The following is a 139,621-nucleotide window of genomic DNA, read 5'->3' on the forward strand; positions in this document are numbered from 1 at the left end:
AATGCAGAACAAGAAGGGATATTACCTGGCAACCGTAGCTGAGAAGTTGGATTTAGCATTAGACCGTCACCGGGAACAGAGGCAATCATACCAAATGCCCAGAATCGGGACGCCAAGCTCGAAAACAGCGGGGTCGACGTCTTGGAACAAATCAGTACAAGTTTGACGTCGTGCACGGGAAGATGATCTTACGTGGTGCGCCCTGATCGTAGACAGACGAGGGGCCTAATCATTGCCAGTAAGCTAAGAATTCCATACCAGGACGGCATCACAGCATGTGGAAGCCCAAGAAAGCCGCGCTAACAGAATGCATACCTCCAGACAGCACAATACCCTTCGGCTTGAAGGGGAGGTCCGCCAGCTTCGTGGTGCATGGCAGCATCTCAGCGTACACCTTGAGTGCACGCAGGCGTCTCAGAATGAGATGGCTCGTCTGGGAACCGAAGTCCAGAACGAGGATGGTCTGTTACAAACAATGTCAGCAAAACATACGTCCAGCTTTTACAAATTGCTCTTTTGCATGTATCACTCGTCGAATGCAACTGCGCCAGATGCCGCCGGTCCACCTGATGTCGCCGCCAGTTTGCCCCTAGCTGCCCGAATCTGGATCGTAATTTGAGTCGCAGACGCTTTTGTATGATCTCTAATAGCCGACATACGCAGTCGCAACGAGCCGACAGCCTGAGCAACTGGAAGAAACCGCGCTTGGATACGACAAGTTTTTGGCTGCGGCGCAACCAGATCGAGATCCATTTCCTGGTGTTCTTTGTGACTTTTTTGATATTCAATCCCTTTATAGGTTTCTTATTCGGGTTACGAGAGCAGATTCGTGGAAATGTTGTGGGCAGCTTCGGGGCATTGGCTGGCTGTGATATCGTGACATCGGTGTGTGGCAGCGATCCACCGCGGCCAGAGGTCGTGAACCTAAGGGGGGGCCACTCGGAACAGTCATTTCGCAAGGGGCGCTACGTACGTCGAAGTTGTTGTGAGGGGCCTCGGCCTCCATTTCGGTAATGCTGGCCATGTTGACTGCTTTATCGAGTGCGAATACGTGGGCGTGGTCGGATCTCTCGAGTTTGCGCAAGGAGGAGAGACGGCCAGGAGAAAAGAAGAAAAGAAAAAAAAAGTTTGGTAAGAGTCAATCGCAACGCTGGTGCACAACCACATTGTGACTGACACGCATGGCGGGGGCGGGGCACTCAAATTTACTTATCTTATCTCCGTCAGGGGTCCACCCCCGAATTTTTGGGATTTCAGCCACAATGCAACAGCTGCTGCTGCACCACCTGGCCGCCACACCCATTTCCAATTGCTTCACTTTGGGAGACCGATGTTAACTACAATATTAGAAGAGCTCCGAGATTTGGTTTCTTTGGGATGAAATATAGAGGTAGATCAATTCCTCCAAAATAGAAGCTGGAAGAAAAGGAGATAGGCTCGCTGCCGAAGTTGCTCCTGGAAGACCTGGCCTGACATAGCCAGAGATGATGTCATTCATCGCTCGAGTGACCTTGCCAATCCCGCGGCGTTCGAGAATTCCTTCAAGACGCATTGCATTATTTTAGTTTGGAGACCTACTGCATTCAGGTAACCGCCAAACGCAAGAACTCGACATCATGTATGAGATCTACGCCGTAAGTCACCCGGGATACGTCCTCATGGGACTTCCTACCGAAACCAATCGAATGGACCATCTTGCCATGGATGAATCTATGCGTCATCTAACTGACGAACGTAGGCTGGCGCTGCGGCAGCATTCACAGTAGATTGCTTGATCTATCCTCTCGACACCCTCAAGACCCGATACCAAAGCCGTGATTTCGTCAAGACCTATGCCTCATCGCCAAGCAACAAAGCGCCGCTCTTCCGCGGCCTCTACCAGGGCATCGGGAGTGTGGTCTTGGCTACGTTACCAGCAGGTGAGTACTTCTTGTCACGATCGAGTCTTTCGCACAAGCCCCCACCAATTAACAGAGTACCTGAACACAACACTGACGCACTGAAGCTGGTATCTTTTTCGCCACGTACGAGAGTATGAAGAAGACAATCTCCAAAACCGGCTCAGTCCCGCAGCCGTTGGTGCACTCCTTGGCCTCAGCCGTCGCGGAGATGGGCTCATGTCTGGTCCTTGCGCCCGCAGAAGTAATCAAGCAAAACGCGCAAATGCTCCGTCAGCGGCAGGGCAGCGGCAGCGGGTCGGGCGGCAGACGGTCGACATCCCTCAAGGCTCTGCGCCAGGTCACCAGCTCCGGGGCCCAGGGGCGGCTCTTCTCCGGATACACGGCGCTCGTCGCGCGCAACCTGCCCTTCACGGCGATCCAGTTCCCCATATTCGAACACATGCGGAAGATGGTGTGGGACTCGAGGATGCGGGGGAGGGCGGCGGGCGAGGAACATGGACTTGTCGAGACGGCCGTGGTGACGGGAACCACAGCCGGGACCGCGGGCGCGTTTGCCGCGTTCATCACGACGCCGAGCGATGTCGTCAAGACGCGGATGATGCTGAGTGCAGGCAAGGCCAACTCGGACAGCGGCAGAGGGAGCGCTCCACCGCAGGAGTCGAGTAATGCAGCGAAACCGAAAAGGAGCCGCGGGAGCCTGGAGGTGACGCGGGATGTCTACCGGCAGAACGGCATCCGCGGGCTCTTCCGTGGTGGAGGGCTGCGCGCCGTGTGGACGGCCGTTGGCAGCGGCCTGTACCTGGGAACGTACGAAATGTCAAAAGTCTGGCTCACACGAGGGAAGGACGAATCGGATGTCGTCGAGGGGCTGTGATGGGCGGAAGGGGCTGCATGACGCGCGCAGGGTGCATCGCAGGTGTTAAGAAGCGGTGACGGCGCGGTAATACCGGCTTGTACTGTATACGTGCAGGTGTATTTACATAGGTAGTATAGAAAATCGATGTCGTGACCGGGGGCAAATGAGACGGAGGGGCGGTTCTAATATGGCGTGGTGTAGGTACTTGAAAGAAATTGGAAGCGAGGAGGGGAGCGCCTCCGAAACATGGTCTGGCTTCATGCTGCGGCAGAAGAGGGAGGGTTGGCGTGGATCTACTGCCGGTGCGTCGAGACCGAGACCGTCGAGGTCGCCCTGTGGAGTCAGATCTGTGGCACGGCTAGGGCCTGGGGGATCCCGGGGTAGGCCCGTCTCCCGAGCAAATGGCTCTTGGCTCAACGGATGCCCTCCGGCCGGGTGTAAATGGCACGTCTGGCTAGGAGGAAGATATGCAACGACGGATGCGAAAATACACACCCAAGTATTGCCAACTGGCACAAAGCCCCGGCCTTGACCTTGTCCGTCGAACCCTTCGCCATTGCACTACCATCACCTCATCCTTTGGCTCCCTTAGCCATGAGACTAGACGTTTTGGTCGGCCATGGCTCGGTGTAGCGTCGCTGAAGAATGCGGGGGACTCGGTGCCCGAATTGTCCTTTCACTAATAATACCACATTATAATAGCACCTACTCGCCATCCTTTGTCGCTGGTCTAGACAGAGTCTCAACTTCTGCCTCTGTCTCTGCCTCTGCCTCCTGCTTCAATGCAATGTCGAACCCTCCAAGTGTTCTTCGCTGTGCGTTGCTTGGACAGTTGGCAAAGGCAACCCACCTGGCCTGTAGTTCCGCGTAACGTATTCCCCCAAATAGCCGTGCCCAAAAAGTCAAAATCCATGGCGGCGTGTGCATTGGCATCAGTTCGAAATTACGTCTCTGGCATCAGAACCGCACCCGATTGCGCCATCCCCAACCGCACAGTGGCTGTCCCATGCTTTTCCCTGCTATGCAACATGCAAACGCCCGGGAAATTTTTTTGAGATGATCCATAGGCAGCCCGCCCGGGTCGCACCTTTACTATGCAAAAAGGGGTCCCTGAACATGGTTGAGGGACGAACACCGCTCCTTTGACCGGCACACGGTGTCGGTCAGCTGCTCTTGACTCGTTCCGAGTCGCTCGACGGTGTAGTCTCCCGACCCACCTGGCTTGGGTTAGGCAATCCCGTGTCGAAAAGACGTTTCCTTGACGCCGCCCCCTGCCGTCATGTCCCTACCTACTCTAGGCTTTCTTATATTTCAATGCCACGCTCGCTTTTCTCAGTCGTTTCGTTATTTCCATCCCTCAACCTGATCTCAGACTCTGCCAGACACACACCTCTTCGTCTTCGTCCATAACCGTCTTTCCATTCAAGGTATTCTCGCCTCCTATATAAGTCAACGCCTGCTTCACCGAACAAGACCAATCGAGTTCTAGTCGTTGAGCCACTGCACCAGACTTCAGGCTACAAATCCCTGAGTCTTTTGTAGCTTGCATCTTCGGCCACCATTCGACTCCTCCTTGGAACATCCCAATCATAGGACTTGTGAACCTCCCACTCAACTTCTCGCTATGACGGCCGTTGTGAGCACGGCGCCGTTCGCGGTTGTCGACCCCCTCGCCCAGAAGGTCAAGGAGAGTGCAGCCGTCAATGTGAACGAAATCGACGTCAGCAACACCGACAGGTTCATGGTCCACTCGCCATACACGGATCCGGAGCACTTGCTAGACCTCGAAACTCTCGACGACGAGAACGCCCTCCTCGCCAGGGCATTGTCTCATATGAAGTGCCTTCGTGCGGACTACGCCACAGCCGACTACGTCGAGTCCTTCAATTGGGGGGAAGTCATGGGTGAACTCAAAAACCTTGTCCAATCCACAGGAAAAACGTTCAAGGAAACTTCCTTTTACATTGTCGCGTTTCGCTCAACGATTCCGCCGTCGACAGTTTACGAAGACCTCGGCGTTCTGGACAAGGCAGCGCATGCTGAGGCCAACCAATTTGGAGGGTTCCTAAAGTAAGAGACTAGGAGTTTGTGAACGAACAAAGAGAACAAAGGCTGACTGTCGATAGATACTGGTTTGGAAGTCCTGATTCAGAAGGGAGAAACCTCGCAACTTGCGTATGGAGGTCAAGGCCCGATGCCGTAAAGGCAGGCCATGGCCCAGCCCACCGTAGGGCAAGCCGTGCGACAGCGTCCATGTACTCGTTCTGGCGGATCGACCGACACCGATTGGTCGTCCGTGATGGCGCTGAGAGCTGGGAAATCGTCAACTGGGTTGACTAAGATCGTCCGGAAGCATTTGGCGGGTAAAACGAAAAAAAAGGTGACTATTAACGGCGTTTGATGATTTGTTTGGGATTATGTCGCAATCGGGCTGGGAAATGAGTAAAGAGAAACACCGAGAAGCAGAGGGTGTGGTAGACGGCATTGGGTAACTCATGGGCGCATCCGGGTAGCATTGTACGGCCACGAGAACATGACTTGATTTCGTATTAGATAGCGTAAACGTGGAGATATATGACCACTGCATCACGTTCGTTTTTCCTCTGAATCATGGAATGTCGACTATGTGCGCACTCGTTTCGATCGGATTGCCAGCATGCCGTAGTCAGGTCAGAAACGGAGGCTGACGAAGGTTTGTGCTCCCAAGACTCAGGAATGAGATGATGATGGGCCACAGCCGGTTTTGTCAGTACGTGCAACCCGCTGCAGGCACAGAACACCCCCCGAGTGATATCGCAAAATGACGCTCGGGAGTAGCAGAGTAGAATGAGCGAGGTTTCGAGAGGAAAAGCAGGAGGAGAAAAGCGTGAGCCGGTGAGATGAGACGACGTTGAATTTAAACTCGATGCGAGTGCTTTCGGCGTGGGGGCATGTGTGGGATGCCCTCCCAACCAGGACGTGGCGTGGCGTGTGGGATCTGTTACGGATTCACCGTGGGCGAAAGACGGCGGCGTAGCGGCGGCGGTCGTCGGCCGGCCTGAACGGAATAGCAAGGGGTGTGGATCTGAGCCAGGCGGAAGGGAGGTGTGAGCGCAACATCCGACCTCTGTTGGGCCAAGTTCTGCCGACGTCCACCGCCCGACAGCCCACAATCCCTCCCACAATTCGCAGTAGCGAAAAGTTCGATATTTCGCATCACGACGAGACGACGCCCCCTCGAAACCCGATTGCCAAGCACGCGACACCAACGATCCCGCAGCCGCAGACTCGACACCGCCAGGAATTTTTGAACCTGCACGAATCTCCCCGATCGTATCGCAAATATGGGTGACGTTATCAAGGAGGTGCCGCTCAAGGCGGTTCGCGTTGAGGCCCTTGTGAGTCCTGCCCGAATCCTGCCCCACCTCTCCTCACTTGTGGCTTCTGTGCCTGCGTGGTGATGGACGGACATACATACAAAGGAGACTATTGCTGACATGCCGTGCCTCTAGGTGGTGATGAAAATCGTCAAGCATGGCTCCCAGACGTTCCCCACGACCGCCACCGGCTCCATCGTCGGCATGGACTCGGACGGCCTCCTCGAGATCACCAACACCTTCCAGTTCCCCACGGTCGACGTCGCAAACACCGACAGCCACCAGAACAACAACGACGCCTCGACCCTCGCCGCCGCGGCTCCCCGCCAGAAGGCCAACATCGTCTACCAGAACGAGATGATCAAGCACCTGAAGGAGGTCAACGTCGACGCCAACAATGTTGGCTGGTACACGAGCGCCGCCATGGGCAACTTTGTCAACCTCAGCTTCATCGAGAACCAGTTCCACTACCAGAAGGATAACGAGCGGACAGTCGCCCTCGTCCACGACGTCAGCCGCAGCTCCCAGGGCTCCCTGAGCCTGCGCGCCTTCAAGCTCACCCCCACCTTCATGGCCGCCTACAAGGAGGGCAAGTTCACAACCGAGAGGTATGTCGAGGATGGTCACGGGGAATATCTATCTAGGTCGTCGCAGCGCTAACGTAACTATGTGCAGTCTGAAAGCCTCCAAGCTCACCTTCAAGGACATCCTCGCCGAGCTCCCCGTCGAGATTCACAACACCCACCTCTTGACCTCGTTCCTCCACCAGCTCCCCGGCCTCCCCCAGCAGGACAAGATCGAGCCGCCCAGCTCCCTGTCGGAGCTGCGCGAAGACCCCATCAAGCAGCAGCTGCACCCCTCGGTCGAGAACCTCGACCTCTCGATAGACCCCTTCCTCGAGAAGACGTGCGACCTCCTGCTCGAGAGCATCGAGTCGCACTACACGGACCTCAACAACTTCCAGTTCTACCAGCGCCAGCTCGGCCGCGAGCAGGCCAAGATCACGCAGTGGCAGACCAAGCGCAAGGCGGAGAACGCGGCGCGCGCGGCAGCCAAGCAGGCGCCGTTGCCCGAGGACGAGTGGCAGAGGCTGTTCAAGCTGCCCCAGGAGCCCAGCAGGCTCGAGGGTATGCTGAACGCGAAGCAGGTGGAGCAGTACAGCAAGCAGGTGGATGGATTCACGGCCAACATCAGCGCCAAGATGTTCGCCGTCAGGGAGAACCTGCTGCCCAAGCGTGCTTAGATGGACGCGTAAAGTCGGGCTCGGATCTAATGCTTGCGGTTCGTCGGTTGGGCAGTTGGACGGACATGACGAGGAAGAGCAGAAACGAGGGGAAGAGTGGAAGAAGACGAGGGGCAGAGACGAAAAAGAAGTGGAATTACCTTAGAGAACGGGTGTTCTGGGAATGATGAATGATCTGGGGAGCGGATCAAGCATTCGAAACGGCGTTACGGTAATTAGTCCCAGGCAGTGTGTACTGAGTCGATATTCGATGTCTTTTCTTGCATACCAGCGTGGCCGACCTCTTTCTGGGGGCTACTTTACTACGGTGGTCTGACGTCGACCAGACACGCCAGGATTCACGCCAAGATGCAGGTGTTGGGAGGGGGTGAAGGGCGAGGCTGTTGCGGTATGGAGAGGGCATCTCGAGCACGCAAGCCACGCGGCGAGGCTTGCCAGAATGGGGAGCGAGAATATGGGGCAGAGCGTCTGCCACGTACACATACTTTTTTCCATCACCACGACGCCTCCCAGACTATCCATAACTATATTGAACATGGAAACAAACCACATTGACCAGTAAAACTACGTTTCCGGATAACCCGGCTCGAGCAGCCTTATTCTTCCTGCGGTCCGCCATCGTTCCCGCGCCTCGCCTCAAATCATCCCATCTGTGTCTGCATGGCATCCTGAGCTTAGCTTTACCGGCATGAGTCGTCCGGGTCCTTTGGGGACTGAACGCTGCCAGAGCCAGTCGAGAGAAGGGGGGACGTAGGAAAGAGTACGACGCTCGGTGCGTGTTCCCCTCAAAGGCCAAATGGTGGGGCAGGATCGAGGGGTTTCATAGTGCTGCCGCCAAAAAGGGACTAGCGCCAGCAAACGGTAAAACAAGGGGAAACAAAAAAGCGATTGGCCTTTCAACCTCTAAAATCGAGTCTCGACAGCACGCCTGGCGGGCGGGCACACGCGGGCCAGCGCCTGGGCCACGCACCTGCAAAAAAAAGAGGGCAATGAGGGGCAGCTTCTTTCTGCTCCCCCTCCCCATCAGGGTAGGTACCTGCTCCCCTTCGGACCTACACGTATCTTGCCATCAGAACGGATAGCGCAGATGTATCTTTTTTTCTGCCGTCTCTCTCGCTACCCGACCTAACCTTACCTCTCACCTTACCTCCGAGCAGGTCGGCCCTGGCCTGAGGTACCTTGGGAAGGATGCGCTGTGAGCTGTATTCTCCGACCTATCGGTGGAAAAAAATGATTATGCGTTGGATTCACTACCTGGCCTTTTCCAAGAGCGTGAAATTGGCCGACCTCCGGTACCCGACCTGGACCTTGACTAAGCTACCGAGCTGCCTAACATCTCGAGGTACATACCTGCATGGAGGTGACCTTGGGACGAAGCTGGGACAGCTTGTTCTTGAGCTTGCTCCCTTGTGTCTAGCGCCTTCCCTCACCTACCATGTGGAATGCCGGTTCCCATTGTGGCTGGTTCCAACAATGGACGTTGAACTTTTGTGTGAAGGAGGGAATGCAAATCGCCAATTGAACGACGTTGGATGAGACAGTCACGAGCGAGAGCGTCTTGACGGTTGAATCAGAGCCTATACCCCCTCGCAAGGGAGTGAGACATCGGAGCGAGGGCCGGGGAATGGAAGCCGAGCTGGCCCCTCCCTCAACTTTCGCCTCCCTTCACCGCAACGGCCTATCGAAAATGGCCGCAGGCGAAGCATATAGGCTCGGCGGGAGGGTTGGAAGGGAGAGAGGATTATCAAAGTTAGATATGTGACGGGTGTACGAGAGCTTGATGCAAGAGGAGGTATGTGAGGGAACACGCGAGTGTATGTATCACTGATGGTCAGAGCTGCCAACAGCCGAAGGCCGTAGCTTCGTTAACCTTCCCCCTCGGAAGCAGACAGTACCAGATAGACGGACGAGAGATAGCAATGTACCTCTTGCTATCGTGTCAGCCTCCAAAGTCTCGCGAGGCAATGACCAGTAGAGTGAGCGTCTCCCTCGAGGATCCCCACCCCGCCTGCCACACTCGTCCACAGCGCCTGCACCTCGTTGAACTTTTTGCCCCGCCTCTGGGCTCAAAGTCCCCGTTCCCCCTCCCACCAACCGCCGCGCTTCGCCGACACTGGTGACTGGCGAGTTCCGGGACTGGACAGGATTTCGCATTGGGAAGGGGGAAAAGTGTGAGAAAAAGGTAGGAGCAGCAGAAATTTCTCTCCAGTGTCTGGACAACAGAGCGCGTACACCCAGTCCCGTCCGTCTCGCACACCGCCCTGCCCGTTCCTGCCATCCTTCCCAGCAGCGTGCCTGAACCCCTCCATACCTTCCTCACTTGAGGTCCCTGTTTTTTTTCACTTCTTCTACCTCCCCTCCCCTCCCCCTTCCGTCGACCTTTAAATCCTTCCTCTCCTTCTTCATCCTCTCTCTCTCTCCCTCTCTCTCTTTCCATCTCTCATCTTTCCCCCCTCCATACCCCTCCCCCACCAAACAAACCACCACCACCAAACAACACTTCACAATGGCTGCCCCCGCCAACAAGTTCAAGGTCGCCGACCTCTCTCTTGCTGCCTTCGGCCGCAAGGAGATCGAGCTTGCCGAGAACGAGATGCCCGGTCTCATGCAGACCCGTGCCAAGTACGCCGCCGACCAGCCCCTCAAGGGCGCCCGCATCGCCGGTTGCTTGCACATGACCATCCAGACTGCCGTCCTCATCGAGACCTTGACTGCTCTCGGTGCCGAGGTCACCTGGACTTCCTGCAACATCTTCTCCACCCAGGACCACGCCGCTGCTGCCATTGCCGCCGCCGGTGTCCCCGTCTTCGCCTGGAAGGGCGAGACTGAGGAGGAGTACAACTGGTGCCTGGAGCAGCAGCTGACCGCCTTCAAGGACGGCCAGAAGCTCAACCTCATCCTCGACGACGGTGGTGACCTGACCCACCTCGTCCACGACAAGTACCCTGAGATGCTCAAGGGCTGCTACGGTGTCTCCGAGGAGACCACCACCGGTGTCCACCACCTCTACAAGATGCTCAAGGACGGCAAGCTCCTTGTCCCCTCCATCAACGTCAACGACTCCGTCACCAAGTCCAAGTTTGACAACTTGTACGGCTGCCGCGAGTCCCTCATTGACGGCATCAAGCGCGCTACCGATGTCATGGTTGCCGGCAAGATCGCCGTCGTTGCTGGTTTCGGTGATGTCGGCAAGGGCTGCGCCCAGGCCCTGCACACCATGGGTGCCCGTGTTATCGTCACCGAGATTGACCCCATCAACGCCCTCCAGGCCGCCATGGCCGGCTACGAGGTTACCACCATGGAGAAGGCCGCCTCCCGCGGCCAGATCTTCGTCACCACCACTGGCTGCCGTGACATCCTGACTGGCCAGCACTTCGAGGCCATGCCCAACGACGCCATTGTCTGCAGTAAGCACATACCCATGATCACTTGTCCTTGATTGCTCTTTACTAATCACCTCTTCACAGACATTGGCCACTTCGACATCGAGATCGACGTTGCGTGGCTCAAGGCCAACGCCCAGAGCGTCCAGAACATCAAGCCCCAGGTCGACCGCTTCCTCATGAAGAACGGCCGCCACATCATCCTCCTTGCCGAGGGTCGCCTGGTCAACCTTGGCTGTGCCACTGGCCACTCTTCCTTCGTCATGTCCTGCTCCTTCACCAACCAGGTTCTTGCCCAGATCATGCTGTACAAGAACGGCGACGCCGCCTGGGGCCAGAAGTACGTCGAGTTCGCCAAGGCTGGCAAGCTCGACGTCGGTGTCTACGTCCTCCCCAAGGTCCTCGACGAGGAGGTCGCCAGACTCCACCTGGCCCACTGCAACGTTGAGCTCACCCAGCTCAGCAAGGTCCAGTCCGAGTACCTCAGCATCGCCGTTGAGGGTCCCTACAAGAGCGACATCTACCGCTACTAAGCGGCCTTCTTTTGACATCCAGTCTGGCGACTGGATTTCTTCAACATTCCGATTAATGACTTCGACGAGCGTACACCATAACATTTGGCAACGTGTGTTCTCAACAGCATGACTTGCATGACACATCTGGGAAAGGGAATCTCGGCTTGGGGGCGGTTACGGGCTGGAAACTCAAAAAGCTTGGGGGTTTGCCTGGCTGCGAGATTTTTCAACAAAAAATAGGCGTTGGCTTGTGAATAGTGATTCCCCAGACCATGGCATTTTGTATTTTGCTTTTCGTCGGCCCGACTTTATGGGAGCGGGACAAAAAGGGACTCAACCCCCGGATATGGGAAATAGGGGTACAGGGTAGATCAACTTGGAGGACTAGGACCCGTCAACCGTGGTCCGCATAGAAGAATATATGCGTCCTGTGAGCAAACACTTGGTTCCTGCTGTGGTTATTCGCTGTGATGTTAGTGATTCGCGATGTCGCTGTGGTGACAAGGTCTCACTGTCTTGTCGTGTCCGAGGCCAGTAGCGCAGAGCTGTATAATGTCTGCATTGCCAAGTCTCGGCAGCCGCAGAGGTGTCGCTTTCAAGGTCAGCCAACCTCCATTGCTACTGTACACGTATACAGGGCCGAATTAGACTCGACGCCTTGCTATGAGACGGAGGACAACTCAAGTGGGGGCTGGGTGCTCTCATGCTTGGACAGCTCTCGTGTCTTGGTTGCTTGGATAGCTGTTGTCACCTTGGTTTTTGGCCGGCTCGTTCGTAGTCTACCTCTCCGACCTCTGCGAACACCAATACTGTTTCTCTGCAAAGTTGTTTGTCTTGCGGTATTTGTCTTTTGGTCGGATCTGCCCGAATTCCGGTCAAAGACTCAATGTCTTGTGGCTTGCTTGATAGTAACCGTATGAGGGTACTGTCCCATATCCAATGTGCCGTCTCTTGACCCCGTAGGTTTACAGTCATAAACAGACTATAAAGTCGCACAATGCCGCAGAGATAATCGAGAGTGTGCTTCTATTCGCACTTTTCAAGTTTACCGACCCGAGCTCCTGACTCCGCGTCTCCGCAACCAGTCGAGCCGTAAACCAAACCCTCCGCCGACATTCGCACCCCATGCCGTTACCCCTTGACCAGCCCCTTCTGCTCGACAACGACGCTGTTCAGCCTCCCCTCCTCGACGGCGCGCCGCACGTTCCCAATGGCCCACTCCTCCATCTTGACGCTCGTCTCGACGGTCCAGGTGCCCATGTGCGGCACGAGCAGCACGTTGGGGTTGTCGAGCAGGCCCGGGTGGACCTCGGGCTCGTTCTCGAAGACGTCGAGCCCCGCGCTGGCGACGCGGCCCGAGGCGAGGGCCTCGACGAGCGCCGCCTCGTCCATGACGGCGCCGCGCGCCGTGTTGACGATGACCACGCCGGGCTTCATGAGGGCGAACTCTGCGTGGGAGATGATGTGACGCGTGTGGGCCTGGCGGGTGTCAGTCATTCCTCTCCGACAGGAGGTGTGGAAAAGGGGGTTGAAGGGGAGGGGGGACTCACGTTCAGAGGCAGGTTGAGGGAGATGACGTCGCTCTCCCGCAACAGCGTCTCAAAGTCGACGTACGCGGCGCCGCACTCGGCCTCGAGCGCCGCGTCGAGCCTCGTTCGGTTGAAGTAGCGCACCGTCATGCCGAACGCCGCCGCCTTCTTGGCCATGTTCCTGCCGATGCCGCCCATGCCGAGGATGCCGAGGACCTTGCCCTGCGGGTCGCGGCCCAGGGGCGGGGGCGGGTTGCCGCGCCACTGGCGGTTGCGGAGGGAGAGGATGGAGGCGTTGAGGTTGCGCAGGGCGCCGAGCATGAGCCAGATGTTGATGTCGGCCGTGGCGTCGTCGACGGCGGTTGGCGTGTTGGAGACGAGGATGCGGGGGGTGCAGGCCGGGATGTCGATCTGGTCGTAGCCGGCGCCTGTTGCGCGCGTCAGCGTTGCTGACATTCAATGTTGCATTTGGATCTCTCTTCGAGAGGATTTTATGATCTCTGGCCACCTGCGGCGGTTGAGGGAGACGACGATAAGGGCTCACCATTGTGGCAGATGAAGCTCACGCTCTCGGGCAACGCGGCGACCAGCTCGGCGTCGATGCGCCCCGTGGTCTTGACGCTCGCGAACGTGCGGTAGATGGCCTTTACGCCGTCGAACGCGCCGGACCTGCACTCGTCGAGAAACTCGGCGCGGCTGGTCGCCTTGGGCTTGACAATGTCTGCGACGGAGCTCAGACTGGACCAGGCTTCGTGGGCGCTATGGGGCGGTCAGCTCAGTTGCGGAGGTGAGACGGAACGAGGAAAGGGGACGGGATGAATGAGGTGGGATGAACGGTTCCGAAGATGGTGAAAGTCGGAGATGAGGTTCGCGAGCACGGGTAGACATTGACGACGCCGGTGAGCATGGGTGAGCGAGGGACGTACTGCTCGATCTCGCCCAGCTGGAGAACCTTGGGCTTCGACATGGCTGCGGGACGTTCACTCAGCGGTTGTTACTGTCTCTATATGTAGATGGCTTGAGACGGCTTGTCTCTGGTTTCATCTCAGTCCTGGTCAGCAACAATATAATGTGTGTGAGCGCCGTCTGATGCTGTGGGCATGGAGCCGACGGGAAATCCCCAATAACCAACGACAGAACGGGCCACGAGAGACACGACTCGTTCAATCGGTTAACTGACCTTTGTATCAATTCAGCACGGAGAATATGGATGTCTGTTGTAACGTCTAGAGGCCCGGGTATCGCGAGGCCAGGGGAACGAGTGTCGTTTTTTGGAGGGAGATGCCCCTCCAAGAAAGCCGGCGCGGGGTGGCTTGTCTCGCCCGTTGAGTCGTCGCACGACAGACGTGGAAGGTGGGGGGCGAACGGTGGGGTCTGAACTCAATTGGAGCTCCCAGTTCCGTCGTCTCGGCGGGCGTCGACCCGGAGGGTCAGAAATGCCTGTGATCGGCAGGTAACTCACAACCAGGGCAGGAAGCCAAGGTTTTCAGAACATTCGCCGTCCAGGTGCAGCTGCCCGGCCTTCCAAACGCCCATGTCGATTCACCTCGAACACGCGGGTAATTTCCCACTTTAGGAGGCCTTTAGGAGGCCATTAGGAGGCACGATGATCGCCCGTCCCCCAGATTTTGCCCGAGCCAACGGGGCCGAACAAGCTCCATATCAATCGGACGCAAGGCCGGGTCGGACTCCAACCCATGCAATCGCAACCAGCTTGTCTACAACCAATTCCGTAGCCCTGCGCGATGATGGAGATGTACCTCCCACAAAGTCCCGTAAGCCCCCTCTGCCGTCATGCCACGCCGGCAAACACGATCGCCGCCACGACTTTATCCGATACCGAATTGCGTCTCCGGATAAGCGTCTGGCATGCGCCAAACCCCCTCCCTCCCAACCGTGGAAGAGAAGACGACGCCGATATCGCTTGGGTTCGCGATCAGAGCTCCTTCTCTCCCCATCCCCAACCCGTCTATTTGCCCGAATGCGAGACTGTTCGAATTAGAACCTTGCTGGTTCTAGTATGCGCCATTAAACCGCCGTTGGGCGTATTCGTGTCCCGTCACCGTGACCTCCAACTCCCGCACCCCAAGGAGTCCCGACAGCGATGGCCTGCAAGCTGCATCGCGCTCGCTCACCGGAACCCCGGGCCGGCGCAGCTCTTCCACTTGGCCCAACACCCACGTTGTCAAAGCTCGACGGCCCCTCGCTCGAGCTGCCTCTGCAGTCCTTCCTACACTTCCGCTTTCTGCCTCCAGTGCAGAAGAGCGGCTTGTTGATTGCAAGTTTTTGTATTTCTTGATTTCTACCAGCGTCCCATACCTAGAAACCCGGTGAATCTGTTGTCTAGTATCGTACATAGAGCACTGGCAATGCCCAGGCCTTGATGATAACGTCTGCCATGCCCAGGAAGTTCCTGGAACAAGATCCCCCTTCCCCCCTCCATCTGCAGCCACCTCCCATTGCTCAACCACATCGAAAAACAAAAACCGCTTTTCTTTTCTTCCCGCCACACCGCCCGCCATGCCGGAATATGACTAGTTTTAAGGGTGGGACACTATTTATACAAAGATGCCGTCGGCCGTGAAAAAGTGATGAGACGAGCGGCGCAGTGCCGGCTCGTATGCAACCGCCTGGGAAAAAGGAAAAGGAAAAACTTCACGGGAACGAAAGCCATGCCTTCCTTTCCACTCCTGATAACGCCTTGGAATAAACAAAAACACCTCCTTTTTTTTTGTTCTCCCCCCCGCCCTCTCCCGAGCCTGGAAAATGCTGCAGAGTGTCAAATGCTGAAAACAAGGAGATTCTGGTCGGAACGATCAAGGCTGTGCTGGAACAGCCGAGCTAGAGTGCGCCGCAATGTTGACACCGGGACTTATGTAGGCTCGGATGGCAATCTCGCTGAAACGTCGGACAATGTTGGTGGTTCCGCCAGTGACCTGTGCCTCATCCTGAATGAACTTGTTGGCAACCCAGAGTCGGTTCTTGGGGTCGGACTCATCGAGGTGCTTGGGGATGTTCCTCTCGAACCCGGGTTCGACACGGGGGGAGAGCTCGCGCGAGATAGCAATGGAGTAGATGAGATCTCGGTTTTCCCTGCCCCCCAGCTGGAGTCTCAGCCGGCCAAGGATTTCGTCGCGCTTGGCGGCATCGTGGTGGCAAAGGTACTGAGCGAGGTTGTGCCAGAACTCAAACTCCTGCTGGCGATGAGGATTCGCATCGGGGACCGGAGGAGCGAGGAGATTCGAGGGCAGGAAGTCGCCGCAGAGAAGAGCCTCGAGCACCTTGACTCGGTTGGCAGCTTCCGTCAGGTCCTCGGGGGGCGGCAGAACCTTGGCCTCAGCGTTCGTCGACGGAGGAGCGCTGTTGCAAGGCAGTGTCGCCAGGGCCCAGATCAAGCGCGTCTCGAGAACCCCAGAGTGGGCCATCTGCGTGTGGTCGTTGGCCGGCACAGACTGGACAACCTTGAGAAAAGAGGCGAATTGGCTGAGGAGAGGCTGGCTATGTTCGAGGAAGAACTTGCCCTGGACATCCTGCTTCTGGAACCAGTTGGACTCGAAGAAAGCCTGCAGGCCGACAGCGTAGACCTCGCGGTAGATGTTGATGATTTCGGTGAGTAGCTCCGGGGTGAGGGCAATCTCCTGGGTGGGAGCGGCAGGGCCCAGGAGGCCGATGAGGTCATCGAACTTCATTCTTTTGGCTGCTTGGTTCCAGTCAGTATTGAGGGACTCGGGACGAAGCAACTGCTGAAAGAGAACAAGGCATGTACAATGATTGCGGGAGCGTCGCACCTCTGAGATGGTTGTCGAAGCCTGCCCTTTGCTCGCCCGAGAACGACTGAGTCTGAATGGAGGAAACGGTAGCCGGGGCGGGTAGGGTCTGCAGAGCAGGATCTATGGGCGCGGTGAAGTCGTACGTCGTCTCGGTCTTGATGCTGGATGCGGTCGAAGAGAGGGATGGATCGAGGGGCGAGTGCGAGGTGGTCACGGGAGGGTTGTACGAGCTCGGCAGGACGGCCGGCTGGGCGCCGTAGGGGTTGGATGAAGAAACCGGCACAGAAACCGGAGGAGCGACGGGCGTTGAGGGCACGGTCGGGACCGTTGGTGGGACTGACGAAGGCACGGACGGGACGGTCGGAGTCGGCACCCGTTGGGTATTTGGAGCAGGCTGAATAGCGGAGGGGCCCGGTTGCTGCTTGAAGATCGGATCGTATCCCAAGCACTCGCGCTTCGATTTTTTGCAGTTGTTGCAGGTCGGGTGAGCCTCGTCGCACTGAGAGATAATAGTTAGAAGAGGTAGCTTGAAGTGGTGGTCAAGAAAGAAAGCAGGTTCTGATGACAGCGAAGAAGAAAAATGAGTCAATCGCACAATTGCTGGATTGTGAATGTGAGTTGGGTATGATGAGGCCAGGTGATGTGAGATGAGGCTAGTTGGGTTGAAGTTGAGCGACGACGTCGCGGGCGAGGCTAAGCCAAGCTAGCCAGAGTCGGCGTGGCTGGAGTCTGGAGTTCTTGGAGGTGGAAGGTGCGAAGCGAGGCGAAGCGAAACGAAGCGAGAGGCGCCCCGTCCAGCGAACTGACGGGCTGAGGCTTGGGGCCTGGGAGGGGGTTCCCTCAGCGGGCGGGCGGCGGTCTGTTCTGCAGGAACCGAAGATTGCTCCTCCCTGCGGGCGCGGGCGTAGGCGCAGCCGCGGGCGCGATCCCGGAACGTGGTCCAAGGCATGGCTCCCGTCCTCGCTTCGCAGTAGCTCCAGATCAAGCGAACATCAAGCGACCGTTTTTTTTTCTTGCGAAACCACGACTCGGTTCGCTTATCGTAAACTTTGTTTCTTTGCCATTGCCGCATTCCCTCTTTATTCCAATGGTGATGCGACTTCTGGTTGACGCCCAGGAAAAAACACTCCCCAACTGCCCACGAAATCGCCCATTTCACTGGGGGGAAAGAGGGAAAGAGGAAAAAAAGACAACAATAGAATGTCACAAAATTCTCACTAACCTTGATCCGACGCTTACGGCACGTCAGGCAGCCTGTCTTTGTCCGGCGCTTGATTTCCTGGAAGGGGTAAATCCCACCCGTCAGCTTTTATCCAAATGACTTGATGCTGCCGCAACAGTCTTCCCCTCCTCATTGTTCCTCCCGACTTACCTTTTTAGGGCCGCCAGGACCGCGCATCAGCCTAGGATCGTGATGGGGGATCTGGTATCTGAGGTGGTTCAGGTCCTGCGTCATGTACGGGTTGCCCTGCACTCCCGGCGGCAGGTAGTACTGCATGCCCTGGTTCGGGGCCATTTGCATCTGCATCGGCATCGCCTGGGGAGGCGGCGCTCCTTGTTGGTAGTGGTGGTCGAGGCTCTTCATGCTCGGCAGCGAGGGAACCGGTGCGCCAGGACTAGCTCTGTACGGGTCGGCGGGAGCCTGGCCCTGCTGCGGGTGGTAGGCGTATTGGTTCGGGGGCACGGAGCCGGGCGAGGAGAAGTTGTTCGGGCTCGGATAGCCTCTCTGGTGACCCGGAGCTTGGTGGTGGTGGGACATGGCCGGTGAGGATGACGCCCTCGCGTCGCCGTTCTCCTGACCGTTCTGCTGCGGGGGCGCAGGAGCAGGAGCGGGAGCGGGAGCCGCAACGGGAGCAGCCGGAGCAGGCGCGGTCGCAAGGCCAGTCTCAGGCGCCGGTGCCGTGGCAGGAACGGACGCGTCCGCAGTCGCAGTCGACGAAGTCTCGGCGGAGGGAGTCGGGGTCGAGATGGAGGTCGAAGTCGAGTTCAAGGTCGGCGTCGTAGAGAGGGGCGCGGGAGCAGGTGCGGAAGCGGAAGCAGGAGCAGAGACAGGAGGAGGAGGAGGAGGAGGATGAGGAGAGGTCGAAGTGGTCGGGGGAGGGACCGATTTAGTAGAGGTCGTCAAGGGCTCCGTACTGATAGCGACGACGTCGTTGACATCAAGCGGAGGCACGGGTACAGGCGCAGGCGCAGGTACGGGCACGCTGGAGGTGCTGGCACTCGTGCTGGTGCTGATGCTTGTGGTGTCTTCTTGAGCCATTTCGATTTTAATTAGAAATTTTTATGGAGCCACGATTGGCCTTCTGAGGTCGACCAGGGGAAGAGGCGTGGATGGATGCGTGGATGCGCGACACCCTGGGGCGCAGGTTGAGCAAGAGCTGTGCCTTGAAGTGTGGTCCCTGTGCAGAGCGGCGCGACTGGAGAGATTTTTTTTTTTCGTGTCTGCTTTTGCTCGCCTGCCGCTGCTGCAACTGCTGCTGGTCCTTGGGAGGAGCGGGAGAGGGGGTGCGGAGGAACAGCAGCAGGAGGAGAAGAGAGGAAGGGTACGCGTAGGGGCCCTGTGGGTGTGGGCGAAGAACTCGAGGTCGACTTAGGGGTGACCTTTTCGGACCCGTGTCGTCAAGCAGCAGCAACTGCGCGGAAGGAGGTCTCGTCTCGTTGGGGACGCGAGGAGGAGGAGGAGAAGGAGGAGAAGGAATCGATTGTGGGTGGTTAACCGTGTTCCGTAGCTGGATCCCTGCCGCTGTATCCAATCCAATGTGCAGTGTGCAAATCCAATGTGCAAGCACTTGTCTCCTCGCGTGCGCGCGCGCAGTGGAGGGTAGAGGTCGGGTGGTTGGGTTGTGTCGGCCGAGAAGGACTGGGTTGCATCAAGGAACGGAGTGCGGCGCAAAAAGAGGAGTTGAGTCCAGGTCTGCACAATTTTTCGCGACGGTTGTGCTGAAGCTCTCTCTCTCTCTCTCTCTCTCTGTGGACGAAGGGACTCGTCCTGCCGTTCGTCGGCCGCGACACCACCTAACAGGCTGTTTCCACGCGTGCGCGCAGGGCAGGAGGGGCCAGGGTGTGGTCGGGGTGTAACCGTGTTCTGCCAGGCTTGACTTGGGGGTGGGCGAGAGGCTCAGTCTGGCAGTCTGCGAGGTGACTGGCTGGGTATACTCTCCGAACGCTCCAAGTATCCAGTCGGTACCTCGGAGCGTGCAAACAAGGTACAATGAGAAGGACTCAAAAGCCGCCTCCAGCGTCTGGTATTGGCCAGGGGAGACGACGTATTGGTGCAAGTGGATCTATCAGTGGAAGGCGGAAGAGGGGGGCTATTGATGTTAAGGGACGAGGCGAGGAGACACCAGGTTCTTCAGGTACAGGCACAGGCAGGACATGCCCATGGGTGCGTTTGACTGGGATTCAATGGGTTGCGCAGCGCAAGGTATAGCGCACATTAGAGCTGAGGGGAGGTAAGGAGGGCAGCTGAGCAGAGGTGGCGGTGGTGGTGGTGGTGGTGGTTGGTGCGATCCTTGGAAGTCGGAAAGTGATGGTGAGGGCACAGATTGACGGGCCGGCGAGCAGTGGGAAACGGGTATTTGACGCGGTCTTGGCTAGCGGGCGACATCGGTTTGCTGCCCTGTTCAGTGTTTGCTGTCCGGTATCCAGGATGGTGGAGAGCGTTTAGGGACGCGGACTGGGAGTGGGAGAGTGGGAGACGCGGGTCGGGTCACCGTCCAGGGTTGACCGATTGTGTCGGGGTGTACAGGGGAATGTTCGAGATCAGGTGGTCATTGTTGCCGTCGCGGCCGCGCAGCCCATGGAGGAAGTGGGCGGGAAAGGAGCGGGAAGATGATGTGGGAAGGGGGTAGGGAAAAAGATACCGAAAATAATAAAAGAGGAAAAAAAAAAAAAAAAAAAAGAAGGTTTGGTGTCAGTGTGGACGAACTAGAGTTTAGGTGAGAAGACGTCAGCCCGGTGAGGAGCTGAGATAAGCTTGAGGTGTGTCTTACTGACCTTGCTTTCTGTAGTGTACTATGGTATCTACTTGGAGGAAAGAAAGAACATCTGCGGGGGGGAAGCGACCATCCAGAAAGAAAAAATAATAGCAAAGATGATAGTTAGTATCCGGTACTAATTCTCGCAAATTCGTCTCAAGAAGGAACGCTCCTCCTCCTAGTCTAGGTACCCTTCCACCGGCGGGTTCCCGGATAGCCTTTTTTTTCTCGAGGAAGGAGACGAAAAGAATTTATTCCTACGTTCTAAGGCACATAAAGGGGGCTCTCTGATTGGCTCAGATACACGAGAACGATACGTATCGACCCATAGACACAGTCCGGATAAGCTAACCTGGAAAGGACAGTATTTCGACATTGACAGCGTCTTCTTTAGGCCCTTTGCACCACTAGGGGATTTTAGCTCAGTGGAATTCGTCCCGACTTTTCCACGGGGGGCGAGCCGCCAGAGATCCCCGTCGCTCCAGTACTCTGTAGATATTGTATATTACATTATGTACCTCGAGTACCTCGTCCCCCTCTGTACGTACGTGCGGTACACCCCTCTTGCTCTGAGGTGTTGTGCGTTTGGACTCTCCGGAACATCTCATGATCTTCCCGTGGTCGTCGAAGGGTCGAACATGACACAGCTCAACCGTCAGCTCAACGGCTCCTCCTCATATCCTCTTACCTGCCTAGACTCCGTCGAGGAGGCAAGTACTCTTTCTGTGACTCGTAAGAGGGTCCCCCAACTCCTGCCCCCCGAACTTGGTTGGACCCGGGCCCGTTTCTGTGGCTGGAGGGACCGCTTCTGAGGCAACATCGAACCATCTTCCCCCTTCCCTCTGATATGCCCGTCCCATCCCCAGCGGCCCCCGTCTTACATAGTATAGTCGGATGCAATCGGCAGCGGTGCGTGCTTTAAGTTATACACTGGGGCATTACTCAAGTTACATAGCACAACGTCCCATTCGCCCATATATTCGCCCTCTACACAAAGCCCGTTTTGGAGTTGCACCGACACAAAGGAGGTCGTTTTTCCTCTTCCGAATCGCAACCACACAACGACCTCCTACTTTCCACCAATATCATCCGTGTTAAGGCTTGACAGAGCAAACCAGAGGGCTGCACACGACCCGGTACCAGAGAGAGACTTGCCCCAGCAGCTTCGTGAGGCTCCGAGGCACCTCGGACTCAAGTCCCACTGAGCTCTGCTTTAGCGCCGTCTCGTGCCTGATTTACGTAACCAGATACATCTCCTGCATGTTCCATCTCGAGGCCTGGACGCGTCTCCTCCACGTACCTACTCGCAACTTCGTCAAATTTCACCTCCTGTGCACCGACTACCCCCTCCCCCCCGTTCGCCCAATGCAGCGAATCGCCATCTCGTACCACGCTTCTTCGCATGAACTGGCAATTCTACCAAAGCCACACTTGCAGCAGATCATTGAGGCGCTACCTTGACTTGACCTCATCCTCAATTTCAGCCCTGGACGCTCTCGCTCGACGTACGGACAGAGCATTGGCCGACGACATGATCATCATCGTTGAGTACGACGATATCGCTCTCGCTGTGCAATACTCCTTTCACCGTCGCCATCTTCTTTGCACCACCTTGCAGCCAACAGCACCGCTTCGAGGTGCCCTGTCTTGGCCCGCCCTTCACTGTCTCCTGTGCTACGTCCCTTGCCATGTTTGCTCTACCGGCCACAAGCCCCTCTCTTCGCATCCGTCATCCCCTCTTCGTCCCCCTTTCCGCTCGTTTCCTTCCCGTCTACCCCCTTCCCCCTTGTTCCCCTCGCAAGCCCATGCTCCAAGTATAGTTCCCAGGACAAGGTGAGCAAGCCCGGCGACTGCCGCAGCCACCAACGGCCGCCCACTCGGGAAGCGCTGTACTTCGACAATCTATCGAGAGCGCTAGGGGTCTCTCTCAGTTTGGTCCTTCACTAAATGATACCATTTCCTATAGTTTATCGTAACCGCGGCTGGCAACTAAACGCCTATCAGCATTACGATGTGGAGGCACGAAAGTCAGGCTTCCCGTGCTTCGCCTTGCTTCGGGCACATGTGACAAACACTGGGAAGTTGGTCGTCGAAGACCTACCATGTACCGCCAAAGCATCGCGATATCTAAACGAGAATCCCGTCGAGGGAGATTATCCGTCAATCGATGCTCGTCAATCCCTTCTCCTTGTGCCCCTCTCGTCAGCGATCGTCCATCGTGCGAATCACCGCTATCCATTCAAGGTGACTTTCTGAGTGGCTTTGTCTCGTGAACCCTCCACGCAAATAACGGCTCTTCAATCCCACCGCCCACTCTCTTCTGTCGGCCCTGCAACACCCATGCTCGCATCCACGCGACCAGCGTCTCCTTTTCAGCCTCCATCTCGTACCCAGTAATGGAGCTCCCATGCTCATCTCCAATCATCTGTGCATCTTCATGCGCTGCTCCCAGGGGTCTTCTGCACTATTGAGTCCCAAGCTTTCTTTTAGGGAATCAAGCACAACGCAATACTTCGTCAATCTCATTTGCAATCTCTCGCCATCCTCCATTGGCACCCAAATGTCATCAAATCCATGGCTTTAGTCCCCGCGGTGCCATTGATAGAACAGCAAGCCAGCTTCGATGCCTGGACCATGTCATGTCGCGCCGTCTCGCCTCACCTCGCCTCGTGGATCGCCCACGTTGTAATAGTCTTTTTTTACCTCTCTATTTCCCCGCAGACCCGGAGCTCCTGCAGACTTCCCTCAGGAGGTTTAGTCCATCTCGGAGGGCATGTCTGCGAACTGAACCGGGTGCTTTCCCCGCCACCGCGTTAGTATGTTGCCACTAAGACCACTTCAATGGCATTTTGGTCGAGTCCAAGGGTTCGACGATGCTTTTGGAGCAAATGGGACCCATCGACACTTTAACAATACCGAAAAATGGCATGTACAAGACCGCCGTCGATTGTACGAGGCTCTCGGGTGTTTTTGGTGTTACTTATTCGCCGTTCTGCGCCTGGACGCCAAGTATTTGATCCCAATAACTGCCCGAGAACAGGACCACTTCCGCGAATGAGCCCGGGCCGGGCAACATGCCAATCGCCATGGTTGCATCTTACATACACTAGACCGAACCTTTGTGCCTGAAGATCATTTCCCCCTTTTGCTTGGTCGTTTGCCGGGGGGGGGGAGGGGGCTTGCCTTTCTCTCTTCCTTTCACCTCTCCGTCCACCCACCACGTCTGCCTCAGCCAATATATGCTGGCGGGCGTCAGCCAAGCGTGGAAGAGTAGTTGCGCGTCGAGCAGCGTCCAAGCTTCCCTCGAGTCTTCCACCGGGTTCTAACTGGTATCGCTTCTTTTTTGAGATTCACTGTGCGTTGTTTGGCTCCTGTGTGGTGCGCATCACAGTCGGTACCTGAGAGGTGCACAGATCGGCCTTTAGGCTCATCGCTTCGATGCAGGCCGCTGGCGAAATTCAAGCAGATGACGGTTTCATTCGTGAGAGTCGAGTTGCACCAGTTTTCTTTTTTCTCTCCGTCGGCATCTCCATCCTGGTAGTTTATCCGAGTAAATGACCCCGGCACAGCTTGCCGTCAGACTAAGACGGAAGGGTTTGGGGGTTTGGGTTTTTCAGGGCAAACAGAATAATCAAACATATTGGCCGTGAGGGATTTACATGATGCATAATACTTTGATTCTTTTACCGCTGTATGAGCATATGGAGCGTCCCGGCTAGTTACGCCATCGTCTTGTCGATCAACTTAACTCCAGTCGTCATGATCCGGAAGCTTCTCCTCATAGTACACCTCCTCGACTCTCTGAAAGCCCACCTCGGGAGCATCGTACGGCCATGGCTCTCCGTTGCCACTGGCGAAGAGAGCAAACATGGATCCTTCAAAGTTTGGATATCCAGGGTTCGAGCCCATCTGCTTGGCGCTGAATTCCTTCAACAATGTCGGGGACTTCGCGTTGCCGCGCGAGTATCCAAGGGAGTACTTGAGCGGCTTGGCGCGGATGTGAAGCGTTAGGTCTGCGGGAATGCGGGACTCGTTCAGGGGGTACTCGGTTGACTATGAAGGTCAGCACTTCCATTGACCTTTTGACATGATTGAGCACTCACATTTGGTCTCGTTCCCGGTCCGGTGGATGTCGGCAAGAGGTCAACATACACACATAACCCGGCCGAGTTCCAGCATCCCCTTACGCCAATGTCTTGATGATTGACCTCGCTGAGATACGACGAGATACCCACCGACTGTCTCAGGCCCAACCCTGCTGACGTCGGTAGCAACTTCGCTGAAAAGGTCATGTTCAACGACGTCTGCTTGTGAAGCACAGCGGCGGCCGTGTCGCGGTCTCCGAGGGTGAAGACGTTGGGGTTAAACACAATCCCCGATGCGTTGGCATACACGCTCTTCTCAACCTCGCCGGCCGACTTGAGACGGAAGTTCTCCGTATAAGGCGTCCGCGTTTGGTACCATCCCAATCCCAACTCTGGACCCTCAAACCCATCAACCCACTTCGGCTTGGGCAGGTCCTGGTCAGGCCCCTCGATGCTCTGGCTAAGCAACAGCGGCTCCCCGCCGTTCATCGTCGGCCAGTCGTCCTGCCAGTCCACCTTGACCAAGAACGCCTCGCGCCCAAGCGGGGACGCGCCTTTGACGTTCCTCCGCGCGAGGAGCGACGCATACCACTCCCCGTCGACCGTGTCAGTGAAGGTCGCGTGGCCAGTTGACTGGATTGTTAGGTTCGGGTTCGCGCCGTTGAAGATCAGGGGGTTCGTTGGGGACGACTCCCACGGCCCCTCGGGAGACTTTGAGCGGCCCACCGTCGCGCGGTGGCCGGTGCTCGTGCCGCCCTCGGCAAGGACGAGGTAGTACCACTCCCCGCGCTTGAACATCTTGGGGCCCTCGGGCCTGGCGCTTGGGAGCTGCGGGAGCGTGCCGTTCCACAGGCTGCGGTAGGGGCCGACGCACTTCCCCGTCTTGAGGTCGATCTCGCACTGGGTGATGCCCCAGAGGCGGTCGTAGTTATTGTTTGGGCCCATGAGGTTGAGGTAGTTCTTGCCGGTGACGGGGTCGTGGAAAATATCAGGGTCGATCCCGTAGGGCTCGGCCCAGACGAGGTCGGACCAGGTGACGAGGTCCGGGGAGGAGATATACCAGATCCGCGGCCAGGTGCGGGAGTCTGGGTCGGAGCCCCACCGGGTCATGGAGGTGATGTAGAAAAGGCCGTCATGGTACGAGAAGGACGGGGCCCAGACGCCCTCGCCGGCGGAGACGCCATACAATGGCAGGACCTCGGGCGTCTTGAGTGCGTGGGAGATGAGTTCCCAGTTGGCAAGGTCTTTGGACTTGTAGATAGGGATGCCAGGGTAGTAGGTGAAAGAGGAGACGGCCATGTAGTAGGTATCCTCAACGCGGAGGATTGCCGGGTCGGGGTTCCATCTGCACGCTGTTAGTCAGATGTCTAAGTCCAACTTGAAGGGAGCTGCGAGCTCACCCTGGAAGGACTGGGTTCTTGATGCCAAAGACGCCAGCTGCAAGTAGCAGCACTGCACCGTTAAGAAACTTCATCATTAGTGACGAGTTTTCGACAGAAAACCACCCTAGCTCGGCCGGTTTCATAAGTCCCGACCGGTTGGGCCTAGGGTCTCTGTTTTATGTTTTATAAACCATCCCGGAAAACCACCATCATGCTCATCGCTACACGGCCCTCGGCTCAGTAGCAAAGCCGGAAAACCATCGCCTTCCCCCTTCATGCCAAAGTCCCCTTCGTCGTCCATCCCCGGCCATTCGGGCCCGGGCGAACCCACTGATGCGCGTTGGATAATACAGAGGGGAGGGAGTTGTGCAACGCGGGGTTGGCGCAGGCGGGGAAGGGAGCTGCCGAATGAAGCGACTGATCCCACCTCGACTACAGAGGAGATGTACCGTAGATCACGTCATTGCTGCCAAAGTGATAGGCGGAATTGGTTTGCACCGTTTGCCTCGCCCAAGAACGGTCTTGGCGAGGCGAGGGGCTGGCCTCTTGGGTTATGAGTTTCTTCCGGAAGTACAATATTTATGAACTCTTCGTCTTAAATGAAGATAAGGGTGAAGACTGGGAGGAACGGGTTCATGCGAGCCAATTACTGAAGGTCACTTGGGGTTATCGGCATGTCTGTCGTAGAACAAGAAGCGTTGCGGTGTAGAGAGGCACGAACATGGCAAGCATTGCGTCTGGCTTGAAGTGTCCAAGCATACTGGATTGACGATCCCTAGTATCGTGAATAAAGCTTTTATATGCCCGAATTCACCTCCTGACAATACTTTATTAGTACAAAAGATTGACTGATTGGCTCTACAAGCATGACAAGAAGGGCAGGAGCAGTGGTAAATTCGAGGGAATGGAGCATACAATCTTGAGCTCAGAACTGATGATCAGTGAACACACGAGGTGTTTCTGTAAGGAAAGCTAGGCTAAATCGAACTGATGCCGAGGATTCGAGTGACGAAGTTGAGTTACTGACGTTCTAGGAATCAGCGCCCCTTTCTCGGAAAACATGCTAGTGCTAGCTTCTAATCAACAGGCCAAAGTCTTTCTCAACATAGGTAATAACCCTGTAGGGCTACTGTTCTGTTGTAACAGTTTCTTCACAGTCCAGGATCTAGAAAGCACAAAATACTGTGTGCCCATGATCCCCTCTCCAGTTCCATCTCTGAGACCTAGAATGTATCTGTATCTAAAATGAACTCAAACACCGTCCAGGGTGTATTCTAAGGGTTAAATTTCCATGCTAACAATTTGATAAAGCCTTGTGCACCGGCACTGAAGCAGGCAACATAGCTCGTGTGCTAAAGAAAATCTATGGAAGAGCCGCTCGCTTAGTTCTGCTACTAAACCATGTTGCTTAAACAACCGCAGAATAGGCGCTCTACCCACAAAGCTTGAAGCATTCGGTCTAAGGGACCTGGGAAGCTTGCCCGCGCCCGAGCCTACGCCGTATAGGAGGCTGAATAGAAAGTAGGTTCTGGGGCCTTTTTGAGCGGCTATAGGGGGTGAGCCGTAATCCTTAGTGTACTACAGAGCCTGACAGCGCACATCAGAGCGTCCTTATCCTCTGAGAACTGAATTAAGACACCAAAGTCTTCACTATGCTTGGGATTCCCTGGCAGGCAGACCTTGGATGTGGATCGAGTTCGCAAGGTGTAGATGTCTCACAATACGACGTGAATGAAGCACAATCGTTTCGGCGAAAAGTACCATGTATCATTCAAAAGGTCGGGAGACGTTTGCGCATGTCATCTCGAAATATACCATGTTCCTCTTCACTACGACTTTAGAGAGGTGTAAATAACGACGATGGTATATTACATCACGAAACAATATTGAGTCTAGCTCGCGACCAGAGGCAACGGTAAGACTTAACCGTAGAATGTGCTGACCGGCGCGTGTGAAACAACACGGGTGACAAAAGGGCTCCTGTAACTAGAGTTGGTACCAAAGTATTCCTCCGCTGGCCCAAAGACATCAACCTTAAGATAAGAGGCTCTAATTAGAATCTGTCCCCAAGGAACAACTAAGAAGTGCATGAAGAAAACTAGAATTGCGAAAAGGTCTTTACCCCGAATCTTTGTCTTTCATCAACAGCCCCTGGTCGCGCTTACCAACAGCGGTATATGATGATATGAGCAATCTGCATGATGAGGTGTCATCATGCCGACTTCTTCAAGGGCTTATGCGTTGTCCTGTGCGATGTAACGGCCGGTCTTTCAGCCCAGAACAGTCTGGTACCAAGCTCACGCGTTGTGTGGATGGCGTCTTGCATCACGTTTGGTAGCGAAGCTACATCATGTCCGACTTTGTGCTGAGCCACATTAGACATGGTCGTCTTAGCGGCTTGATCCATGCTCCAGCAATCAGAAGTGAACAACGTGAGCTTCAATTCAGGTACTATTTACTGGTCTGGTTCGGAAGAGCATTATGTCGAACTCGTCTCGCATGGTGAACCGGCATAGCATGATGTTATCGCTCGATGGCAAAGCCCATGCATACGCAAGCGAAGTACCATCCGACGGCCACTTTGACTGATATCTCAGCCTGTGAGGGTAGTATCGCCAATTGTCCTGATCATGACTTTGCATGTGCTTGCGTTTTGTTAGAACCCCTTCATTGGCAGCTTCTTGTCTTCGGGAAAAGCAACAACTTCACCGGTTGATGTCAGCGGGAATCATGATGAATAACCACTTTGCAAGCCTCATGCGCTTTTGAAAAAAATAAAAATAGAACTAGTAATGAAGTTAGATCGATATTAGGCAGATCGATTTCGAGTAAACAGCTACACTCTGATCCAATGGGTCTAGAACGCAATGTGAATCGAAAAGGTGGCATCATCGGTCATCAAAATGCCTCGGGCTGGGGCAGGGCCATTCCCAAGATTGCAGGGACTGCTCGAATCAAGATCGCGTTACACAGAAAAAACATTGCGGTTGCTGCTGGTACTCGAGGCTACCCACTTAGATCAATATCCTCGAGCTTGCGGTCTGCTCACCTTGAGCTTTCCATAAATAAACAACAACAGCCAGAATATAGTCACAGCTCACACCCTATATGATGCCCCTTATGGCCGTCCCACAGTGGCTTCATCTGAAATGGTTCCTCCGTGTGTCTGGGTCCAGTTTTCTAAAGGCCACTCCATCTTTGAAGCTAACCGAAAATATCAGTGCTCCGAACGTCCAAGTGCGATCCATCATCCGAGTACGATCCATCATCCGAATCTTTAGCCGCTCATACCAAACCCGTGCTGTGTCGCTCCCTTGCTCGTCTGCACTGACAACGTTGCCGTGAAGTCGTGGTGTTCGATCTTAACCATGGAACTGCCAGGGCCGTAATACCATCCAACGCCGAAACTCCCGTCTGTTCGTTGGAACGACGACAACATCTGTAAGTCACTACTACGGTATCCCTAGCCCTTAGCAGATGGACAGGCATGTGCCTAGACGCACGGCGTCGCCGTCCTCATCGCTAACGGCGATATTGCGTTCAACGTGCTTTTTTAATTACGCACTCAAAAGCACATCACACATCTCGGTCAGCTCTGGCGCGTTGACACTGTCTATAGTGGCAATAGCAGTAAATGAGCTGCTCCAGGGTCAATTCATATCTTTTCGTGCCACAATCCCGGTTCTTAAACGTTGAGAAAACTAGATCCGTTGCAGTACGTCAGAACATATCTGCAGACAATTGAAGGGAACTAGTATTGGAATGATTCTATCTTCGGTTTTTGCAAGACAAGATCTTGTCCAGAACTCCGTTTACGGTTGAATCCTCGGGTGTCATTGCTGTACTTGCTATATAGGCTGTATTGACGTCTTCAGTACAGGGATTCGTCATAAAAACCGTCTTCTTGCTAAAGTATTTCCGTGTCCCTTCAGGGAGAACTCTCCTATGGTTTCTTGGGCAATATGTTTCTTTGAAGTCTTGCCCGAGGGATGCACCGATTACCAGTGGCATCCGGCATCAAAAGTTCGGCCCAGTTATCCTTGAAGCGAGTCCTGTGTCTGTCTCAGCCTTCCAGCAATGCGCACTCCTACTCCTACTCATATACTCCTCACATTTCCGTAGTTACTTGTCAGTCGCAATATTGGTTTCGTCTAGATGACCCGTCTTTCAGTATCAATAGAAAAATGCCAACACAATTATAGCATCCTCCAAAAAGTCCAACAAAGCGAGGCCGGGAAACAATTCCAGACCACGCTTGTCATCGAATAGCTTCCACAGCACGATTGTGGAAGAAAATAACGCAGAACAGCAAAAAGGAATTGACTATGACCGTGGCAGGGCTCGAACCTGCGACCTTCTCGGGATCAAGTGCACATACTTGTGAACGAGAAATCATAATCCACTAGAACACACAGCCGGAGGGAGATGGTGGATGTAATACCGTTTTGAGCTTAAGGAGCCAGCTGCATCGTGAGTGGATTGTGGCCTCTCATGCAAATTATCGGTCCGAAGTTAGCCGGTGACTTGGGCGACAATTTGCGATTTTGAGTACGGAGTTACCACAACATGCAAATTCCGTAGAGAGAGATATCTTGGAACTGTACTTCTCGGTAATCAGTTTTGAGCTCGACTCCACCTCGCCTGCTGTTCTAACCAGTCACACTGGGGATTGAGCCAATTGAGCTTTGCATGCTACTCTCTTACACTTTGAGGTATTCCACCCTGAGGAATAGAGCTTGCTGGACAGTGGGATGACATATCACTTGATTTGAAAACTCGAACGATGAATGAAAAATGCACCATTCGCAAATAAGCAATTGCCCTCATCTTCCGCGAATCACTGGCGGAGCTCAGTTGGAATCGGTTAGTCTCGATGGTCCCCAAACCGATAGTTCCATGCAAGTCAGCCGTAGCTGAGAGTGGGATACTTCCACTTTGCCTACGGCCTGCCCTCTTTTCTACTGCCAACTCATTTGGGACAGATTAACTCGATTTATTGCAGAAACAACAATACAGCACTGTAAACCTAAACTCTAGAGTGACTGCAATGAATTACGACAATTTGAAAATATCAGGACGACAAATCCGAGTTATTACTATAAATCCATTAGCACCACACCAACCTGAATCTGCACCTATATGTTGCACGATTGAAACTGCAACGCTGCCAGCCGAGCCTCAAAACTGGGATCCGAGTCTGCTACCAGCCAACTGTGTTGACTTTGACGACGAGGTGACGAATGCGCCTCACGAGCCCTTCGGTGGCTCATTCAGACAAGATGTCGCAATCATCGAGGAAAAAGCTGAGAAATCGATATCCCAAGTTGGCGGTGAAAAAATGCTGGACCCCGAATACGAAATCATACTTCCCCTCAACGACTTGGCCAACATGCTATCCATCGAAGACTTGCAGACTACGATTCGAAATGCGGAGTTGAATGACAGAGTTCGTCAAAACGTACTGCTTGACGATTCGGTCACCTTAGAGGGCAGGCTAGACACAAAGGATCTCAATCCTTTCTTTCGTCCGCCAAGGCCGAGAAATCAAAGGCAGCCGATTGATCCCCATTCTTATCTTGCTATGTCTTATTCTTGGGGCCCGGAACAACCTACAGCCTCCATCTTTCTAAACGGCACCGAGGTTGATGTTAGGGTGAACCTAGCAGCAGGCCTCCGCCGTTTTAGGACACTGGATTACTTCAAGCGAGGTGGAAAGATTTGGATAGACGCGCTGTGCATCAACCAATCTGACGATGCTGAGAAAGCAAGTCAAATTCCTTTGATGGGCTCGATCTACAAGCTTGCGGCTAACGTCATTGTATGGCTCGGCACTGAAACTGACGGAAGTTCCGAAGCCATCGATACGCTCCAAAAGCTAAGCTCCTTGTACCGCACTGAGTATATCGAAACATTCGACAAAAGTGATCCATTTACGGCGACAGCCTGGAGGCAGATGGCGCAGATCCGCCTGCGAACTAGCTTCCATAAACTCAAAGCGTTGTACTCCCAACTTGACTTGGACACAAACGAAGACGATTTCCGGTTGTACGAGTTCTTTGACCGGCCTTACTGGCGTCGACTCTGGATCATACAGGAGCTCTGCATGGGTCGAGCGGGAATGCCCATTGTCTGCGGCCCCCACGTCACCCAATGGCGGTACATTCGCGATGGGGCACTCATCTACACTGCATTTCTGCATGTATTGCAAGAGAAGTTGCCTGAGATAGTCCGTCGTTTTACACAAAAACAAATGAAGAACGAGTTGTCAATACTCCATGTCGCCCAGATAGCGCAGTTGGAGATATACGGCCACAGAAAACGTCTCCCTCCTGTAGACACCAGTTGGTTGCCTGTCTACTCAAATTTCGGGGAGAATGACGGCCTCCTTCATGGGTCCGCTTTTCGAAGAGCACTAATGCTGGCATCGGAAGCACAATGCTATCACCTCCATGATTCTGTCTATGGCTTGCTCAGTATTCCAGGACTTCCAGACCTCGGACTCACAGTGGATTATACCAAGCCCATCGCCGCCGTTCTGACAGAGTTCGCAGCGGCTTGCATAACAAAGGGCAAGAGTCTCGAACTTTTCTCGTTGATAGATGGTTGTGGGATGCCTTTGCGGGATTCTCAGGGAAACCTCCTTGATCGAACATACCTGCCATCCTGGGTTCCATATCTTGCTAGAACGCCAGAACAACGTGTCGGGACGATTGAAGGGAACTGGCACGCAAGTGGCAACAAGCAAGGGTTCATATTTGACGGGCACAATGTGGAGCCAAGGGTAAGAGAAGGAAATGTGCTCGCATGTTACGGTTTCATCGCAGAAATTGTTGATGGCGTTGGCGCAATATCCAAACCAGACATGGAAATAGGAAGCCGGTTTGCCCAAGAATTTCAGACGGGAATAGTCCAACCAGCGAGGGAGTACACATCCAGCTCTGAGTTCGGCCCTGAAGCAGATCATGACTTTGTAGACATGGAATCGCTTCGGAACCGGGTTGCAAAGACATTGACAGAAGGACCTCGGGTGTCTTGGGTATTAACTTGTGGCGCCGATGTGCAGGGCATAAAGCAATCTTTCGATTGTCTTTATGAAGCTTTTCCAGGTATGGGTACTTTTTCAAATGCCTTGTAACCGAATCTTCGAGAGACCACTAGCTGACAAGGTCAACCCAATCTCAGAGGACGAGCCATCACCCGAATCGCCCTTTTACAGGAACTGGCATTTTATCAACTCTAGCGCTGGTCTCTTGGTTGGACATCAGCGTTTGGCTTCGTACTTTGAACTCTTTCCTAAAGAAGATTGGGATCACAAGAAGAATATGACCACACGGGCCGCCCGTCAAGCCATGGAAGCACGCACGAGAAATCGTCGTCTCATCACAACGAACTCAGGGCTCCTTGGTTTGGCTCCTGTTCTTACTCAGCCAGGTGATGCTGTGATGGTATTGATCGGGCATGGGAGACCTGTCATTGCTCGAAGAGTCAAGGATGACTTTGGAGAAGATACGCCATTGTGGAGATTGATCGGCGAGGCATTTGTCAATGGCATGATGGAGTGGGAGATGATGGATCGTGACATTATGTCAGGTCCCAAGAAGATCAAGCAGATCAACTTTATATGAGGTATTTAGGAGCGCTAAAAGCCTGAAATAATACCTGTGTCTCTTGCCTAACTGATTTATTTTGTCTATTTCAAGCCCTTGACACTTTCGTGTTCGAAAGACTACAGCGAAAAGCCTGGCTTAGGAGGAATGGTACTCGGCTTCAGGACATAAATTTGACAACCAGGAACCGTTATAGATGATTCACGTCGCAGAATGTGTCATAATGTATTTCAGAGATAGATCATTTCAAGGTGAATAAGGAGTGGTGAGGCTGTACTGAACCATAGTCTGGCCTTGCCAGAAGTGGAAGGCAATTGAATGTAACTAGGCAGTTTAGATGGTTCGCTTGAGAATGTCTTTGGATACTTCCATTTCAAAGCCTGATTCGCATCATCCTCTTATCAGGTTGTAACAGTGACCATCACTATTGGTTCATCGCCCCCGGTTGGTGGTGGCGGTGCCCTGCTTCAGCTTCTAGCTCCATGCAGTATTATCAAAGTACACCAGCGCTTATGACCAGCTCCCGTGTCTCCCGCATCGTGGCGCACCCTTTCCAAGGTGGTGCCACTGGCAGCATATAAACCACAACTTCCCACCCACACGCAAAACGATTCTTTTTCCAACTAGGTCACCATGAACCACTCGAATAGTAGCTCGCGAACATGCAATGCCATAAGCTGCGATTTCAATGATCCTTATCTTGGCCTCCATCTTCCTGCTCCCGACTCTCGGATTCGCGGGTGCTTCTTCTACAACTGGCTGGGTTTCCGAGCCTAACGGCCGAGGCACCTTCGGACTGATCTGCTCTTGCGTTCTCACGCTTACAATATGTGTTTGGACGGCCCTCCATCTCAACGTTCCCGCCGCACGCTCCACCGTCCGGGGCCGGGCACTAGAAGGGACGAAGTGGGTACTCTACGGCATCTTCGCACCGGAGCTCGTCGTCGCGACGGCGGCCTCGCAATACATTGTCGCGCGATGGCTGAAGAGGGAAATCGAGAAGGATGCTGCTCATCGCCAGAGTTTAGTAGCGAAAGAAGATGGGGCACAGGGAAGAGACGACCGGAGGTTTTCAAGGCATACGTGGGATATGACACAGTGCTTTTACGCCGTCATGGGAGGCTTTGTTGTCGACTTGTCCGCTGCTGATGACGAAGAACATGGAACCGAGAGGGTTACCGTCACACCGGAGGGTATTCGACTACTTTCATTCATCGGCAAGCTGCCTAGTATCCATGAATCGCAGATCCAGGACAAAAGTAAAGCAGATTGGATGGCCAAGTCTATCGTTTGCATCCAGGCTGGATGGATGGTCGCCCAAGTTATCGGCCGCCTCATCAAAAGGCTTCCCGTATCGCTGCTAGAGATCAACACTTGCGGACACGTCGCATGCGCCGTGCTTCTCTATCTACTCTGGTGGAGTAAGCCCCTTGATGTTCTGGATCCAACCATACTGGAGGAAGGCAATAAGAACGTTTTGTCGCTCATGGCATTGTGTTCATCCATGAGCGCTACCAATGGTGTAACCGACATTCGATGCTTCATGTATATGCCGGAAGAAGGAGGGAGTCGAGAAGGGAGTCGAGACCAACGCGCTGCTAAGGTTCTCATCACGACGCATTTATCCATCGGGTCACCAGGCACTAGAGAGCCCTCCAGATTTCTCGGTTTTGATGTAAGTGATCTCCGACCTCAGATATCACCGGCAGCCGTCAAAATCCAGAGACAGAGGGTACCACGGAGCGCGTACATGTATCATATTGATCAGTCCAAACCTACAGTTGCGCCTGAGTGCCTACAAACGTACTTCGCGCACCCATACACCGGAATTAATCTACGCCACGGTACCATCTACTGCCGACGACTTTTCGATGATGTCCAAAAGCATCAGGAGTCCCATAGACCCGTCAGTCCAATTTATCTGGCGCAGGCAGCAACAGCCGCAGACGCCATTTGGGCCGAATGTGTCATCCGTCCAGCATACGCCCCGTACTACTTCACCTCTGTTCCGACTGTGGGCGTCTTCCTCGGGGAGACGGACTACCTCATGTCTCACATCGTCAACTTCCCCTCCTTGTCCAATCTCGGTCTCGGCCAGGTCAATATTCATCGCGATGTCCTGCGCTCGGTACTCGCTCTCACTGCGGCAGCGTACGGTGGGCTACATCTGTCTGGCTGGTTCGATCACTTCCCAACGCAGATCGAACGGAAGCTGTGGCTTATTGCGTCTCTGGTGATTGCATGCTCCGGGGTTGCACTGTGGATCTTCTTCCTTGCGCGGCAAGTCTGGCCGTGGTTCGATGTTTTCGTTTCTGGGGCAGCACCAGGGGCTCGACTGACCGGTGCAAATTATCAGAAGCCATGGATGAAGAGAGCGAAATCAGTGGTCCTCGTTTCCATTCTGGTTGTGTTTGTAGCAGCAAGGGTTTTCTTGGTTGTCGAGGCGTTTATTAATCTTCGAGAAGCTCCTTCGGCACTATATGAAACCCCAGAGTGGTCTGACTTTTTCCCGCATTTTTAGTCACAGAATTATCGATACATATGCACGTTTCTTATACGTAGCTCTCTCTTGTGGCTTTTCAAATCTCGTTTGTTCTTTTTCTTTCTTCTCTCTTTCATATAATGCCTGTGTCAAGTTCAAGGCGCCCTTTTTTGTTGCTCGAATTCTATTCAGTTATTCACTCAACTCGATAAATCGGAGTCGAATATTCTCGAGAAGAAAGTTAATAATGGTCCTTATTGCTAAGACTAGTTATCTAATTTAAGAATTCCAAAAACTCTTATCCAAAAGGTAGTTTGATTCCGGCCACACAAAGCATTTCCTTAGCCAATGAGGAGGAGAAGAGCCCAGATCATGGAGCTTCAGAGCTCCAGAGCTCTGAAGCCAAGAGGTCAGAAGGCGCAGATGCATGAGAGAGGTAGAAACACGGAAGCGCGCGAACATGTCTCAGCGAGTTTGCACTAGCACGAACACCCTGACATCTTCTCCGAGGGACCTGAAGATTTAGAGGCCCGCCTATTGGTGGTATAACTGTGCTTTGGGGTTGATGGAATGAAGTGTGTGGAGAGCGACCCACATGCGCGGGAGACGGGCGATTACTCAGGTCCAGGTAGGGGCGGCTGGTGCCTAGTATAGGATATGATGCCTGCCAGATCTGGAAGTCAACCAAGATCTTCCTGTACATGTCTTTGGCCGATAGGTCGGTGTATGGGGCTCGCTACAGTTACGACCCGCAGAGAAACAAGTATACAGGACACCAAGTTCAGAGTTCCATAGGAAAGCATTCGAATTTCCAACAACGTTGCAAAAGGCTGGTCAGACGGAACAGAATTCATCAACAAATTCAACGACCAAAGGTCTTTCATTTCTAACCAGGAATAAAGTAGGAGCTGGATCGGCTATGACAAGAGAATCAGTCGGTAAATTCATCGCTTGTGCGTGCGTGGAGAAAAGTGAAGCCGGATTGGCCGAACATATCAAAATTTGAAACCACGGAAGACGACTGGAAGATATTTGGAAGACGTTTGAGGAGCCACAAGCCGTAGCGAGATCCGCACAAGGCAGTAGTACTAATCCTCACATATACGCAAAGAGAACGTTTATTCTGGTGATAGCTACCAGGGGTAGATCTTATACTGTATTAGATTGAGAAAACTGCCTGTATAGGCCTGCGGCGATTGTCACACGCGTAAGTGAGAGCCTGACTATAGACTTTGGGTATCTTCTGATGCCAAGGTAGCTCTGTAAATAAGATAGGAAAAGCATTATGAGTGGTCTGTGGGGTGTAAATGAGAGTATGCGCTGATTGTAGCGTCTCGCCCCTCAGGGCTTGAACTTCCAGCCCTCGATTAGTCGAGCGATCTTGATATGATCCTTTTGCCTTGCAAGCCCGGCGGCAGTACCCTGGCGGTAAGGGCCTTTCTTCTTGTAGTCTTGGAGTGTCTCAAAGACGGCACTCGCATGAACCACTCTTGCGCCCCGCTGCAGCAGGAGCTTCACTGTTGCATCGTGGCCCTTCAAAGCCGCGTAATGAAGTGGTGTCGCGCCATAGTGATCACGCTCGCGGATGTCGAGACCGAGCTCTATCAGGAGCTTCATCATAGCGGGCTCGGCAGTGCCAAAAAACAGCAGATTCGCGCCCGACGCTGACCGGACTCTTAAATAAGCACCGGCAGTTATGAGCAGGCGGACGGTAGGAATATGGCCCGCCTTCACGGCGGAGAAGAGCGGCGTGAAGCCAGGCCAGGTTCGGGTGTCTAGGTCAACGCCGGCGTTGATCATGGCGACGAGGACATCGTTTTGTCCATAGTGAGCTGCCAGATGCACCGGCGTCATGCTGGCGTTTCGTAATAAAGGGGTAGTGAGGTCCGCACCCCCTCGGATGAGAGCTATTGCGATACGGGTGTTGCCGGCCTTGAGCGCCTGGCAGATGATCCGTTCCGCTCGGGGTGCGGAGTGGTCGACGTCTGCGCCGACTTCAATTAGGAACTGCGCCGCCTCGAAACACCCCAAGCGCATAGCGATTGTGAGGGGCGTCTCGCCGTGTTCGGTCGTAGGGTCTATCGGGGAACCGGCCTTGAACAGAAGCTGCAGCACCTCGACTCGGTTCTTATGAGCCGCCATGTGAATCGGTAGATATCCCTCACTGCCAACGGCATCATATTTGGCTCCTCGGGAGAGTAAAAGTTTCATGGTGCGCAGGTCTCCTGCTGCGGCTGCGGCGAGAAGCGGGAAGTTGCCTTTTGAACTGGACAAGTCGATATCGGCACCGGCCTCGATCAGCACCTCCGCGATATCGGGACACGCCGTGGCTATTGCATATGTCAAGGCAGTGTGTTCGTTGACTCGTCGATCGAGGTAAGCGCCTTGGTCTGAAAGGAACTCCGTCATGGGACTACTCTTCATGGATATGGCGACATGAAGCGCCGTCCGGCCATTCTGCAGACGGGTCTCTAGGTCTGCTCCGTACTCGAGCAGCTTCTCAATGGCATTGAACCTGTAGTTCTGAACCGCTGCTATCAGAGGCGTTCGGGTCCCCAAGTCTCTGCGGTCGAAGTCGGCTCCAGCGTGTACAAGAACAGCGAGAGTGTCGTCTTCACTAGCTGACACGGCGGCATGGTGAACAGCCGAGCACCCCAACTTGTCGACGGCATTGACGTTCGCACCAAGTTCGCATAACAGCGCAATGATCTTGTCAGAGTACCTGTACTTGACGGCGGTGATTAGGATTGTCTCGTCATGATCGCCGCGGTCCTCCAGGTCTGCACCAGCCATAGCCAGAAATGTCACAAGGGATGGGATTTGGCGGTTGAGAGCTCGGCGTAAAGGCGAAAGCTTCGAGCCGAGTCGGGGTGCAGTTGGATCGATTCGTTGTAGTAGCAGCTTCACCACAGCAGCTTCATCTCCGCGGTCAATGGCGTCGTGTAAGTCCTTGGTCATTCGCACATTTTGCTGGTAAAGTGTGCCCGGCGGCGGCTTGAGTCGCTTCAAGGCTGAGTGAACCTCAGAGAGGTCACTGACGGGACAAGCATCCGGCCGCGGGCGAGGACCAATGGTTGATAGGCGCAATCGGCTGCCTTTGTTGAGCACCGCTGGGCTTATAGCGCAGTCCCATGAGACTAGACGAGATGAGTGCATAAAAGTAGAGTGATTTTTGGAAGTAACATGTTCGCTGAGTCTGTAATGTAAGCACAAGACGATAAACAAGCCACTCACGACTGACCTTGGGACACAATTAAGGAGAAAGGCAAGAGATTGACGACTGGTTTTGATCTGATGTAAAATTTGTTTTAGAGAATCTTCGTTCCAAATGATGGTGATGTGACCCGACGACATGTCGACAGTGCTGTCGCTTGTCGCAGGGCGAATACGTGTGCTGCAGACGTCCAGCGACGATAAACTGGTCGAAATCGAGTGCAAGGCGTCATGACAGGATTGATCGAGAAGAACAGGGTCAAAGACCAATGTTTCCGGGATTGTGTCGCGGAGGTACTTGAACCGGCGCAAAGCATCCGTGACGGCACGGCATTCCTTGGCCACAGCAGCCAACGTGACCGGCGCCGTGTTAAGGCTATTGGCCATAAGAGCGAACCGGTCAGTAAGGAGCTGCGATGTTCGTATCAAATCGGCCAGGCCAGCGCCGGGCAGACGTCCCGGGGAGTCCATGGCCGGACACATCAGCAGGCGGAGGCATGAGTGCAAAACGGCATCAAGATCAGGGTGACAAATCCAACAAAGTTCGAGAGGAAGATCAGTCTTTTAGGTTGGGTGGGAGAAGAAAATATGGATAATGTTGCTGCGCGAGCCCAGGGGATCCAGACTGGCGACGACCCAGGCTCCTCTCATGAGCCAACACGAAACGGCGCGCTCCCGATAGGGTAGTCGGCGCGATACTAAACAGGGGCAACTATTGAGAAGGCAAATTTGGCGAGATGAACCACAGGTAAGCCCAGCAGCAGCCTGGAGACCCGTCAAGTCATGTTGGCGAAACTAGCGCGAGATCGTGATGCCATCCCCCGGAAAGCGTATCCAGATTCTTGGTCGAAGGACAGAAAAAGAAAACGGATAGAAAAGGAAGCCACAAGTCTGTGCCGATTCTTCAAACGGCATATTGAGATCAACGCGAGGTCGTGGTTGGCTCACTGTGGGTAAAACATAACTTGACTCCATAACCATGGTAGGGATGTGATGAACAGACCAGACCGAAAGAGGGTGTAAAGCTACTTTGAGTAGGATTGTTGTCTGTGTGTTGTTCAGGGGTGGTTGAGACCAGGACACACACGGTTGACGCTTGTCAAGCTTGTCAAGTGACGGAGTGGCGACGGGAGTTCCTGACATAACCGTGGGCTGCGAGGAATCGAGTTCATTTGTGGCTTCTGGGACTATCGAAAATGACCATAGGTCGCTTGAATCAATGCTCGCGTGGTTCGCGGAGGCGGAAAGGGTTTGGTCAAAGCGGCAACACGTGGGAGGGAAGCGAAGAGAGACACAGCAGACTGGCTGGTGATCCCTGGAAATCCACGTTGATGCTTGGGCCACCGGTGTCTGGGGCCGCGCCCGGCAGGCGCGGACCAGTGAGACTCGGGCCTTGTGTCCCGCTCCGATGATCTTCCGAGGACTATCCACTTTACCTGACTGTTCTGGCACACCATTGGCTGCACGGTCGAGACCAGTCGGAGCTCATCCATCAGCCCACCATAGTAGTAGTACCCAGGCATTCCATGCCCCAAGCTGGAGCTTGCCATACAGTACAGCTCTCCGTCGACGTAATCGAGTTTGCCGTGGTCATCACTCTGAATACCATTTCGAATTCTCACAAAACTCGACGCCCACTAGTCGCAAAATTCGTCCCTGGAACATTCAAGAACTGTAGCCAAAGTTTCGAGCAACATCAGTCAACCTGGCGGGCATACTCTGGAAGAAAGAGTCGTCATCCGTGGCGGCCGGCGCAAAACCCTCGAATCCTCTCCTCGGCGACATCATGACCCAACCGCCGCCCCAACCGCACCTAACGCCACAATTCTGTTTCTCGACAGGATCGCTGAGAGGTTCGTCTCCCGGGCTCGTCCACTCATCTGGAAGATGGCATCTATCTGACACGTCGTACTAGACTTTCTTAGGCTATCCCGTGCCAGCATCGACGACTCAATAACCCAAAACCTCAACGCGCTAGTGACACCTGCTCGAGCCGGGTTCGACCCCGCGTCAACAGCACAACGGACACCGCGCGCATTCCCACGACAGATAGACCCCCAGGCGTGCCAGAATTTCAAGGACCAGACGCTGTTCCCAACATGGCATGCTCGCGCAGAGGTCCTGCACTACTGTGGGGTTGTTGCAACTAGTCCTGACCCCGACGATCCGGAGGCTCTGCTGCGACAGATCGAGCAGACCAAGGACAAGGAGCGGGTGGTTGATGAGCGTCTGGACCCCTATTCGGCGAGGTTCTTCCCACGGGAGCCCCGGACGGAGCAGCTGGCGATGCTCATACGACAGGAGAAAGGCGTCGAGAACATTGTCCGGACGCGGACCTGGGGTATGGTCAAGCAGAGATGCGGCGAGTCCGTGGACACATGGGAAGACGCTCTAGAGGGTTGGCGACGGAGGACCGGCGTGAAGGGAGACGAATGATGAAGCCCGGCTTGATGTCCTGGGTGGAGCTGCAGAGCTCCATGTATTGACTATACATTGTGTACCAACACTGTAACACAAACCGCCAGATGAATAATGATAGACGTCAGAGAATCGTCGAAGTAATTCCACTACAAATCATAACCGTTTCGGGACCGGTGCTTCGATGTACGAACTTGCAAGTTTCGCTCAGGAACATTGAACTTCCTGGAAGAAGGAGAAAAGGAGCAGAAAACGACGATACAGCTGTGCCACAGGTTGGCGACCGTGTCTCTGGTTCAACTGCTTTGCTGCAACATGACGATCTCAGCCAACCCAGAAATGTACCCGTACCCCCGCCAAAACCAGCTTCCCAGTGTAAGAGTGGAACGTGCGCGCATGCTGTGAAAAGCGGACGGGGCCATTCCAGTGGCTTTGCCCCACCATCAGCCCGCCGTGCTGCCGGACGGTGCGCTCAGTTCTCACTCAGCAAATGGGCGGTCGCTGAAAGCCCGAAGCTTGGAAGCCCGAGAGCCCCCCCCAGCCTTGGAACATCTGTGTGGCCGAAAGCACCAAGTTTCTCCAACTTCAATTCCACTCCGTTGTGAACACTGCAGCTCCGATTGTGGACTCACGTCTCGACACACCTTTCACCAACATCCCACGCCACCTCTCCCCTCGACAAGGCACGAGACTCGGTCCCTGACACAACCGACCTCTGCTTTTTGCATCGCGCCCGACGATCCCATCCTCTTTCCTCGTCGACGGCCGCTCGGTCACACGACTGCAGCTACCCCTCCTTGAAGACCCCTCCGGACACAGGTGCTGCGAATCAGCCTTCCGAAAGACTTTTTGCATCTCTGGCGCCCCCCCAAAATCGCCTCAGCCTTGCCCAACTCTGCCCCTTCTCGACGGGCCGCACCTCTTTCCACACTAGTGCCGGTGGCTCGATCTCCGGCTCAACACAAACCCGATGCCGCAACCTCTCAACTCGAAAGAGGCTTCCCTCTTTCGAGCCGTCATCCGCGCCTATGAGGACAAGCAGTACAAGCGCGGCCTCAAGTCCGCCGACCTGATTCTCAAGAAGAACCCCAAGCATGGCGACACCATGGCCATGAAGGCCCTCATCATGAATGCACAGGGCAAGACCGAGGAGGCCTTTGCGCTGGGCAAGGAGGCTTTGACGGTCGACATGAAGTCGCACATCTGCTGGCACGTCTACGGCCTGCTGTACCGCGCCAACAAGAACTTCGAGGAGGCCATCAAAGCGTACAAGTTTGCTTTGAAGCTCGAGCCTGAGTCGACCCAGATCCAGCGGGACTTGGCCATTCTCCAGGTACAGATGCGCGATTATGCCGGATACATCCAGAGCCGCACAGCCATGCTGCAGGCGCGCCCCCAGCTGCGCCAGAGCTGGACTGCGCTGGCCATCGCCCATCACCTTGCGGGTGACTTGTCCGCGGCCGAGAACGTCCTTACCACCTACGAGGGTACGCTGAAGTCCACGCCTTCCCGGGGAGATTACGAGAACTCCGAAGCCGTCATGTACAAGAATACCATTATCGCAGAGCAGGGTGATTATCAAAGGGCCCTCGAGCACCTCGAGACCGCCGCCAAGCACAGCCTCGACAGACTCGAATTCTTGGAGCTGCGTGCCCAGTACTTGGTCAAGTTGGGCAAGAAGGAGGAGGCCGTCGCCGCATGGGAGGCTCTTGTTGAGCGCAACGCCGACCGCCCTGCCTATTTTGAGGGCCTTGAGAGCGCTCACGCCTTCGCCGAGAGCGACCAAGATGCCAGAAAGGCAATCTACGACACATATGCCAAGAAGTTCCCCCGCTCAGATGCGCCTCGTCGTTTGCCCCTGAACTTCTTGTCTGGTAAGTCTGCCTGTGGCTACATGGTGTGCAATCGCTAACCCATCCAGGCGATGCTTTCCGCACTGCGGCTCAGGAGTACCTGACGCTTATGTTCAACAAGGGGGTTCCGTCAACATTCGCTAACCTGAAGCATCTTTACTCGGACTCTTCAAAGAAGGAGACTTTGGAGGCTTTGGCTCAGGAGTATCTGAAGTCTCAAGCCTCCAGCTCGGAATCCACCAATGGCGACCGCTCAAAGGGCGAGGCCGCTGCTCTCTATTTCCTCGCCCAACACTATAACTACCACCTGAGTCGCGATTTGGCCAAGGCTCACGAGTACGTCGACAAGGCTATCGAGAAGGTCCCCGATAGCGTCGACTTCACCATGACTAAGGCCAGGATATGGAAGCACCAGGGTAACCTTCGAAAGGCTTCGGAGACCATGGATAAGGCCCGCACTTTGGATACCCGGGACCGCTACATCAACACCAAGGCCGCCAAGTACCAGCTACGGAACAACGAGAACGACAAGGCGCTGAAGACCGTCGGTCTCTTTACCAGGGCAGACACCGTCGGCGGCCCCCTTGCTGATCTCCTGGACATGCAGTGTGTCTGGTACCTGACAGAGGAGGGTGAGGCGTGTTCCAGGCAGGGCGATGACGCCTTGGCGCTCAAGCGGTTCCACACCATCCATAACATCTTCGATGTCTGGCAAGAAGACCAGTTCGACTTCCACAGCTTCTCTCTTAGAAAGGGCCAAATCCGGGCCTATGTTGACATGGTTCGGTGGGAGGACCACCTTCGCGACCACCCCTTTTACTCGAGAGCCGCGTTGGACGCCGTCGCCATCTACCTCAAGCGCGCCGACCGTCCCTCGGCGAACGGTGTCAACGGTGATGCCAACGGTGACGACGCTTCTGAGAGGAAGAAGGCCGCCAAGAAGGCCAAGAAGGAGCAGCAGCGTCTGGAGCGGGAAGCTGCCGACCGCGCGTCCAAGCAGGACCCCAACAAGGGCAAGCCTAGCGAAGAGCCGAAGAAGAAGGACGAGGATCCCCTTGGCCTCAAGCTCCTGGATGCCGAGCCCCTCGGTGCCGCCATGCGTTTCGTCGCCCCTCTGCTGCAGTTCAGCCCTAAGAACATCCAGGCCCAGTTTGCCGGCTTCGACGTTTACCTGCGCAGGAGTAAGTGTCTACAATTTCTCATCACCCTTATAGTGCTAATAGATTTCCAGAGAAGTACGTTCTTGCGCTGCGTTGCCTCAACGCTGCTCGCGAACTGGACGAGTCTCACCCCGGGGTCCACGAGCGTGTCGTCGAGTTCGCTCACGTCGTCCGCCCTGCCCTTGAGAGCCTGCCGGCGAAGGTGCAGGAGCTCATCAAGTCCGAGTTTACCCCCCCTGCTGGTGACCTGAAGAAATACAACGAGGAGTACTTGTCGAACAACAAGTCCAAGCCCTCCCACGTCGTCGCCGCGCTCAAGACTCGGAGAGTGCTGGGCGAGGACCGGTCCAAGGCCGAAACGGATCTCGCCAACGTCGTGAAGGCGCCTGACGCCACATTTGAGCTTGCCACCGAAGTCTACGACATCCTCAAGGCATGGAGAAGCCACGAGGTCGAGACCCTCAAGAAGGCGGCGCATGAGCGATGGCCCGAGGTGACCGTCTTTGCTTAGGAGAAAAGAGTCGTCTCATTGTCACCATTCCGGAGGATCATGAACCGGTTCAAGCTGGTCTGAGCTAAACCGAGTTCAGTATTGCGATGTTTTACAGTCCAAATACCCGAACATTTGAACCGTCCCAATTGGTCATGGGCGGATATTGTCCCTCGACGAGGGGGAAGCCAGGGCTGGGAAAGGGTCGGGCGTGGGCATGTGTTATGGCATCTGCCCGGACGAGGATATAGGCATCAAAAAGTTGTGATAGAAGAGGACTACAAAAAGCTTATGAGAGACTCCATATTCCGTCGGAGCTGCCGCGCGCGTCGAGGCGTCTTTTTCAGTGTTGCATCTGTATCAATGGCCGTGATATCATCTCATCCCAACACCGGTGAACCGCCCCCCCTTTTTTTAAAAAAAAATATTTCGGCCTTGCAATTAATCACACATTCCTTCACTGGTCGAATCCGTTTGTAACGTCGACAAACGCCCTCCACTGCTTCCAGGCCTCACCGCTCTTGACAGCCCAGCGCGCCCTCCGCACGCCTTCCTTCCATCGTCCTCCGCCAGGTCCCCTTTCGGTGATGACCTGGCCGTCGTCGCCGGGGCCCATGTTGCTCGTCTCCGCCTCGCAGATACCCGAGGCCACGAACAGCGTCGCCGTGTTCATCAGCACGAACTCCAGAATGGGGTCGTTGTCGGCCAACTCGCCCTCCAATATCCTCCTCAGAATCTCGGCGTTCTCGGAGGGCTCCTTGCCCGGCGATACGGTGTTGAGGGGGTGCGTGCCCAGGCCAAAGTCGCTCGGCTGCACCCTGAAGTGGTCCGAGACGACGTCGCCCTCGGCATTCTCGCTCAGCCTCCACACTAGCGTCGGCCCGGCGCAGCTGACCTCGTCCAGCTCCTCCTCGCCGCAAATGATCATGGCCTTCTTGGAGCCGCCGATCTTGAGGGCCTCGAGGAAGACGGGGCCGAGCTCCTTCCTCGCGACGCCGATGACGCGGGCCTCGAGGATGTCCTCGACTGGGTTCGCCAGCGGACCCAGGAGGTTGAAGATTGTCCGCCAGGGCAGCTCCTTGCGGATGGGCGCGACGTAGCGCATGCCCGGGTGGAAGACGGGGGCGAAGAGGAAGCCGTAGTTGGTGGCCGAGTAGACGCGGGAGAGGGTGGCCGGCGAGACGGCCATGAGCACGGGCGGGCGGGGCTGCATGTTGTTGACGAGATCGGCGGAACCGGACTTTGAGGTGCTCGCGCGGTTGCCGTGCTTGGCCACGAGCAGCAGGGAGCTGGCGAGGATGCTGGACGTGGTGCTGATGTTGAAGGTGTTGTGCGAGTCGCCGCCCGTGCCGACAATGTCACACAGCCCGCCGCCGTAGGCACCGGCGGCCAGCGCCTTTTGCCTTACGACGCGGCCGAGGTCGTCAAAGTCGACCTTTGCGGCGGCGCGGCGCATGACGTGGGCGGAGCGGGCCATGACGTCGGCGCGGCGGTCGAGGTTGGTGAAGTGCAGGGCGATGAGGAGAGAGGCGGCCTGGGCGTCGGAGACCTGGTGGGTGAAGAAGTGGGAGATGGCCTCGGCGATCTCGTCCGGGGTCACATTGACGCCGGCGTCCGGGACGGGCCAGAGTTTCTTGAGGAGCGGCTTGATGTCGATGAGCGGGAGGGCGCCGTCGGACCCCGCGACCGGAGGTTGAGAGGCCATGGTGGGGGTTGTTATCTGGCTCCTGTCGTTCCTGGCGTGCTTTTTTTTTTTTCCCTTTGGTGAGGATGTACGAGATTTGTAGTCGGAAAGTCTCGAGACGGGGTTAATTGACCGGGATATAGGCAGTGAAGATGCCAGATTTGCGTCACCGAGGACAATGCGTTGTGAGTCAAAAAGTTCACGAACAATGAGAGAGATTGTGAATGAGTGAGTGCCGTCCTGACGAGCTGTGCCCGATACCTGGGGGCACCGGGGTACGTATCCTAGACCACCCGGTGCGGCCCACGGCTGATTGGTCAATTATTGCCTGATTAAGACGGCACGGGGGGAGCTCATTGGCTGGGAGGCGGTGGGATAGGCGTCGCCTCAATGCTGGCCGTCGCCAGTTAGGGAATCTCCGCTCCCGTCTGTGGACTTGGATTTGGATTTGGGGATGGAGGAAAGGATGGGGATTAGCGACCGATGGCGCCGAATGCCATTCTTCATCAGACAATTGCAATTCGGGCGCCAGGCGCCTCCCGTTTTGCTAGTTCGACGTGGGGATGGCATCTTCCCTCCTCCTGCCTCCGCATTCTGCCTACTTTCCGACGATGTGACATTGCCCGGATCGCCTCAGATTCCAGTTCAGGTCCAATTGTCTACGTGCCCCGGATCCAACGGGGGACAATGGCATTGTCACTTCCCTCCCGTTCATCCAAGTGGTGTGCTGATTCTCTCTGGGCTTGCTTTGCGTTCCATGCAATGCAAAGCGGCGGTCGGACCGGGAGCATGATTGCCTGGCGGTGTCCGCTCGTCGTCCGAACGATAGACTCGCCAAAGGCATTTGGCCTCTCTCGCGATGCATGCGATTCTTCCCCAGAAAAACATAAAGTATGACATCAACCTGGCAGATAGACGGGCTCAGGGGCTCACGACAGAGGCCCGGCCGCGGAAGCCCGGGCAAATGTCTGGCGTGGCCTCAAACATCCTCTTTTGGTCGTCCCCGGTTCCTGGCCGTGTCTTACTCACACCATCAACAAGGGGGATTGACAGCCGCGACAGCCAGCAAGTCACTACACGGACCGAACAGGTTGTATCGCTGATGCCCCCTTCCAACCGCAGCCATCCCCAGATAAGGTGTGTACGCGAACCTTGTCTTTTCGTTGATGGAGGGTGTCGTACCCCATATCCCCTCGTCTCCCGGCACCTCTCTCCCTCATCAACCTAGCCTTGAAAGTTTCATGGTAGCAGTCTAGAAGCCATCGTTTACTTAGACCTTACACCAAGCATGCATCTAGCTGTGTCAGTCCTCCCCGGCTTTGCCCACTCGGCACGCAACTGCATCAACTCTGACGGCTCTCGCGGTCAGGCGGTCGCTACTGGTGCCCGCTACGGGTGCCCGCGGACCCCTCGCATTAGGGTCAGTTGGACGGCCTGCAGCAGTGCAGCGCGCATCCGTGCCTGTGTCCGGGCTTATCGCAGGCCCGCTATCAATGCCCGTCGTAACGCGGTACATGTTCCTAACCCAGTCGGTGGCCTGCGGACCAAGTATCCCTCTATCTGTTCCTCGGTGTCAATCTCCGATCCATCCGCGGGCCACTTACGAGGGAGACCGTGCCATCCACGTCCACATCCTGCACCGAGGAATGTGACGGTCGCCGTAGTGTGTCCTCACTTGTCTACGATGGGCCTCGGGACGTGCTCCCTTCTGACCTCCTCCTCCTCCTCCGCCTCGAACTATTCCTATTCCTATCCTGCTCGCTCCTGCACCCTTCTTCCTTGTCCGGCTTGGTGCGATAGCTCAACCTGACCCAGCTTCTCTTTCTATCTCTTCACAGCCGCCTGAGGAAAAGAAACCCCCGCGATAGCAAGGAAGAGCCGACGGCAGAATCGAGCGAGGCCGCCATCCCCCCCCCATAAAAAAAGGTCGACAAGTGACAAACAATGTCTCGTCGCGGCTTCTGCTAACGTCGACCGGTTCCCTTTTTCTAACCCTCTCCTGCCTACCTTCACTCACCGAACGAGGTTTCTTCTTGTCTCGACGGGTCGATCCTCCTGTCCCCTCCCTCTCTTCTCCGCCTGTCGCTTATCCCATCATCACCTTAATACCCCAATCTCGTAGACGAACACGAACCATTATCCTGATCCTCAACGTATTTTACCAATTTGTCGCGAGAAACGCCTCCCATCGCACGCCCATCGTAGTATGTGAACTGCCTGACGCAGCCTTCTCGAGATACCTCCCAAAATGGCCCACGTCCCCGAAAACAACAACGCGGCCCCGGCCGTGACCGAGTCCATCTCCGAGTCCTCTCAGTCGTACGGCAAGCCTGCCTCACAGAACGGCCCCCTCGAGACGGTCAAGGTCGACGGCAACAAGTCCCTGACCTTGACTGCTGAGAACCTCCTTTTGAATGGTGTGTTGGAACCCACAAGCTCTGCCGTTTGCGATGCACTCGGGTAGCTGACCCTTCCAAGACCCTACAGCAAAGAAAGCCAATAGAACTTGCGGTTTTGCTGGGTTTGGCGCATCAGGTCCGCCCTCACGACACCCATGCCTGACCCCCTGCCTCGACTTGCTAACACCGTACGCAACAGCGGCGCCAGCCACGCACACGATCCCCTTGTACAACGTCCTGTGGGCCGAGCAAACGGACGAGACCCTCGTGATCGACTATGCCAAGCAGGTTACGAAGAATAGAATCCAGGCCGCGAAGTGGACCTTTCGCGTCAACGGAGCCGACAGCCCCGACATCCAGGCATGGGTCGACACGCTCATGACCAAGGCGTACGGACCCTCGAAGCGATGCAAGAGAGCCAAGGTTCTGGTCAACCCGCACGCGGGGCCGGGAGGCGCGGAGAAGAAGTGGCGCCTCGACTGCGAGCCTCTCTTCAAGGCCGCGCGCATGCCCATGGACGTCGAGCTGACGACCTTCTCGGGTCAGGCTCTGGAGATAGCGCGGAACGTCGACCTCGACGCGTTCGACACCATTGTCACTTGCTCGGGCGACGGCCTGGCTCACGAGGTCTTTAACGGTTTGGGCCAGCGGCCGGACGCGGCGCAGGCGCTCCAGAAGATTGCTGTTTCGCACATCCCCTGCGGTTCGGGCAACGCCATGAGCCTCAACCTCTACGGCTCGCACCGTCCGTCGATCGCCGCTCTCGCCCTCATCAAGGGCGTCGAAACCCCAATGGACCTGATCAGCATCACGCAAGGGGACAAACGAACGCTCAGCTTCTTGAGCCAGGCGCTTGGCGTTGTGGCCGAGAGTGACCTAGCCACCGAGCACCTGCGGTGGATGGGCGGTGCGCGTTTCACGTGGGGATTCCTCGTGAGGATATTCGAGAAGAAGTGCTATCCGTGCGACCTTGCCGTCAAGGTCGAAATCGAGGATAAGCCCGGCGTCAAGGAGCACTACAGGCAGTACACACACAAGGCCTCTTCGACAAGCCTGGGTACCGCCGAGGCTCCAAGGGCGGAGAACGCTGACGCCATCCCGAGTCCAAATGCTGGGGCGCAAGGCCTGCCACCTTTGAGATATGGCACTATCAACGACGACCTACCTGAGGGTTGGGAGCTGATACCCCATGACAAGATGGGCAACTTTTACTGCGGAAATGTAGGTTTTGCCACATGCTTCAGATGAGATGATTGCTGACGGGCTCCAGATGGCGTACATGGCCGCTGATGCCAACTTCTTCACGGCGGCGCTCGCCAACGACGGCCTCATGGACCTCGTTTGCATCAACGGAGACATGTCCGTCTCCGCGCAGCTCAACATGCTCCTGTCCGTGGAGAGCGGCAAGTTCTTCGACAACTCTCTCGTTTCGTACCGCAAGATCTCGGCTTACCGCATCATCCCGCGGGACCAAAAGGACGGCTACATCAGTATCGACGGAGAGAAGGTGCCGTTCGCGCCGTTCCAGGCCGAGATCCACCAGGGTCTCGGCAAAGTCATCTCGAAGCGCGGCAAGTACGAGGCGCCTGGCCCCATGGGCTGGGAAAGGGGCAGGATTGGGGCCTAGGTGGTGACGGCCATATCCGCCCTAAACGACTCTACGTGGCTCTTTGGCGATTGGTACGAGAGGGCCTTGGAAAGGGGTTGAAGTAGCGTTTTGTTTCTTGGAAAAGTCGAGATACCCAGATAGACCAAGAGGGGAAGAGCGCAACCGTCGCCCGGCTGATTGCGTACATGCAGTCCCGGTTGGCACGAGACGAGCCATTGGTCATCATTGTATACTATAGAATAGCGTCGCACACATAATACTTGCTTCCATTCTTTTTGGTTCCCATCACCACCGTCCAAGAATCCCTAAATGCTTTTGGTAAAAGTGATGCCTCCCGTTCTAGAGAAAAACGAAAAAACAAAAGGCCAAGCAAATAAACGCCGCGTTCACCGTCCCATGCAAAGACATAAACAAGGAAGCCGCACAGTCTTCTTCTATTTATCGTCGATGCCGCCCCATTCGTCGTCGTCCTCGTCCATGGCGCCGTCCGCCGCCGGCGCCGCCGGCTCCCCGTCCGCCTCCTCGGCCTTGCTCTCCGTCCATGGCAGCCTCTCATCCTCAACGGCCTCGGCGGCCTTGGCGCGCACCGTCTTGACGGGCGACCTCTTGAGGGGCTCGACAATCTTGCTCAGCTTCCGCGCAAAGGCAACGGCCTTTTCGTCGTCGTCGCCCTTGAGCATCTGGAGGCGCTCGAGCTCGTCGACCCAGATGTCGACGCCGTGCAGCCTCAAGCCGACGGGGACCTTGCGCAGGTCGCCCTCGAGCTCAAAGGGGTACTCTGCGTAGACGGCCAGCAGGGCGTCAGCGCGGGCGTCGTCGTAGGCGCCGTCCTTGACCCACTGCAGGCCCGAGGCGAAGCTGCGCCTGACGAGGAGGAGGAACTTTTCCATGCGGAGGACGTCGATGTCGGTCCACTGGCGGGCCATGGTCTCCCAGAAGGCGGAGAGCCAGGTGGGCACGTCCTCGTTGCGGAGGCACGAGGTCAAGCTGGCGAGCTCGGCGGCGAGGTTCTGCTGGGGGACGGGGCGGTCGCACATCCACATTGCGTAGAAGAGGCCCTTCCAGAGCTTGAGGGCGTCGAGGCGCGTGAGGGAGCGGTGGGAGCCGAGGAAGGTTTGGAGGGAGGTCAGGGCCTGGGTTCGGAGCTTGCGGTCTGGGAGGGGAGGAGGTTAGTTTGGAAGCATTGGGGGGGAGAGAGAGGAGGGTTGGGGGGTTTGCGCCGCGCGAGGAAGACGGGCAGAGGGCGAGTATCGTGGGGGACGGACCGCTCGAGGCCAGGTTCTTTATGAACGGCATATTCTGTTCTTGGGACGCCATCTTGACAGTTTGTGCGGTGAGCAGCCGGGCGTTGCTCAATGGGGTATCTGGCGTCGTGGGTACGGAGGTTGTCTAAGGTCTCTCGCAGGGCCGGCGGTGCTGGAGATCGAGGCTGCAGGGTGGGATAAAATTATTGTTCACCGAGCGACCTGAAAAACTGCCCCGCCGATCCTCGGTGTGGGAGGGACGGGGGGCCCTTGGGCGGGCTCGATCGGGTGACCGCCTTTGAGGAATTGGGCCGGCTCCCGCCCTGTTCATGCAGGGGTGGCTGTGGCGTAGGAGTCGAGTTGGGATGGTGAGATGTGGCTGGTGGGGACTTTCCGGATTCCGGGATTCCACTTCGGAGCTGGTTTGGCGAGCTTGTGACTGGGTTGGATAGCTTCACCTTGTTCAGAATTTAGGATATTTGTAAAGTTGGAAGCAGTTGAAGTATCCAAGCCAATTCAGCGGGCAGCAGCAAAGGTTTGATATTGTTGCATCAGGATATGCTATTACTGAACAACATTCAGCTTCAGGCGTAAGACCTGTAGTGAGAGTGCATGTTGGTGTTTAACTAGTTGACTAACGTCACGGGTCAAGGAGACCTTCTCATTGTGTGGTATCAAAGCCACTGTGTTTCCACGAGTATTCTTTGATTCATTCCGAATGACTTCCAACACATAAACGTAAGAAACCTCTACGTCCGGCGTCGACGAGACCTTCTTGGGTGATGCGTAGCTCCCGCTGAGTAGCATCCAATTGATCCTGCAGGGCCTTCATGCACACCTTGGCAGCAGTGAGTCGCACCTCGAGCTGGCGGGCTAAACAGTTGCTGTGGACAACACGGATCCCAAGATCCTTGTTGTGCTTGAAAAGTTTGGCCTTGTAGGCCTGGTGCGAGTCTTTGAGGTTTATGGTCTGATTGTTGAGGTCGGCCTTCTTCATAGCGGCCTTCTTCATGGCCTCGCTCTTGGTCTCTGCGATGACCGCCGCAACAGCCTTGTCCACAGCCTTCTGAACGTCCTTCAAAGTGAAGAACATCTCATAGTCCTCAGTGTCCTTGATATCGGAGCTCTGCATTCTCTGGTGAGACATACGTCTTGAATATGAGGCAGTCGAAGGGAAGGGGGTGTGGCCTTTGTGTGGAACATGGAGGTTGACTTACCATAGCCGACTTGTTGCCGTTGCGGACCACTTTGCGTGATAGGGAGGTGGGTGGTCTGAGTGAAGGATGTGAATATCTTTGGTTTGCGTACAAAAAAACGTTAGAAAAGGGTTGTGCGGGAAGCAAGAAGTCTTTGGTATAGTGGTTCAGCGATTGCTACTCGCCCAAAGTAATGGGTGGTAGCTGAACTTGGCTGATTTTATAGACAGAAATCTGACAGACAAAGAAGGCTTACCAATGGAAGATGAAGCCAAGCAACGATTCAAAAGGCTCGACTGCTTAGGGCGTTGATGGTGGATTTGTCGAGACATGGTTTCGCGTTTGCTGTTCTTGTTGCTTGGTGGAAGACGCGGTAGGTGAGGTGAGGGGTTTCTGTCCAAGGTGAAGTGAGGTCCAGAGTTTAAAAGCCTAGCAACAAGCAACCCGTCTTTATTGGATCCCGGTGTTGTGGCACTCAGCATTCACTGCTGATGACTTTGGCAGTTGCATTTCGATGAGCACCATATCAAACCTCAGGTATACCTCACCACGTTTTCTCCTGGGCTACCTCAGGCTCTTTTCAACTACTTTCTTATGTCGAAGTCTTATCCTCTCTTATCCACCTCTAAGCTCCCAGCCTTCGCAAACAGCAACGACTGATATCACCGTTTTGTCTCAAGCTCTGGGTCAGTTACCATTCTCCTTTTCTTCGCTTCGCTGAGGTTACAATGCTCATTATTTTGGAGGTTTCATCTCTTCCATTTGTTTCTTTGCTTGCTAACTCTGTCTTCATGGACTCTTCGCGTTTCTGTATCCTCCCACTTCTTCTCCTTCCTCTTACGTTTCTACGCGACTCGAGTTAAAAACAAACAGACAGATCTCACGTGAGTCCTTATTTCCGTCCCTTGCCTTATTGTTTTCCCCACCCGTTGCTCAAGTCAGTCCGCACCTTCACCTTCACCCGCCTTCTTACCCTCACTCCAAGTCGCAGGTCTCTCTCTTGTCGTTCCCAACCCCCTCCTCGTCTTCCAATTTTTCAACCGTTCGTTTTTCTTACTTGCCAACTTTTCTCCCACCTTCCTTCCTATTTTACGTCCACATCTACAACTTCCTCTCAACGTTCGACCTCTTTTTCATTTCACTTCGCCGTCCAACATCTATCACGAACATCTTACCAATCCATCATAACGTTAATGAAAGCATCCCAGATTCAAATCTCTGCCTTCCATTCAGATCCCATACGCTAACAGAAAATCCAACAGAAGTCCCGCCATAATGACCTTCTCATCTGGTTCTTTGACCATCGCCCCCTCCGGTGTTGGCTCGCGCCAGCAAGCCACCCCGCCAGGTAAGCACCACAATCTTCTCATTGTGTCCCAGACTCGTTTTCTCGTCTCTCTTCCTCCTGACTATCTTGCCGTTGCTGGGCCCTAAGCAGTCAAGAATTCTTTTCTTGATGAGATGTCGAGAGCTCGGGAGCGCTGTGGCAATGGGTGAGATCGCCTGGGCCAATTGGATCGGCCGGCCACCTACACCAGGGTTGGGGCACCATCCTTCAGCATTGCGGGTCTGCCTTTGGCGGTACGGTCTCAACCACCTCGGACTTCCACATGAATGTCCCGGGTTGGTCCAGCTGGGTTCTTGCTGCCGCTGAGTCGTCCTGCTGGGCAAGCAGGGTAGCGAGCCTCGAGGTCACCCTACACTCTCGTTTCCGGGTATGCCCGTGTCATTGGTGGTGTCCCCTTCGCAGACATACCACGGGGGCTCGCCTTCGTGGGTTCATGGAGCCATTCCCAGTCGGATGTCAGGTCGAGTCTCGAGAAGTCTGGATCTTCCGGCTATCGTTTCGTGGCCTGTCAACATCTGGGTTCCCAGGAGTCCTTCTTTACCGTCGGCCTCTTGGGTAGCTGCAACTTCCTTCCGTCAAAAGTTGGACCGCGCGGTAGCCTGACCTAGCCAGTCGGGTGTTCCTCCATGAACGTCAAGTCTCAAGAAGCACCCCCTTAGCGAGGTAATTTCGGTGGCAGCAGCAAAGATGCAGGATTCCACACGGAGAGACACAACAGAGAATGACGCGTTCGGCTTACCAGTAAGGTTTTCCTTGCTGACGGGGTGAAGATAGGAGACATCTCTCTAGAAGACACGGACGGAAGAAAATTTCCGGAAGTATTAACAGTGGCTCGGTAAGTGACAATTTCCATCCGTCTGAACAATGCCATAGTTAACCTCTTTCTGACAGGTAGACAGCACGGACAAGGTAAGCCTTACACCCGCAACCTGGGCAATTTTTCGAACAGGAGCCGTTTCTTGGCGGCTTTCTGTCCCAGGAAGGCACCACGAGTGAGCGTTTTGATGCCCTGGGTTCTCCACCGTCTGAATACTGGGAGGAATAAGAGGCGCACTCAAAGGCTATGACTGCAAATGGAGATCCTAACTAAAGCCGACTCGTGTGGCCGTGGGACCAGCGTTTCAAAGATAGCATCCAGGGATCGAGACATGACAAGAGCGTGGGAACGCCCAACGAGAAAAAGATATGCGCGCTCTTCAATTTGGTTTGATGAGTGTTCGTGCTCTGGCATCTAGATTGACCGAGTGTCCAGCAAATTCTAAAGACGGCGTGCATGGAAGATTGGGCTATTCCAGCGTCCAACAAGGCTTGCAAATGAAGGCACTTAGTCAAATATTCATGGTGGAATATCAACAGATAAACAGTCAATAAGCTGCTTCTTCTGTTAGTCGCTTCTTCTGATTTATAAAGTTTTGCTGCAAATGGCCATCCGCATCACCCTCAATGCTGAAAATCAAACCCGTTGTGGTTAGAGCGCATCCATACTGCTTACACACAGCTGTGCTGCAGAACCAATACTGTCTTGGCAGGCCCCATATTTCTCAATTCGGTGCTTGGTGCCGGCGCTGAACAGTAGAACCCTTGCAACCAACAACATTACACGGCGTGGCCTACAACGTCTGCCTTACGCAAGATCTTCCAACCAACCCAGGTTTCACCAATCACCTGAGTAGCTCTGCTTTAAGGGTAGAGTGTCACCAACTAGACTCCGAATACCTTCTATACAGACGGCCCCGGATGACGGCTGCGTGTAGACCTATGGATATGGAGGACTCCGAGTCGTTGCCGTTGGAACAAGCCCCTCGCGCAAGCATCGAATACCTGCCATCTGAGCTGACAGGTGCTATCCTATCTCAACTGTCGAACCGCGACATCAAAAGTCTGCGTTTGACAAGCAGAAAAGTTCGCGACATTGCCGGGCCCTACTTCCGTCTCGATCGCGTCTTTCTGTCAGCCAATCCTCGCAATGTTGAGGTCTTTACCGCTGTCGCGAATCATGACATGTTTCGTTGGGGGGTCTACGAAATAATTTGGGACGACGCGCGTCTGATGAAATCGCCGGAAATGCAGGATCCCGACACGTTGGAAATGGACGAAGAGGATTTGGTGTACAGGTTTGAGATGATGGGGTCGCCGCGTCCGAGAGGGTGTCCTCCTTGGTATGCCTGGGTGTGCAACGAAAATGTTGGCCTCTTGAAAAGGCGGAAAGGCAACGACGTCGATTCGCGGCCGGAACACGTTACCAGAGCGAAGCAGCTAGCTTCACTGCTGCCGCTCAAAGAGTCCTATGCACATTACGAGGACTTGCTTCGGCAGCAAGATGAAGTGCTGTCCTCCGGAGCCGACACGGTCGCCCTCGAGGACGCCTTCAGGAGAGAGTGCTTCCCTAACCTGTGTAGGATCACAATTACGCCCGTAGCGCATGGATTCCTCTTCACCCCTTTATACGAAACACCAATGATTCGAAGTCTCCCTTATGGCTTCAACTATATGATTCCCCGAAGTTGGCCTGTGCCGAAAGCTCTGGAATCACCTAGCACCTGGCTCTGGGTCGACGAAACAATCAAGAGCAGGTGGCGTGGCTTCCGCATTGTCACTCAACTGCTGGCACATAACCCCGGTGCGAATGTAACAGAGATAGTCATTGAAACTAAGGGGCTCAGAACTGGGCTGCCGTGTTACATTTTTGATGATCGAAAGCCATGCAAGGAGTACGATGATCTGATGACATTGCTCAGACATCCTGGCTTTGCGCGACTGGACCTCGCCCTCATGGTTGGAGGGCAGGAAGTACACAACTGGTCATGTTTCCGCAACGGTCGCCTTCGGCACGCTCTGAAGACGGAATTACAACATTTCAGCTTTCAGACCGATGTCGAACCAAACCCGGACATGCGAATGGACGCTCTTGGCACTGGTGGCTCGTTGGATCACTTTACCCCTCTGCTGACCATCTTCCCGGTTGAGACATGGACCCGACTACGACACTTTGGGCTATCGAGGTTCTTGGTTAAGCAAAATGACTTACTCGACTTCTTGCGGCTTTTACCGGATACTTTGCAATCTGTCGAGCTAAGTCTTCTCTACTTCCTGAAAGACGGTGGTGGCCACAGAGGCCTCCTCGCCGGGATGCGCAATGACCTGGGATGGAGGAGGCGGGCCATCAAGCCTCGGGTGGCGATGGGCTACGACATTTCTCGAGGCATTTGCGTCGAGCGGGCTGTATGGTTAGACGAAGAAGTTCGAGGTTTTCTCTATGGTGATGGGGAAAATCCTTTTGCAACAGATGAGAACGGTGGGAACTCAATTAACCCCGGAATCGGTATTGTGAGAGACTCTTTCGAACCGGAGCATGAGAGGCCTTACGTTAAGCCGGAGGTCTTGGTGGAAATGGGCATTATCAAAGAACAGGCGTCCAGGATGGCTCGTGGGTGGCATTAGGCGATCTCGGACCGAATTCTTGCTCTATGAACATCAATATCAGTTGCGTCGCCATCCTAAAGGTATTGCCAGATAGAGAACTGGATTTGCCGAGTATCAGAGCCCACAATCTAGAGTAAGACTGACTTCAGGTGAGCGTTAGCAGATGAGTGCAGAAGTAAACGTCTGATATAAATTTGCTGTGCTGTACACACATATTCCTCCCATAACAAAAATCGACGGACTAGTAGGGCTAAGGATACAAACACTAGCTACCTATTCTAAATAACCACACTATTAACCCCTCTTCTCGCTAGAGATGTCTGCCCCTGATTCTCCATCGCGATCCCAGATCGCAGTCTCCATCGAGGGGTACACCAAGTCAGCGTCCTCCTCCCTCCACTCTTCCAAGTCGACAAGATTCCACTTCGCCCTCAGGAACCGGCTGCGAACCTTGTCCGACATTCCAACCATCCGGATCTGCACGCTCTTGCCAGCATGCGACCGAATCTCATCCTTCAAATCCTTCAACGTCATGATGCCGGACGTGTCGATGAATGGTACCATGGTGAAGTCCCAGACAACGACTGCAAGTGGTGTTTCCTTGACCCTAAGCTGCCTCTGTGCTCTAATCCTCTCCAACCTCTTTTCGGACGCCACGCTCCAGTGCCGCTCGCGGTCGTCTTGGCTCATGCTGGTCTCGACGCGAGGGTACACCAGCTTGATGGCCGTGAGTGTCGAGGTCTTTGCGCGCTCAGCATTAGGGAAGAAGATGGCGTCGTTGAAATCGACCACGATAGTGTCGCCGGGAATGGAAATGCTGGCATTCTCCGTGCGGTTATCGGTGCCGCGATGACTGCCGTCGCTGACAATGCGGGTAATGGGTTGGGGGATGCTGTGAGCGATCTCGTTGTTGCTGGAGTGAATGACAGGCTTGACAAAGGTTGAGCGCAGCATAGTCCATGCGATACTCCATCCCACCTAGAAAGAGGTCAGTCTAAGCCAAACAATATCAAGGCGCTTGACGTACTGCAGCGCCGATGCCGATTTCCGAAGAGACGAAGATGGTAACCCAGAAAGACACCATCGAGGCGACAAAGTCTGGAAACGAGATGCGCCAGAAGCGGTAAAAAAGTGATAATGGGCCAAAGAGATGAACAACGGCCATGATCTGCAGAGTCAAAACGTGTCAGCAAGTGTTTATCAAGTCATGAACAATAGGGCTTACAATGATGGCAGACAGAGTGGCGGACGGAAGCCAATAAAGAGCTGGAGACAGGACGTAAAGGGTCAAGAGAATGAAAGCAGCAGTGAACAAGCCTGTCAAAGGGCTCTTGACGCCACACTCAGAGGCAACAGCCGTACGAGACATGGCACCACCCACGGGCATCGTACTGAAAAAGCTGTTGACAATGTTGACGACGCCGAGGTAGTTAAACTCCTGACTCTGGTCGATCTGGTAGTTGTTCTTCCTTCCAAAGGCCTTACCGACGGCCAAGTGTTCCAGGGTGCTGGCGACCAGAGGCGCAATGGCCCTCACCGCAACCTTCTGTATGAGGTTCGAAGCCGGCACGATGGGGTGAGTGATGCCATGAGTGCTGACTTGGCTAACCTTCCAGGAGTAGTCGGATTTGTCACGGCCACGGTTAACTAGGTAGCTGATCAGGGTGAAGACTATCAGAACGATAACGGCCCTAGAGTTGGCGAGGAGCTTAATGGCGAAGTGTCTCTTGCCCCATTTCTTGCCGACCTTCTCGAGAGCGATAAGAATAAGGAGCGTTCCGAAGCCAATACCGCAGGTTGGGCCGTCCCACTTTGGAAGGCGACGAAGGACGTCGCCGATGACGTTGAAAACGCCGGATGGTACATTTGTCAGACCGACGAGGGACCCGACTTGACCGAAGGCGATGACGAGAGCGGCGGCTGAGATGAAGCCCGTCAAAACTGGGAATGAGACGTAATCCAGGAGAAACCCTAGGCCGAAGAGACCGATGATTATCGAGTAGACTCCGACCATAAGGGCCACGGATGAGGCTATCGCCGAGACGTCGAAGCCTTCTTGACTCAGATCGTGTACAATTTCGGCAGTCAGGAGACCTAAGATGGAAGTTGGGCCGGTTGAGAGGTCTATTCGATAGACGTCAAGTCAGAACTTTGCCATCACTAATTTCGTCTTCTGAGGACGATGCTCACCCTTTGAAGTTCCCATAAAGACTGCAAACGCAGCTGGCAGCCAACTCGAATAGAGGCCGTTGGCGATGGGAATTGTTGCAATCTTCGCATAAGCCAGGGACTGGGGAATGAGCATGACGCCCACCGTCAAACCAGCAATGAAGTCAGTGATGAGCCATTTCGGAGAGTACTGAGGCAGCCACTGGACAATGGGGACTTTCTCGAGTAGGTAGACTCCCGCAGCTGACGGCAACTTCGGAGCTCCTGAGACGACAAAGTCACGAGCCCGGGCAAGACTGGCATCCGTCGTGATTTCGTCTCTCAACTTCTCAAAATTCTGGTTAATCTTTTCCATTTCGACGAAACAGGTTGGATTGTCGCTGTTCAGAGAAAGAAAAACGAAGGCGAAGAAAGAAACGTGTGCGGGCTCTTCGGTGGTTAATGAGATGGGAACAGACGGATATGGTTTCAGTAGTTGGGATGATTACAGACCATCAGAAATAGGGTCGATGAAGAAACGAGTCAGCGCTTCGTCCGACCTCCCACTTCTCTTGTTTGATTTCCAGAAACAACACTCAATTTAGGCTGATGGAGGCGTTCTTTATGCTTGTTGTACCCGCATCCGATCTGCACATTGCAGCTGCCGCGTGCGCAAGTCTTCCCGTTACAACACAGACCACATCGAAAAGGCAATATGGATCTTGGAGTAAACAACGAACTGTTCAATACGGCAGGAGTACAGTACTCAAGGAGAGGGGGAGGTGTGAGCCAAGCAACACTGTCGCAACATTGCCGCCGCTACACAAACTTGGCTCAAACTGGGCAAGGAACTGCCGTACCCCCCTTCGGACGACACTCGGTATCCCTTCGCGTGCCGATGACACCGAGTCTAATGCAGTTCATCACCATTCGGCCATGTAGAATCGCGTCGCCTGCATTGGTGGGAGTTTCGAACACATTTAGCTCAGACTGGACATGGGAAACGCAAGTGCTGCAACTCCAACTACCCCAATGAAGAACTTCAATAGAACTTCTGACCCTGGCTACGAGTGCAGACGCCTGTCGAATTCAAAGTGAAGCTATGCCACCCTTTGGAAGGTTGGGAACAAGAGCAACAAACGGCGAAGCGCAGATCACACGCCGTCAGGAACGGGGGGTGAGATCAATGACTATTGGATGGACGAGTTGGAGCAAGAGGACGTACCGAATACCATAGCGCACGCGAGTGATGACTACGCAGCAGCTGGGCACGGAAGTACCAACTTTGAGTCACGTCAGCTGAGATGGTGTCCGCGTACTTTCATTCGTCATTGAGAGCGGTCCAGGAAACCTTGAGCATCGCATCTCACCTTACGCTCATTTAAACTCACAATGAGCATATCCCTCCTGGACTTGGCGCCAGAGAGCCGCAATGCTAAGCCGACTTGCCAAGATCTGATCTCTTGGCTCCTCGTGGTCTTTAACGAGTTGCTGAACCACCAAGACAATCTTGGCATTTGCTCATGAATCAGCAAGACCGCAACAAAGGTAGTCCGCCACCAGCAGACCGTAATGTAGTAATCCAACGGCCGTCAACACTAGATGGATGTGGGACTACAATCAGTGATGCGGGTGATCTAGGAACACTAATGTGTGCCAAGGTGCCAAACGTAACAGCCTTCGTGGCTGCCAAGGAAAGAGAGCGATTGTCCTTTAGGGACTGTACGCCTTAGGTTACATGCATAGGCAATAGGCACGGTGATCTTGGCAAAACATATACGATTTCCTTTTGCGGATTGGCGAGGAGAGATAACAGGCTCAAAAACTTAAGGCATGGAACACTTGGCTTTCTCTAGTCCTCCCTCTTGCCCACCCGCCGAGAGATTTTGTTTGATACCCAGGTTGAAGCAATCTAGAGTGACGGAGCCCCATCTCGGTCTGCAAGCTAGGGCTTTTGGTCACCATCGAAAGAGGAAGCGTGCTCGCGGCGCTATCTGTGTGCTTGTCTACCTGCCTACATTTAGGCTAGCTCGACGCAAGCCGAATCCCTCCCTGGTCCTTCACTTCCCTCCCGCCGCATCGACTAGGCCAAGACGCGGGGTACATACCCGTCCAATAGCGCTCCCGTTGCACCCATCTGCCCTAACAGGGCTTATCTAGACAAGCGAACGTACTAACGAGGCGGGATGTCGAATGCCGATGAGTGTGCGAGCTGCACAAGGCGTCTTTATGAACATCCTTGCTAGTAGGCCTCGGCACGACGGGACAAGCTTTGACTTCTCCGGTTGATGTGGATATGCCAAGACCGCGAATCATATGCCGCGTTCCGGGTGATGCTGACCAGGGCTAAGTCCGGCCTTGACCGGGATTAAGCCAGTGCGGAGCCAGGACTTACCGTAGCTGGGACTAGGAAATCATATCGGCTCGAGTGGGGGGAAAGGGATTCGGCGGGCGGCAAGCGGGTTGTGGGCCAACAGGCAGTATAACCATGTAAAGGCTATCGACATCTAATTATGTACCATTTCTAAGCTAGACCTACCTGTTTTCTTCCATCGAGATACGGCAGTTGCACGAACGGGATCCACGCGGCGTGATAGTCACTTGACCATAGCTAATGTGCGTTAGCCAGGTGCAACGAATCAGCTCATGTCGCTGTTAGAGTTGGAATAGGACACCATCTTGCCCAGGGCCGAGTCTCCTCCTCCCTCAAAATACATTCCCGTCTCATCTGATCCCCCCATCTGCTGCGCTAGGAATTACCCCTCTTCAGTCCCCCCAACTTCCAGAAATAGAATCGGGTGCCATCAACTACACCTTCCATACTAAGGTCACTGGCAGACAGTATGCATTTCTAACGCTCCCACACGTCTAGGAGGACCTGCACTATAGCCGCTGCGGAAAACCCGTCGCAAAAGATTGGACGACACCGAACCAGCCTTGTCAGCACTGCATCACGTCTGTGTCTGCTGAAACGGGACTATTGGCCCGGATTTGATGGTGTCGTCGTTTCGTGCGGGGTCCAGCCTGCGTACTTGTTGCACTCGACGCTAGACTCTCAGTCACCACCTTCTTGATTCATCCATGACACCCGCTTTCTGTCGTTGTTATGGCTCCTCCCGCTGGTAATACCCTGCGATAAGCCCAACACAGACAAGGTGTTGAAGGAGAGGAGGCCCTGGCCTGGGTATTAGAGCGACACAGCCTGGCTGCCGCAAGTCTTGGATGGTGTGAACAAGGGCGACAGCCTATAGCAATCTTGTTCAACCACCTTGCGAGAGTGATCACGTATATGGCCCCCCTCTCCGATATACCTATTCGAGACACTGCATCTGCTTAGTCTGCATTTGCCACGGACTTCCTTCGGAGACCTGTCGGTAAAGGAACTTTGGAGGAACAAGCGAGTGTTATCAACAAGTCAGATGTGCCTACGTATAGTAATTCTAATCTGAGAAACGAGAAGGGCGATCTATGCAGTGAGCTGACTACATGGTGATGCAAAGGCTCGGCTTGGCAGTTAAAAATGAGTAATCGGTAATGTTTGGACGAAAATCTGGGAAAGGGTTGCATGGATACCCTGTGTGAGCTCATTTTGTTAACGAACTTAGAAGTGGTTACGAACAAAGATCATTGGAACTTTCATGAGGGCCATAGTCTATAGAGTTCCACTAGAATCAAAATAGTATTATTGAGTAACCAACAATATCTGTAGACATACGAGATCATGGCTTTGCTGAAAATGTTTCATTGCCACGAAACAAACACCTTAAGCACAGACAACCTGCCAAGCCGCTATTGTGATTTTCCGGGTTTCCTTCAGAGCTCTTGAGTTTCGGTCTGAGTTTCTTCAACAGCATCTGGCTTGGTAATCTCGTCCTTCTCCGCATTACGGACCTTGTCCCAAAATTTCTCGCCAGCCTCAGGGTCGTCGGCAAAGAGGTGGTCAACGACCAGCTTCTTGGGGGTCTCTCCCATCCACTGGAACAGTGAAAAGTCTCTGAATTCGTCGGCGCGGAAAATCTCGAGCATTTCCACTGGTTCGTCTCCGATATTTTCTACAAAATGACCCATGTTCTTCGGAACGATACCAACATCGCCAGGAACGTAGTCAAAGGTCCGAGCGTTGCCTTCAGAGGCGAAAATCGTGACTCTGGCGCGCCCCTTGATGAAGAAGGACCATTCATCGGCGTTCGGGTGCCAATGCATTTCTCGGAGGGCACCGGGCTCGATAATTGCATGGGCCGCAGCAATGGTCTTCGAAATTGGGAAGTTCTTAGAGTCTGTGATTCTAACTTCACCACCAGAAGTCTTCTTGGGTTCTTGATCCAACATTTTGTGCGTAAATTGGTGCTTTGACTTCTTCACTCCTTTTCCAGAGGGTGCCTCGTGACTAATGGAGCCCGGTGTAGTTCCCTGAAAGATGTACTTTTCTCCTTCGGGGATATGGGCGAAGACTTCGGGGGCCAGGTGGAAGTTCTTTGAGATTACTGACTTTGGTGTATGAGCTAAACCGGTGTTAGTACTTATAACCATCCGTAGACATTGCGCAGATATGGGTCATACCGAGCCAGTCCGTAAGGATAAATGTGGATTCTTCAGAGAAGTGTCCATCGTCGAAAATCAAGAGGAACTCTGTTCCGTTCTCGCCAAGACCTTGCAAGGAGTGAGGCACACCGGATGGAAAATACCTGCATCACCTTCAGCATCAGTCGAAGAGCAATCATAAGTCGGCTTTTGACCAAAACATACCATAGGTCTCCCTTGTTCAGGTCGTCAAAGAAGTTGCCTCCCTCATAGTCGATGGCCGTGACGCGCACGCTTCCATCGAGTACATAGGCCCACTCGGCTTCCTTGTGCCAATGAAGTTCACGAATAACACTTTCGTCCAGGCGCATGTTGACTCCGGCAAGCTCGATGCTGGTGGGTAGTTCCCGGATCGTGGTCTGTCGAGTCCATCCGCCCTCCTGCGTATTGCTGGTTAGTCACAGTTCGTCGCGTCTAAGTCTCGAGAAAGTAAATGTACCTCAATGCGGATGTGGGAGTCCGCAAAACTCCAGCGCATATTGGCGAGGTTGCCATGGTCTGTACTCGGGGGTCGCACAAGGTCGGGGTTCTGTCTGGAACGAGCTTCATTCCATGGCCCTAGGACAGAGGCTCCTAGACCATTACGCCACGGTAGTGGATCAAGGTTGTCGCCAATAGAGTCAACGGGGCCGTCATACTTGTCCTTGTGACCGGGCGTGTAAGGCGATGATGTAGTGCGGTACTTTGTGGGTAGACCTTTCCCGTCAAGGAGACGCTGGCGGGGACCGTCTTGGACGGGGATGGCGACAGTTGGGGAGAATAAGCTCAAGAAAGCCCCAGATAGTAGCAGCTTTGCAGCGAAATCGCCGTTTCCAACGGTGGGGAGGTGCATATTTGCGTAGAAATGCCTAAAAAGTAGAAGTCTGAAAAACTAGGGTATACTTGTCTGACTTCACTTTGATGGGTTGGACAGGCCGCGCTGGCTTTTTATACATTATCTGGCCAAGACATAAACACAGTATTTTCGGCTCGTCGCTGAACAGTCTTGAAGAGCTCAAGGCTCAAGCTACTTTTCGATTGACCAATTACTACCCAGCTCAGCCCCTGACAAGCCGCGTCGACCATTCAGATGGCTATCAGAGGCAATCTTAGTAGCTGTACGAGTCTTGATACCGAGTGAAGGCCGACGCATCTCCGCAGCCTGGGTCGAGGACGGTTGCATGGGTTGAGCTCGACGGAGCTGTTGATACTGCGGGGTTCGCTGTAATCGGCACAGCTCATACCCTGACCCCAAGCTCTAATCCCTGTAATCGAGTGATGGTGATTGGAGACCATGGCGAGCGCCATTGACCTAGACCGGTCGTTGGCGGTGCCCCAACGAAGTAGACAAAAGGTGGCCGACTCCGTCATAATTCTGAGGATGAGTGAATGAAACATTGAAGACCGAAAGATGCATGGAGCAGCAGACTGTAACACGTCGTACCATAGAGGGATATTCCTCTATTTGCATACGCAAGTTCTGTGCACATGCAAGGCCTTGAATTCAGTCTAACTTACTACGGAGCCTTCCCGATATTCTTACAAGCTCCAAAAGAAATCTAGTAACCACAACGTTTTGTTTGGCCCCCTTTGTTCCTTCAGACTGTCTATGGCTGAGCAAGCTATTTAGGGCAAGCAAGTTTACCCCTAGGGCCTTTGGTGAGCTGAAAGTGATAAATCCTTTTCGCTTGACCCGATTTTGATGATCAACAAAAGTCACACTCACGAAGAAAATACCTTGGTCGACTGACTCTTTCAGAAAATAACGAGTCAAAGGCAGCACAACACTACTTCGAATGACATAACCAGATAACTAAAGATTATGTTGTTGGTCTGGAATTCTGACTCAGCACGCAACAACTAGAATTCATCAAAACGCGGTCATTGAAGAAAACTACAAAAGCATGGCATAGGGCAAGAGGGAGAGACCAATATAAACATGCTTCAGCTTATTAATGTGAAAAGTTGCGGGGATGTTCAGTTGCAGATCACCCACTTGTAGTAGCCCAACAGTTTGATATTTGGAAAAACGAGTTGTATTAGTGCAGTTATCAATGAGTAACTATCTAAGTTACCATCCAAACATCCACCCCTTATTCAAACTTTGTCGTTCTAACATGGATAGTGGGGCGAAGGATCTACCATCAAGGCACGACATATTAATTGTCGGATGCTGAATCGGCCAAATGGCTTACAGGTAAGCAAGAGCGCCAAGGGCAAGAGCAGCCATGATGCCGATAGGACCTTGGGCGACAGCACCGTTGACGGTGACTGGAGTCTGGGTGGTAGTGGCAGTGGCGGTGCCATTACGGGTAGTAACGGCGCTGGTGACGACAACAGTCCGAGTAGTGGCCGCGCCAGGAGTAGATGATGCCACACTGGAGATATTTCCGGCTACAGAAGAAGTCGCCGCCGAAGCTCTGCTAGATGCCGCAAACGTAGCGGAGGAAGCGACACTGGAGGCAGCAGATGAAGCGGAGCGAATGGCGGAAGAGGCGGCGGCGGAAGCGGATGAGACAGCCGCGGAGGCAGCAGATGAAACGGAACGAATGACCAAGGAGGTAGCGCTGCTACCTCCAGCAGCTGCGGCGCAGATGCGGCTAGCGGCGGGGATGACCACGTCTGAAGGTACAGAGTCAGTATCTTGCTAGCACATTACATGTAACAACGACTGGGGAATCGACTTACTGACGGCAAAATCAGGCCCGCAGTTCTGAAGAACACAAGGAGTGCCGGCAGTAACTATGGCCTGGAAGTTGGCGGGCTTGCAGAGGCAGGTTACGTCACCGACGGTGCATGCACCGTTGGCTGTGATGGCGTTGGCCAAGCACTGCTGGGCGCATTGCGGAAGGTCGTTGAGAGTCTGCGCGGCGGCAAAACCGGCAAAGGCGATGATGGCAGCAGAGTACTTCATATTAAGCGATTGAGAAGTTCGGGTGAGTTGAGGGGCGGTGAATTGATCAAGTGATTTGGAAGTTGAATGAAAACGAGAGTCTTCTTTAGGCTTTGTAGAGCGAGAGTTGAGTGAGCTGATGAGGAAAGATGAGCTAGCCTTGAGAACGGGAAAACTTTGCTTCTCATATACCCATTGAGCTCAAAGTTCCGATTCACCGAAACAGACACTTGCGGGGCTATGCTCGGAAAGTCCAGCTTGGCTGGAGAGCTTTGCTAAGCTCAATGAGCTTGCGCTGATCCCGTATCCAGGTTCTTCTCTGGAATGTAGCCGTCGTCGTTTGCAGCCACACACGTTTCCGTATCCGTCCCTGCGACGTTCCCGGCCAATCAGTGCTTTCAATCCGTCTTCTTCAGCATTAGGTTCCTGTGGCTCCCAGACTAAATCAGGGCTTGCTGAGAGTGTGCCTGAACGGCCCAGGCCGGATTCGGGAGCTCCTGGTAGCGCCGATTGTGTCCGCGTGGTTGTGTTGGACGGATGCCATGGCATTTTGGGAGCTTCTTACCCTATGCGGCCGACTTTAATCGGATGGAAAAAAGCTGAAGACAGCTGTCGAGGGAAGAATGTCACAGCTACTGCGTCATCGATCTGAATTGGGCGACCCGGAGCAGTGGAATGGACGATGACCTCAATGTCAGTTGAGCTAGCCATGCAACCGCCTTGAAAACTATTCGAAATCACCCAAATTCTCACATCCCCAAAGTCACTCACAAGGTGATGGCTGGAACAGGTGAGACAGAAAAGCTTAGCATTATGGGGCCCACGGAAGATGGAAGAGTGATCTAGAGTGGAACTTGTCTGATCAATCTAATATTTGCAGGCGGCAGGGCTGAGCTGATGAGAACCAATAAACGGGTCAGGATACCAACTGTCACATAATGTGGTATTGAAGGTTGGATCCTCGCGATATGTGGCACCGGCATGTTGGTTTGCGGATCACTTGGCGGTCATGGCTAAACTTGCACAAGTGCGCCTAGGGCTGATGCGCTGCCAACACCAACAAAATCAGTCGAGATTGATGAGGAAAGCAGCAGTTTTCCGAGTCTTCGTCGACCATGTTAGCAAACTACTGCCCTCTTGGGGATTTGGCTTGTGGCTGAAACTCAATAAACTTCGAGCCGAAGGCAAGCATCAAAACACGGCCGCGGAATATCCAATCAGTGGTAGACAGAATAATGTCGAACAAAACATGAGCTGACGCTATCTAAACCAAAACATGAGTACTAACTACACGGCACAAAATCTACATGATGCATGTGATTCGCGCCCCTGAGGGCACCTATCTTCCAAAATCCGTCCATGCAATCCGTTACATGTTTAGTCCGATCCAGTCCGTTCCCGTTCCAACCTGACAAAGGAGATATGAACATCAATGAAAGACCCAACGCTGACCGACTTCGCGCATGCTGTGTGCCCCAATAAACAACATATGAAAACACAAAGGAAACACTACCACGATAATCCAATCCAATCAGTCACCCCAAATGTTCACTAATGCACCTTTGCCTTGTTAAGACCTTCGCTACCCGTACAAGGGGACCAAAATCAGTAACGGGATTCATTCGCTCTTCTCGCCGTCTGAGTGGGAGTGCTGGGAGGAGGATCTCTTCATGCGTAGATCGCATCGTCGCATTATTTGACTGAAAACATAATAATCAGCATGTTGTCTGAGAGAAAATCAGTAGAGAGGGCTTCCAACTTACATTCCGCCCCGTTCATTCGGGTTGCGCACCACTACCAACTGCTCCTTTTTCTTGTCGTTATCCTTCTTCGTCTTTGTCGACTGTCTCGCGTGGGACGACTCCCTTGAACGCGACTGCAGAGATGGAGTAGAGAGGCGTCCACGCAGCTGACCGATCTGGTCCTTCAAGCTGTTGACTTCGGCAACTGACGCATCGTACGAGGCGCGGAGACCGTCAAGCTGGGCGTTTACGAGGGTCAGCTGCGACGCCAGAGTCGCGTTCTCTTGGCGCAGCTGCGGCGCCTGACCGGCCTCCGGTTCCAGTGTTGCAACACGAGTGACCAACTCATCTCTCTCCGCCATCAGAGATCCGAGCTTCACTGTCTCAGATTGCAGCTGTTCGTTGCGATCCTGCAGCTCAGCGATGCGCTGTCGGAGCTCTTCCATGACAGCCGACTCGGAGGGGGTGATTGACTTGGCGGACATGGACTCGGCTTTCTCGGTGGCGGCATCATCCTTGGCGGGTGCAGTCTCCGGCGCCGCGACTTCGGGCTCAGGGGCCGCCTTGGAATGCTCGGAAGGCGTAGTGGATTTAACGCTGGCTGCGTCATCCTTGACTTCCTCAATTGACGGTGCCTCGTCGACAGTAGGGGCTGCAGCAGCTTCCTCTGTCGGCGGTGCAGGTGCCGCCTCCTCTGGTGCAGGCGGAGCTTCATCTTCACCTTTGATGGTTTCCGCATCGCTCTCGTCCGTTGATCCCATAACAGATGGGGCAACTGAGCCGGCAACTGAGGGTGCAGCGGAGCCGGTGACAGAGCCCATGAGCGACTCTGCGCGTCTGAGCTCGCTGGTGACTGATTCGTTCTCGTCTTTGAGCGAAGCGTTCTCTGAACGAAGGCTGTTGCGCTCCTCTGCCAGGCTGAGGATCTGAGAGCTCTTATCATCTTGATCCTTGAGAAGCGCCCCGATCTGGGTTTGGAGTGTTGTGTTCTTGCCCTTGAGACCCTCAACGCGGGTCTTAAGCTTGTCGTACTTGGCCTTCACACCTTCAAGGTCCTTGACCTGGTTCTCAAGCTCTCCCTTGCTGACTTCAAGCTCACCTTTGGTGGCCTCGAGGCTCTCGAAGCGAGTCTGAATGTCGGTGTTTGTGGTCTCGAGCTGTGTGAGGTGTACCACGACCTCTTGCTTCTCTACTTCAAGGGCACTGAAGCGATCCTGGATCTCCTTCTTCTCCGCTTCGAGACCGCCGAAGCGACCCTCGAGGTCTTTCTTCTCGGTGTTGAGCTTTTCAATGTCGGCCTCAAGACCTTTCTTCTCGGCTTCAAGTGCATCATAGCTTTCCAGGGCAGTCTTCTTTTCCGTCTCCAGCTTCTCAATATTGGCTTCTAGACCCTTCTTCTGTTTGTCGAGATCGTCGATACGGGATTGCAGGCCCTTATTGGCTTCAGTCAATTCACCATTATCTTTGTTAAGTTGATCGACTTGCGGTTTGTACTTGTCAACATCCATACGCAGGAGGTTGCGCTCGGCAGTGATGTCTCCGATCTCGGTTCCTTTGCGAATGAGCTCCGTCTCGAGTCCGGTAACGCGCATTTGCAGACTTTCCTTTGTCAACTCCAGCGCAGCAATCCTCTCAATGAGAGCACGCTCAGTCTCCTTGGTGACGTAGTGGGCATCGCCGACGCTCCTCTCCAAGTCGCGACATCGGGTCTCGAAGTGTTTCTTGATTTTCTCTTGTTCGGCAATGTCCATCTCCAGGATAGTATTTTTGTTGGTGACCTCCTCCTTGGCGTTCCTCTCAAGAGCAATCTGCTTCTCAAGGTCATTGGACTTGGCCTCCAGCTCCTTTTTGATGCCCTTGAGCTGGTCACGCTCACGTGCAACATCTTCAAGCTTCTTCTCGCGCTCGCTGAGACAGCTCTTAACATCATCTAGGAGACGGCTCTGTTCATCGAAGTCGCGGGCGATCTTATCCTTGAGGTTCCTCTCCTCACGACGTTTCTTCTCGGTTTTTTCCTTATCGGCGGAAAGTGTGGAAAGCCTCTCCAGGGCGTCTTCCAGTCTCTTATCGGTGTCGGACTGCTTGCCGAGGAGGCTCTTGGTCTCCTCCTTCATACGGGAGATCTCCTTGAGGAGGCCATCCTCGACCTTCTCACGTTCGTGAAGCTCATGGGAGGTGATGTGCTGTACAACTGGAGGGGCAGGGGCTACGGGGGCCACCTCGATATGTACGGTCTGTCTCTTGGGAGCAACAATGTCGACGCGGGCACCCTTGAGGCTGGCAGGCTTGGCTGGGGGAGGGGGAACAGTGTTGGTCTTTGCCACTTGCTTTTCAACAGTGAACGGCCGAGTGCGGACTGCTGAGGTATAAGTGTCGGACTTGCTGGGATAAGTATCAAAGTCCTCGACGCTGGTTGCGTTGGTGATAGTAGAATGAGAGTCAAAACTGTATTTCGACTCGACATCGGAGTCATTGGTTTCATCGGCGGAAGGGTAGACGGCCTCATTGGAGCGTCTCCATGGCCGGTTGAGCTCTGGGCGGGACGAACGATAGCGGAGGGCAGGGGGCTTGAACATCAGAGGAGGCTTTCCACTGCTGTCCTTGCGTCTCCAGCCCCCAGATGAGCTGACGCTCAGATCGGATCTGTTGTCGGCCGAACGATCCATGGGAGCGAGTGAAATCTCGGAAACGTTGGCGTTTGACAAGTCGAGGTTCTCCAGAGGAGTGCTGTCTGGGATAGAGACTGAGGGCCGCCTCAGTCTGAAGCGACCGCGGCCCTTCGCGGGCACAGGGTCACGGGTGGGAGCCATAAGGTCGTTGACAAGATGATGACGGTAAGGATATGGTCAGGCGCAGAAGCACTGATAAGTGATGATGTTATTTTTATGGTTTTTCAAGTTATGTGCCAAGCTGGACGTCTGATCTGGGGCTGATGAACTTTGCGAGTAACATTGAAGGTGTATTGGTAAGTTGATGAGGGGTAAAGTTGCATATCGGGTCTGCTGGGATCTACTATCAAAAATGATGAGATCGAAAGCGAAGTCTGGTTATAGGCGGCGAGATGGTTTTGTTCAGAATATCCAGAGTATGTTGTTGTGGGAGGGAAGAAGTAGAGAAAGGGAAGCGGAGGGTGATCTACGTACACAACAGCCCAACCGGCAGAAAATGACATTAGACATTGCCCGCCTTCGCCCGTGGCCGCCCCAGCACGCTTAAACCCCGTCCTATAGGGCACATACATTAATCAACCTCGGCGAGCGTCGAGACACGGGACGGTCGAGCCGGCCACTACTAGCGAGCGTCAGGGATGAGGCGTGGCACTAAGGGCAGGTCCAAAGGGTCTTCACGAAACCGCTTGGCGGAAACCTCCGCTCACACCCAGGGCAGACAGTAGCGTCGAATATTGCAATCGTACCGTCGTCATTTCATGGCTCTCTAGGCTGGGAGAGTCGGGCTGAATGGGCCATGCCACTGTCAAGAGATGCAAACCTAGCTTTCCATGGTCACATCACCCCTGTCATCGATGGCCCATGGTTTCTTTGGGCCCCGTCCAGACTCCATCTTCACATCCCGCCTGCCGGGGGCCTAAAATGCGGGAGACCAGGGGGTGTGCCACCCTCCCGTAGCCATGGGCAAGTGGGCATTGGCTACGACGACAACTGGGCGCAAAAAGATCACTATGCAATACCCCTAAGTGGCAAAAGAGAACATGTGTAAGTCTCCTGTTGCTGGACAGACTTGAGTCTCTGGGCGCAGCATTTTGCACTTTGCGGTGTTTCGCTGCGTGCATACCTTTCCCCTCCTCGTCAGAGGAGTCCTGCCAACAACTCAGTGGGCGGCTGTCCAGTCTCCTGCTTTAGCTTGCTCTGTCGAGGGCCAAACATGCTCGAAGCCCTATTTTGCAGGGGTCAAACGGGGCACCAAGAGAATAAGAAAACGAATCAGACAGGCTACTGTGAGCGGAGATGAGTCAGAAATGCTGTAGACATGGGCCTTTCAACCAGTCGTTTTGGCAGGGCAAACAGGCGGAACTGAATTCGACTGGCCTCCTTTTTCTGTTTTTCCCTGTTTGTGCGCATGTTGTTGTGGGTTGGGCATCGCTCACTTTGCTTTGCTTGGGCTAGATCGAAGTAGTTGGGACGCAACGAACATGGGATTGCACTGGACCAGCTGCACGTTCCCGGAGAGTGACCAGGGGTCATGACTTGGACGTGGTGTCATTTGATTCGTTCGCTCTGCGGGCCGCTGGGCTACCTACCACGGTATACTATGTATGTCGTAGATTCCAGACCCCGACTGGCCTAACAATGGACTCTTGTCTTGATACTCCAACGTTTTTCGATTTTTGTGTCGTGTCTTAAGGCTCGAGGCGAATTCCAAGATGTTCTTGTTTGCCTATCGGCGACATTGACTCGCTCTAAAATGGTCCATGTGCTTATGATGTGCCCAAGCTGACAACGTCTCGATTTACTTGACCGTATTCTGGTACCCAGGCTGTCAAGTGGAGGGGTTATGTGGGCCGCGACAAACTCATCCCACTTTTAGATTTCGGGGGGCTGAATATCCATGATCATCACCTCATTGGCCTGGTGCCATCTTCGAGTGGCCACATATCCTATTCTTGATCCCAAAGGCGTTGTGGAACTAGACTGAAGACAGGTTGACGAGTCAATATTCACGGGGATGTTGGAGCCTTGGTCTGGGGAATACAATTGGGACCTCCGGATTCCCAGTGGAGTCCGTCGCTGTTCACGCATACTCCCTGTGTGCTGGACTCCAATCGGAGAAAGCAACATCCACAGTCCAAGGATAATCGAGGGCTTCCCACACAACAGTATTCACAGCTTGAACAAAACGACCTCTGCACACTTTCCTCCAGCTTCTGCAAACACCTGCGTGCCCTCCAGATTGAGCAGGTTAACCCGAAAATCATCAAGCATTGTCTTACAAAAAGGGCCGGTGCATCGGCGAAAGGGGATGTTGTTGTTACTGGATGTTGAGCCTCACTGATCTTATCCCTGAGGTTGCTACACGCATCAACTGCATGGTTCCCCTCACCTGAGACTGCAAAGGAACATTTGTTACGGCTGGTATTGCAGGGCGGTCGGGAGGAAGTGCAGGTCTGCAACATGCCTTTGGCGACTGTCCATCCGAGTGAGGCTGTTGAGTGGTGATTAGCTGTGTGACAAGTCGCAGGCTGCATGCATATGCTTGGTGACGTATCTTCTGAGATTCACCCTTTCTGTTCCCACATGATTCCATGATGAATGCCTCTGCAAGCGCAACCTTTGGCTCGAGTCACTTAGGTTTGTGAAATGCCAACAAAAGACTGTGAAACTCTGGCAATCTAGCATTCAGTAACAAACAATATTACCTATGGTATATCAGTGATAACAGAAGACTACAACAATGTCCTTTTTCGGGGTCAAGGTGACGCCAGGCTATGTTGAAATGGAAGCTTCGATGTGGTTATACTTCAAGCTGTCACAGTACCACTCACGAGTAGCTATAGGAAAACGAGGAACGGACATGGCTGTATCCTTTTTGCATCAAGCATCACAATCAGTGGAGTGCATAAGACATGATGCTTGTTCGCTTGGCGTCCTCGCGATTCCAATGACCATAGTGCTAGGCTTGTGTTGTGATTGCAACTGCGTTTCTCGTATAACTTTCTTCCAAGTGAAAAGTTTGACACAAGAAGATAGGGGAGCCTCTACGTGAAAGAGCTACCGGAAAGGTCTCTCAACATCCGTTCATCAGCTGTAATTAATGTATCCATCTACCTAGTCAACAATTCCGGCCAGCTTCCCAGATCATGGATTGATATTGATCCTAATATCGTATTACAGCTAATAACAACAAGATATATACCGAGTTTGTACGTACCAGTACTATTAGATGCTTCACTACCGTTGTACCTAGCTTCACTGAAATCCAAACTACCTGTTGGTGCTGATTAGGCGCACATATGAGACTGATAACAACGTCTAAAATAAACATCATTTATTCCAAAGAGCAACTGCTTTCTTCTCCTTGGAGAGAAACGCGACTGGTTTCCGTTTCCTACTCATAACCACTCTCTTTGTGTTTGTTTTCTTTCCTCCTCTCTTTTCTTCCACACTGGTCTGACCACTACCAGTTCTGTCACTCGGTATATCACGACTCGCTTTCCATCCACGTCTCCTGAATTTATTATAGCCGGTCATGGAAATTCTCTCCAGGTCGCACGATAGAGTTCAGCACCACGTCTCTTCAAGAGGTTTCTTACGGACTGACAAAGTGAATGTGAGTACCGCAATCTTGCGACAGGACGCTTCGGATCCCAACATCCTTCGGAAACGAAACTTCGATGAGAAGTACTGCCTGAACGTTTTCGAGACACCTAAGGGCAGGATGGACAGCACAGATTCTCATGTTCGCAACGCTGTTATACGTGAGACGGTGTTTGAAATACATTGACCACACCACACGACTTTGCCTGGGTAACCTGCCTGCATCTGCATCCTAAAACCATCTAACATAAGAAGCAACAAATCCAACCTGGGCCAAGACAATTTTTACTGGATGGCGTGATAACGGCCATAAGAAGCATATCGGAATTTTGGCACTAGATTGTTATCAGTCGCGTTCCTCCGGCGCAGATTTGCAATAACACCAGGGGTGTAGGTCACACGTGTGGAGTGCTCGAGGGTTCAAAAGGCATGAAAGTTTCGGGAGTTCCACCATCTCAAACACCTGAGGTAACAAAACAATTGATCTCACCCACCTGATTGAGTCAGTACGGTATTACGTGGTGGAAACATCATTCATACGTGTTTTACGATTGTTGTAAAAACGCTACTACCAGCTAGAAGCATCAATCATAACAGCATCGTCACCGTATGTAAACAGTACGACCGTTGCCGGTGCTGGAAGACCACCAACATGCCATGGAGATGCGATCAAGCGTCTCTTTAAGATGTCCTGAAGGGAAGCATGATAGTGAGATTCGCGATCATTGCCTGACCATCCTGTGGGCAGTGTGGTCTTTCGAGCTGTTCTGGCTCTGGGCATCCCAGTCACTAAAACTTACATCTGGGAGATCTGAGACCTTTGCGCGATAGGCATGTTGGTTTGCAAAGCAATTCAAGAATGGTTAAAGCATAAAGAACGGTTCAGATCAGGCGAGTCTCGTGGCGTCGCCATCTCTATTCGCGTATTAACTTCCGGAAGTATTGCCGAATTTTTAAAATTAGGTCAATTGCCAACACGAGCGTTGGTCTCTTGTGACTCGGCGACTGGCTCAAATCGGCGACTCAGTACGTTTTCTTGAACAGGAATCGGAGTTCAAAACTTCCGATTATACTACACCAATCTGATTGCATAGACTAGTTTTTCTATCAAGCTAATCCCCGCAGTCCGGTCATTGTCGTCAAGCAGGTTCGTTGGGTAACTTATGCGTTCAGCTAATGCAAACTATATTTTCTCTGCTATTCCATAATCTAAAATGATTCGAGTCCATTGTCACGTCGTGACTAGGTATAAATTCGAGCAGTAGCGAGGTCGAAGCTTGACCAGTAGAGTTCTGCAAGATGCGCAGAAGCTAATGGTTCGCAATCTGATCAAAGAGGCAGATATTGTTCTTATGTCACAGCTGGTATAAAGTGTTAATTTCTGCCTGCAATTAACGGCGTCGTTTTTGCGACATCTTATCCCTGGCCTTCGATGCATCATATAAGCTCGAAACCGTCTTCTTGAGAATTGAATGATAAAAATGGGTTTCGGGGTTTCGCAATTTTGGCCTTGGGACTTCAGACTTTGCCGGTCTTTACAATCCAGGGAAGGCATGTTTACCCTTCTCCTTGAAAATACTTCCCTTCTGCATAGGCCAAGGTTTGGGGACTTAGCTTCAAATACCTAGGAGCGTGATCAAGTCCAATCAAGCCCCTCTACTAGCTTTTCAGTACCTAAATAGACTTTCTTGCCTAGGAAGGACCATGCTTTCCGAAAGCATAAACCAGCTCCGACGGTGTATTCCCGGCCTTACATTAGGCTCACTAATCCTGTAAAGAATCTGTAGTCGTAGGCCACTGGGGATTTTATCACGACACGCCAGACTTCTTCGAGAAATTGCTTCGATGATCATATGTCTGTCGTGGAAAGCAATCGATTTTGTCTCGCCCGAGTTGCTCGGAGACCATCGACCACCAATTACGCCAACTTGCCTACACTGCCCGTTTAATCGATACGATGTCTGACCAGGGGTGGGCGGCGAAGCCGCCCGACAACGTAGTGCCCAATCTGCAACACCCCGAGGATGTTCTGCATAGCGTCAATCTCGTTTCGCAGATTCTAGCAATTGCTTTGACCAGTTTGTTCGTGGTCCTGCGTTTCTACACAAAGACCTTTGTCGCGCCTCCGTTTTACACAGATGACTGTAAGTCCAACCTGCCTCTTGGTGTTCGTCAATCAATTTCTAATTTCATCTACTTAGGGATGGCATTAATTGCATGGGTAAGAAAACCGACGACTCAGAGTGGATTTCAGTTGTTGTACGAATACCAACACAAAAGCAGATCATGTCCTTGGGGTACGACGCCACAGCAGTTGTCAGTGAGTAACGATGGCCAGTATAAGTTCAATGCTGCATCCCTGCTAACGACTCTTGTTCAAGTGGGCCATTTTGGTGGCGGTTTCCATGTCTATGAAATCTCAAAGGAAAGTTTGAAAGGCTTCAAAAAGGTAGGTAATTCACCTTTTGTCTATTCCAACAAAGTCCAGGGTTAACTAACGTCTTTTCTGGGGGTTTATGCTATTACCCTCGTCTATGGTCCTTCGTCCTATTTCACGAAGCTCACTCTCCTCTGGATCAACATTAGAGTCTTCAGGTTACACAGGAAAACAACAATCGGCACATACGCTATAATTACCTTCTTAAGTTGTTATACCATCCCTGTTCTCTTCCTTAAGGCGTTCATATGCCGACCGGTTGCTGGCTTCTGGGACACAGCAATCAAGACGACCTGCTACAACCAACGCGCGATTCTTGTAGCTGACACAGCTGTCAGCGCCGTCACCGACATGGCCGTTCTATGCTTACCCATACCTGTTGCCGTGACACTCCGAATGTCTTGGAATAAGCGGCTCAAAGTTATCGCCATGCTTAGCTCCGGAGGTGTCGCTACGGCGGCAAGCATTATAAGAATGATTCTTGTTATCAAGCTACAGAGCTCGCATGATGAGCCAATAGACCTCATCCGCTTCAATCTCCTTGGGTAGGCCTATTCTAGCACCTTCCTTGCGTCTTGTTAATTTCGTTGCAGAGACTGACTGCACGGTTAGAACAGCAGAAGTGAGCATAGGTCTGATGTGTGCGTGCCTTCCTGCCATCAATATCCTCGTTATGCATAGCTTCTATTCCTCCACAGATTCAAGTCAAGACACTGTTGGAAGCAGCAATGCTATTGTACTCAAATTTCTGGGAGGCAGTAAGCTCAAGACTCAGCGGATTACGACAGAAATAGCGCCGGTAGTCGCGACTCGAGATCCGCCTCGGACTTCAACTCAAGAGGAGAGGGAGAACCGTATAATACCTTTCGAACGGGCCAGTCGGTCTCTTTAATATTGTAAAAGACGTGGGCGCAGAATGTCGCAGGATGAGAATCGTTCAAAGAGTCTGTCTCACCGTCTGCAAAAACCGATGCTCCAGGCTGGGGTCGAAAAGCGGTTGGATCATGATTATAGATTACACAGCTGTGATATAAAGTTGATAGCTTAAAACGGTTGAGTTCAATTACTTTCTCTTTGCATTAAAAATGAAAACTTGATGGAATCTTAAGGCCTTTGTTCGCCATCAGTTGGAATACTAGAGCAATGAGAGTGAATCGTGTCACAGACTGGATAGGCAATAGGGAACGTTATGTATGCTTAAAACAAAGGAGAAATGTATAATGAGATCTAGACACATTCTAAGGGTATTTGGTCATAATGAATCATACTTCGAGACATCATAGGCAAACAAAACCATACTACGTTAAACTTTATCACACGCAAACCCGCCGACAGCGATGCACTCCTTAAAGCTACTCGTCATCACTCTCAGAGCTGGACTCATCCTCATCATCGTCATCATCTAGACAGTGTTAGCAAATAAAGGGTCACAGGTATAACTAAAAGGTTTTGAGTGGAGAACCTACCATCGGCCGGGGTCTTGTTTTCAACAACACCATTGATCCTAACACGGACCTGCTTGTAGTGGACGGGATTGCTCTTCAAGTCCTCGCCATCAACAGCAGCTCCGCCATCCTGCACGTATTCCTTCAAGTCCGCGAAGAGCTCCTCGCCAAAAGCACCTGATTTCTTGGCTCTGGTGATGAGCTGGCCAACAACGCTGGAAGCCATCTTGGCAGGGGTGTTGAGGATCTTCTCAATCACCTCGCGGTGACCGAAGCCGCATTTGGCGTGAGGGTCCTCGACTGGTGCGCCCTCGGGCATGCTATCCCTGAAGCGCAAACCAGGGGTCTGGTAGCGACGAATGCGAACGTCACTGTACGCTCTAGCGAGATCGACAGCGCTGACCTTAATCTTAGCGGGCTCAGGAGGGGGCCAAAGCTTGGACTTGGTCAGACCCATAATAGCAGATCCGAGGAGAAGCTGCTCGCAATCCTCAGCGGTTCCGTCGTCGGTACCGGCATGGCAGTAACGGATCTCTTCGCCAGGGTAGCAGGAAGGGTTGAGAAGACGATGAACAGGGTTGCTGACAGCCTTGATGACCTTCTCGACGGCCTCGGCACGTGTAGCGGCCAACATGCTGATGACCTCATCCGAGATGGGCTGCTCTTTCCAGGGGTGGCCCTTGGAGTCAAGAAGGGTGCCATCGGTGCCGACGCGCGACTTGTACGCCGCCTTAGCCAGCACGCGGCTGAACCAACGAGCCTCACCAAAGACCCAGCTAAGAACAAGGGTCTTGTCCTCGTCGTTGCGGGCACCGGCCATGAGAACGTGGCGGTTCAAGGCTACGACCCAGTCCTTCATGAATGGGACCAGCAGATGAGTGGCGGCGTACTTGTCAGAAGCCAGGGCAAGGTCGTAAAGCTCGCCGACATTGGGCATGGTTGGGAGCTCGTGGAACTTGAAGTGGGCGATGGAGAAGAGCACATCGAGACCGCTAACGGTGTCGGCAGCAGATTGTAGCTCAACAACGGTGGCGGTGTTCTTAGCGAGGAAATCCTTCCAGACGCGAGATGCAGAAGCGAGGGCGGCAGAGCGGACAGAGTAGACAATGACGGTACCGTTTGAGTCGCGGACCTTAATGTGAAGGTCGGCATCCTCGTGGTATGAAATCTTCTTGTCGGCCTCGGGGGACGCAGGGCGCGGAGGCAAGACTGCGACGAGGGTTGCAAGCTGTGCTCCCTGAGGCTCTCGAGCCTGGGTCTCGTTCTTCTTATCGTCTTCGTCCTCGGAAGAATAGTCATCAGCCTCATCCTCAGCTGTCTGGGTAGTCTCCGCCACGGATATAGCCTTAGTCTGAGCGGCTTCGGCTCCGTCCGTAACAGGTGCCCCAGGAGCGGTGGCCCTATCCTTCTCCTCGAGGACGGATGCAACAGCAGGCTCCTTGTTGTCAAGGAAGCTCTTTTCCCTACCGGGCATTGCGGTCATGGGTCGTGGTGTCTCGGCATCACCGTTGTTGGATTGAACCAGAGAAGGGATGCTGCGGGCCGAATCGGAACGCTTCATGAAGTAGCCGTCCTTCACGGGCCCAAAAGTGGGAGTAGGAGGGGTAGATGTGGCATTTTCGTTGGTAGTCTTGGTAGTAGGGGCTCTATGACGACGTTAGTATTAGTCTTGTCCATGCTGGTACTGCAATCATAACAACTTGGGCCTGCTCAAGTTCATGGCGAACGAGCTGAGGCAATACTGCAGAGGCATGGGAAATGAGGGTCTAGCAAAGGAACGCTACCGAAGGGACGAGATTCGGGCAGGCACAGATGGTGGCCGTGGAGGTAGTATTCTTGTAGGGTGTCGCAAGATGGGTGCGATGAAGTGGCGCCCTCCTTGAGGGCCTTCCGTCATCGCATCCTCATTCAACCAGTAACGATACTGGCTGAAGAAGTCAGACGCGTTACCCTCGGGTGGTGTTGACGGACTACGAACACCCGTGTAAGAGAGGGACGATGATTGGAGACGGGCTTGGGTTGGGCTGGGTTGGGTTGGGTTTAGACGATGGTTAAGATCGTGTCAAAGACACGTCAAATATGCAAGCCGATGAACTCCAAGGCTTGAGGTTGTCGACCGTTGGACAGCTCGAGGGATATGCAAGTTTGGTGGGGATCGTCAAAGCCGCGGCGCACGCTATTGCATCCGGTCCTGGCGAAGCGGGTCCAGGATCCGGCATAAAACAAGGGGAAGCGACTCAAGCGATACATGCTACAGGGGGGATGCAGAGGGGACTGAAGAGCGGTGAAGAAAGACGTCGTGGCCAGGACAACTGAGAGAGAGAGAGAGAGAGAGAGAAAAGTAAACAAACAAAACATACCTCTTGAAACGGTTGTTGAGGAAAAGAAAACCGCTTCCAGATTTCCGACGGTCGGGGTCTTGACCAGAGGGCGTTCTCCGGTGAGACTCGAATATCGCAGGAGACATGGTGATTTTATTGGGTATCAATGGCCGTGATCTCGGAAAACAGAAACGAAACTCATAAACAAAGCGAAATCGTGACGCCAGAAAAAAAGCAACTGCTAGACGTGAAAGCAGTTATGCAGGGTCTCGGATACCAGGGCCAAATAGAGATGAAGAGACCAGAGAGAAAAGGCAGCTGCAAACCCAGGACTCGACGCTCATCTATATGTACTCGTCGGCTCAGCCCGAGATACGGTGGTAGTGGTATCCACCACGGCCCAAATGGCAAATCATGTTAATAAATACTGCCATCCGTAAACTGTCGAGGCCAACGTCCAGGAGTCGCCGAGGACACGGCCCACCAAAGTGGCTGGCCAACTGAACCCGAACCAAGATTAAACGAAATGGAAGGTCGAACATTGGGCACCAAAGTCGCATAAACAATCACCGCCTTGCCTGTCCTTCACCGCTGGCATAACTTCGCCGCCGACGCGTCCAGGGCTCCTTGGAAAATTGGAAGATTTCTCGAGAACCCTTACCGGATTTGACACCCCCGGGAGTTCGGGACGCCTGCAGATTTCTTCTCGAGATCCACCCGGTGACATTTTAGCGCAGTTCGCGTTGGATATCGGCCGTTCATCTGCACCATCTGCACCATATGCCAGCAGGGGGATGCAGTCACATTTGGCGATCGCCTCCACCGCCGTATGCATTCGCGCCTTGGCTGCATGAAACATTGACGGCGACCGTTTCTACCGCTCTTTGCCTGCGAGTGTCCTTGCAACAACGCCCGCAAAGCGCAGAGGTGATGCTGTAATTCAGTCTTGCCAACCTTTCGGTGCTGATCATGGATGAAGAGAGGGGAAAGGTCAAAGCAAGGCGCAAAAAGCCAGGGCCAATGGTTTATTGAGGTAGGGAGAGAATATACAAGGCGTCGGGAAATCGCCCGAGACCATATGGCCTCATCAGATGGCCGTTGTTGAGGGATTCATGTGGTGATGTTACGAACTTGGAGGCTCTGCGAGAGGGTCTGCAGTAGTGAACGAACCCAACCTCCTGCAGCAGGTCGTCTAGATATTGATTGGACGGATCGGAGTGCATCTAGATGCAGTTAGAGATACTGCATGCGCGCCGAGTTGTCAGACGGGTTTTCGGCTTCTTCAGACGCGGGATGCGTGCATATCTCGGCTGAATGGATCCCAGGCATTTCACAACAAAGCACGGTCCATGTTGACTTGTATATTTTGTTCAAAATGTGACATAACATTGTGCAAGATCATTGATCTGTTCATACAGCGTAGCTGACCGCCGACCCAAAACTCCTAGTAATGCCTCGAAATCCACTCATAGTGTCGTAGAGTCACCACTTAGGGTGGAAAAGACATAAGGAAAACGGCTTAGATTTCTACGTGCAGGATTACCTTGTCCAAAACGAATAAATACGTATCCTGCGTGGTGGATCTGCACAAAGGGACCGGACTAATAGTTAATCCAGGCTTAGCACAAATCTCACAAGGCTGCGCGATGCGCGTGAAGGTATTGCGACACACCCCCCTAGGCGGATCAATAGATTTTAACTGTTATACGTCTAATAATAGCTATATATAAAAGAATTGCTTTAAAAGACTAAGAATTAAGAAGTAAAATTCTTATAATTCTTATATATAAATCTCTTTATAACTCTATAACTAAAAGTCCTATAAATATATAGTTATTTTTTCTAGATTCTTCTTGAAAAATAACCTATAAAAGTATATATTACTATATATAACTATACTAATACAAACTACTACAAACTAATGTAGTCTACTACATATAAACGCATATACTTCTAAGCATTATATATGCTAGCGCTTATACTTATCTATAGGTATATATAAGTATATATATATATATACAAAAAACTATAAGTACCTCTTAGTACTTAGATATACGCTTAGATATACACTTAGATACTATACGTATCTAAAGGACTTTCTATATAACTAAGAGATATCCTTTCTACTTAAACAGTTTTATATAACAAAAAAAGATATAATAAAACCTTAACAGTTAATATATATATACCTTTTCTGTCTACCTTTATTCTTCTTTACTTTTCCTTATAACTATTTATAAATAACCTTTTATTATTCTTACTAGTTATAAGCCTAGCTCAATAGAGAAAACAACTCTTATACCTTTTTATCTTCCTTTATACTTATACCTTTATTTTATACAACAAAAAATTCAACCTTGCTAGGGGACGTACCACATTAGCTAAGGGAATTTTAAGGAATATAGCTCTAAGGCAGCTACACCTCACACCCAGCAGTCCATATTCAGCAGAATAGAAGGACCGGCTTACTGGGCAAGCACTACACCTATCGCTATATTTTATGCCACTACAGCTCCAGGCCAATCATAATTCAATCCTACCTTACCGGTTGAAGGTTATTTCTAGTCTATATCCAACAAAGACTATATACCTCAAGCTGGAATTAAACCCAAGAGCTCTAATTAAGTTACCAATTCAATTAGTTAATCTAGAGGATAGCTAAACCACTAGACTAACTGCTCTGCCGTCTAGTGAAAGCTTCTTTAATTAAAGGCCTATATATATCTATAACCTAAGGCAACCACGCAACACTATACTATTAATAATAACTTAACCACTTTTAAGGCCTATTTTTCAAGACGAATTCAACAGTACTATCAGAATACCAATATCTCTTACTAATTAGCTAAAATCAACTAAAATCCTTATATTCTGATTGAATTTGAACTAAATTAATACTATAAAAAAAATCTATATACTATGCCTTTTTAGTAGCCTTAACTATAATATTTAGGTAACTAGATTTAAGGCTTTACTTATTAGTAAAGATATTAACTTTAGTCTTATAACCCCTTTAACTATACCTTCTTAATAAAAGAGTAATATAAAAGTATTAGCTTTTATAAAGCTATTTTATAAGAATTTCCTTTTAAGGGTTATAAAAGACTCTATAATAGGATATAAAGCCTAGAAGAAACTAAAAGATCTATATAAACCTACTAGTTTTACTAATAAATATTTTACTTATAAAGAGTTCTTTAATACCTCTTTAGAATCCTTTAGATCTATAGAAGAATACCTTAATAAAGTAAAAGAGCTTATAAATAACTTATCTTCTAAAGATATAGCTTTACTAAAATAAGTTATTATAGTTTAGGTATTAAATAGTTTAGATAATAGTTATAAAGGTTTTATAACTAATATAACCTAAGCCCTTAAAAAGGATATAAATTCCTATACTATAGAATCCCTTTTTATAAATCTTATAGATAAAGCAAAAAGAAAAGATTCTTTTATAGTATTATATACTACTTTTACTTTTAAAAAAGAAATTAAAAAGCCTTAGAAAAAGACAAAGAGTATTTACTATATATACTATAAGTTAAAAAACTATATGGTTAAAGACTACAACTTCCTATATCCTATTAAGGCCCCTAAAAGCTAGAAAAATAAGGATAATACTAAGAAAGAGGTCCTAAGGCAACAAAGGACTAATATAAAGAGAAATAAGCTCTATAGGGCCTAAAAGGCCTTAATAGCTAAAAAGGCTATAATAGAAAAAGAAGATTCTAAAGAATCAGATAAATTAGACACAGAAAATACGTATATTATAGTTATAGATAATATAGTTATAGATAACCCTTAACAAGAAGAAGAGAGTAAGATAAACTTAGGTTTTAAAGATGTAAGTTATATAACCTCCTTTATAATAACTATAACTAATAATAAGATAAGTAATATAAATAAACCTATATATATAACTAGGAATAATAAATATACTACGTTCTACTTAGATACTACTACTACTATTAATATTATAAGTAATAAATCCTTATTTATAAAGACTACTTATATAAACAGGTATATTAACTAAAGAGATATAAAAAGAAAAAAAATCTCTCTACAAAAAGATATAGTAATTTCTTTTTCTAATAATAATAATATATATATCCTTAAAGACTATTATTATATGCTTAAAATAGGTATTAATCTTCTAAGTTAAAATAGACTAAGAAGACTTAAGATAACCTTTTTTTTCTAGAATACAAAAGTATCTTTAATAAATATAAATAATAAAAGAACCCTTTATAAAAGGAAAATAAAAGATAATTTATATTACCTAAATATAAAGGTTCTAAATAAAAAAGATCTTAATAACTATAAAGAATATATAAATACTATAAATATAAGAAGAAAACCTTATAAATATAAGAAAATTATATATAATAAAAAGATTAATAACTATAAAAAGTAGTATAATAGACTAGGACATATAAATAGAAAAGTCTTAATATAACTTAAAGATAATATAAATATAACTAATAATATAATAAAAGAAGACTATACTTATAATACCTATATAAAAGTAAACTTTACTACTAAAGTTAATAAGTATTCTAATAACTATAATAAGGTTTATAAATATATAGAAAAAGTCTCTTTTGATCTTTATAGACCTATAATACCTTTTACTAATAATAAATATTAATAGTTTATTATCTTTTTAGAAAAAAAGTCTAGACTTATATTTATAAAACTACTTATGTTACCCCTCTGGTAAGGCAAGTCCTTTAAAGGAGCGGTCAGATCTATTGTATAGTCTGACAGACCTTATGGTTAATGTAGTGAACCTGCTTTACCAAAGATAGGATCTAGAAGATAAAGGTGAAAGAAGTTAATTCCCTTAATGACCCTGTAGGAGGTCTACCTTATATAGTAGTAGACCTCCTGTGTTTATTAGTAGGGGTAATATATGCTCTCTTTGCCTTAAGATATTACTGTGCTAGTAATATCTTACAGGGTTATTATCTATATAGTTTAGCTAAAATATTACTATTTTTACTTTTTTCTTTACTAATTCTATTAATAAATCTGTTTTTATTTTCTATTTATTACTATAGCCTTAATATTATAAATTTTAATAAAGATTATAAGTTTTAGACCTTACTTAGTGTTAGCTCTCCTATGTAATCCGCTATGTTTCCTGTTTCTTTTACTATTCTTTATAGATCTATATCTCTTAGTAGCCTATTTGTTCTCTTACCCTTGTTAGTATACGTCTTCTTAGTAGAGGTAACAGTTATAGCGCTAAGAGCATCATGTTTCTTAGTGGCCTTAGCGTAGAGGTTAGTAGCTTTCTAGGCTTTAGTAATACCTTTAGCGCTAAAAGCGTAAAGTTTAACGTTAAGTAGGTAAGGGTTACTATTATTGTAACTACTAGTTACGTTTCTACTTAACTTATTACTTCTAGTAGTAGCCTTATTATAGAAGTTAATAAGGTTAGTAGTATAGCTGTTTTGATTCTCTTAAATTAAAAGCTAGTTTATTATTATATTAGTTTTATAGTTAATAGCGTTAAGCTTATTAGATATTATATTAAACTTTTTGAATTTTATAGTAAGCTTAGTAAAAATTAAGACTTTATAATAAACTTTAATAGTAAGTTTATTATATAACTAGTTAATTATATTATTCTAAGTAATATTGTTGTTTCTTTTAGCCTTAATCTTAATATAAAGCTAGTTAATAGCCTTATTATAGGTTATAGTAAGGTCCTTGAATTTAGCTTTAACTTTACTTTGCTAGGTAATAACCTCTTTTTTCTATTAGAGAAGTGTCTTAATGGTAAGTGTGCTACTAGTAGCTTTGCTGGTGAATCTAGTGTCCTTGACTTACGCTAAGCTTAACCTCTGTAGTTTAGCAAGGTATTTACTAATAGACTTAATAAGATATCTGTTCTTATATAACATATATACTACTAGAACCTATATATAAGATAATAGCTTTATTAACTAACCTAATATACTAGTTATCTTAATATCCTAGGCTTTTTAATAGGCTTTCTTAATACTATAAATAACATTATTTATAATAAATAAGGCGTTATTATTCTTTTATTTAGATTTTTTTTTAAAGAACTTATTAAAAATAATAAGTATTTTCTTATAAAGCTTATTATTAAAGGCAATAGCTATTTCTTTATTAAGGGCAAAAATAATATCTTTAAAGAAATAATAGTAATTACTAGCCTTATTATAGTAGTTACTTTTACTAGCTTTATTATAAGTAAGAGTAAAAGTATTAACTATCTAGATAGACTTATTATTACTATTCTTCTTATTAAAGTTATTATCTCTGTTATTATTAAAGCTATTATTCTTATTGCTTAAGGAGGCTATATTATTAACTCTATTATTATCTCTATTACTAAGGCTAATAAGGCTTTCCTTTAAGCTAAAAAGAGTATTAGTACCTTTAAAAAGTTTATTCACGTTATAACTTCTACTAGTATCTATAATATTACCTCCTTTACTAATAGTAAGGTTACTAAAAATTAAGATACTAGTTAGGTTGTTATTTTTGTTAGGTACTAGCTAAGTAGCCTTATTACTAAAGGCGTTAGTAACAAGTATAAGAGAGAAAGGCTTAACAATAACGTTACTATTATTCTTAGCTTAAGTAGTTATTATTAGGTTTAGTAGTAGATATATTAAAAAGAAAAATAAATTTATTATTATTAAAATAAAAATATTAAAATAAAAAGGTAAAGAAAAGGTTACTACTAAAGCTATTATATAAAGTAATAGTACTATTAATAGATCTAATAAAAATAATAATTATTTAAAAAACAAAAAAAATAAAAAGAAAATTTATAAGGCTAAAAAAAAAAGAAAAGGTAAGGTTAAGGTAAGTAATATTCTATTAACTAATATAGGTACTAGTAGCTTATACCTACACCTATTACGCTTTCCTTTCTTACTCTGCCCTTTTAACAAGGTAAGTACATCTAAAGATTTCCTTTCTTACTATATAAGAGGTCTATTAGTGTTTATTAGTTCTATAAAGCTTACTACTATCTTTGGATATCTTAGGGTAACTTATAAATTATTTATCTAAGGATAATTACTTTAATCTAGGATTTTATAGGTATATTGGTAATAATTTCCCTATTAAGCCTTAAGATATTCCTTCTATTATACTTAGCTATCTAGTCAATTAAATAAGCTAATTCAAACTTATTTATAAGTTCTTAGGCTATTCTAATTAGTTCTAGGTATAAAACCTAGCTATTATTCTTAGTAGTAAAGCCTTTCTATCTAATAAGGAATTTAATATAAGGTTAGTTATATAGTTAATAGATATGTTGTATAATAATCTTGTCTAGTTCCTAGATGTCCTTTCTGCTTATACTGTTAACTACTACTAGCTATAGCTAAGTATTTCTTTGTTAAAAAGGATCTTTTCCCTGGGCTGGTTTCTAGAGTTACGCTACTAAGACTACTAGGTAAACCCGCTATGTAGCTAGGAAGTTAAGTTTAGTAGCTAGGATACCTTTTATCTTAATTATCTTAAAAGGACTAGCTTACTCTATTAACTATTTCTGTTTAGGATACCTAAGTAAGTAATATCTCTTTTTTAAGTAAAAGTAAACTATGTCCTTTTATTAAAAATTAACTAAATTATGCTTTTTATTATATCTATTTTTTACTATTACTTTTATAATATTAATTAACTTAATAGCTTTTTCTTAGTATAAACAGTAAAGGACTTTAATATTAGCCTAGGTATTCTTATCTTTTATACTAATAACTAGTATAATTACTAATCTTAGCCTAAATCCTATTACTACTTTATTAAGTAAACATCCTATAAAGAATACTAGAGTATTATTAAGGTTAAATTATAGAGCTAGAAGTATTCTTGTTTAAGGTATATCTAGTGTTATAGTAGTATAAAATTAGATTATAATTTCTATTGTCTAGTTTTTCCTTTTATCTATACTATTAGTTTATATATAGTATAATATAGAAAAGAGGAGTTTAATGTTTAGAGTAATAAATATATTTTACTAGATAGTAAAAGTAAATTTTAAATCTTAATTAAATATAATTTATTATAATAATCCCTAGTTTATAAGAAAAAGTATCTAAGCTAATACTACTACTTAATCTATTACTATATATATTATATACCTTATAATTAGTAGTATCTATTTACTAAATAGATAAGAGACTATATATAATGTGTTTAGCTTAGGTTAATTTAGTATTAACTAGAAGGTACCTATTAATAGTATGTTAGGTATATTAGTAATAAAGTTAATAGTAATAGTATAAAAAGGGGTTATATAGACTAGGATAAGCTATAATTCCCTTAGCGTTTTTTTTCTTAATTTTTAGTATTTCTAATAAGTAGAACAGTATTTAATATAGCTAGAAACTTTTACCTACTTTTGTCTAATAAGGAGGCCTTTAAGCTTATAGGTTATTTTATTCTCTTTAAAGTAGTATTTATCGTTATAGACAAGTCATAGTACTTCCTGCTTATAGCTAATTAAGATATAGAGTTATTATTGTTCTATTATTTCTATATAGTAAAGAAGACTATAGTTAATAGCCTATAGCAAAACCCTATCTCTACGTTAAGCTATATTAAGAGTAATGTATTTCTTGTTTTTCTTAGCTGCCGCTTACTATTACAATAGAATCCTTTAGTATTTTTTATTTTATTAATATCCTTATTTAAGCTTACTTCTAAAATCGTTTATAATTCCTAGTATAATAACCTTAGTCCCTTAGTTAATAACTATCTTATTATCTACGTAATATATTACTACTATAATATTTACTAATTCGTCTTTTATACTAGTTTTAGCCTTAAAGTAATTACCCTTAAACGTAAGTAACTATAATAATATATTTAGTATAACGTTAAGTTTATCTAAGATATAAGTAATATAGAATTTAAATTATAATAAGTAAATTACTATTATTATAAGTTTTAAATTAATTTTGTTAAGGTTTATTGTTTTAAGTAAAGTGTATATTATTATATTTACTATTATTATATAATTTATAAAGATATTAACTAGTAAGCTATTAGACTAGACTATTTTATAAAGCTTATAGATAACCTAGACGACTACTATGACTTTTACTTCTATAGCCTTATAGGCCTTCTTAGCTTTTAAGGTAGCTTTAAATAAGAAGAGGATAAAATAAATGTATTTAATAGAGATATTATAGCTAGGGATCTTAGTCCTGTTCTAGTTAATGTTTAGCTAAAAGACAAAAAGGCTAAAGGTACTTTAATAGGTATTGATCTTAAAAAAGAAGGCTTAGTGTAGGTTATAGTAGAATCTGAAAGCTTAGCAGTAAAGGTTATTTTAGAGCATATTAAATATGGCGTGTTTAGCGTTAATGCCTTTAAACGTAGCTTTTTATACCTGTTTTAGCTAAGTAGTTTAGTTAAGTGTAGCTTAAAGTTTTTCTTTTAACCTTATTCTAGTAAAAAAAAGTTTTTTTTTATTCTATAGTAAAATAAATATAACGTTAAACTAAAGAATACTTTCCTTAAGCTAGCCTACTATACCTAAGTAGGTTTTTAAAGCTATTACTAATAATAAAAACTTGATTTTCTTAAATACTATAATATAGTTATTTATGTAAGTAATTCTGTTATTATTAATAACGTAACTAAGAAATTTAACGCTAAAGTATCTTATAAATAACTTTATTACTAATAAATAAAGGTGGTTTTTTTTGATAATTTTAAGGATAATCTTAAGATATTTAGTATAGTTTTTATTATTATTACTAAAAATAATAATATTATTAATATATACTTTTACAAACTCCTAATACTTATAAAATAATTAGTCTATATATCTCTATATAAATATAGATATATTCTTAAAGCCTATAAGGACAACATAGGACTTCTTAAGCCCTTTAAGAGAGATAATAACTATTCTGTCTTAGTAGGCTAAATAAATAGGTAGTTAATAGAAAAAACCTATAGCGTCTAGGACTATGATTCTAGATTTACCTTATATAGTACTAATAATATTGTTTTAGTCTAGAAGAAGGTATATATTAAGTATAGTAACCTTGTTAAGTAGTCTAAGGTCTATAACAGGTTATACTTTAGGCTTACTGTCTACTATATAATTTATAATAAAAGTTAAGTAAGTAATTAAGGCTAGTTATCTTATTTAGCTTATCTTTTTAGCCTTATAAAGTTTATTATAATAGTCGTTAAGGAAGGCCTTATCTATGTGCCTTAAGGGGTATAGCTATACTAGTATCTTCTGATTTTACTATCCTTTCACTAAGTTAACTTATATTTAGTCCTTGTCTTTTATTAAAATAATACCCTTGTTTTACTATACGTCAAATTTATTTAAGATTCTAGCATATACTTTTACCTATTAAAAGCTACTTACTATAATAAAGACTCTTTAGCTAAACATTTAATATAAAATATCTACCGGTTTTAATACTTTATAGTTAAAGATTATATATAAGTTAGGCCTCTTTGTTATTAGTTAAGCTCTTAGGGAATTACTTTTTACTTATCTACCTGGTTTAAGGACACTTAGTAGGTTCCTTAATAGGTCTTATAGTAAGTATACTACCTTAGCCTATTTAACATAGTATATATTAGCTTATACTTCTCTATTAGTAATAGTCTCTAAGTGTTCTCTTAGGTAAATAATAAGGGTACTAAGGCTATTATTTCTTATAATAAGGCGTTTTAGTATATCTTATAATAGTATAGTGTTTAGTATACTAGGTTTTATAAAATAAAAGTAGTATATATCTTTAAGATCTTATAGTTCTTTTGTTTATAGTAATAAGAGGTTATTAAAGTTAATTATAAAAAAGACTTCTTAACCTAGTAGTATAATAACTTAGTATATAGCTTAGACTTAATGTCTAACCGGTGTTAGCTATTATATAATCTAGACTAGTACTATAAGGTTATATATAGATTAGAAAGTAACTTATAAAAGTGTAAAGTTAATCTTAACTTTATGTTTAATATAGAATAGTATACTTAATAATAGTCTTAGGGCTAAGTAATTAATAACCTTAGCTTTTATATAGAAGTATTTATTTATAGGATTATTAGCTATAGTGCTAGGGATATAGAAATCAAAGGAGACTTTTTCTTTAACTTAGACGCTTACCTTGACTCTGTTTAGTGTATACTAGTAATTATGATTCTACTTTACGTTCTGTGTAAACGTAGTAATCTAGGCGTAGTCTACAAGGGTTATTATGCTCTTTATGTTAAGGTATACTTCTATTGTTTGTTTCTCTAGGTCTAATGTAATACTAAGCCTTATATATATTACTACTATTAAGTTATTAAGGATATCTAGTTATAGGTTAGCCTCTATAATTAGATAATCTTAGGCTATGTAATAGATACCTTTATTACTTTTAGCGTTTAGTAGTAAAGTAAGGCTTTTTTTAACACTAGAGGTACTACTAGTAGAGGAGTTATATATATTAGACTTATTAGTTTGTTTCTTATAGTATATAATTTAACAAAGTTTATTACTAATTTTAAAGGGTTATTATTATCTTCTCTATCCTTACCTTTGTTTTTAATCTAGTATCCTTAACTTATTAGGTTACTAGTAACCTCCTTAGCGTCTAGGTTATCCTTATAAATTATACTCTTAACTTAGTAAGCGTTAACGCCTATACCTACGTTCTTAACATATAGTTTCTATAGCTGTTATATTTAGCGAGGGTAGTAGAGAGGGGGTTACTACTAGTCCTAGTTACTAAATTATTACTCTTAGCGTATAGGTTAGTATAGTAGCTAATCCTGTATACCTAGCAACAAGTATTCTTAGCGTTAAGGTTAGCTATAATCCTTTCTAAATTCTTATTGCCCTAGGTATTCCTGCCTTTTCTATAGCTTTACTTATTATCTCTATAGCTATATCTTATAGTTATATAGTTAGTATCTAGCCTTGTCTCTATAATATATACTCTTGTTATCTTTTTTACTATTTTCTTTTTAACCTACTAGGCCTAAGTTTAAAAAGTAGATTACTAGCTTTATTTCCTCTTTAAGTATATCTTAAAGTGTCTACTATTTTTCCTTAGCCTTAATAAGGTATACATTAATTATATTACTTTTTTATAGCTTTAAATATAGTAGGTATAAATATAAATATAATATTAATTTAAAACAAATAAGTAGTTAAAGGTTAGTAATATCTTCTTATACTTTAGCGTAAATAAAAGCTATTATAATAAAGGTCTTAATTAGTTTTCTGTTAAGGTTATCCTAAGCTATATATAAATATATATTAAACTAATCTTTAGTAGTACTTAAGCATAAACCAAAAACTTTCTTTAAGGCTATAAACTAGTTATTAAGACTAAAAGCAAATATAACTTACTTAATAGTAGAGAGTTATTCTTAATACTAGATAATAATAGCTCTTTAAAGAAGTTTAAATAGCCTTTAGTATAAAGTGTTTTTTATAGATTCTATTATAGCCTCTATTATAACTAACTATATCTAAAGGTTTATATTATAATAATAAACCTATTTTCCATTAAAGAATACCTCTCCTTTAAGGAATTTATTATATAAAGTATTAAGCTAAAAGATTCTATATTTTATTAATCTCTATACCTAAGTAGTTACTTATAAAAATAATATTATTATTATTACTAAGGTTAATATATTTAACTATATATTATAAAGAATATTAGTAAATTTACTAATAAGCTATATAAGTATAGTATCTAAGGTCTTAGTCTACTAGACTATATAGGTTAACCTTAGCGTATCCTAGGGTTCTTTTATTATTACTAGTAAAAAGCTACCTAGGTAAGTAAAGGTCTAGTAATCTTTTGCTTTACTTATTGGTTCTTATGTAAGGTTAGCGCTAGTTAAGGGTGTTAGATACAGTAAAGACCTTACTTTATCCCTTAATAATCCTAATATACCCTTAGTTATTAGAAATAGTAGTAGAGCTAAGTCTTTTAGCTAAAAGGAGATTTAGTGCTATCTTTATAGTAGGTTGTTTATCTTATGATCTATAGCTATAATAATAGTCCTAGGCTAGTTACTTAGGCTACTCTAGTCCTCTAAGATTAAAGACATATTACTAACTATGTCTTTATCTCTAAGGAGCTTATCTTAGTATATAAGCTAAACAATCTACTTTGCTGTTTATAGATACCTCTTAATTTCTCTTTTAAGATCCTACTTAAAAAGGTATAATAATAAGATATAAGCTTTATTATTAAAAAAAAAGATGTTGTATTATTTGTTATTAAAGTTAATACGCTAAGATACTATAGATAGTTAAGTATAGTTCTATTAAAAGCTATCTAAGAGACTATAAACTAATAGTTTATTTAGCTTCTATTTAATAAAGCGCTATATATAGCAAATATCTCAGATATAAGCATAAGTTAATTATGCCTTATAGTATAAGGTTAGTTTAAAAATTTTACTTTTTAATTTATTTAGCTAAGTACCTACTACTACTATTATAGTAGTAATAGTATAGCTAGCTTAATTAATAAGAGGTGTTTAGGTGTATCTGTAAGGTTCTAGATTTAACTATAGTACTTTAGTCCCTTAGGTCTTATTATTAGCTGTGCCTAATATTAGCGTTAATATAATAGTACATAGGGTAAGTTATTATATTATTACCTTTGTTAAGCTAAGGTTTACTTCTTAGTTGTTTACCTTAATAAGAGATAAGATTCGTATAGCAAATTTATTTCTTAATAAAAGCCAAGGAATAAAGTAGGAGGTTATACTACCACTTATTACCCTCTAGTAAAGCAAGTCCTTTAGAGGAGCAGCCAGATCTATTATGTAGTCTGATAGACCTTACAGTCAATATAGTAAACCTGCTTCACTAAAGATAGGATCTAGAAGATAGAGGTAAAAGAAGTTGATTCCCTTAATGACCCTGTGGGAGGTCTACCTTATATAGTAGTAGACCTCCCGTGTCTATTAGCAGGGGTAATAACTTAGAACTAAAGAAGCAAAAGAAGTTAATACTACTATTCTAGAATATATAAATAAGAATAATATAAATAAGAATAAGATAAAAGACTTTAATACAAATAGTAGTCTAGAATTTAATAATAATACTATAAATTATACCTATATAATTAAAGGGATAAATCATAATATAAAAATGCCTTATACTTACAAGCCTAATGGTATAATAGAAAGAGTAATAAGGACTATAACTAATAAAATAAAAGCTATGCTTTTATAGGTAAATTTGCCTTTATATCTATAGGGAGAAGCTGCTTTAATAGTAGTAGATCTATATAATATAACCCCTTATAAAGCTCTTAACTATAAGACCCCTTATAAAATAGGTAATAATATAAAGCCAAATATTAATAATATAGTAACTTTTAGATCTATATATTACTATAAGAATAAGGATTTTAAGATAAAAAAGCTAGATAATAAAGCTATAAAAGCTATAGTACTTAACTATAGAAATAATATATATAAAGTATATAATTTTCAAAAGAAAACTTCCTTTTAGACTAGAAATATAGTTATTTTAGAAAATCAGTTTATACCTTTTACTATTAATAATAATAATATAAATATAAATAATAATATAAATATAAATAATAATATAAATATAAATAATAATATAAATATAAATAATAAAGAAAATAGTAGTAATAATAAGATATCTTTACGTGACTATAAAAGTAGAAAGGAAGACTTAAATCCTAGAGGTATAAATATAAAGCCGATAAATAATAATAATATAACAAATAATAATAATTGTAATAATCACAATTATAATAATTGTAATAATCATAATTATAATAATAATAATAATAAATCTAAGATAATAGTAGAAATTCCTAAGTAGAATAATAATAAGCTTAAAGACTATAAATAGGTAGTAGACTAAGAAAGCGCTTTATATACTATAAAAGACTACCCTATAATTAAACCAATACTTTCTACTATAAATAATCAAAATAATAAGATAAATAGGTTTAATAAAGCTATATATATCCTTACTATAACAACAGATAAAGACCCTACTACCTATAAAAAGGCTATAATCTCTACTTCTAGAGATAAATGGATTCAAGCAATGGTTTTAGAGGTTAATAACTTACATAATATATATACTTGGATAATACTTCCTTTACCTAAAGGAATTAAGCCTTTAGGAGGAAGATAAGTATATAAATTAAAAACGGATATAAATAATAACCCGTTAAAATATAAAGCTAGGTAAGTAGTACAGGGTTTTAATTAATATATAGGTATTGATTATTTAGAAACCTTTAGTACTACCTATAAACCTGAGAATTATAGAGCTATATTTATAATAGGAATAAAGCTAGGCTGGTTTTTTAGGTAATTTAATATCTCTAATGCCTTCTGCTATACTAATATAGATAAAGAAATATAGGTAAAATTACCTACAGGTTTCTCTTATAACTATAAAACAAATACCCTAGAATATACAGATAATATAACAGAAAAAGCTTTATATTATAAGCTTAAAAAGGCCTTATATAGTCTAAAACAAAGCCCTAGACTCTAGTATAAGTAGTTAAGATTTATAATTATAAAACTAGGCTTTAAAGAATCCTCTTATGATAAAGGTATCTTTATAGCTAATAATAATAATATAAGAGCTATAATAGCCTGTTACGTAGACGATATAATAATAGTAGCTCCTACAAATAAAGATATAGAATATTTCTATAATAATGTAAATAAAGATTTACAGATACAAGACTTAGGAATTCCATATACGTTTTTAAGGAACAAAATATGTATAGATAAAGCAAATAAGATCTTATATATCCATTAAACCAAATATACAAATAAAATACTAGAAAAGTATAATAAAAAGAATACTTATCCTTATAATACGCCTATAAATCCTACTATTAAGCTTAGGAAAAATACAGGGTAAGCAACAAAAGAAGAAATAACTTAATATTAACAAGAGATAAGATCTCTACTCTTCTTAAGTCTTAAGACTAGGCCAGATATAACATATCTAGTAAATATATGTGCTCGTTATATAAGTAACCCATCTAAAGAGCATTTTATTGCGCTTAATGGAATATAAGGATATATAAATAAATATCCTAATCTAGGATTAATATATAACTATAATATTAATTTACAGTTAGTTATATTTTTAGACTCTAATTAGGCTAGAGACTTAGACGATAGAATGTTTACTACTAGATATATAAGTACCCTAGGGTACTATAATATAATAAGCTAAAATAGTATAAAACAGAAGACTATTACTTTCTCTACTTGTAAAGCTAAATATATGGCTTTATATAAAGCTATAAAGGAATCTATATACCTATATAACTCCTTTTCCTATATATATAATAACTTAGGGTTAAATATAACGTTAAATAAGCCTATTATTTTAATAGATAACGAGGCAGCACAACGTGTAACAGAAAACCTAGAGCTTCATAAGAAATCTAAACATATAGATATAAGATATCACTTTTCTAGACAAGCTGTCTATAATAATCAAGTCTCTTTATACTATATCTATACAAAGAATAATATAGCAGATATATTTACTAAATCTGTTAATAAAGAAGTATTTAAATACTTTATAGAGACTATAAATCTTAATAAAAAGGGGTTTTTACCTAAAGAAACTATAGATAATAAAGAAATACTTTCTAAAAAGAAAGTAATACAGCTTAAATACTAAGGTTTTCCCTTTATAAATTTTTTTTTCCTTTAAAGGTTTTTAACTATAACTATAACTATAACTAATTTTCTTATAATTTTCCCTATATAAGGTTTTTATAAGTTTTTATACAAAGTAAATTATATTTATAACTTAGATATAACTTAAAAAGGAAACTAAGAATTAAGAAGTAAAATTCTTATAATTCTTATATATAAATCTCTTTATAACTTTATAACTAAAAGTCCTATAAATATATAGTTATTTTTTCTAGATTCTTCTTGAAAAATAACCTATAAAAGTATATATTACTATATATAACTATACTAATACAAACTACTACAAACTAATACAGTCTACTATATATAAACGTATATACTTCTAAGTATTATATATGCCAGCGCTTATGCTTATCTACGGGTATATATAGGTATATATATATATATATAAGAAACTATAAGTACCTCTTAGCGCTTAGATATACGCTTAGATATACACTTAGATACTATACATATCTAAGGGACTTTCTATATAACTAAGAGATATCTTCTTTACTTAGACAGTTTTATATAACGAAAAAAGATATAATAAAACCTTAACGGTTAATATATATATACCTTTTCTGTCTACCTTTATTCTTCTCTACTTTTTCTTATGACTATTTATAAATAACCCCTTGTTATTCTTACTGAAAGAATAAATAAGAATATAAATACTTGCTTTTAAAGTAATAAATATAAAAGAAATAGTTATCTAATGTTATATTTAGTTATTAATAGTAAAGAAACTGTTTTCTTTTTTTTATTGCCTTTAAATAATTTAATTAGATTAGTAGCCTTTAATTAGCTAATTAATTATTAAGTTAAGTACTTACTTTTTTTAATAATATTACTTTCTTTTAGCTTAATAAAAAGGCTTTTTTATTTTTTTTTTATTTATAATAATAATAACTATATATTTAAGATACTATTATTTTTGTTATATATATATATATTTACTTATATTATAAGCTCTTTATATAATATTAACGTTTAAGAATAGATGCCTTTAAAATCTAATAAAAAGGCTACTATATATGCCTATACTACTATAGCGCACACAGCTTAACTCAAAAAGCATAACAAAGTGCATAAGGGTAATAGAGAGAGCAGCAGCTTCCCTAATCCCCTTAGTAACTAGCCTATAGTCCCTCCTCTTTTTATATATTTATCTTTTATTTAAGTCCTTTGTATCTTAAGTAGTATTAATATATAAAAGTAGACTTTTTTTATTAGAGGCTATAGTAGCAAGGAGGTTAACACTAAAGAGGACAGCTTATAGCCTCCTCTTTTAGCTAACCTCCCTGTAGGTACCGCAGGTAAGGATAAGGACAATTCAAAGTTACCTCTCTCCCTTAGCACCTAAGTCTACTTTAACATAGTCTTAAAAGCCTTTTATGATTAGTAGCTAGCTAATATATTATACTTTTCTTATTTAATTTAAACTTTTTACTAATTCTATTAAATAGAGATAATTACCTTTAGGTTTATGCTAAGAAAGGAAGTAAAGGAGAAGGAGAAGAATGAGGAGGAGAAGAAGAAGGTGTATACTAGGACCCTAGAGCCTACCCTCTAAAAAGACTTTAAGTGCTTATAGTACGTTTAAAGTACACTATATAGTAACTCTTTAGGTTAATATATACTAATAAGTAGTAGCTAGACCTTTAAGTACTAGTGTTATATACTTAGTAAAACCTCTTATATTATAATTATTAAGGGTTCTAAGCTCTACTATTTAGCCTAGGAGTTCTTAGTTATAAAGCATAGTAATATAACTCTAAGTATATATTTTTATATATAATATTTATTTATTTAGTTTTAATTGTTTTTATAAGTCTTTAGTTAAGTAATTAGTATATTATAAAGCTATATTATGTTTAAGTAGACCTTTTTTTAAAAGGATATTTAGCGTAATATATAGAAATATAGTAAAGTAATATTAATACTACTTAGTAAGAATATACTAATTAGTTTAGTTTTATTTAGTAGTCTTGTTTCTAGTATAGCTATTACTATTATAAATAAGGGTTAAGTAGATACTATTTAGGCTATAATTAATAGCTTTGTTAGTTAATTAATGCCTATATTAACTATGCCTATGTACTAGCTCTTTATAGACTAGTATATAGTACTTTTAAGGGGTTAGTAGTACTAAAAAAACTTTTTTCTTAGGCTTTTACTAAGAGTAAAGGCTTATAGGCTATTAATAGTAATTTTAAATAGCTTATAGGTATTCTTCTTTTGCTAATACCTCTTTTTTAGTGTATATGATCTTTATTTATGTATTTTATAAGTTAAGGAGTACTTTAAAGTACTTAAATTTTACTTTAATAAGGTTCTTAGTAAGACTATTTACTAGTATATTGTTTATTAGTATATATATAACGTTAAATAAACGTTTATTGTATTCTTATTAGAGCTATATATTCTAAATATTAATATGCTATAGGTAGATTAAAATTTGGTTGCTTTTACTTATAATAAGGTAAATAGTTTGATTATTGTTATAATTAATCTTTTATATGTTACTAAGCTTAAGTTATATATTTTAAAAAAAATACTTAAAAGTAATAGTTTTTTTTATAATATGCTTAAGGCTAAAGAGCTTAGCTTTAGTTGTTAATGTTATAATAGTGTTTTATTAAGTAGCTTTTTACTAGATTAGACCTTTAAAGAGTAAGATAATATATTTTTAGGATAATCTTTGTGTTTTATTATTATTTATAAATAAAGTATTACTTATAATTAGTAGTGTTTATGTATCTTTTAAGGTACTAAAGTATATTACTAGGTATTAAGTATAATATAGGTATCTAATGACTTAGTCTGTTACTTATTAGTAGATGTATAAGGGGTTTATTAGGAATTATGAAAGTAGGGCGTATATAAATATAATATTAGGTTAGATTATTATTGTAGTATAAAGGATTAATCTAACTTTCTCTTAGAAACGCTTTATGTTAGCTAGGGTTACTTAAAGGTTATTCTTTTTAAGTGTAACTATTAATAATAAGGTAGTTAGTGCCTTTAAGTTAATAAGGTTAAATCTTTTAGTAATTTATTTAATATATTAGTTATAGGCTAAATAGATTTTTTGTTTTAGCTAGTTGTATAGGATCTATATACTTAGATACTATTTAGCTAGGCCTTAGTCTTTTATTTTATATATTATTTAGATTCCTTTTATAATCTTCTTTATGTCTTTTGTATAAGACTTATAATAAAGTATAAGGATATTATTAATATAAAAAAGAAGAAGTATCTTTTTATTTAAGGTCTAAAAGAGATATAGGTCTTTATTTATAGCCTTTATCCTAAGATAGTATAGGTACCTAAGAGTTCTTTATATTAAAGGAGAGGTGTATTTCTAAGACTATAGAGTGTATACTATAATTTAATAATTTTGTCTGGTATTTTAAAGCTGTCTAGGAGAAAGTATATAATAGGTAGTTTATTTGGTTCTCTCTTAGTGTTCAGAAACGCGTTAACTATATTAAATTAGTGTATCTTAAGGTTGAATTTAGCTATAATAGCTATTATAATATAAAAAGTTTATGCTATAAGTATTACTATATATATCTGTTTAAAAAGATACTTTTTTTATATATTACCTTTTATATAGATTTATGCTTTATAATAGTTAAGGAGACTATTTTAGTTTATCTTATATAAGAAGATTTACTTTAAAAGAATTAGTTTTTAAGCAACTTTACTTTAGTTTATTACTTTCTAAGTATTTATTTATTTAAGCTTCTAAATCTTAGTTATTATTATTTATAAAAAAAGGTCCTAATATAGCTAGAGAAGGTTTAGAAGCTTTTTCTAGTTCTTTAGTAAAAATAATAGCTCTTTTATTTTTTTTTTATTATATGGTTTTAGTATCTTCTAAGTATATTTTACTTAGATAATTAATATATAGATATAACTATAGATTATTTAGTATCTAATAGCCTTTTTATTTAGTACTTTCTGCCTTTTTAATAAAAAAGTATTAAAAAATATATCTTAGCTTTATTCTAAATATAAGAATATAGAGAAGTAGTTAGTGTTCTTTGTTTTATTAGATTAGCTTATTACTACTGGTTTTAGTAACAGGCCTTGTTAGTGCTAGCTTTACTAGGTTAAGGTATTATAATTTAAGCTATCTTAATTACTAGCACCTAATTCTTACCCTTAGTTAGTATAGCTTATAGATACTAATCCTAAAAGTGTTATTAGTTCTTTCTTTGCTTTACCCTCTTTGTTTAAGGGTAAATTAGTATAAATAATAATCTTATCTTTAATTACCTTAATTAGGTAATTAACTTCTTTAGATTTTAATACATCTTTATTTACTATAACTTGGTTTTTAATAATTATTATTATTCTAATCTTTTAATCTAGGATGTCTCTTAGTTTAAGTAAGGGTTTAAGGGTTAATAACTACCTTTTTTACTAAATATAGTTTATTTTATAATTACTTTATTTCTTTTTATTTAAAAATACTATTCTTAGTATAGAAGTAGGTAATAAGGGCTATTATAAAAGGTATTTTTCTTATAGAATCAGAGTAATATTAGCTTTTTTTATAATACCTAGAACATAAAATTCTAGGTTATAAGTTATGCTTAGGTATTATATATTATTTATAATTATTTATACTTTTTTAGCTAAGATTATTACTTTTATATTATTTTTCTTATAAAATTAGCTTTTATTAAACGTTATATTTTATATAATTATAACTTATTAAAGTAAAAAGATTTATATTTAGTATAAGTTATAAGTATTCTAAATATAGCTTACTAAGTATCTAATATAGCCTCTTAGTTTTACCTTAAAGCGTTATCTTTCTATATCTCTCTCTTGGTTTCTTTAAATAAAGTATACTTAGTAGTTATATATATAAAGCTATCCCTATTATAGACATAAGTCTTAGCTAAGGGTTACTTAGTATTAAGGTTACTACTAGTAAAAATATTATTTAAATTATTTTTGTTTTTTTAATTAAGTAAAGCTAAGTGTTATACTAAAAAGGGCTAATATTATAGAAGTATATATTAATTATTACTGCTTTAACTTATAGTTTATATAAAAGGCTTGTTTTAGAAAGTAGTTTAATATTTTTAGTTATTACTTCTTAGCTAGCCCTCTTAGCTTTACTATTTAGCTTCTTTATATATAGAAGAATAGTTTTAACCTTAATTTCTTCTTCTTTTACTTATTGTTAGAACTTTATATTACTATTAATTACTATAACAAAGTAGTCTATGTTTTATCTTATTTTGTATAAAGTAAAGCTATATTACTTTACTACTTACTACTTAAAGATATATAGAACTCTAAATATATTCTTATAGGTTTTTAATACTCTTAGAAATCTAAAGAGTTAGTTAATATATTTGTTTTTAATTACTATAAGCTATAAGTTCTTATTATATCCTTTAAAGTAATTAAAAAGGTCCTAAGTAATTCTATAGTATAAGTAAAATAACTTTTATTTTAATTTTTGTTTTAAGACTATTTTCTTTATATAAGCTGTTTAGTAATAAGAGTATTCTAATCTCTTATAGGCTTTAATTTTTACTCCCTAAGCGTTTAAGACTAATTACTTAAGCGCTTAAAGTCCTAGGTGGTTGCTTTGTAGGTGCTAGAGCTAGGTAAGGTCTAAGTAAGTACTCTTTTTATAGTGTGAAGGTTATGTAGGAGTGTTGTGGTAAGGTAGTCTTATTATGTTAATATTGACTATGGATATGTTACTTACTAGGATTTATGTATAAGAAGGGTGATTAAAAAGAGGCTTATATTTAAAGAAAGTGATATTTACTTTCTATATAAGTTACTTAACTATAAAGCTATCTAAATACCTTTTATATTAGAGGGTATAATTTAGCCTTAAGTATTAGATATTTGTTATATAAAATAAAGCTTTTAATATAATGTTTATATAAAAGTTCTTTATGTATACTATATTCTTAAGTATAAGGTCTTAGTTTACTTTTTTTTAACTTCTAAGAATCCCTTTAATTATACGTCTATTTTTTGTATAAATAAGGTATGAAGTAGTACTTAAGTTAACCTATTAATTACTCTCCTTAACTGCTTAGACTATGCCTAGCTCTAGGAGAAATATATCGTTTACTAGGTAAGTAGCTCCACAGTTATCTAATATAGTACTATATAAAAGGATATGTAGGTTAGAGTATAGAGTAGTAAAGATACTATAAACTTCCTTTTTCTAAGTAGCTTTATTTAGGTTTAGTTAAAGTAGAGTAAGGTTAATAATATATATAATAACCTTTAATAGTAAAACTAAGAATTAAGAAGTAAAATTCTTATAATTCTTATATATAACCTCCTTTATAATAACTATAACTAATAATAAGATAGGTAATATAAATAAACCTATAATTATAACTAGGAATAATAAATATACTACGTTCTACTTAGATACTACTACTACTGTTAATATTATAAGTAATAAATCCCTATTTATAAAGACTACCTATATAAACAGGTATGTTAACTAGGGAGATACAAGAAGAAAGAAAATCTCTCTACAAGAAGATATAGTAATTTCTTTTTCTAATAATAATAATATATATATCCTTAAAGACTATTATTATATGCCTAAAATAGGTATTAATCTTCTAAGTTAAAATAGACTAAGAAGACTTAAGATAACCTCTTTTTTCTAGGATACAAAAGTATCTTTAATAAATATAAATAATAAAAGAACCCTTTATAAGAGGGAAATAAAAGACAATCTATATTACCTAAATATAAAGGTTCTAAATAAAAAGGATCTTAATAACTATAAAGAATATATAAATACTATAAATATAAAAAAAAAACCTTATAAATATAAAAAGGTTATATATAATAAAGAGATTAATAACTATAAAAAGTAGTATAATAGACTAGGACACGTAAATAGAAAAGTCTTAATGCAACTTAAAGATAATACAAATATAACTAATAATATAATAAAAAAGACTATACCTGTAATACCTATATAAAAGCAAACTTTACTACTAAAGTTAATAAGCATTCTGATAACTATAATAAGGATTATAAATATATGGAAAAAGTCTCTTCTGATCTCTGTGGACCTATAACACCTTTTACCTATAATAAATATCGATGGTTTATTATCTTCTTAGAAAGAAAGTCTAGACTTATATCTATAAAACTACTTAGAACTAAAGAAGCAAAAGAAGTTAATACTACTGTTCTAGAATATATAAATAAGAATAATATAAATAAGAATAAGATAAAAGACTTTGATATAGATAATAGTCTAGAATTTAATAATAATACTATAAATTATACCTATATAATTAAAGGGATAAATCATAATATAAAAGTGCCTTATACTTATGAGCCTAACAGTATAATAGAAAGAGTAATAAGGACTATAACTAATAAAATAAGAGCTATGCTTTTATAAGCAAATTTGCCTTTATATCTATAAGGAGAAGCTGCTTTAATAGCAGTAGATCTATATAACATAACCCCTTATAAAGCTCTTAACTATAAGACCCCTTATAAAATAGGTAATAATATAAAGCTAAATATTAATAATATAGTAACTTTTAGATCTATATATTACTATAAGAATAAAGATCCTAAAATAAAAAAGCTAGATAATAAAGCTATAAAAGCTATAGTACTTAACTATAAAAATAATATATATAAAGTATATGATTTTTAAAAGAAAATTTCCTTTTAGACTAGAGATATAGTTATTCTAAAAAATCAGTTTATACCTCCTACTATTAATAATAATAATATAAATATAAATAATAATATAAATATAAATAATAAAGAAAATAGTAGTAATAATAAGATATCTCTACGTAACTATAAAAGTAGAAGGGAAGACTTGAATCCTAGAGGTATAAATATAAAGCTAATAAATAATAATAATATAACAAATAATAATAATTGTAATAATCACAATTATAATAATTATAATAATAATAATAAATCCAAGATAATAGTAGAAATTCCTAAGCAGGATAATAATAAGCTTAAAGACTATAAATGGGTAGTAGACTAAGAAAGCGCTTTATATACTGTAAAAGACTACCCTATAATTAAACTAATACTTTCCACTATAAATAATCAAAATAATAAGATAAATAGGTTTAATAAAGCTATATATATCCTTACTATAACAACAAATAAAGACCCTACTACCTATAAAAAGGCTATGATCTCTACTTCTAGAGATAAATGGATTCAAGTAATGGTTTTAGAGGTTAATAACTTACATAATATGCATACTTAAATAATACTTCCTCTACCTAAAGGAATTAAGCCTTTAGGAGGAAGATGGGTATATAAATTAAAAACGGATATAAATAATAATCCGTTAAAATATAAAGCTAGATAGGTAATACAAGGTTTTAATTAATATATAGGTATTAATTATCTAGAAACCTTTAGTACTACCTGTAAACCTAAGAATTATAAAGCTATATTTATGATAGGAATAAAACTAGGCTGGTTTTTTAGGTAATTTAATATCTCTAATGTCTTCTACTATACTAATATAAATAAAGAAATATAGGTAAAATTACTTATAGGTTTCTCTTATAACTATAAAACAAATACCCTAGAATATACAGATAATATAACAGAAAAAGCTTTATATTATAAGCTTAAAAAGGCCCTATATAGTCTAAAACAGAGCCCTAGACTCTAGTATAAGTAGTTAAGATCTATAATTATAAAACTAGGCTTTAAAGAATCCCTTTATAATAAAGGTATCTTTATAGCTAATAATAATAATATAAGAGCTATAATAGCTTGTTACATAGACGATATAATAATAGTAGCTCCTATAAATAAAGATATAGAATATTTCTATAATAATATAAATAAAGATTTACAGATATAAGACTTAGGAATTCTATATACGTTTTTAAGGAACAAAATATGTATAGATAAAGTAAATAAGATCTTATATATCTATTAAACTAAATATATAAATAAAATACTAGAAAAGTATAATAAAAAGAATACTTATCCTTATAATACGCCTATAAATCCTACTATTAAGCTTAGGAAAAATATAAGGTAAGTAATAAAAGAAGAAATAACTTAATATTAACAAGAGATAAGATCTCTACTCTTCTTAAGTCTTAAGACTAGGCTAGATATAATATATCCAGTAAATATATATACTTATTATATAAGTAACCTATCTAAAAAGCATTTTATTATGCTTAATAAAATATAAGGATATATAAATAAATATCCTAATCTAGAATTAATATATAACTATAATATTAATTTATAGTTAGTTATATTTTTAGACTTTAATTAGGCTAGAGACTTAGACAATAACGTACATGTATAGTAAGCTGTGCATTATAGTAAGCTGTGTATATCTACTGCCTTTCTATCTTTTATATAAGTTAATTTAACTACAATATATAAAATCAATTAAAACTACTTATTACCCTCTTCTTTATCACTATCCTAAACTACTTCATAAGTTTATGCATTATGTCCAGGCTTTCTGCAATTACCACATCATTATGCACATAGTTTAACACCTTCTATATAACCCTCCTTCTAAAGGTTATTCTCTCCTTTAGCATTAATACTACCTTTTTCTACTTATAGTACCTCTACTTTAGTAGTATTAAATGACCCTCTAAGACGTAGTTAGGTCTTTTTTGTCCTTTAGCGCTTACTTAGTACCTCTATCCCTGTACAAAGCTTATGGTTCTTAGCCTTAATAATAGTAAGCCTATAGGCTAACTTACTAATACCTCTAGCCTAGAAGTCAATTACTTTATACATTAGTATTAATAAGCTACCTTAATATACCTAGATCTTCTTTTTAAGGGAAGAAGCACTTTATATACCCTCTAGTGCTGTAGTTAGTGTCTTTATGTCCCAGGAGCCTTAGCTGCTTAGCTGTAAGGTTAAGGGTGTTAACGTCTTTAGCTTAAAATCTAACTAAGAAATAACTACTTTAGGGTTAAAAGGTATAAGGCTTATTTATCTAAAACTAGATTATATATTATTTTTATTTATTAAAGCAAAAAATACTACTTTAAAGGTAAGAAAAAAGTTATTCTTAGTAATATATAAAATCTATATCTATATTATTTTCTTAATTTCCTTACTATATAAGTACTTTAATAGGTTAAAGCACTTAATATTAAAAAGCTAAAGCTTATATAATAAGTAAAAAGGTATATAAAAAGTAATAATACTTTATTCCTTATAATATTTATTAAACTTAATTAATTTATAGCTATTATAACTATTAAAGATTAAAAGGTAATAAGAACCTTTTATATAAGACTTTATATACTAATTAAAATACTTTAACTAATCTAGGCTAATATTATTTATTATCTATTTATTTTTACTTAAATAGATATACTATATAGCTAAAAATTAGCTATTAGTATACTAAAAGAGGAGGTAATATTTGCCTTTTATAATAATATACAAAGGTATTACTTAGCTATCTATATATACACCTTAAATAATAGAAACCTATTCCTAATTACTAGGCTACTTTATATAAGGCCTTCTTTTATAGTTAAACGTTATAATAACCTTTGCATATAATAATATTCCTATTAAGAACCTAGTCTTATTAAAATTATAGATATTATTATTAAGTATTTTATATTTTATAATTATGTTTTATATAAGTATAAACTAGCCTTATATAATCATAAAATCCTTAGCTAAGGCCTTCTGATAGTTAATTTAATATTAAAATTACATTTTTAATTAAAAGACACGTTATACAAAGTTCTTTACCTATTAGGGTCCTGTACGCGTCCTGTTATATGCGTTTAGGAGTTAATTAGCTATTTCTTATATATCTTCTTATTACAGAGAAAACTTTTAATCGATTAGGTTAATAACTTATTTAAGAATTACCTCCTCTTTAGTTATAGTTATCTTTATTGATTTTAGTTACGTCTTAGCTTATAAAAGTATACTAGCACGTTACATACAAAGGGTTAATTTAGGAACCTTAAAGGTAAAAGTAGCTCTTTATATAGACATTTTTAAGTCTTTTTAAATAACTTAGAAGGTAAAGATAATATAGCTTTCTTTAGAAAAAGAAGTTATATTTGTATATAGAGGAAAGTAGGTGTAAAGGTTTAAGAGGTAAAAAGACAGTAGACATACACAGCTTACTATGATACATAGCTCACTATGTATATACGTTAAAATGTTTACTACTAGATATATAAGTACCTTAAAGTACTATAATATAATAAGCTAAAATAGTATAAAACAAAAAACTATTACTTTATCTACTTATAAAGCTAAATATATAGCTTTATATAAAGCTATAAAGGAATCTATATACTTATATAACTCTTTTTCCTATATATATAATAACTTAGGGTTAAATATAACGTTAAATAAGCCTATTATTTTAATAGATAATAAGGTAACATAACGTATAACAGAAAACCCAGAGCTTTATAAGAAATCTAAACATATAGATATAAAATATTACTTTTCTAGACAAGCTATCTATAATAATCAAGTCTCTTTATACTATATCTATACAAAGAATAATATATCAAATATATTTACTAAATCTGTTAATAAAGAAGTATTTAAATACTTTATAGAGACTATAAATCTTAATAAAAAGGGGTTTTTACCTAAAGAAACTATAGATAATAAAAAAATACTTTTTAAAAAGAAAGTAATATAGCTTAAATACTAAGGTTTCTCTTTTATAAATTTTTTTTTTCCTTTAAAGGTTTTTAACTATAACTATAACTATAACTAATTTTCTTATAATTTTCTTTATATAAGGTTTTTATAAGTTTTTATATAAAGTAAGTTATATTTATAACTTAGATATAACTTAAGGAGAAAACTAAGAATTAAGAAGTAAAATTCTTATAATTCTTATATATAAATCTCTTTATAACTTTATAACTAAAAGTCTATTATAGTTAGATATTTAACAGTAGTAGTTTCTACTAATAGGTAGCTAAGGTTAATACTTAATAATAGTAAGGTAAGTTATATTAGTAATCTTACTAGTCTATTAGTGTCTAGTAATTAGTTAGGTATATCTAGGTGTAAATAGCTTATAGCTTTATAATAGAGAGATAATCTAAGAGTTACTTATAAGAGAGTAAATTATAAAGTTGATTATTAAAGAGCTATAAAGGGTTTTATTTTCTTAGAATAAATATCCTTATATCTAGACTTACTTTCTTAGATTATTCTTATTACTTATAATCCTAGGTAAGAAATTAGTTTTACTAGTTAATAATCCTAGCTAAGAGATTATATAGGATCACTAGTAATCCTATTAATCTATTATGTAATCTCTCTTAGTTCTTTTGATCTGAACCTAGCCTATACTATAGACTTATATACTTAAATTGTTTAGCTGCCTTACTAGTTGTTTTAGGGGTTTACCTTAAGCTATACTAGTTATTAACCGGATTTTAGGTTATAATATCAGGTCTCTTCTTACAAGGTCTTATTCTTAAGACTACTATAAGTATATTACTCTTTTTAGGTTAAGGAGTATTAATTATGTTTTTTTTAATAATACTAATATTATATCTGGTTATATAAGTAAATAAAAGACAAATTTTAAAATCTCTTAGAAAACCTGTAAATATTGTTCTTTTACTAAAGCGGTTAAGCGCTATAAAGTTAATGTAATACCTTGTATTTATTGTTTTAAGTCTAATAAGGTCTATAAAATAGCTAAAGAGTTATTATACTATAGCAAATATATTTATACTAGTTATACTTAGTATAATAGAAATAATGTTGTAAATGCTTATAAGTCTTTTAGTTATTATATATAAAGGTTTTAGAGCTAATTTTATAGTAAACTATTGTTTAATAGAGCAGTAAAAAATTAAAGAGGATAAGTAGAAGGCTAAAGAAGAAATAGAGGTTCTTTAAATATAGTTAGTAGCTACTTTAAGTTGTTTTTTTTGTTTATAGAAGTAAAAACGTTTCTTAAAGGATTATAGTTCTAAGTTAATTTAGTAAAATATATAGTTTTTAAATAAGTTAAAGGCAAAAGATTAAAAAGTAACTGAGATAAAGGCTAGGGTTAAACGTAACCTTATTTCCTAGGGTATAAGTAATGTTCTAGACTAGAGCTTGCTAAGGGTTAGTCTAGAGTTTACTAACCTAGGGCCTCTAAGTTCTTCTTATAATATTACTAGATTATTTCTTAGTAATATTAGAGGTTCTTAATTAGCTTTTATATATTATTTTTGTTTTTATAGTTCTTTTATTTTATAAGGTATTATTTTTTTTTATTTTTATATTATTTTTTAATAATCTATTTAACTTTATATTTTAGTTTATTTAATTTACTAAGAATTAAGAAGTAAAATTCTTATAATTCTTATATATAAATCTCTTTATAACTCTATAACTAAAAGTCCTATAAATATATAGTTATTTTTTCTAGATTCTTCTTGAAAAATAACCTATAAAAGTATATATTACTATATATAACTATACTAATGTAAACTACTGTAAACTAATGTAGTCTACTGTATATAAACGTATATACTTCTAAGCATTATATATACTAGCGCTTATGCTTATCTATAGGCATATATAGGCATATATATATATATACAAGAAACTATAAGTATCTCTTAGCGCTTAGATATACGCTTAGATATATACTTAGATACTATATGTATCTAAGGGACTTTCTATATAACTAAGAGATATTCCCTCTACTTAGACAGTTTTATATAAATAAAAAAGATATAACGAAACCTTAACGGTTAATATATATATACCTTTTTTGTCTACCTTTATTCTTCTTTACTTTTTCTTATAACTATTTATAAATAACCTTTTGTTATTCTTAATAGTTATAAGCTTAGCTTAGTAGAAAAGGTAACCTTTATACCTTTACCTTCCTTTATACTATTACCTTCTTTTATACTTATACCCTTATTTTATACAACAAAAATTCAACCTTATTAAGGGACGTACTATATTAGCTAAGGGAATTTTAAGGAATACAGCTCTAAGGCAGCTACACCTTACACTTAGTAGTCTATATTTAGCAGAATAGAGGGACTGGCTTACTAGGCAAGCACTACACCTATCGCTATATTTTACGCTACTATAGCTCTAGGCAAATTACAATCCTACCTTACTAGTTAAAGGTTATTTCTAGTTTATATTTAATAAAGACTATATACCTTAAGCTGGAATTGAACCTAAGAGCTCTAATTGAGTTGCTAATTTAATTAGTTAATCTAGAGGATAGCTAAACCACTAGACTAACTGCTTTGTTGTCTAGTGAAAGCTTCTTTAATTGAAGGCCTATATATATCTTTAACCTAAGGCAACCACGCAACGCTATACTATTAATAACAACCCAACCACTTTTAAGGCCCATTTTTCAAGACGAATTCAACGGTACTATCAGAATACCAATATCTCTCTCTAATCAGCCAAAATCAACTAAAATCCTTATATTCCGATTAAATTTGAACCGAATTAATACTATGGAAAAAATCTATATACCACGCCTTTCTAGCAGCCTTAACTATAATGTTTAAGTAACTAGATTTAAGGCTTTACTTATTAGTAAAGATATTAACTCTAGTCTTATAACCCCTTTAACTATACCTTCTTAACAAAAGAGTAATATAAAAATATTAGCTTTTATAAAGCTATTTTATAAGGATTCCTTTTTAAGGGTTATAAAAGACTCTATAATAGGATATAAGGCCTAAAAGAAACTAAAGGATCTATATGAACCTACTAGTTTTATTAACGAATATCTTACTTGTAAAGAGTTCTTTAATATCTCCTTAGAATCCTTTGGATCTATGGAAGAATACCTTAATAAGGTAAAAGAGCTTACAGACGACTTATCTTTTAAAGATATAGCTTTACTAAAACAAGTTATTATAGCTTAGGTATTAAATAGTCTGGATAATAGTTATAAAGGTTTTATAACTAATGTAACCTAAGCCTTTAGAAAGGATGCAAATTCCTATACTATAGAATCCCTTTTTGTAAATCTTATAGATGAAGCAAAAAGAAAAGGTTCTTCTATAGTATTATATACTACTTTTACTTTTAGAAAAGGAATTAAAAAGCCTTGGAAAAAGACGAAGGGTGTTTACTGTATATACTACAAGTTAAAAAACCATATGGTTAAAGACTATAACTTTTTATATCCTATTAAGGCCCTTAAAGGCTGGAAAAATAAGGATAATACTAAGGAAGAAGTCCTAAGGTAACAAAGGACTAATATAAAGAGAAATAAGCTTTATAGGGCCTAAAAGGCCCTAATAGCTAAAAAGGCTATAATAGAGGAAGAAGATTCTGAAGAATCAGATAAATCAGACGCAGAAAATGCGTATATTGCAGTTGCAAACAATATGGTTATAGATAACTCTTAACAAGAGGAAGAGAGTAAGATAGACTTAGATTTCGAAGATGTAAGTCGTATAACCTCCTCTATAACAACTATAACTGATAATAAAATAGGTAATATAAATAAACCTATATATATAACTAGGAATAATAAATATATTACGTTCTGCCTAGATACTGCTGCTACTGTTAATATTATAAGTGATAAATCCTTATTTATAAAGACTACCTATATAAACAGGTATGTTAACTAGGGAGATACAAGAAGAAAGAAAATCTCTCTACAAGGAGATATAGTAATTTCTTTTTCTAATAATAATAATATATATATCCTTAAAGACTATTATTATATGCTTGAAATAGGTATTAATCTTCTAAGTTAAAATCGACTAAGAAGACTTAAGATAGCCTCTCTTTTCTGGGATATAAAGGTATCTTTAATAAATATAAATGATAAAAGAACCTTTTGTAAGGGGAATATAAAAGACAGTCTATATTACCTAAATATAAAGGTTTTAAATAAAAAGGATTTTAATAACTATAAAGAATATATAAATACTATAAATACAAGAAGAAAACCTTATAAATATAAGAAGGTTACATATAATAAAGAGATTAATAACTATAAAAAGTGGCATAATAGACTAGGATATGTAAGTAGAAAAGTCTTAATGTAACTTAAAGATAATATAAATATAACTGATAATATAATAGAAGAAGACTATATTTGTAATACCTGTATAAAAGTAAACTTTACTACTAAAGTTAATAAGTATTCTAATAACTATAATAAGGATTATAAATATATAGAAAAAGTCTCTTTTGATCTTTGTGGACCTATAACACCTTTTACCTATAATAAATATTGATGGTTTATTATCTTCTTAGAAAGAAAATCTAGACTTATATCTATAAAACTACTTAGAACTAAAGAAGCAGAAGAAGTTAATACTGCTGTTCTAGAATATATAAATAAGAATAATATAAATAAGAATAAGATAAAAGACTTTGATATAGATAGTAATCTAGAATTTAATAATAATACTATAAATTATACCTATATAATTAAAGGGATAAATTATAATATAAAAGTACCTTATACTTATAAGCTTAACAGTATAATAGAAAGAGTAATAAGGACTATAACTAATAAAATAAGAGCTATGCTTTTACAGGCAAATTTGCCTTTATATCTATAGGGAGAAGCTGCTTTAACAGCAGTAGATCTATATAATATAACCCCTTATAAAGCTCTTAACTATAAGACCCCTTATAAAATAGGTAATAATATAAAACCTAATATTAATAATATAGTAACTTTTGGATCTATATGTTACTATAAGAATAAAGATCCTAAGATAAAAAAGCTAGATAATAAAGCTATAAAAGCTATAGTACTTAACTATAGAAATAATATATATAAAGTATATGATTTTCAAAAGAAAACTTCCTTTTAGACTAGAGATATAGTTATTCTAGAAAATCAGTTTATATCTCCTACTATTAATAATAATAATATAAATATAAATAATAATATAAATATAAATAATAATATAAATATAAATAATAATATAAATATAAATAATAAAGAAAATAGTAGTAATAATAAGATATTTCTACGTGACTATAAAAGTGGAAGGGAAGACTTGAATCCTAGAGGTATAAATATAAAGCCGATAAATAATAATAATATAACAAATAATAATAATTGTAATAATCATAATTATAATAATTATAATAATAATAATAAATCTAAGATAATAGTAGAAATTCCTAAGCAGAATAATAATAAGCTTAAAAACTATAAATAGGTAATAGACTAAGAAAACGCTTTATATACTATAAAAGACTACCTTATAATTAAACTAATACTTTCCACTATAAATAATCAAAATAATAAAATAAATAGGTTTAATAAAGCTATATATATCCTTACTATAACAATAGATAAAGACCCTATTACCTATAAAAAGGCTATAATCTCTACTTCTAGAGATAAATAGATTCAAGCAATGGTTTTAGAGGTTAATAACTTACATAATATGCATACTTGGATAATACTTCCTTTACCTAAAGGAATTAAGCCCTTAGGAGGAAGATGGGTATATAAATTAAAAACGGATATAAATAATAACCCGTTAAAATATAAAGCTAGGTGGGTAGTACAAGGTTTTAATTAATATATAGGTATTGATTATCTAGAAACCTTTAGTACTACCTATAAACCTGAGAATTATAGAGCTATATTTATAATAGGAATAAAGCTAGGCTGGTTTTTTAGGCAATTTGATATCTCTAATGCCTTCTGCTATGCTGATATAGATAAAGAAATATAGGTAAAATTACTTATAGGTTTCTCTTATAACTATAAAACAAATACCTTAGAATATATAGATAATATAACAGAAAAAGCTTTATATTGTAAGCTTAAAAAGGCCTTATATGGTCTAAAATAGAGCCCTAGACTCTGGTATAAGTGGTTAAGATCTATAATTATAAAACTAGGCTTTAAAGAATCCCCTTATGATAAAGGTATCTTTATAGCTAATAATAATAATATAAGAGCTATAATAGCTTATTACATAGACAATATAATAATAGTAGCTCCTACAAATAAAGATATAGAATATTTCTATAATAATGTAAATAAAGATTTACAGATACAAGACTTAGGAATTCTATATACGTTTTTAGGGAACGAAATGTGTATAGATAAAACAAATAAGATCTTATATATTCATCAAACCAAATATACAAATAAAATACTAGAAAAGTATAATAAAAAGGATACTTATCCTTATAATACGCCTATAAATCCTGCTATTAAGCTTAAGAAAAATACAGGGCAAGCAACAAAAGAAGAAATAACTCAATATCAACAAGAGATAGGATCTCTACTCTTCTTAAGTCTTAAGACTAGGCCAGATATAACATATCTAGTAAATATATGTGCTCGTTATATGAGTAACCCATCTAAAGAGCATTTTATTGCGCTTAATAGGATATGGGGATATATAAATAAATATCTTAATCTAGGATTAATATATAACTGCAATATTGATTTATAGTTAATTATATTTTCAGACTCTAATTGGGCTGGAGACTTAGATGATAGAATGTCTACTACTGGATATATAAGTACCCTAGGGTACTATAATATAATAAGCTGGAATAGTATAAAACAGAAGACTGTTGCTTTATCTACTTGTGAAGCTGAATATATGGCTTTATGTGAAGCTATAAAGGAATCTATATACCTATATAACTCTTTTTCCTATATATATAATAACTTAGGGTTAAATATAACGTTAAATAAGCCTATTATTTTAATAGATAACGAGGCAGCACAACGTATAACAGAAAACCCAGAGCTTTATAAGAAATCTAAACATATAGATATAAAATATTACTTTTCTAGATAAGCTATCTATAATAATCAAGTCTCTTTATACTATATCTATACAAAGAATAATATATCAAATATATTTACTAAATCTGTTAATAAAGAAGTATTTAAATACTTTATAGAGACTATAAATCTTAATAAAAAGGGGTTTTTATCTAAAGAAACTATAGATAATAAAGAAATACTTTCTAAAAAGAAAGTAATATAGCTTAAATACTAAGGTTTCCCCTTTATAAAAATTTTTTTTTCCTTTAAAGGTTTTTTGACTATAACTATAACTATAACTATTTTTCTTATAATTTTCCTTATATATGGTTTTATAAGTTTTTATATAAGTAAGTTATATCTATAACTTAGATATAACTTAAGGAGGAAACTAAGAATTAAGAAGTAAAATTCTTATAATTCTTATATATAAATCTCTTTATAACTCTATAACTAAAAGTCCTATAAATATATAGTTATTTTTTCTAGATTCTTCTTGAAAAATAACCTATAAAAGTATATATTACTATATATAACTATACTAATGCAAACTACTGCAAACTAATGCAGTCTACTGCATATAAACGCATATACTTCTAAGCATTACATATGCCGGCGCTTATGCTTATCTACGGGCATATACGGGCATATATATACATATACGAGAAACTATAAGTACCTCTCGGCGCTTAGATATACGCTTAGATATACACTTAGATACTATACGTATCTAAGGGACTTTCTATATAACTAAGAGATATCCCCTCTACTTAGACAGTTTTATATGAATAAAAAAGATATAACGAAACCTTAACGGTTAATATATATATACCTTTTCTGTCTACCTTTATTCTTCTCTACTTTTCCTTGTAACTATTTATAAATAACCCCCTGTTATTCTTAATAATTTTATAATAATATAGTTGTTAGTATTTAATCCTTATAGTATTAGTTCTAGTAGCATAATATAAAAGACTAAGTAGATTTTTATTGTTTCTAGTAAATTAAGTTTATAGTTAATATTTAAGATTTTCTAAATAATTTTAAAGGGTCTAAGTTTTTTATAGTTAAGTTTATTGTTTAGTTACTTTGTCTTAATGTTCTAGCATAGTAGATATATGTTATTTTTCTCTTTAAAGGGTAGTCCTATTATCCTTAAAGTGTTAGCGTATTTAGCTATTTATGTCCTAACAAATTCTAAATCTTTTATTATATTCTTTTAGATTTCTTATAGGTTATTATAACTAGTTATAGCCTTATCTACTTGTAGGCCTTATTATAGTTCTTTATAAGTAGTTAGTTAAAATCTATAATTAAGGTAGAATAAGGAGTTTATAGTGTTTTCTTTAATAGTACTATTATAGGTAAATTAAGCTATTAGTAGTAGTAATATTTAATTATTTTAATTATAGTTAATATAATATTATAGATATTGTTTTAGTATTTAATTAACTTGTTTTATTTATTTATTAGTTTAAGGGTAAAAGGTAGTTAACAGTTTATAGTTAGCTTTTAATTATAAAACTAGTAATTTTTAAAATTTAAAGGTAAATAGCTTATCTTTGTTTAAAACAATTTCTTTTAGTAGCCTATAATTATTAATAATGTAGTTAAGGAATATATATACTAATTCTTTTACTATACTTACTTCTAGGTATAAGATAAAGTAAATATATTTTGTTAATTAATTAATAATAATAAGTATACTATTATAATAAACTTTACTAAGAGGTTCTTTTAACTTAAATAGTTTAACTATAAAGTCTAAAGAAATTAAGTGTTATGCTTTAAGTAGTACTAGTAAGAGTTATAATTGTCTGTATAGTTTATATAAACTATTCTTGCTTTTCTTATATATATTATAATCTTTAATTATTATAGCTACTTTTACTTAAGTGACTTATATATTATAGTATTATTAAATTTGTTTAAATATCTTAATAACTCCTTAGTGTCTATAGGCCTTAACACTATAAATTTCTATGATCTATTTAGGTGTTATTTTATTAATTATACTAGTATTAATATAAATGCCAATTATAATAAGTTTTTATACTAGGATAAGGTTATTATTTTTGTCTTTCTTAAGAATAACCTAAGTTTTCTCTAGTACTAGGGTTTTATAGTTTAGTTTTTAGCTTAAGGCATTAGCTCTTTTATTTTTAAATCCTTTAATATAAATAATCTTAAAGTTAAATTCTAATAAAAATTCAAATTATTTAATTTATTACTTATTAAAGATTTTAGAAGTAATAAAGTAAATAAAATTCTTATAGTTAATATAAACCTTAACTTTATATTTAGTTCTAAATAGCTAAGGTTTTTATTTTTAAAAAGCTTTAATAATTACTATAAGTTTTTTGTTATAGATTTAGTAATTAAGTTTAGCTTTTCTAAGCTTCTAAGAGAAAAAGGCATAAAGGTATAGCTTTTTTTCTTTATTGTGTTAGCTAAGTTGTCTACTAATAGTATAATTTAAAGCGTTAGTTTTTAGTTTAAAGGGCTTTCTTAGGTCTAGGATTATTAGGACTAGTTTAAAATATACTAGCTATTTAATTTCTTTAAAAGCTTATTTTTATTCTTTAGTTTATTTAAAGGGTATATTTTTTTTAATAAGCTTAATAAGGGGGTTAATTTTGCTAAAGTATTTTTTAAGGAATTATTAGTAAAAGTTAATAAATCTTAAAAAGGATTAAATATTTTTAACATTTTATAGTTAAGGCTAGTTTTTAATAGTTATGATTTTTTTGTTTTTTATTTAGATTTCTCTTAGGGTAATAGTGAATCCTAGGAAATTAATTTATTAATTATAGAATATACTTTTTTTAGGTTTAATTAATAGTTTAGCTTTTTAGAGTTATTAAAGTATAGTATAAACGTGTTTTTTATGTTCTTTAAGAGTTTAAGAGTAAATAAGTATATTATTTAGATAAATAATAATAAATATATCTAGGAATTCTCTTAAGACATAGTTAATTATTGTTTAAAAGGTAGTAAGGGTATTAGTAAGTCTAAAAGGTATAACTAAGTACTTAAAGTTATCTTTTTAGGTATAGAAACACGTTTTCTATTCCTTGCTTTTCTTTATTTTAATTAGGTTATAAGCTCCTTTAAGGTTAATAGCTATAAACTATTTTATATAGTATAGCTAGTTTTATAATTCTAAAATAAGAGGTAGTAAGTAGTAGTTCTTAATAGTAATATTGTTAAGTTGTTAGTAGTTAATATAAAGTTATAATTTATTATTCTTCTTTAATATAAATAAGATAGGATATTTTATAAGAGATATTAATAGTTAGATATAACCTTTATATAGGTTTTCTTTAAGGTATTTATTAAATACCTTATATTCTGTCTTGTTTAGTCTATAGGTTTTATAGAACTTTAGGTATACTTTTTCTTTAAGTAGGATCTTGTGGTTATATAAGCTATGTTTAGGTAAGCTAGTTTCTAATTCCTTAGTAAAGAGTTTAGTGTATTTATAGTATTGTTTTAGAATTAGAGAGAGGCGCTTTTCTTCTTGTTGTTTGTTAATAAATTACTTGAATTGTTTGTCCTTTGTAGGTTCGATTTTCTTAATATATATAATATATTTATGTTACTTTAATTTACTTAGAGGTTATAGCTTATAATACTGTTTTATAGTTAAATCTCTTTATTAGAGTTAGCCTGTTCTTTAATCTATACTTAGGTTATGTTATTATAACTATAAGATTCTAAGGATAATATTTATGTTTTTAATTTATACTATGTTAAAGATTAGATGTTCTTAATAGTTATAAGTAACTATAGAGAGTTATATAGTTTTTCTATTAATAATACTTTTACTATACTTAACTGTTTTTTTTTTTATGTTTTATAGAGTATAGGATTTATCTTTAAATCTTTATTAGATTCTTTATTAATTTATTAACTTAGGTAATATTAGATTTACTTATACTTTACTATTAATTATAACCTAAGTAGGCTATCCTTTAATATAAACGCTTAGAATAAGGTGTAAAGCGTTTATTATTATAGCTAAATATAAGGACTTTTTTAGTGTTACTGTCTATTGTTCTGGTGTAGTTAATGTCCCTAGTTTTTTAAGTAGTGTTAGTAGTTTAATTTTCTTTTTATATTTACTAGTTTTACTTTAAGGGGTGTCTACTCTCTAATCTAGGTTCTTTATGCTTTAGCTTTATTTATATAGTATATTATATATTTGTTATATATATATTTAGACTAGTATTTAATTAGCTTGTTATAATATAGAACTAGGTATTCTAGACTAGGTTATATATATAGTTAATTTACTTTAAATTCTTTGATTATTTATGTACTAAGTTAATACTAAAAGTAGATCATAGGAATTAGCTGTTATTTTTTTTGTTAAAGAAAGAAGTTGTTAAGTTTTTTGTCCTGGAGGTGAAACTAGTATTTATTATAAATATAGCTAGCCTAGAACACTTTAGTGTAGCGTGTGTGCTTCTGGTTAAGGTACTTATAGTCTCTAAATATAGGTTTCTCTAGGATAAATACTACTGGTTTTTTGTTAATTCTAGTATTGTTTGTTTTATAGAACTAGACTTTTTAATTATCCTTATCTTTTTTATACTATAGTTAGTACTTAAAGTAGTTATTCTTAGTAGACTAAGCCTTTTTAATTATTAGGTTATTACTAAAGTTAATACATATTTATATAGCTATTAGTTTGTCCAGGTTATATTAAATTAGGCTTTAGTTAGCCTTATAGAGTTATGTTTTCTATTTATAGAAGATCTTTTTTTTATAGTTTAACTTATTAAAGGATTCTTTTTCCTCTAAGAGTAGAATAAAAGTAATAGACTTAGTTCTTTTTTTAATGTCTTTATAGGATATTAATTAGGTAAAGGTTTAACTTATGTTCTTAAGATTTATAAGTTACTTAGTAGCCTTTTTCTTAAGCTTACTTAAGGGTTTAAACTTATTAAGTAATTTCTTATATTCTTCTTTAAAACTTGTTTTCTTACTATATACTTTAATTGATTTTTGTAGTGTAGGTTCCTTAAACCTAAGTTATAGAGGTAAGAATCTAGGTTATTATAGTTACTTTTATTCTATAGCTATTATCTTAGTAGGTTTTTTAGGTTTAGTGTTTTTCTTTTTTTTAAAGGTATTCTTAAAATCTTCTTTAAGTACTTATTGTTTTTAAAAGTTTTTTTAGGCTTATATATATAGTTATAGTTGTTCTTTAATAACTTTTAAGGTGTTAGGTATATAAGGGTTGTCTTTCTTGTTTTATGTAGCTTTTTTAGCTTAGATGAGCTTAGTAATTAGCTACTAATTTTGCTTTTTTAATTACTAGATTATAGTTTAGTTTAGTTAACCTCTTTTCTGGGTCTTTTAGGAGATTACTATGGTTTTGTTTTTTGGTAGTTAAGGGTATTATTCTGCTTGTTTTTTCTGTTTCTGGTGAATGTGGTAATTATTATTAAAGTAAAAGGTCTAGTTCTATTATTTATAAGGAGTTTCTTTTTTTGTTATATTAGTTTTCTTAGTATTTTTAAGTATAGGTTTATTCTAAAGTTATTTTAGCTGCTTATAGTCTTTAGTTATATGTCTAGGCTTTTTGTAGTTATAGTACTTAAAGTCTTTTAAATTTTAATGGTTTTTATAAGTTTTTTTAATTATAGTATTAATGTTTATAGGTTTATTATATTGTTTATAGGAAGTGCTTAGTTTATTAGTTTGTTAGTTATTCTGTTAGTATAAGTTAGGTTATAAGTTCTTAGGTCTTTATAGTATGTATTTCTTGCTAGTATTTAGCTAAAGGTAGTATGTTTTTCTTTTTTTTTTTGTTGCTTATATAGCCTAGTATTAATTTTGACTATAATTTCTATATATTATAAGAAATTATTTAGTTAGTTAAGCTTAAATAGCTTGTTTTTTATATCTTTTTTAAGTTTTTAGTAGAATATAAAGATCTTAGTGTTGTTAGTGTAGTTAAGTTATATATAGATTCTTTAGAATTTTGTGGTATAATTAGTAGTTAACTTAGTTTACTTAAGGTTTACTAAGTCTTGTTTAGCTTATTGTTTCTTGTTAAAGTTCTAGAACAAGGATTTCAAGGTATACTTAAATCTTATAAAGCTTCTAAAGATTTACTAGGTTTCTAGGTTATAGTGTTTTAGTGTTTTATTGTTTAAGTAATTTTCTAGGTAAAGCTTAAATTAAGAAAATACTTATCTTTTAAAAAAGGTACTTATATAGATAATTTTTTTTGTTTTTGTATAGAAGTTATTTGTGTAGAATGTCTAGTAGGTTCTAATCTGAATCAGGAATCCTTTTAAAGTTCTAGAGGTCTTATTATAGGTAGTAAAAGAGTTAAGCTTGAGTTTCTCTTGTTCTTTTAGTGGGTTAAGATGATGTTAGTGGCTTCTTGTAAAGTCTAGACTTGTTGTTTAAGCTTGTTAGTCTCTAGAGTTTTTGCTTAAAGGGTGTTAGTAGTTTTGTTTACTATGGCTTATAGTTATATAATATTATTGTTGTTTTACTTTATATGTTTTTATTAATCCTTATATATTTTTTTAGTAAATTTGATTTTATTATTTGATTTCTTAGTATCCTTTATTTTGTTGTTTAGGTTCTTAGAGGTAAGAGGTATAGGTGTTTTCCCCTTAGAGCTTATTAAAAATAAAGCTAGAGTGCTTTTAGTGGATATAGTTACTGTTTAGTAAGTATTAAGGTTAATTTATTAAATAAGAGTAATTAAAGTATTATAGTTAGATATCTAATAGTAGTGGTTTTTGCTAATAGGTAGCTAAGGTTAATACTTAATAATAGTAAGGTAAGTTATATTAGTAATCTTATTAGTTTATTAGTGTTTAGTAATTAGTTAGGTATGTTTAGGTGTAAGTAGCTTATAGCTTTATAATAAAAAGATAATCTAAGAGTTACTTATAAGAAAATAAATTATGAAGTTAATTACTAAAGAGCTATAGAGGGTTTTATCTTCTTGGAATAAATGTTTTTATATCTAGACTTACTTTCCTGGATTATTCTTGTTGCTTATAATCCTAGGTGAGGGATTAGTCTTGCTGGTTAATGATCCTGGCTAGGGGATTATATGGGATTACTAGTGATCCTATTGATCTATTATGTGACCTCTCTTAGTTCTTCTGATCTGAACCTGGCCTGTGCTGTAGACCTGTATACTTGAATCGTCTGGCTGCCCTACTGGTTGCTTTAAGGGTTTACCTTAGGCTACACTAGTCACTAACCGGATTTTAGGTCGTAACAAAGTCCTATAAATATATAGTTATTTTTTCTAGATTTTTCTTGAAAAATAACTTATAAAAGTATATATTACTATATATAACTATACTAATACAAACTACTATAAACTAATGTAGTTTACTATATATAAACGTATATACTTCTAAGCATTATATATATTAGCGCTTATACTTATCTATAGGCATATATAGGTATATATATATATATATAAAAAACTATAAGTACCTCTCGGCGCTTAGATATACGCTTAGATATACACTTAGATACTATACGTATCTAAGGGACTTTCTATATAACTAAGAGATATCCCTTCTACTTAGACAGTTTTATATAATGAAAAAAGATATAATAAAACCTTAACAGTTAATATATATATACCTTTTCTGTCTACCTTTATTCTTCTTTACTTTTCCTTGTGACTATTTATGAATAACCCCTTGTTATTCTTACTGTAAGTTATTACTAGGTTTATTATTATTATCTTTATTATTATTAACCTTGTTATTGTATCTCTTAAGATCTCTTCTTTAGGACAAAGGGATTACTTAGAGCTACCCTTTCTAAGCAAGTTCAGCTTAGAGGTCTATATTCTAAGGGTTATTGATTTAATTGTAGATTTGTTATGTATTATTATTGGTAATTAGGGCTAGTCTAGGCAAATAGCTAGTAAAGGTTTTCTTTATATAAGTATATTTAAGTAGAGGCTAGTAGTATAAATAGCTATAAATATATGCTTTATTTAAGTTCTTTAATAAAAAGTAGTATATATTATTCTTAGTTAATATAACAGGATAATTTGTTAAAGTTATATAGATATTAGGCCTTTTCTTATAGTATTTTACTACTAATAAGTCTTTTTATAAAACACTAGTTAGGATTATTATATAGTTATTTAGGTTTTTAACTAAGAAGCCTATTGTTTTATTTTAGATAATTTTTATAAGTTTATAAGTTACTTAAGATAAGGTAATTCTATATAATACTGCTCTTAGAAAGGTTCTTAAAGTAAAGGTACCTTGGACTTCTAGTAGGTCTAGGATTTTTATATAAAAGTAAGAATTTTACTATTTTATTAACTAAATAAATAAGTTAATACTTAAAGTTACTTAATTTAGTAAAGCTAAATATTTTTTTTAAATAATAGTTTAGCTAGATAAGTTACTTAGTATATATTATTACTTAAGAATCTTAAGTATTAAGTAAAGTATTATTTAGTTTTATACTAAAGTCTTTATTTAAGCTAGCTTAAAAAGTAATTTAGTAATTAACGTTTTTATTTATATATTAATTATATTAAATGCTTTTTTTTATTATTTTTAAATAGCCTTTTTTATATTAGTATTTAAGATATATGTCTAGTATATAACCTTAATATTTAAATTAGCTATTATTAGAAGAGGTTTATTATTAGTTTATTTAAGATTTATGTTAATAATAAATTTATTAAAAGTAAAAATCCTTAAGGTATTTAAGATCTTATTAGGATATTTAGGTTTATTTTTATTTATTTATTTAGGTTTATCTAAGTTAATAAATTCCTAGATATACTTTAACTTTACTTTAAGCTAAAGAGTTATATATTATAAGAGCTAATTACTTTATATCTTAAGTTTTCTTATAACCTTAATAAAAATAGATAACGTATATGCATAGTGAGCGGATTAACATAGTAAGCAGATCACCTTTCTCTACCTTCCTACTATTATTATAAGTTAATTCAGCAGTATTATATGAAATTAATTAAAACTACTCATTATCCTCTTCTTTAGAGGTCTCTTAAACTACCTGACATGTTTATATGTTATATCTAGTCTTTCTGTAATTACTATATCGCTAACTACGCAATTCACTTCTCTCTATATAAGCTCCCTCTTAACGCACATTTTTGCCTCTAGCATTAATAATACTCTTCTTTACCTAGATTACCTTTGCTTTAGCTACATTAAGGGACCCTCTAAGACATAGTTAGGTTTTTTTAGCCCTTTAACGCTTACTTAGTATCTCATTTGTCATACAAAGCCTATAACACTTAGCTTTAATAAGAGCTAGTTTATATACTAACTTACTAATACCTTTAGCCTATAAATCAACTATTTTATATAAATAGGTTAATAAGCTATATTAATAACTAGTAATTTTTTTCTTAAGTAATATAAAGCTTTATATAATATTATATACTATAGTTAGTGTTTTTAGGTCCTAAGAGCCCTAGCTGCTTAGGCGTAAGTTAAATAGTATTAGCGTCTTTAGCTTAAAATCTAGGCAAAAAATAACTACTTCTAGGTTAAAAGGGACAAAGTTAGCCTATTTAAAGTTAGCTTATATATTTTTTTTACTTATTAAAGTAAAAAAAGTTACCTTAAAGGCAAAAAAGAAGTTATTTTTAGTAATATATATAATTTATATTTATATTATTTTTTTAATTTTTTTATTATATAATGCTTTTAATAGACTAAAATAGCTAATATTAAGAGGCTAAAGCTTATATAATAAATAGGGAGGTATATAAAAAGTAATAATATTATATTCCTTATAGTAATTATTAAACTTAGTAGACTTATAGCTGTTATAGCTATTAAGGATTAAAAGCTATTTAATATCTTTTGTATAAGACTTTATGTATTTTTTAAAATGCTATAGCTAATTTAGGCTAATTTTATTTATAGTTTATTTATTTTTACTAAAGTAGATATACTATTAAGGTAAAAATTAGCTATTAGTATACTATAAGAAGAGGTAATATTTGCTTTTAATAATAACGTATAGAGGTAGCGCTTAGCTATTTATATATATACCTTAAATAATAGAAACTTATTTATAATTACTAGGCTACTTTATATAAGGCTTTTTATAGTAATTAGAGGTTATAATAACCTTTATATATAACAATATTCCTATTAAGAAGCTTATTTTATTAAAATTATAGATATTATTATTATAAATTTTATATTTTATAATTATATTTTATATAAAAGTAAACTAAGCCTATATAATTATAAGATCCTTAGCTAATACTCTCTAATAGTTAATTTTATATTAAAAATACGTTTTTAGTTATAGTTAATATTATATAAAGTTCTCTGCTTATCAAGGTCTAACATACGTTATATTACGTTTATTAAGGAGGTAATTAGCTATATCTTATACGTTATTAAGTCGTGGTAGAAATCCTTGATTAATTAGGTTAATAACTCGTTTAAGAATCACTATTTCTTTTAGCTTAGTCATCTTTATTAATTTTAATTATGTTTTTTGTTATAGTAGTTATCTAATACGTTAATAGTTAAGGGTTAAGAATAGGATCTTATAAATAAAGGCTGTTTTTTATATAGATAATTTTAGGTCTTTTTAGATAGCTTTAAGTGTAAGAATAATGCAGCTTTTATTTAAGGAGGATTTTATAGTTATGCATAGAGGAAAGTTGTTATAAGGAGAAAAGGTAAGAAAGAAGAGGAAAGTGATCCGCTCACTATGTTGATCTGCTCACTATGCATGTACGTTATATTAGAGATATTAGTTTAAGAGAATAGAGATAGTTTGTTTAAAAGAGATTTTTTAGCCTATAGTATACTTTAAATATAGTGGTTTAAGGGTATAATATAAGCTAGGCTTATAATTGTTATAGAGTTACTACTTAGGGTAAAAAAGATATAAGGAAAACGGCTTAGATTTCTATGTGTAGGATTATTTTGTCTAAAACGAATAAATACGTATCCTGTGTGGTGGATCCACACGAAGGGACCAGACTAATAGTTAATCCGGGCCCGGCGCAAATCTCACAAGGCTGCGCGATGCGCGTGAGGGCATCGCGACACATAGAGTACTATAAACTCGCGCTTTTACAACATCCTACTGTCCAACAATGACACCTGGAGATAACTCAAGTCCTATCGGCAAGCCCTTGATAAACTTGTGGTTAAATGGCGCCCCTGCTTGTTGAGCGATGGCCTCCTCGATGTCTTTGTACATGTCATATCTGCCGAGTCGTTAATTTGCGTTTCGGAAAATAAGTGCAGGACAAAATACTCACGCGTTCATTTCCTCGATCGTCAGCTTAGCCTTTTCATCTGCTACCTTATAGGTGCTCGTGTTGGTATTGTTTGAGAAACCTGGGCAAAATGTCAGTAAGAGAGCCGCTACGTCACCGCAAAGTAACAGAACTCACCGATACGCTCGTTAATGTTGTACGCGGCCTTGGCAGCCGCAGCCTGGACACGGGTGGCACGGGGCAGCCGGACGGTGTTGTAGACCTCCAGGGTCTCAGCAACGTTTCCGCTGAAGTATTTAGGGTGGAAAAGAATTCCAAGCGCAGCGGCATCTTCGATGGCCATGCATGCGCCTTGGCTTTGGTGAGGCATCATCTAGGTACCTGAGTCAGTGGCGTTCTAGTGGCAGAAGAAGCATCAACGACTTACAGGGTGTCCTGCATCGCCGAGCAAGCAAACCATGTTCTTGTTGATATAAGGGTAAGGGTCGCTGCGTAATGTTAGAACCAAAGACCGAGAACCAATGATTGGGTATGTGTGACAACGTACTGCATCCATAGACGCCAAGGCTGGATATCCTTGCCAATAGCAAGATGCGCGAGGATTTGCTTGTCCAACTCAGGGAATGGCGCAAGCAACTCTTCGACGGGCCGGTCCTCAACACCCCAGGCCTGGTTCACGTAATCTCCTTTTTCTCTTGGGAAGAAGCAGTAGTACGACAGCAGCTTTCCGCCATTGCAGGGCGAGAGGACGATCTTGTCCCACTTGCCCTCTTGACCACCCCAGTATTCAAGAGCGCTGTCTTGGGAATAATCGACGAGACCGGCCTTGACTGCGTCCTCGGTGAGGACATTGGCGTGCAAGCAACTGGATTCGGCGGGGCGCTTTTCCGGCCGAATGCCGATGAAGCCCCGCACCGCGCTGCCGATGCCATCGGCGCCGATGATGAGGTCATGAGTCGCAGAGTAGCCGTTCTCGAACTCCACCTTTCCGGCGCTCACGTCGATGTTTTTGCACTGCAGAGAAAGTCAGCCACAAAGAATGCAAACAACAAGTAAGAAGTCTTACCTTGTGGTTAAGAAACAGTTTTGCGGGGGTTCCCTCGCCCTCCTCCTGCATCGCCGTGTCCTTGAGCATCGCATGCATGTACTGACGATGAAACATGTTATAAACGTAACCCCAACGTTTCTCGTAGTCGTCGAGGCTGTAAACGCTGACTGGTTCACCCGTCTTCCAGTCTCGGTTGATGAGACTCTTCAAGACGACGGGATCGCCCTTTGCGACATCCACATTCCACTCGTGCAACCAGCGGGTGCCGTTCGCGGCGCATGAGACGGATGCACCGACTTCACCAGCGAAGTCGTTGCGCTCGTAGATGGAAACCTTGTGGCCTGCGCGGCGGAGGGCAATTGCGACGCTCATGCCACCAATACCTCCGCCGACGACACCGACATCAAGCTGTCTCCATCCTCCTGCTGGCATAGATCCCATGTTGACGGTTTGGTGATGTGGAAGGGTTTTAAAAAGTCGAACAGATCGAGTATTGGTCCAATAAAGTACTAATTGAACGCGAGAGCTTGAAGAACTTGAAACTCGAGAGACTAACAGGCGCGAACAAGCCGTCCTATGTATACTAAGGATTGTCCCTCATCAATGGGGTAATGCCTACCACATCGCGCATCACCACACCCTCTCATCTCTGCCCATCCGTGCGCCCGGCTTGTGACGGAGTTGTCGATAACAGCTCGATCTCGCCCGAGATGTCGCGTCCGCCCCGCGGATGAGGACGTCAGAAGCCTACGGGTGCAATAACCGCTCGATATCTATTATCGATAACCCGTAGTGAACCCCATTTCGTAGAATTTTAATGGGAATTCTGCCATTTCGACCAATGATAGTGGGGCATGTTATCACCAAGACCCCGAGCCGGGTTTCGGCAAGCATCCGAGATCCTATCTACAAAGTGCGCGGCCCGCAACGGTTTGGTGCAATAACCGCAATCAATTTGGATGCTTTCCGTTCTTCCGCATCACAGTGCATCCGAACAGTATCTCTAATCCCAATTGTATGAGATTTTGGAGTTGCCGGCCACTGCACCGCACGGTCCTGGGATCGACAGTGGTCAGCAGACTTCACAAAGCCGCCAAGAAGCGACCGCTGTTGGGGTCGTCCATCCCATGTTATGACACAAACAGCCCGGCTAGCCATGTCTGCGAGAGAGCGACCAGCCCGACAAAGGGGCGAACACAGTTTCCGCGACTGGAAACTTATTTTGAGACGGCTCAAGAATGGGAGGGTGTGGAGGGCACTCTGCTAGGGCCAAGATTGCCAACACTCAGATGAAAATAAGAATCCCCCCAAGACTTTTCGAACATGGTGCCGATAAACTCGTACGGAAAATTTTGATGACCTGGAAGATGATCTCAAGTGGTGTTGAGCGATTCAATCTGCACCCGCGCGCCAACTAATGAGACTACAAGGAAGTCGAGGCTTCATGACCGCATGCGTTCAATTTCCTCTACTAATGCCGGCTGAAGAGGTTGGAATAGTCTTCCTCATGACATTGAGAATCAAACCAATTTCACCAGTAAATTAGACTGTGGAAAACATTGAAGCTAGCGTTTATCTCAACGCGGAACGCTATTGAAAAAAAGATAACATCCTAACTGGCAAGGTCCGTCCTTTGCCCATAGGAGTGAGGGGAGATAATCTATTCCAAGCCAGCGAACCTTCACCAAGTGATTATATCTCAGAATAACCCACCCACCCCACAAGAGAGCCACCCCCACATCCGAGCCATCCGAAATTGCTGCATCGTCAAGAACATCCCTTTTTTCAAACTATCGCAACAATTGCTATTTATCGCCAAACAACACCATCTTTTTAGGATACCTTCTCTATTACACCATAAAGCAATACACTGAGTTTAAGCTCCAACGAGCCCTTACAGACGTAGCAGATAGCTGCCCTATCCGCCAGGCTGCTCGTAACTAAGGTATACCATACCAGACCCTTCAGCATCGGCTGCACAGCAGGCAAAGCAGAAATACTACGTGGGTTAATTATCAGCGATTATCACAGTCACAAAAGGCTAATCTGGCTACTTATATATCTACCCAAGCTACCCTAAGCAGTGCCCTTACCTATTAGCAAGTAAAGGGCCTAGCAGAGCGTATAACAGGCAATACCCAGCGACCTCTAGGGAAGAGATGAATAGCTCGATTCCTGCAGCAATACCCATCAATCAGGACCCAAAGATACCGATCGATCGATTCTAGGCGATATAGAGCCCATACTACAGATGCTATCCAAGAATGGTTCAGTTATCTAGATCTGCCAGCAATCAAGGGTATCCATCCATCTAACCAATAAAATATAGATAAGACTAGCATCATAGAAAGCAAAGGAAACAATAGGCTGGTGCTAGGCTCTGCGGCATCGCAATAACCCACCCACCCCACAAGAGAGCCACCCCCACATCCAAGCCATCCAAAATTACTGCATCATCAAGAACATCCCTTTTTTCAAACTATCATAACAATTACTATTTATCACCAAACAACGCCATCTTTTTAAGATACCTTCTCTATTACACCATGAAGCAATACACTAAGTTTGAGCTCCAACAAGCCCTTATAGACATAGCAAATAGCTACCCTATCCGCCAGGCTGCTCATAACTAAGGTATACTATACCAGACCCTTCAGCATCAGCTACACAGCAAGCAAAACAGAAATACTACATAGGTTAATTATCAGCAATTATCACAGTCACAAGAGGCTAATCTGACTACTTATATATCTACCCAAGCTGCCCTAGGCAGTGCCCTTACCTATCAGCAAGTAAAGGGCCTAGCAGAGCGTATAATAGGCGATACCTAGCAACCTCTAAGAAAGAGATAAATAGCTCGATTCCTGCAGCAATACCCATCAATCAGGACCCAAAGATACTAATCAATCAATTCTAAGCAATATAAAGCCCATACTACAGATACTATCCAAGAATAGTTCAGTTATCTAGATCTACCAGCAATCAAAGGTATCTATCTATCTAACCAATAGAATATAAATAAGACTAGCATTATAAAAGGCAAAAGAAGCAATAGGCTAATACTAAGCTCTACAGCATCACAATATATCCAGAAAAAACAGCCTAGATCTAAAACATAGATATCACTAATTAAATATATGTCTACTACTAAGACCTCTTTACTTCCCCTTATTATATATAAAAGTAAGTCAGTCCAGGCTCAGTAGTTCTTATCATCCAACCTATCTAGATATGCTAGCTAGCACTTTACAGCATCAGATAATAGCTAAACAAATAACCAGACTACCCTTAAGTAGCTAAAAAAGGTCTTCATCCCAGGGACTATGCCCAGCCAGCCAGACAAGGCCAAGCTACTAATTCTAGACAGCCATCACAGCTATATAACAATAGACTTTATATAACAATACTTCCAGCATCACATCTATCTACTATTTTTATTACCACATTCCTCTACTATCCTCCAGCCTCTAAATATATCAGTCTTTAGCCTATTAAAACAAACATATTAAAAAAAAATTAGAAGTCTAAATAACTAAATAAGTAACTTAACTATTACTAATAAAAAAGCATTTCTAGACTATTATTTTAATACATATAAAGCAATAATAATAACCTAAAACATAAAGTCTAGCTAAAAATAAGCTAAGTTATAGCCAATATCTATACAGTACCCTTTATCTAACTCCCTAGTATTAAAAGCATTATCTAGCCAGCCAGCTAGCCAACAAAGCAGCAGCCAGCAATAAGATAAGGCAATATCTACTATCCCATAGTTAACCCCTCATTACTCTACTGATCTACAGCATCAGTTACATCTATTCAACCAGCTAAGCAAAGGATACCCTAGATACCTATACTATCCATTACCTATCTAAAAAGCTGCAAAAGGGATATAATAAGCAGGCATCTAGACTAGCAATTGTAGAGTAATAAGCCAACGATCTGCAGGCCTGTCTAGATAACCAGCACAAGGGCAAAAAGAAAAAGGTCCCAACATCTCCTAACAGCACCTTTACAACAATAGCCCATATCTAGTAGGCACAAAATACAGATATCGGCAATACAGATATTCTAGATAAATCCAGCACATCTGAATTATCTAGTGAAGCCAAAAGTTGCATCTGGGTGGGTGGAAGAGGGAGTGAAATAAGTGGTGATAGTGGTAGTGATGGTGGTGCCGATGGTGGCTCGGATGTGGGGGTGGCTCGTTAACAGGGTGGTTGTGTTAATCCCTACCTCGAGTTGCCAATTCATATTGTATTGGAGACATTCCTAGAGTAAGTCAATAAGTATCCATCTTACTTCCGTCTTTGGTGGAAAGGGTTCTTGCAGACGAATACAATGGGAGATTCTCAGATGTTCACTGTTTTGGACTGAGATAAGTGAACGGTCTTTTTAGCGACTCATAGAAACCAGATCTATACATTTATGAGTCTTAATAAGTAAGTCGTATTGCAAGCCGCAGGAAATATCTCGTACCAAAAGGTGGTCGTAATCGAAGAAGAGCTACTATGAGTAACCAACAAACCTTGCGGGCCCACTGATACACGTGTTTAGAGCCAATTAGCAAAAGGGTTCCAAACGAACAATATACGATTCTTCGTGAGTCCCACATAGTCTCAGTCTTTGAGAAGTTAGGAAGTGTCACAGTTTACAGACCTAAAACAGCAATGTCGCATGCTCGAGGTCAAGTGACTAACGCCAAAGTTCATGTTCAGTTCCTCTGACGTTTCGATTTCATTTCTTCTCTTTGCAAAATTCAATTGATAGTATATGCATATTTTTAAATGCCTCTGTGCTAAAAGCAAGCCCCTTCTAGATACTGCCTGTGGAAATCATTAACGCCATAACCATGATCCCAATTTTCCCTATTCTCATAATGATCTTAGCCCTGACTGAACTGAGGAGTGTTGAGAGACATGGCCATCAGCAAACCACCGATCAGACCGGCACAAGGCAGAGTGACAATCCAGCCAGAGAAGATGAAAGCGACCTGGCGCCAGTTGACAGCACCAATGTCGAAGTTCATCAAGGCGACACCAATGACGGCACCGGTGAGGCACTGAGTAGTGCTGACGGGAAGACCAAGACGACTTGCCAGGAGAACGGTAATTGCGGCGCCAAGCTCCATGGCGAAACCTCTCGTGGGAGACAACTGTAGTCGAGTTAGCTTCAGAGGCGGCTTTATACTTGTACGATGAATACGTACTTGGGTGAGCTTGTTGCCCATGGCTTTGATGATGTGATGACCCATGAACCAGAAGCCTGCACCAAGGAGGAAACCGGCAACAACGAGAATCCAGATAGGGGATTCGCCATCCTCTCTGATTTCGCCAGTCATGTAGACTTGGTAGGCAGCGATCCAGGGGCCAACAGCGTTGGCAACATCGTTGGAACCATGAGCAATGGACATCATCATGGCGCTGGCAACTTGAGCATAGGTCCAGAGATGCTCGACACGGTTGTCGTACTTCTTGGCCTTGCCGTGGATTGCAGAAAGCTGGGAGGAGGCATGTGTGACACAGTCACGGGTAACGCCCTGCAACAAGAAGTACTTGATGAAGCTCCAGATGCGTTTGGGGTTGGTGATAGGGAGGTGGGCAGTCGGTGCAAGAAAACGCTCTTCGGGCTCGGGCTTGCGCTTGTAACGTTCGACGACAGCGCCCTGCGCGGGGGCCTTCTTACCGCGCTCGACATCTTCAAGAGAGAGGGGTGCAGAATTGGGGCTCTCGGTGCTATTGTTGTCGTTAACGACGAGCTTCTCCCCGTTGTCGTTACCGCCTTCAGTTTTCGTCTGCTTCTCAATATCGGCGTCGTTGGTGTTCTGGGACTCATCGTGGGCGCTCGCGTAGTAGTCGATGACGAATTCGTTGCCCTTGGCAGGCATGTAGATGGGAGGGTTCTCCATGTACAGGAGAGGGCCAAGGAAGATGTGACGAAGGCGGATTCGAGGGTCCTCTTTGACGAGTCTTCGGTGAACATAAGGGACGAAAAAGACGTAGGCAAGGAGGAGGGCACCGAAAAAGACACCGAGCACGATACCGCAGGCGGTGCCGGCACCAAGCTCCTCAAGAGACGGGGCACCGGGTGCTTCGACGGTGATGAATAGGGCGAGGACGGCGGCGGTGAAAGCAAGGTAGAAGGGAATGGCCTTCATGGCCTTTTCGAAAGAGTTTTCGCGCTCCAGTACAGTGAACTTGAGACTGCCGAAGAGAACGGCACCGAAGACGGCAGCGATGCAGGGAGCAACACCCCATGAAGCAGCGATCTGAGAGACGCTGCCGTCCTTCCATGACCAAGAGACCTGGGCCTGCGCGGCGAGACCGACACCGACGAGGGCACCGACAATAGTTTGTGTTGTAGAGACGGGGTAGCCCATCTTGGTGGCGGCAAGCAGCCAGAAAGCGCTAGCAAACTCGGCGCATCCCATGGCGAGAATCAGAGTAGAGGGAGTCTGGCGGAAGCGGTCGAGGTCGATGATATCGTTCTTGATGGTACCCGTGACGCGGGCTCCGAGCACGACGGCGCCGAAAAACTCGGTGCACATGGACAGAAAGCCAACCTGGGGCATGGTGAGGGTCCGAGCCGCTACGGAGGTGGCATAGGAGTTGGCGACATCGTTGGCACCGTTTCCGAAGGAGCTACCGCAGAAGGCGATGCTGATGACGGCGATGATCCAGTCGTACTGCGTAAGGACGGCCATGGTGAACGGCCAGTTGGAGCAGACGCTGACCTAGTTGGGAGGAGGAAGACGAAGGGAAAGAGGTTTCACCAGCAAGCTGAAGAAGCTTGGGGTGCAGAACGGGCTCGGAGTGGAAAAGCTTGTCGAGAATCCCTCTCTCAAGGTGCTCAAAAGTCTCGGAGCGCCACGATCCTTTATACAGAGCAGGACGTCAACATTATCAAGACGAACATCCACGTGTGCCCCGCGCATGGTCTTCTCTCCTCCTCTCGTTCTGCACGAGGGCTACCCTTCCAGGGTCATGTTTCTGGAAACTGGAGATTTCGACAATGCATTCGCCCCAGCTTGCGCCGAGGTGACGAAAAAAAAATCGACTTAGGGAGCAATTCTGTGCAGTTCCGGTATTCTGATCCGGCGGGGTGTCACTGTCTCGACGTCTCGACCCATCGAAGTGGATGTTCTTGACGGATGCCCAGTCTGCGCCGAGCTCTGCACTCATCCACACCAAGAGCTGAGATTGGTGAAGTGGGTGCCACTCGAGGACTTGGCCTTCTTGGCTTTCAAGGTACCGAGAACAGATCCCTCAAGGAGTCCAGCCAGTCACAACTGTATGTGAGAGCACGTTGTCAACTCAGTTCACTCTCAAAATTTCCATCGCAGCCTATGTACCTTGTCTTCTCGGTTGTCTCTGTTCAACTTCGTTGCCATGTCGCCAAGACAAATGATCCGACGCTAGACTCGGCGCAGAAAGTTGTGTCGCGTGCCCTCCTGCCATTTTGAGAGCACGATGGCAATTGACTGGGTAGGAGAGCACGCGAGCATTTTCCCTCCTTTTGCATTTTTTACTCCCTGCGGTTTGTTCACTGATCAATCTGCCCAAGGTTTCAACCCTGCCTCGTTCTGGGTTTGCCCTTCTGGTGACCGAGGAATGCAGCCAAGACTGCCCGACGCTTGTTGCTCATGCGTTTCTCCGAAGATGACCGTCCCAAGCTCGTTGGGCAATGGGCGACGCATGAGTCGCGACATGGATGCTTTTTGGGCGATCCAGCAGAAAATTGTGCGCACAGCCAAGACCGTACTACGGGGGTTAGCGAGTCTACGCAAAACCGACTTGAAGCTGCTGATCTGCCTCTTTTTGCGACCGAGAAACGGCGAGAATGACACAAGTGTGGTGATCACCAGATTACAGCAAGCCCCGACGGCTTCATGGTGGCGGGCAACGGGCCGTTTCGGGTACCACCACGGTTCTTGGCCAGAGACATGTCTGTTTATCTGGGTGTTTGTGGCATCGTGCCGCCGCGTCCAATTGTTCGTGTGCAACGACTTTCAACAGCTGGCCATTCGAACTTTGCTATAAATCCAAGAACCTGGAAACGCCTCAGATGCCTTGGCTTCAGGATGGCGATGGTATCTGTCGCCTAGATTGTGAACCGGATGTAACAGCTGCTCGATTGATTCCCATTCATGCATCCATGGCAACGTAAAACCTCGCGCCTTCGTCAAACACAGTTCGCGCTAAGCTCCCTCAGGCTCATGAGGTACCGCGAAGCTTGAGTCTGTTGCATCGCTGGATGGTTGTCAGGCGTCTTTGCCGAATTCGCATAGTCTCAGTCCCATTTTCCAGGGGGCTCAGCGCGGGTTTTTCGTAATGGAAACACAAATCGACGACGCGGAGCTCCCAAGACATGGCGCCAGCTGGCAGCCGCCAAGAGCCAAGACTTTGGGTGAGGAGAGTCTACCGCGATCAACGACGGGACCTTGTTTGTGCATGGGATAGCAGAAGTAACTTCTGAGATATTTTCGCCGAGATCCTATATTTCGCTACTTTCATACTACTGTATGGTATCTTGGCGCTGTCTAAGAGCCGACGGGATGCATGGAGACCAATTCCGTTGTTAAAAATAATCGACTGGCAAACGGAAGTATTTGCAACTCGATACTAAGTGCTGAGAGTGCCATCTCATGGTTCAAGGTTGGTATGCCAAGACCATCAAGGCCTTGGCGCCGTGGTGTTGTTTGATCAGCATTAGGCTGTCTGTTCGTTGTGTAACTTTATCTCGATCAAGCTTAATCATCGGAAGAACCGTGAGGACTGGTTTCATGATACAAGGGCTGAAATGGTCTCAAAGACACTCATTTCCTCAGAAGCACTTCGCCCTTAACTGCAACGGTAACGCCAAGGTTCATTCATATAACCAAATGATACTGCAACTGCATAGGTCGGTTGTTGAAAAGGGCGGCACCTGGCTATAAGTTGAGGGAATCCGTTCTATGGTTTGTCCGACGTTCGGTATTCCCGCAAGGTGTCATTAAAAACCTAGCCTTGGAGATGAAATCGATTAGCCGAGATAAAACTTCATGCAAATTGGACTTGTATAAGTTTATTTATCACAGTGGATGTTGGACCGGGGCTTCTGTAGCTTCATGAACCAAGCGGAGTGTGGTATATCTCGAGCCGCCAGTTTTGAGATACGGTATCGCCAGTTCAACTTGTCAAATACAGGTCAAAACAAATCAGGGGAAGTTCAAGAAAGAATAAGTCGTGGAGCATCAAAACCCTTCTGTGTAGTAAGTCTAGTCTTATAAGTTCACATGATAACGTGCTTAAAGAGCACTGCAGTAATCCGTGAAGCATGAAGACGTAGCTATTATGCCGCATCACACCTTGTTATATGCCAATTTTAGAATTATATTCCATGCAATACTCTAAAAGTTCACCTAAATAGAGACCTTACGAAATTCTAGGTCCTACAACGGTTTGTGGTAGTCATTGCCGGCTATTTAGGGAGACCGACTCCATTCATTTAAACCAACTTCACTGGCTGAGTTCGTGGATGAACCCAAGTGGGTGAGAAACCCATATATATTTTTTACGTTAATCAAAATGTGATTTCTCGAATAAAAGGCCCTTGGTGCCAGAGTCAGTCTAACTTTGGGCAACAAACGAGCGACAAAAAGAGAAGTATCCAACGTAAACTGAAATGTTATTGAAAGACACAAGTCGCAAGATCAATATGAGACTTTCTAGCTGGCATGAACTCTCCAGGCAAAGCCTCCAAATGTGTGCGTAAGGGTGTCTTATAAAGGAGCTACAATAGTTGAGGTGCATTCAAACGTCCGCGTGCGCTCTCGCGAATCCACGTGACGGTATTTGCAAAACATTGATGTAATATAAGGTTGTGTCCTTTGTAACGGTAAGAAAAATGCATCGTACACGTGCAAAATAATGATT

The 139,621-nt window shown here is 43.7% G+C and overlaps 29 protein-coding genes and 1 non-coding gene across 30 annotated transcripts; 12 read left to right on the forward strand and 18 right to left on the reverse strand.

Annotated features, from left to right (window-relative positions):
• Positions 1-1,616: 1,616 nt before the first annotated feature.
• On the forward strand, positions 1,617-2,775 carry ColSpa_11472 (S-adenosylmethionine synthase; the record flags this gene model as incomplete). Its single annotated transcript, XM_049277684.1, has 3 exons — positions 1,617-1,634; positions 1,739-1,919; positions 2,006-2,775. 3 exons carry the CDS (start codon positions 1,617-1,619, stop codon positions 2,773-2,775), a joined length of 969 nt encoding a protein of 322 aa, XP_049133641.1.
• Positions 2,776-4,381: 1,606 nt separating this feature from the next.
• On the forward strand, positions 4,382-5,097 carry ColSpa_11473 (UPF0644 protein; the record flags this gene model as incomplete). Its single annotated transcript, XM_049277685.1, has 2 exons — positions 4,382-4,827; positions 4,989-5,097. The coding sequence occupies 2 exons, from the start codon at positions 4,382-4,384 to the stop codon at positions 5,095-5,097; spliced, it is 555 nt and encodes a 184-aa protein (XP_049133642.1).
• A 983-nt stretch (positions 5,098-6,080) lies between these two features.
• On the forward strand, positions 6,081-7,356 carry ColSpa_11474 (eukaryotic translation initiation factor 3 subunit H; the record flags this gene model as incomplete). The annotated part of the gene is made up of 3 exons (XM_049277686.1): positions 6,081-6,134; positions 6,249-6,721; positions 6,789-7,356. The coding sequence occupies 3 exons, from the start codon at positions 6,081-6,083 to the stop codon at positions 7,354-7,356; spliced, it is 1,095 nt and encodes a 364-aa protein (XP_049133643.1).
• Positions 7,357-9,862: 2,506 nt separating this feature from the next.
• ColSpa_11475 (adenosylhomocysteinase) lies at positions 9,863-11,272 on the forward strand (the record flags this gene model as incomplete). The annotated part of the gene is made up of 2 exons (XM_049277687.1): positions 9,863-10,763; positions 10,824-11,272. The coding sequence occupies 2 exons, from the start codon at positions 9,863-9,865 to the stop codon at positions 11,270-11,272; spliced, it is 1,350 nt and encodes a 449-aa protein (XP_049133644.1).
• A 1,113-nt stretch (positions 11,273-12,385) lies between these two features.
• Positions 12,386-13,750, reverse strand: ColSpa_11476 (putative 2-hydroxyacid dehydrogenase; the record flags this gene model as incomplete). The annotated part of the gene is made up of 4 exons (XM_049277688.1): positions 12,386-12,733; positions 12,805-13,211; positions 13,328-13,542; positions 13,710-13,750. 4 exons carry the CDS (start codon positions 13,748-13,750, stop codon positions 12,386-12,388), a joined length of 1,011 nt encoding a protein of 336 aa, XP_049133645.1.
• Positions 13,751-15,599: 1,849 nt separating this feature from the next.
• On the reverse strand, positions 15,600-16,472 carry ColSpa_11477 (uncharacterized protein; the record flags this gene model as incomplete). Its single annotated transcript, XM_049277689.1, has 1 exon — positions 15,600-16,472. The coding sequence occupies one exon, from the start codon at positions 16,470-16,472 to the stop codon at positions 15,600-15,602; it is 873 nt and encodes a 290-aa protein (XP_049133646.1).
• Positions 16,473-16,627: 155 nt separating this feature from the next.
• On the forward strand, positions 16,628-16,813 carry ColSpa_11478 (uncharacterized protein; the record flags this gene model as incomplete). Its single annotated transcript, XM_049277690.1, has 1 exon — positions 16,628-16,813. One exon carries the CDS (start codon positions 16,628-16,630, stop codon positions 16,811-16,813), a length of 186 nt encoding a protein of 61 aa, XP_049133647.1.
• Positions 16,814-17,904: 1,091 nt separating this feature from the next.
• ColSpa_11479 (uncharacterized protein) lies at positions 17,905-18,312 on the reverse strand (the record flags this gene model as incomplete). The annotated part of the gene is made up of 1 exon (XM_049277691.1): positions 17,905-18,312. The coding sequence occupies one exon, from the start codon at positions 18,310-18,312 to the stop codon at positions 17,905-17,907; it is 408 nt and encodes a 135-aa protein (XP_049133648.1).
• An 11-nt stretch (positions 18,313-18,323) lies between these two features.
• On the forward strand, positions 18,324-18,628 carry ColSpa_11480 (uncharacterized protein; the record flags this gene model as incomplete). The annotated part of the gene is given in 2 exon segments (XM_049277692.1): positions 18,324-18,471; positions 18,486-18,628. The coding sequence occupies 2 exon segments, from the start codon at positions 18,324-18,326 to the stop codon at positions 18,626-18,628; spliced, it is 291 nt and encodes a 96-aa protein (XP_049133649.1).
• A 3,382-nt stretch (positions 18,629-22,010) lies between these two features.
• Positions 22,011-22,220, reverse strand: ColSpa_11481 (uncharacterized protein; the record flags this gene model as incomplete). The annotated part of the gene is made up of 1 exon (XM_049277693.1): positions 22,011-22,220. One exon carries the CDS (start codon positions 22,218-22,220, stop codon positions 22,011-22,013), a length of 210 nt encoding a protein of 69 aa, XP_049133650.1.
• A 2,054-nt stretch (positions 22,221-24,274) lies between these two features.
• On the reverse strand, positions 24,275-26,089 carry ColSpa_11482 (non-reducing end alpha-L-arabinofuranosidase; the record flags this gene model as incomplete). Its single annotated transcript, XM_049277694.1, has 3 exons — positions 24,275-24,583; positions 24,634-25,960; positions 26,016-26,089. The coding sequence occupies 3 exons, from the start codon at positions 26,087-26,089 to the stop codon at positions 24,275-24,277; spliced, it is 1,710 nt and encodes a 569-aa protein (XP_049133651.1).
• A 4,234-nt stretch (positions 26,090-30,323) lies between these two features.
• Positions 30,324-30,414, reverse strand: ColSpa_tRNA_303. Its single transcript is given in 2 exon segments — positions 30,324-30,359; positions 30,377-30,414. It is a non-coding gene; the product is annotated as a tRNA-Val (tRNA).
• A 2,707-nt stretch (positions 30,415-33,121) lies between these two features.
• On the forward strand, positions 33,122-33,622 carry ColSpa_11483 (heterokaryon incompatibility protein 6, OR allele; the record flags this gene model as incomplete). Its single annotated transcript, XM_049277695.1, has 1 exon — positions 33,122-33,622. The coding sequence occupies one exon, from the start codon at positions 33,122-33,124 to the stop codon at positions 33,620-33,622; it is 501 nt and encodes a 166-aa protein (XP_049133652.1).
• A 670-nt stretch (positions 33,623-34,292) lies between these two features.
• ColSpa_11484 (uncharacterized protein) lies at positions 34,293-36,125 on the forward strand (the record flags this gene model as incomplete). The annotated part of the gene is made up of 2 exons (XM_049277696.1): positions 34,293-35,279; positions 35,301-36,125. The coding sequence occupies 2 exons, from the start codon at positions 34,293-34,295 to the stop codon at positions 36,123-36,125; spliced, it is 1,812 nt and encodes a 603-aa protein (XP_049133653.1).
• Positions 36,126-37,427: 1,302 nt separating this feature from the next.
• ColSpa_11485 (putative ankyrin repeat protein RF_0381) lies at positions 37,428-39,770 on the reverse strand (the record flags this gene model as incomplete). Its single annotated transcript, XM_049277697.1, has 2 exons — positions 37,428-39,223; positions 39,365-39,770. The coding sequence occupies 2 exons, from the start codon at positions 39,768-39,770 to the stop codon at positions 37,428-37,430; spliced, it is 2,202 nt and encodes a 733-aa protein (XP_049133654.1).
• A 1,315-nt stretch (positions 39,771-41,085) lies between these two features.
• ColSpa_11486 (caffeine-induced death protein 2) lies at positions 41,086-41,735 on the forward strand (the record flags this gene model as incomplete). The annotated part of the gene is made up of 2 exons (XM_049277698.1): positions 41,086-41,152; positions 41,215-41,735. 2 exons carry the CDS (start codon positions 41,086-41,088, stop codon positions 41,733-41,735), a joined length of 588 nt encoding a protein of 195 aa, XP_049133655.1.
• Positions 41,736-42,687: 952 nt separating this feature from the next.
• Positions 42,688-45,241, forward strand: ColSpa_11487 (N-alpha-acetyltransferase 16, NatA auxiliary subunit; the record flags this gene model as incomplete). Its single annotated transcript, XM_049277699.1, has 3 exons — positions 42,688-43,591; positions 43,639-44,751; positions 44,802-45,241. The coding sequence occupies 3 exons, from the start codon at positions 42,688-42,690 to the stop codon at positions 45,239-45,241; spliced, it is 2,457 nt and encodes an 818-aa protein (XP_049133656.1).
• A 436-nt stretch (positions 45,242-45,677) lies between these two features.
• Positions 45,678-46,925, reverse strand: ColSpa_11488 (anthranilate phosphoribosyltransferase; the record flags this gene model as incomplete). Its single annotated transcript, XM_049277700.1, has 1 exon — positions 45,678-46,925. The coding sequence occupies one exon, from the start codon at positions 46,923-46,925 to the stop codon at positions 45,678-45,680; it is 1,248 nt and encodes a 415-aa protein (XP_049133657.1).
• Positions 46,926-51,346: 4,421 nt separating this feature from the next.
• On the reverse strand, positions 51,347-52,229 carry ColSpa_11489 (ribosomal RNA-processing protein 12; the record flags this gene model as incomplete). Its single annotated transcript, XM_049277701.1, has 2 exons — positions 51,347-52,065; positions 52,178-52,229. 2 exons carry the CDS (start codon positions 52,227-52,229, stop codon positions 51,347-51,349), a joined length of 771 nt encoding a protein of 256 aa, XP_049133658.1.
• Positions 52,230-52,865: 636 nt separating this feature from the next.
• Positions 52,866-53,288, reverse strand: ColSpa_11490 (uncharacterized protein; the record flags this gene model as incomplete). The annotated part of the gene is made up of 1 exon (XM_049277702.1): positions 52,866-53,288. One exon carries the CDS (start codon positions 53,286-53,288, stop codon positions 52,866-52,868), a length of 423 nt encoding a protein of 140 aa, XP_049133659.1.
• Positions 53,289-56,464: 3,176 nt separating this feature from the next.
• ColSpa_11491 (uncharacterized protein) lies at positions 56,465-58,141 on the forward strand (the record flags this gene model as incomplete). Its single annotated transcript, XM_049277703.1, has 1 exon — positions 56,465-58,141. One exon carries the CDS (start codon positions 56,465-56,467, stop codon positions 58,139-58,141), a length of 1,677 nt encoding a protein of 558 aa, XP_049133660.1.
• Positions 58,142-58,417: 276 nt separating this feature from the next.
• Positions 58,418-60,647, reverse strand: ColSpa_11492 (putative sulfate transporter; the record flags this gene model as incomplete). The annotated part of the gene is made up of 4 exons (XM_049277704.1): positions 58,418-59,101; positions 59,151-59,291; positions 59,349-60,217; positions 60,314-60,647. The coding sequence occupies 4 exons, from the start codon at positions 60,645-60,647 to the stop codon at positions 58,418-58,420; spliced, it is 2,028 nt and encodes a 675-aa protein (XP_049133661.1).
• Positions 60,648-64,084: 3,437 nt separating this feature from the next.
• Positions 64,085-65,684, reverse strand: ColSpa_11493 (oxalate decarboxylase OxdC; the record flags this gene model as incomplete). The annotated part of the gene is made up of 4 exons (XM_049277705.1): positions 64,085-64,773; positions 64,832-64,956; positions 65,018-65,232; positions 65,292-65,684. 4 exons carry the CDS (start codon positions 65,682-65,684, stop codon positions 64,085-64,087), a joined length of 1,422 nt encoding a protein of 473 aa, XP_049133662.1.
• Positions 65,685-67,022: 1,338 nt separating this feature from the next.
• ColSpa_11494 (GPI-anchored CFEM domain protein ARB_02741) lies at positions 67,023-67,745 on the reverse strand (the record flags this gene model as incomplete). The annotated part of the gene is made up of 2 exons (XM_049277706.1): positions 67,023-67,453; positions 67,520-67,745. The coding sequence occupies 2 exons, from the start codon at positions 67,743-67,745 to the stop codon at positions 67,023-67,025; spliced, it is 657 nt and encodes a 218-aa protein (XP_049133663.1).
• A 1,738-nt stretch (positions 67,746-69,483) lies between these two features.
• ColSpa_11495 (uncharacterized protein) lies at positions 69,484-72,276 on the reverse strand (the record flags this gene model as incomplete). Its single annotated transcript, XM_049277707.1, has 1 exon — positions 69,484-72,276. The coding sequence occupies one exon, from the start codon at positions 72,274-72,276 to the stop codon at positions 69,484-69,486; it is 2,793 nt and encodes a 930-aa protein (XP_049133664.1).
• Positions 72,277-77,695: 5,419 nt separating this feature from the next.
• Positions 77,696-78,066, forward strand: ColSpa_11496 (uncharacterized protein; the record flags this gene model as incomplete). Its single annotated transcript, XM_049277708.1, has 2 exons — positions 77,696-77,882; positions 77,993-78,066. The coding sequence occupies 2 exons, from the start codon at positions 77,696-77,698 to the stop codon at positions 78,064-78,066; spliced, it is 261 nt and encodes an 86-aa protein (XP_049133665.1).
• Positions 78,067-79,527: 1,461 nt separating this feature from the next.
• ColSpa_11497 (uncharacterized protein) lies at positions 79,528-81,094 on the reverse strand (the record flags this gene model as incomplete). Its single annotated transcript, XM_049277709.1, has 2 exons — positions 79,528-79,577; positions 79,642-81,094. The coding sequence occupies 2 exons, from the start codon at positions 81,092-81,094 to the stop codon at positions 79,528-79,530; spliced, it is 1,503 nt and encodes a 500-aa protein (XP_049133666.1).
• Positions 81,095-81,693: 599 nt separating this feature from the next.
• Positions 81,694-82,087, reverse strand: ColSpa_11498 (uncharacterized protein; the record flags this gene model as incomplete). Its single annotated transcript, XM_049277710.1, has 2 exons — positions 81,694-81,871; positions 81,981-82,087. The coding sequence occupies 2 exons, from the start codon at positions 82,085-82,087 to the stop codon at positions 81,694-81,696; spliced, it is 285 nt and encodes a 94-aa protein (XP_049133667.1).
• A 46,433-nt stretch (positions 82,088-128,520) lies between these two features.
• ColSpa_11499 (FAD-dependent urate hydroxylase) lies at positions 128,521-130,148 on the reverse strand (the record flags this gene model as incomplete). Its single annotated transcript, XM_049277711.1, has 6 exons — positions 128,521-128,647; positions 128,702-128,780; positions 128,837-129,032; positions 129,087-129,147; positions 129,207-129,673; positions 129,726-130,148. 6 exons carry the CDS (start codon positions 130,146-130,148, stop codon positions 128,521-128,523), a joined length of 1,353 nt encoding a protein of 450 aa, XP_049133668.1.
• A 4,444-nt stretch (positions 130,149-134,592) lies between these two features.
• ColSpa_11500 (phosphate-repressible phosphate permease pho-4) lies at positions 134,593-136,410 on the reverse strand (the record flags this gene model as incomplete). The annotated part of the gene is made up of 2 exons (XM_049277712.1): positions 134,593-134,862; positions 134,917-136,410. 2 exons carry the CDS (start codon positions 136,408-136,410, stop codon positions 134,593-134,595), a joined length of 1,764 nt encoding a protein of 587 aa, XP_049133669.1.
• Positions 136,411-139,621: the final 3,211 nt, after the last annotated feature.

Source organism: Colletotrichum spaethianum (genome assembly GCF_022836535.1).
Source record: "Colletotrichum spaethianum MAFF 239500 DNA, contig47, whole genome shotgun sequence".
Classification (NCBI taxonomy): Eukaryota; Fungi; Ascomycota; class Sordariomycetes; order Glomerellales; family Glomerellaceae; genus Colletotrichum; species Colletotrichum spaethianum.